Genomic DNA, 134,247 nt, shown 5'->3' on the forward strand with positions numbered 1-134,247 from the left:
CGGCCATTGGAGGGTGAACCAACGGCAAAAGGAAGACCTTTCTCTCTGTCTCTCTCTCTCACTGTCCACTCTGCCTGTCAAAAAAAAAATAAAAAAGAAACTTGTCTCCTATGCTGCTTTTTTTTTTTTTTTAAGATTTGTTTATTTGAAAGGCAGAGTTACAGAGAAAGAGGAGAGGCACAGAGAGAAAGGTCTTCCATCCACTGGTTCACTCCCCAGATGGCCACAAAGGCCAGAGCTGCACCAATCCAACGCCAGGAGCCAGGAGCTTCTTCCGGATCTCCCACACTGGTGCAGGGGCCCAAGGATTTGGGCTGTCTTCTACTGCTTTCCCAGGCCATAGCAGAGCTCCGGTGCTTCTGGTCAAAGAATGCCGCCACCCCACCATCCCGGCAGTGCGGGTCTCACAGGCCAAGCCCACACTTGAGTGCCACTAAAGTCCTCTCCACTTCCACACTCCCTGCCCTTGACCGCTGGAGGAGGAAGATGACAGCAACTGGGTCCCTTTCCCCAGCTCCAGGCCCCCCAAAAGAAGGAGCCCTTCACTCCCCCAGGCCCGAAGGCCATGGTTGAGTTTCACCATCAGTACCACCCTACTCCCCGACATATCCTCCATGAGTCTTTGGAATATAGGCAGCTCTTCATCTGGCCTCTAGGCCTACAGTAAAAAGACACACTAAGGCCTGCGCTGTGGTATAGAAATTAAGCTGCCTACCACCTGTGAGGCTTGTATCCCATCTGGGCACCAGATCTGTCCCAGCTGTTCCACTTCTTATCCAGCTCCCTGATAATGTGCCTAGGAGAGCAGCAGAAGATGGCCCAAATGCTCCCACATGGGAGACCTAGATGAAGCTCCTGGCTCCTGGATTTAGCCTGGCTCAGGTCTGGCTGTTGTGCCATGTGGGGAGTGAACCAGCAGATGGAAGATCTCTCTCTTTCTCTCTAACTCAGCCTTTCAAATAAATAAGTACATAAATCTTACAACACACTCACATGCACATCTTCATTTTTTGAATAATAATGTCTATCACTTAAATCCCTTTGGTGAGGAGCTAGAAAACCACCTGTACAAAAAGATTTAAAAAAAAAAAAGGAAAAATTATTCAGAAGCCTCTTGCTGTTTTTTTTCAAGATGTATTTATTCATTTGAAAGGCAGAGTTACAGAGAGAAGGAGAGTGAGAGCGAGAGCGAGAGCGAGAGAGCCAGAGATCTTCCATCCACTGGTTCACTCCCCAAATGGCCACAATGACTGCAGCTGAGCATATCTAAAATCAGGAGCCAGGAGCTTCTGAGTACTTGGGTCATCCTCCGATGCTTTCTCAGGCACATTAGCTGGGAGCTGGATCAGGAGTAGAGCAGACGGGACTCAAACCGGCACCTATATGGTATGCTGTAGAGGAAATACGGCCACAACCAGAGACAAACAAACAGAAGCAGACCCCTCCTCCCAACACAGACCTTGAAAAGTGGCTGCTCACAATTAACTAGTGAAGCAACTGCCCACTGTTATCTTGTCTACGGAGGGAAGGAGTCCTAAGTTCTGCTTCTGTAAACTCCAGTCATAAATCTGCCCCTGGTATCTCTTTTACAAACATAGCAGGCCCACCGACCATTGGAAGTGTGGTCCTGAGTCACGTAGGCTGCAATTTAAACCCACCAGTGCTGTAACAGCTAAGGTATGATGCTGATGAACCTATAAATATTGTAAGACACTTGGGATTTTGGCTCAGTTCTTGGGAAATGATTCCAGCTGAGCTCGCTGGTATAATAAACTACTTCAATCCTCCACTGTCTCCGGTGCCTGTTTGAACAAAGGAAGTCTTCCCACCTTGGATTTCTGTAACAAAGCCACAACGCTGGCTCCACATTCCTGCTCTTTTAACAGGGACTTTTTTTTTTTAATGATTTATTTATTTATTTGAAAGTCAGAGTTACAGAGAGAGGTAGAGACAGAGAGAGAGGACTTCCATCCGCTGGTTCACTCTCCAATTGACCACAAGGGCCGGAGCTGTGCCAATCCGAAGCCAGGAGCTTCTTCCTAATCTCCCACATGGGTGCAGGAGCCCAAGAACTTGGGCTATCTTCTACTGCTTTTCCAGGCCATAGCAGAGAGCTGGATCGGAAGTGGAGCAGCTGGGTCTCCAAACGGCGCCCATATGGAATGCCGGTGCTTCAGGCCAGGGCATTAACCCACTACACTACACCGCTGGCCCCATCACGGGGACTTTTCTTACAATTATCTTCTTAAGCCTGAGTGTCCTCATGGTCTTCACATCCTCGCTCAAGACCTCACAGCTTTCCTGATCCAGGCAGCCTAACACCAGGATTAGGCCCTTAATGAGGTATTTGTTGAGTAGACAATCAGGGTTACAAACCTGGACTTTGAAATTGACACTCTGATAAGAATGTGTCCTGCAGAAGTTAGCTCTCTCAGAGAAGCCAGACTTTGCATTGTCAACAGATTTTTCAGGCTATAATTGTCGTATTTTTAAAAAATAAATTTAATTTATCAATCTTGAATAGCAATGAAACAGAGGATGTGAACGTGGTCTAAAAGTTGAAAAGCACTAGACAAGTTTTATTGTTTTAAAATGTTCAAAGTTTGCAGTTCCTTCCTAGTTCCCTCCCCACACCCCGTTTCCTCCCACCTCTTATTGATTTTGGAGTTTGTTCTTGGAGCTGATAATCAGCAGCATACTAAAGGTAAATTACAGATAAATGTAAAACCTGTGTGAGGGCTGGCGCAGCGGCTCAATAGGCTAATCCTCTGTTTGCGGTGCCGACACATCGGGTTCTAGTCCCGGTTGGGGCACCAGATTCTGTCCCGGTTGCCCCTCTTCCAGGCCAGCTCTCTGCTGTGGCCCGGGAGTGCAGTGGAGGATGGCCCAAGTCCTTGGGTCCTGCACCAGCATGGGAGACCAGGAGAAGCACCTGGCTCCTGCCATTGGATCAGCGTGATGCGCTGGCCACAGTGCGCCGGCCGCAGCGGCCATTGGAGGGTGAACCAACGGCAAAAGGAAGACCTTTCTCTCTGTCTCTCTCTCTCTCTCTCTCTCTCTCTCTCTCTCTCTCTCACTGTCCACTCTGCCGGTATAAAAAAAAAAAAAAAAAAAAAAAAACCTGTGTGAGAGAGGAGTCGTGAAGAAATTCCAACTTGTATTTTATCTTTTGATGGCCAGAGAGAACATCCATCTGCTCGTTCGCTCCCCAAATGGCCACAGCATCCAGGACTGGCTGGGCTGAAGCCAGAAGTGAAGAACTCAAGTGAAGGTCTCAACATGAGTGGCAAGTGACCAAGTACTTGAACTATCCCCTGCTACCTTCCACAGTGGGCTTTTGCTGGAAGCTGGAATCGCAGGGACTGCAGGCACTCCAATATGGGATGTGGGTATCCTAATCAGTGGCTTCAGTGCTAGGCCAAATGCCCACCACCTTCAGTCCTTCTAAATGTATAAGTTACATCAGTAGTTGCATCAGTGTTTGTCCTAGAACCTAGTACAGGAACTTTGATTATTTGTACCTACAAATAATTATGTATAGTCAGTTAAAAATAAAGTTTAAAATCTTCAACAAGCACCTCTTTGTACTATTTCTGCAGCTTCCTGAGAGTCTATACTATTTCTAACTTAGTAGTTTTTAAAAAACAAGGAATAGGGGCCAGCGTTGTAGCACAGTGGGTTAAAGCCCTGGCCTAAAGCGCTGGCATCCCATATGGGCGCCGGTTCGAGTCCCGGCTGCTCCTCTTCCGATCCAGCTCTCTGCTATGGCCTAGGATAGTAGTAGAAGATGGCCCAAGTGCTTGGGCCCCTGCACCCACGTGGGAGATTAGGAAGAAGCTCCTGGCTCCTGGCTTCAGATTGGCACAGCTCCGGCCGTTGCGGCCAATTGGGAAGTGAACTAGCAGATGGAAGATCTCTCTCTCTCTCTGTCTCTACCTCTCTCTGTAACTGTCTTTCAAATAAATAAATCTTTAAAAAAATAAAAAATAGAAAATAAATAAATAAAAACAAGGCCGTGTTAACAACAGAAATTTAGCTCTTACAATGCTGGATGCTGAGAAGTCCCAGAGCAGGAACCAGCAGATTCAGCCTCTGGTGAGCACTGGCTCTGCCTCGGAAATGGCACCTTCTTGCTGAATCTTCACGTAGGGAAAGGGGCAGGGAAGTCTTCTGCAAGCTCACGAATCCCCTCTGTCCTCGTGACTTAACCACTCCCCCAAAGGCGTCACCTTTCAGTACTATCACACTGAGCATTGAGCTTCAACATGTAGATTTTGAGGGGTCACATAGCATTACTGTGGGTTGCTTGATGTTATTTCACTCATTACTCAGCATGACACTATGATGCAGAGGTTTGAATAGGTTCTCCCCAAAATGCGTGTGATGGAAACTTAATCCCCAATGCAATAGTGTTGGGAGGTGGATTAATGCAGTTATAAAAGGGCTTGATGGAATGAACTCATTCCTCATTTGTCCTTCTTCTTTCCACCATATTATAACATGGCAAGAAGGCCATCACCAGATAGTGACACATGAATCTTGGATTTCCCAGCCTCCAAAACTGTGAGCATGTAAATTTTTTTTTTTTTTTTTTTTTTTGGACAGGCAGAGTGGATAGTGAGAGAGACAGAGAGAAAGGTCTTCCTTTTGCCATTGGTTCACCCTCCAATGACCGCTGCGGCTGGTGCATCGTGCTGATCAGAAGCCAGGAGCCAGGTGCTTCTCCTGGTCTCCCATGCAGGTGCAGGGCCCAAGGACTTGGGCCATCCTCCACTGCCTTCCCGGGCCATAGCAGAGAGCTGGCCTGGAAGAGGGGCAACCGGGATAGAATCCGGCGCCCCGGCTGGGACTAGAACCGGGTGTGCCAGCGCCGCAAAGCGGAGGATTAGCCTGTTAAGCCACAGCGCTGGCCATAAATTTCTTTCTTAAAAAATAGTTTATTGAGGCTGGCATTATGGCATAACGGGGTGAGCTGCCACCTGCAGCTCTGGCATCCTATATGCCAGTATCCCACTTCGGAGCTGTGCTTCAAGTCTCAGCTGCTCCACTTCCGATCCAGCTCCCTGTGATGCACCTGGGAAAGCAGCAGTGCCTGGGCTCCTGCACCCTGCACTGGCACTCTGATATGGGATGCTGGTGTTAGAAGCAGCAGCTCAGTCTTCTGCGTCACAATGCTGGCCCCAGAAAATGATTTTTAAAAATAGAATTCAGATTATTTTCAGTTCTATATGAAGTTGAAGGACCCTTATGGGGGGAGGGACAAGAAACTAGGCCTGGGCAAATATCAGGGGCTTCTTAAGAGGTTAGATGTTCCTCAGAGTCCAGCAGTCAGGACGTTCTCTGGGAAGGAAAAGTCAATCCCCTTCAGAGAATCTCTAGGCACGCCCAGAGCAGAGCTGCCCCTCCCCTTCGGAGAGTCTCTAGGCGCGCACTTATGATGTCACTGCGACCGGCCAATCCTGTAACACCTCAGCACTCTCCCTCAGCATTCTCCGGTATGCTAATTGTCCCTCCGAACTAGCCAATCCCGTGCCACCTCTGCATTTTCCACCAGCACTCTCCACCAGCATTCTTCGCCAGCATTCTCCCATATGCTAATGGTCCCTCTGAACTGACCAATCCTACGCATGCGCATTAGGAATATGCTAATTCGTTGCCTATATAACCTGTGTGAAACTGCTGCTCAGGGCTCCTCACTGCCTGAGGTGGGGGCCCGTTTGTGCAAACGTTCAATAAAAACCTCGTGCTTTTTGCATCAACTCGTCTGGAGTCTGGATCTTTGGGCATCCTCCCGAGCAAGTGGGCATCTCTGCAACTGAGAGGTCCAACAAAGTGATTTCATGAATTATCAGTATCTCTTACCTGGCCATGTTGTAACTTTCTTCAATTATTACATCTTCCAAACTGGATCTCCCTGTAGATGCTGAGGTCAACATTTCATGTGGATAACACAGGCTCCGCATTGAAACTCTCTGAACAGAGACTCTGTGTCTTCTTTACTCTGTGTCTTCTTTTGAATAGCAGGGAAACACCACAGAGCAATCCATGCCTTTTAAAAAAGAATAGAAAACACTTTAAATTCATCTTGTCATGACTGGTCAGAAAATAGGCTCTCTGTTTACCTCTGACTTTGTTAGATTTCAGGTCAGTAGCATTTTCAAAGGTAAAAATAGCTGAGACTTATGTAAAGCAGAAATTGGGGTGAGCCCAAAGTGTGAGGGATCAAGACACCCTCTGTCTAATTGCTTTGACATCTCATATGTTAGCTTCTCCGTGTTCCTTGAAAAGTTGTTCTCACTTAGCTTCTCATAGAAGAGCTTCTGACGTAGCTATAATCTTATCAATGAGCACCAGAAGTGATTCTGATATAAGCATCCCTGGACTATATGCAAAACAACAAAGCATTGTGTCCTATTGATGACTCTATGAACATTGACTTTGCAAGGTGCTCTCTAAAAAGGATTCTGCTGATGAATAAGTCGGGAAAACAGTGCTTACTATATCCTTTTCTTGGAAATCACAATGATTATCATCGGCATGTGTAGAGTTTAAACAAGTGCTTCCAAAATCTGTTCAATGTTATAGTACCCAGCATTTCCCAGTCTGTGTTTTCAGACGGCACTCATTCAACTCTCTTTAGGAAATGCTGTTTTAGAATCAGGTTGGGGCCGGCGCAGCAGCTCAATAGGCTAATCCTCCACCTGAGGTGCTGGCACACCCGGTTCTAGTCCTAGTCGGGGTGCCGGATTCTGTCCCGGTTGCCCCTCTTCCAGGCCAGCTCTCTGCTGTGGCCCGGGAGTGCAGTGGAGGATGGCCCAAGTGCTTGGGCCCTGCACCCCATGGGAGACCAGAAGCACCTAGCTCCTGGCTTCAGATCAGCGTGATGCGCCGGCCGCGGTGGCCATTGGAGGGTGAACCAACGGCAAAAGGAAGACCTTTCTCTCTGTCTCTCTCTCTCACTGTCCACTCTGCCTGTCAAAAAAAAAAAAAGAATCAGGTTGGGTGAATATTGAGAGACCACTGAAATTTAACAAGTAATGGATCTTTAATATCTTTAAAGTGATATCTTTAGAGTGATTTCAGTTGAACAGCAAGAAGTCAGACTATACTAAGTTATGGAATGAACCAGAGGTGAAATGGGTACAGTGAATTTGTACAGCTATAATACTTTCAAGAAGCTTAGTTGAAAGCAAGAAAAATGCAGTGTAGTTTCAGGAAGAGAAAAGGAGCCAGAGGGGCTGGTGCTGTGGCATAGCGGGCAAAGCCGCTGCCTGCAGTTCCGGCATCCCATATGGGTGCTGGTTCAAGACCCGGCTGCTCCACTTCTGATCCAGGTCTGTTATGGCCTGGGAATGCAGTAGAAGATGGCCCAAGTCCTCGGGCCCCTGCACCTGCATGGGAGAACCTGGAAGAAGTTCCTGGCTTCAGATTGGCTCAACTCCAGCCATTGCAGCCATTTGGGGAGTGAACCAGCGGATGGAAGACCTCTGTCTCTTACCTGTCTCTCTCTCTCTTTCTCTAACTCTGCTTTTCAAATAAATAAATAAATCTTAAAAAAATGAAAAGGAGCCAGAAAGAGGGGGGCCTTGCAAATCCAATAGAAAGAAGTAACAATTATTGGGGTCAAGGGGACAAGTAAAGATGTGAAGAGAAGGAATATTAGTTTTCTTCCCTGAAAAAGAGAACAGGTAAAAATATGTCTGTAGACATTTATGTTTGGAAGTGAAGGAGTGATGCTGAAAGATGTTTTTCTGGGCAAAATAGGGGAAATATCACCTGCTAAACAGGAGGTGAAGAGAAAGGCTGCCTGCTTCACAAGGGAGATAAAGTTTATGAACAGCACTTATAGGAAATAAGAAACATTGCCAACTAAGAACTCGTGAAATGATTGTGCAGAACTCAATTCTGAGTTGAATATTGAATAGATTTTTCTCTATCCTCACTCAATCATCCAGGAAGGGAGCAGGCAGGTGTTTGGACTCATCTGGAGTCAAAGATTAATGCAGCAGGTAAAGAGAAGTGAGGGAGTTGATGGCCCTTGTAAGAGTGTTATCCAATAACATTATTGGGTTGTAAGGAAACTAGAGAAAGGGAAGAATAGGGTAAAGTTAAGGTTTTGGAGGTCTCCAGAAGATGGAAGTGCTGAATTGAAAGTATCATAGTAGTGCAGCAGGTTAAAGCCCTGGCCTGAATCACCGGCATCCCATAGGGGCACCAGTTCTAGTCCCAGATGCTCCTCTTCCGATCCAGCTCTCTGCTATGGCCTGGGATAGTGAAAGGTGGCCCAGGAACTTGGGGCCCTGCACCCACGTGGGAGACCCAGAGGAAGCTCCTGGCTCCTGGCTTCAGATTGGCGCAGCTCTGGCCGTTGCAGCCATCTAGGGAGTGAACCAGTGGATGGAAGAGTTGTCGCTCTCTGGCTCTACCTCTCTCTGTAACTCTTTCAAATAAATAAAATAAAAACCTTAAAAAAAGAAGGTATCATAGGATATGTTTATAGATATTTCTATATGGAAAATTTCAAACTTCTAGATGATGATTAGATCAATTCATGGACACGAATTGTTGGCATTAACTGGATGGGAAGATTGTCCTAGTACAGAATATTTAGAAATTTTTTTTTTTTAAGATTATTGATTTATTTGAAAGGCAAACTTACAGAGAGGAAGAGGCAGAAAGACAGAGAGAGAGAGGCCTTGCATCTGTTGGTTCACTCCCCAAATTGCCGCAATGGCCAGAGCTGAGCCAATCTGAAGCCAAGAGCCAGGAGCTTCTTCCAGGTCTCCCACATAGGTGCAGGGGCCCAGGCACTTAGGCCATCTTCTACTGCTTTCCTAGGCCATAGCAGAGAACTGGATGGGGAGTGGAGCAGCCAGGACTCTAACTGGCGCCCATATAGGATGCTGGCACTGCAGGGGGTGGCTTTACCTGATAACCCACTGTGCCAGTCCCAATATTTAGAAATTGTAAAGATGGGGTGGGCATATGGCCTAGTGGTTAAGACACCAGGTTGTTATTGTTGTTGCTGTTGTTAAGATTTAATCATTTCATTTGAAAGGCAGAGTTGGGGTGGGGTGGGGGGGTGTGCTAAGACAGAAGAAGAAATCTCCCATCTGCTGGTTTACTCCCCACTGGCCACAATGGCCACAGCTGTGCTGGTCCAAAGCCAAGAACCAGGAGTTTCCTCTGGGTCTCCCACATGGGTGCAGAGGCCTAAGCACTTGGGCCATCTTCTTCTGCTATCCCAGGCACATTAGCAGGGAGCTGGATCAGAAGTAGAGCAGATAGGACTTGAACTGGCATCTATATGGGATGCTGGCTCAGCAGGCGGAGGCTTTCCTGCTATGCCACAGTGCCAGCCCCAAGACAACAATTAAAATGCCCACATACCCTATCAAACTGCCTGGATTTGAGTCCCAGCTCCAAACCTGATTCCAGATTCCTGCTAATGTACACCCTGAGAGGCAGTGGTGTTGGGTCAAATAGTTCAGTCCCTGACACTCATATGGGCAACCTGGATTGAGTTCCTTGCCCCAGCTTTTATGGGCATTTGGGGAGTAAACCAGCAAATAGGAGTGTTTCTCTCTCTCTCTCTCTCTCTCTCTCTCTCTCTCTCTCTCTCTTTCTCTCTCCCCTTCCTGCTCTCAAATAATAATGAGAAGAAGAAATTATAATGCAAATAACAAGGTATAGGATATAGAGAAAAGCGCAATGGCTACCTTTAAATCTTGGCTCTGCCCTTGAACAATTAATGGAGTTGTATGGTTTCTTTACCCTCTCATAAAAAGCAGGAGCAAATGATAACTACCTGGTTGGAGCAATGCAAAAAAAGATGGCATAGGTAAAATATCTGGCAAAGTAGGCTCAACAGATAGCAACTATTAACACTGTTCAGCTAGGAGGGTGTTGCAGACACCTGGACTGATGGCAGAAAGAAAGAGATGAGAGAGAATACACTGCATGGCTCAGTCCTCCACATGGCTGAGCGACTGATTTCTGAGTTGCTGAAGGAGAGTATGCAGGGGCTGGTGCTGTGGTGTAGCAGGTAAAGCCACCGCCTGCAGTGCTGGCATCCCATATAGGCACCAGTTTGAATCCTGGCTGCTCCACTTCTGACTCAGCTCTTTGTATGGCCTGGGAGGGCAGCAGAAGATGGCCCAAGTCTTTGGGCCCCTGCACCTGCGTGAGTGACCCAGAAGAAGCTCCTGGCTCCTGGCTCCAGTTATTGTGGCCATTTGGGGAGCGAACCAGTGGGTGGAGCACTTGTCTCTCTCTCCGTCTGCCTGCTTCTCTGACTTTGTCTTTCAAATAAATAAATCTTTTTTTTTTTTTAAAGAGAGTATGAAAATCTGGGAGAACTTCTGTGTAAAGTCCCTGCTGGTGCTTGCTGGGAGGAGCTTTCTTACCACCATCCTCCATGTCCTCATCTGAAGTGGGGGTTGAGAATGCTGCTCCCAACCTCGATAGAATAACTGGGACCAGACTTGCCCTTGTGCTTTAAACAACTGAAAACTAGACAAAATGTAGGAAGCAGCAGTTGACATACACTGGGCACAGGTAGCTTAGAGCAGTGAGTGAAGGAAACCAAAGTGAACTCTTCAAGTTTCCTAGCTCTGCCTAAAAAGAATTTTCAGGTCAGACTGCAAGATTGGAAATATAAACAGACACAGCCACTTCCTGGATGAAGGAGACGTAAGTCAGAGTCCAGGAAGGTTGGGTACAGAGCATTTGTGGGGTGGTACCACAAAGGACAAGCTGTATGGATTTTTGGAGATCTCTAGAGAATCTCCCTTTCTCTTCTCCCTGCTTTATTTTGGTATAATGTACAAATAAAAAAAAATCCGTCTAAGATATACAATGTATTTTGATATACATAACTTTGTGAAATGATTACCATGAACAAGCTTATTAACATATCCATCACCTCACATGGTTTTCATTTCTTTGACTATGTGGTGAGAACATTTGAGATCTACTCTTTTAGCAAGTTTCCAGTACATATTACAGTGTCATTAACTGTGCACTACACTGTAGATGCCCAGAATGTATTCATCCTGCATAACTGTGACCAATATTTCTCATTTCCCCCACTCCCAGTCCCTGGCAAGCGCAATTCTGCTGGCAGGGAGTCCCCTTGATTTGAAAGCTGAGTGCTGATTTGCAGGAGGAGGTAGTGGGGAAACACCCAGGGTCAAGGGAAAAACCGCCAAAAACAAGTAGGCAGAAAAGCCCCCATGAGCCCTGATAGAACTGGAAATAGTTTGAGTTCCCACCAGCCAAAGTAGAAGGGCCTTGTAAAATAGCACATTATGTAGGATACTCTAAAGGTCACTGACTCAACCATGGGGCCAAATTAGCCATAGGGTAGAGGCTTAAAAGCAAGCCTAAGCAGCAGGCTTCCGGTGTAGGGGTTAAGATGCCACTTGGGATGCCTTCATCCCACACTGTAGTGCGTGGGTCCAAGTTGCAGCTCCAGGTCCCAATTCCAACTTCCTGATAATGCAGACCCTGGGAGGCAGCAATGATAGCTCAAGTGATTGGGTCCCTGCCACCCATGTGGGAGACTTGGATTGAGTTCCTGGCCCCCAGCTTCAATCCAGCCACTGGGGAGTGAACCTGCAGGTGGGAGCTCTGTGTGGGTGTGGGTGTGTCCATCAAATAAAATTAAATAAATAACTAATTTTAACAAGGCATGCAGGGCCAGCGCCGTGGCTTAACAGGCTAATCCTCCGCCTTGCGGCACCGGCACACCGGGTTCTAGTCCCGGTTGGGGCGCCGGATTCTGTCCCGGTTGCCCCTCTTCCAGGCCAGCTCTCTGCTATGGCCTGGGAAGGCAGTGGAGGATGGCTCAAGTGCTTGGGCCCTGCACCCACATGGGAGACCAGGAGAAGCACCTGGCTCCTGGCTTTGGATCAGTGCGATGCGCTGGCCGCAGCAGCCATTGGAGGGTGAATCAACGGCAAAAAAGGAAGACCTTTCTCTCTGTCTCTCTCTCTCTCTCTCACTATCCACTCTGCCTGTCAAAAAAAAAAAAAAAAAAAAAAAAACAAGGCATGCAAAGAAACAGGAAGAAAACCAGTCAAAGAAAACAGATCCAGGGGGTTGGTGTTGTGGCCTGACAGGTTAGGCCACCGCCAGTGATACCTATATGGGTGCCTATTTGAGTCCTGGCTGCTCCACTTCTGATCCAGCTCCCCGCTAATGTGCCTGGGAAAACACTAGAGGCTGGCCCAAGTGCTTGCAAAGTGCAAGCACCTACATGGGCGATCCAGATGGAGCTCTGGGCTCCTGGCTTTGTCCTAGCCCAGCCCTCGCTGTTGCGACTGTTTGTGGAGTGAGCCAATGGATGGAAGATCTCTCTCTCTCCCTCCCTCTCTCTCCATAACTCTGCCTTTCAAAAATAAATCTTTTTTTTTTTTTTTGACAGGCAGAGTGGATAGTGAGAGAGACAGACAGAGAGAAAGGTCTTCCTTTTTGCCGTTGGTTCACCCTCCAATGGCCGCTGCAGCCGGCGCATCTCGCTGATCCGAAGCCAGGAGCCAGGCGCTTCTCCTGGTCTCCCATGCGGGTGCAGGGCCCAAGGACTTGGGCCATCCTCCACTGCCTTCCCGGGCCATGGCAGAGAGCTGACCTGGAAGAGGGGCAACTGGGATAGAATCCAGCGCCCCAACCAGGACTAGAACCCGATGTGCCGGCGCCGCAAGGCAGAGGATTAGCCTGTTAAGCCACGGTGCCGGCCAAAAAGAAATCTTTTTTAAAAATCGAAATAAATAAAATTTTAAAACAGGTAAACTTCTAGAAATTACACAGATGATAGAACTAGGAGACAAAGATGTGAAAAAAGCTACCACACTTCATATGCTTAAGAAGGTAGAGGAAAGTATGACATGAAAAAGAGGATATTGGGAGATACATGAGACTTATCAAACTTCTTTTTTTAGAAAAATATTTATTTATTTATTTATTTGAAAGTCAGAGTTACAGAGAGGCAGAGGCAGAGAGAGAGAGAAAAAGAGGGCTTCCATCAGCTGGTTCACTCCCCAAATGGCCACAACGGCCAGAGCTGCATCAATCTGAAGCCAGGAGCCAGGAGCTTCCTCCAGGCTGCTCACATGGGTGCAGGGACCCAGGACTTGGGCCATCTTCTACTGCTTTCCCAGGCCACAGCAGAGAGCTGGATCAGAAGTGGAGCAGCTGAGACTCAAACAGGCGCCCATGTGGGATGCTGGCGCTGCAGGTGGAGGCTTTATTTTCTATACCATAGCACCAGCCCTGACTTATTAAACTTCAAGATGAAAAATATAGTATCTGAAATAAAAAATACTCTTGGTGGAAATAACAGATTAGATGACACAGAAGAACAGATTAGTGGATCTGAAGACATGGCAGTAGAAACTTTCCAAGAGAAACACACAGGATAAGGAAAAAGGACTAAAAAGCAATGAACCTGACATAATGACCTAACAAATACAAGGATATGTCCAAATGTTTATAGGAATGGATTTAAAAATAAGTTTATTGTGGTGTAAAATGTTCTGAAATCCAGGCATATATGGCCTCCAAATAGTTCATGAAACATGTGTATAGTGAAAACACTCTGCACGGATTTAAAAACAATTTTTGCATCAAAATGAACTTAACCTTTTTTCCCTCCATTTTCCTAGGAATTTTTTGAAGTGCCTCCATATATAACTAGCATTTCAGAAGGTAGAGCAATTGGGAGGTGGAAAGAAAAAATAATTGAAGAAATAATGGTCAGCATTTTCCCAAATGTGATGGAGACCACAAAGTTACTGACCTGGGATATTCAATGGACCTGAAGTAGAAGAAACAAACATTAAGAAAATTATACCAAGGCCAGCTCCACAGTTCACTAGGCTAATCCTCCACCTGCGGCACCGGTACCCTGGGTTCTAGTCCTGGTTGGGGTGCCAGATTCTGTCCCGGTTGTTCTTCTTCCAGGCCAGCTCTCTGCTGTGGCCCAGGAAGGCAGTGGAGGATGGCCCAAGTGCTTGGGCCCTGTACCCGCATGGGAGACCAGGAGGAAGCACCTGGCTCCTGGCTTCAGATCGGCGCAGTGTGCTGGCTGTAACGGCCATTTGGGGCGGGGGGGGGGGGGGGGCGTGAACCAACGGAAGGAAGACCTTTCTGTCTCTCTCTCTCACTGTCGAACTCTGCCTGTCAAAAAAAAAAAATTATACCAAAACAAATCTGAACCAAAATGCTAAAAACCAGTGACAAAGAAGAATTGTAATGTAGAGGCTGAAGAACATTCCTTCTTCAAAAATGATTTGGCTTTTGCAGCCTGATTTCTGCAAGTTTTGAAGCACACGATTTTTTAATTTTAGCAAAGATGTTTTTTTAATGCCTGACTGATTGTGGTTTTTTTCCAACAGGCCTCTCACTTCAAAAACGTATAAGGCATGTAATCTGTTTGCTTCTATTCAGTTCCATGGGCCAGTAGCCACATCTGCAGTTAGTTCCCACAGAGTCTTTAATCCTGTTTCTCTATGCTTCCTTGCCCCAAAACCTTTTTTTCTCAATTGGGTGTCAGTTTTTTGAAAGCATCCGAAATCACTGGATGAGATTCAGGTGAGATCTTCGTCTGACATGTCTTCAGAATTGGCCTGTAAGCTAAGGCTGTCTCTGGCTCTTATAGCACTGAAGCAATTGGCTTTTCCATTTATAGTTAAGATCCCAAATTTCTGGACTCCCTATTCCCTTCTGTTACTTACAAACCCATAGATTGTGCTCTAAATGCATCTCTTGCAAACCTAGCTAAAAATAGCAAGCAGCTGCCAACTCACACTGACACTCCTGTTCATTCCAACTTCCTTCCCTCTGAGTACCAGCACAGTAGGAACTGTGTCTGCCTTTTAGTAGCCAGAATAATAGTTTTTTTTTTTTAATCTGACTCAATGCATTTTTCACAAATGAAGCAGGTTGTTATAATATTGACATATTCTGAACTAGAAGAAACAAAGCGGAGGCCGGCACTGTGGCGTAGCAGGTAAAGCCGTTGTCTGCAAGCGCCAGCATCCCATATGGGTGCCAGTTCAAGTCCCAGCTGCTCCACTTCTGATCCAGCTCTCTGCTATGGCCTGGGAAAGCAGTGGAGGATGGCTTCAGATCAGCATAGCTCTGGCTCTCTCTGTCTGTAACTCTTCCTCTCAAATAAATAAATAAATAAATCTTTTTAAAAATGCAAAGTGTAAAAGTTTTAACATGATAGAAACTTATTTACAACTTAATAGTCCAGGGACATCTAGGTAAAATGTTCAAGATCTGTGAGACAGGGGCTTGCTCCACATAGCTGCTGAAGGACCCAGAATGCTGTCTTCAACACGTGGCTTCCAAGGGTGCTCTTAGCCTCATCCTGTCAGTCATCCAGAGAAGAAAACGAGCAGGAAGTTTTAATGGGTCAAGCCTGGAAGTGGTTCATATCACTCTTGTTCCCATTTGAGAGAAATATCATACAGCCACAATGAAGTGAAATGGAGACTAACTGTAAGTGACAAGAATGAATTTTTGGAGCCAGTGGTCCATCTCCATACAGATACTGATTAGTCAAAGTTCTCCAGAGAAGAAGAATCAGTCGGGTACTGAGACGGAGAGAGACAGAGACAGAGAGGGTAGCAAGAGAGATCATAAAGAACTGGCTCACATGAGTATAGGGGCTGTCTAGTATGAAATGATAGGGCAGGCCAGCAGGCTGATCTTCAAGCAAGAGTCGATGCTGCAGACTTGAGCCTGAACTCCACAGGGCAGGGTTTCTATGTCGCAATCTTGAGAACTCCTTCTTTAAGGAATCTCAGTCTTTGCTCGTGACCACAGAGCTGGATCTCATAGCACACTTGTTCTAGAAGCTTCTCAGTACAAGGTCTCCTCCCCCTGCCTCCTTTCTCCTGTGTAGTGTGCACACCCTTCCCCTGAAGAGCAGGCCTGGCCAATTACCATCACTAGGTGGCACACACATATGAACAGTAAGCTGAGTCTCAGAAAAGATAAAAGAGAGCTAGAAAAAGCAAACCCTACAACAAAGCATTTCAAGAATGAGGCAAACATATTCAAATAGCCAAAGCACTTCTTTTTTTTTTTTTTTTAAAGATTTATTTATTTATTTGAAAGGCAGTTACAGAGCAGAGGCAGAGAAAGAGAGGTCTTCCGTCCACTGGTTTGTTCCCCAAATGGCCTCAATGGCCAGAGCTGGGCCGATCCAAAGCCAGGAGCCAGGAGCTTCTTCTGGGGTTCCCACACAGGTAAAGGGGCCCAAGGGCTTGGACCATCTACTGCTTTCCCAGGCCATAGCCAAGACTTGAACCAGTGCCCGTATGGGATGCCCTACAGGCGGCAGATTTATCTGCCACGCCACAGCATCAGCCCCCCAATGCACTTCTAAATTCCTTACCACTGAGTTCCTTTAGTTTGGTGCCCTAGGACTTGTTCTTCAGGCAAAGTTGCTTGATCGTGTTAGGAAGATCTAACCCTGCACCAGGTGGCAGCAAACAGCAAGAAACCGAATAAGAGATGCTGAGAAACCACAGGATCCATGGGCCCAACTATCCGCTGCAGTGGCCTATTTCTATCTCAAATGGGCTCTCTAAATCATTGTCCATAGCCCTTACAGTTTGTGCCCAACCCAAAGTCACTTCTCCCTTTTCCCAGGCTTGCAAAGCCCCAGTTCTGCTCCAGTGTCTAACCACATTACCAGCAGCTGGGCTGGGTTCCGTAACTACCCTTGCTATGGATGGGCTTAGGAGTGAGTGTGAGACCCAGATCCAGCCAACGTGTGGTAGAAAGGCTGGAAAAAGATTTCTTAGCTCTTTTTAAAAACGGGGTGGGGGTGGCAAATAGAACACCAAAAGCCTGTATTCTTCTTGCTGCCATCCTGGGGTCAGACTTATTCTAACTGCCTGCTTTGGTTAAATTCCCACCATTTGGGAAGAAGGGACTCCAGGACCCTATGAAGCAGGAGAGATAAGCTTAGGAAACTTATCAAAAGGAAGAAGGAGTCTGGGTCAGGCAATAAGAGCAGAGATACACAAAAGTCATGTGGTCAAGTTCTCCCACAATGAGTATTTAGAAGGCTTACATGTTCACTTGTCTGATAATCCGTTTGGCATTTATTTCCACTAGTGGATTGGAACATCAGGAGTTGTGACTGTATTTTTGGTCACCCTAGTATCTCCTGGCACACAGTGGACACTGAATAAACATTTGATGAATGTCCTCTTAACTTGTCCAAAGGCTTGCTTTTCTAATCTGTGTCTGCCCCGCCACCAGAGTGATATCTCCCTCCCCATCCAACCCCCCTTCTCTCATATTTGAAAGGCAGAGACAGACAGAGAAACAGAGACAGAGAGAAGAAAGAGCGAGTGCCCATTTTCATCCACTAGTTACTTTTCTCAATATTCTCAACAGCTGGGTCTGGGCTAGGCAGAAGGCAGGAGCTGAGAATCCAACCCCGATGTCCCTCCTGAGTGGCAGGGACCCAAGTACTTGAGCCATCACTGCTGCTTCCTGGGTCATGCATGAGTGGGAGGCTGTAATCAGCAGCAGAGCTGGGACTTGAACCCAGACACTGCATTATAGGATGTGGGCATCTCAAAGGGAGCTTCACTGCACCAACATGTGCTCCAGAGAGATCTTTTTTTTTTTTTTTTTTGGACAGGCAGAGTTAGACAGTGAGAGAGAGAGGGGCAGAGAGAAAGGTCTTCCTTTTCCGTTTGTTCACCCCCCAAATGGCTGCTACAGCTGGCGCGCTGCGCCGATCCGAAGCCAGGTGCTTCCTCCTGGTCTCCCATGCGGGTACAGGGCCCAAGCACTTGGGCCATCCTCCACTGCCTTCCTGGGCCACAGCAGAGAGCTGGATTGGAAGAGGAGCAACCGGGACTAGAACCGGCGCCCATATGGGATGCCAGCACCACAGGCAGAACATTAACCAAATGAGCAACGGAACCGGCCTTGTAGTCATATGCTTTTTTTAAAAAAAATTATTTATTTATTATTTAAAATGAAGAGTTACAGAGAGGCAGAGGAAGAGAGAGAGAGAGAGAAAGTCTTCCATCCGCTGGTTCACTATCCATATGGCCGCAACAGCCAAAGCTGGGCTGATCCTAAGCTAGGAGCCAGAAGCTTCTTCCAGGTCTCCCACAAGGGTGCAGGGGCCCAAGCACTTGGGCCATCTTCCACTGCTTTCTCAGGCCATAGCAGAGAGCTGGATCCAAAGAGGAGCAGCTGAACTTGAACCGGTGTCCATATGGGATGCTGGCACTACAGGCAGCAGCTTTACCTGCTACACCACAGTGCCAGCCCCATTCATGTACTTTTTTTGATAGTAGACACAATAGTACTCCATATTATTTGATGTCTTCTGGATGTTTTAATCTTCCTTGTGCATCAATAAATTTTACTTCCCAAGATAAGTAAGGAATGGGTTTTATTGTTTATTTTTTATTGGAAGAGAAGATAAGGTTTTAAATTAAATTCTGTAGCTTAAATTATCCAAGACCACAGGGTGCAATCAAGACTTAGGGAATGAAATTGGGTCATCCATAAGGCTAGCATTTTATCAGCAAGATTTAAAGTTAAAGCTTTCAGACAAGTAAACATTAGAAAATAATCTAGCTTCAATTTGCAGTCACTATAAAATGATGATTAAAGGGAAATTGTCAATGGGTGCTTAGTGTTTATAGAAAGTATACAACTATGGACAGGTGCTGTGGTATAGCTGGTAAAGCTGCTGCCTGCAGTGCTAGCCTGCCATATGGACACTGGTTTGAGTCCCGGCTGCTCCATTTCCAATCCAGCTCTCTGCTATGGCTTGGGAAAGCAGTGGTCTCTGCTATGGCCTGGGAAAGCAGTAGAAGATGGCTCAAGTCCTTGGGCCCCTGCACCCATGTGGGAGACCCGGAAGAAGCTCCTGGCTCCTGGCTCCTGGCTTCAGATAGGCTCAGCTCCAGCTGTTGAGGCCAACTGGGGCATGCACCAGCAGATGGAAGACCTCTCTCTCTTTGCCTCTCCTTCTCTCGGCATGTAACACTGACTTTCAAATACATACATAGAAAAGAAAGTATACAACTGACTTTTTCTAAATTTTTTCCCTTTTTTAAAATTTATTTGACAGATAGAGTTAGACAGTGAGAGAAAGAGAGAGAGAGAGAGACAGAGAGAAAAGTCTTTCTTCCATTGGTTCACTCCCCAAATGGCCACTACGGCTGGAGCGCTATGCTGATCCAAAGCCAGGAGCCAGGTGCTTCTTCCTGGTCTCCCATGCGGGTGCAGGCGCCCAAGCACTTGGGCCATCCTCCACTGCCTTCCTGGGCCACAGCAGAGAGCTGGATTGGAAGAGGAGCAACCGGGACTAGAACCTGGCACCCATATGGGATGCCAGTGCCGCAGGTGGGGGATTAAGTGAGCCACAGCGCTGGCCCCTCTAAATTTTTTAAACATTGCACTGTTCAACTGCTTTTAGTAATGCCCCCTTATAATTTTCAAAGTATCTTTGTATATTATCCTCATTTTATCTGTTTTTTTGAAGATTTATTTATTTATTTATTCAAAAGGCAGAATTACAGAGAGAGAGGGAGAGAGAGAGGTCTTCCATCCGCTAGTTCACTCCCCAAATGGCCACAATGTCTGGAGCTGGGCTGATCCGAAGCCAGGAGACAGGAGCTTTTTCCCACAAGAGTGCAGAGGCCCAAGTATTTGAGCCATCTTCTGTTGCTTTCCCAGACCCATTAGCAGGGAACTGGATCAGAAGTGGAACAACTAGGACCTGAACCGGCACCCCTCTGGGCTGGCCCTGCAGGAGGTGGCTTTACCTGGAGCAGCTGGGACCTGATTTCTCTTTGCTTTTCTCTCTGTCATCATTTTGTCTTTCAAGTAAATAAATATTTTTTTTAAAAAAAAGAAATCCTTTAGTCTCTAGAATAGTTTTCTTCCCTCAAATGACTTGCTATAACCCATTAATGATTAGTAAAATCAGTGGGTTATAACCAAATATTTTGAAAGAATAAAATATCAGGCTGCATATGAGGTATTGTCTCATACTCTCTTTTTAAAAAATATTTATTTATTTGAAAGGCAGAGTTAGAGAGAGAGAAGGAGAGACAGAGAGAGAGGTTTTCCATCTGCTGGTTCACTCCCCCGAATGGCTACAATGACCAGGCTGGGCCAGGTGGAAATCGGGAGCCAGGAGCTTCTTCTGGGTCTCCCACATGGGTACAGGGGCCCAAGGACTTGGGCCATCTTTTGTTGCTGTCCCATGAACATTAGCAGAGAGCTGGATTGGAAGTGGAGCAGCAGGGACTTGAACTGGTGCCCATATGGGATGCCGGTGCTGCAGGCCGTGGCTTGAACCCACTGTGCCATAGTGCCAGCCCTCATGATCCTACTGTATATGGATTAAAGCCATAAAACATATGTCAGTCAAAAAGTTCATGGAAAATGGAATTAAAGGACACCTCTTAATTGTCTAACATCTTTTAATTCCATTTTCTATGAACATTTTTGAAGTTCTCTCATATTCCTTAACAAGGGCTGTGGGCAAAGATAATCTGAAAACGAGCAGGCTACAAAGTATTATTCTATCTTGCCTAAAAATGTAAACTTTTTTTAGCTTGGAATAATCTGTTGACAGATCAAGCAGGTTTCGGATACTTTCAACTTTCTTGATGTGACATTTGTTTAAGATCAAACTGACTGTTCAGCAAATGATTGGAATAAATTATAAACCTAAAAATAATTTTTGTATTAAAGAAAAAGCCTTTGATGATATTGAAGGCTCTTTTGAACAGCCAGATGAAACATGCACCCAAATGTAAATTTCTGGATTAAGAACTCCCTTTAGAGAGGCTGTTTGAAATGCAGCTTTCATGAACCCAGGCTATCTTCTTCCTCACCCATCTGGTGTCAGCTGAGTGATTTTTAAACTTCTTCTACCATTCAAAGTGTTGTTAATACTTAGGTGGTGACACAGGAAAAGGGAGAAGTTATTGTTTTTAAAAAGTGGAATAGAGGGACTGGCATCGTGGTGCAGCCTCTTGCGGTGCTGGTATCCCTCATCAGAGCACAGGTTCTAGTCCTGGCTGCACTACTTCCAATCCAGCTCTCTGCTAATGCACCTGGGAAGGCAGCACAAGATGATTCAAGTGCTTGAGCTCCTGCAACACATGGGGAGACCTGGATGAAGCTACTGGCTCCTGACCTCTGCAGGGTTCAGCCCTGGGCATTGCATCACTCACTTGGGAATGGAAGATTCTCTCTCTCTCTCTCTCCCGCCTCCTCCCCCCCTCAACTCTGACTTGAAAATAAATAGATGTTTAAAAAAATAAAAATTACAGAATAGAATCATGAAAAAAAGAACTGTACATACAGTATTGTAAACACATTTACTTCAACCCAAAACAAACACACCCTTGCTCACTTCTGCTGGACAGCCCACACCTTCCTTGAGTGTGAGTCTATTGAGCACAGAGTCCCATTGTCTTCTTCCTGCATAAACTAAACCCAGAATGTATCAGCTCTGATTTCCAGCTTTGGTTTAAACGGAACTAAAACACTAAACAAGGACAGGAGGGCTGAATCTTTCTACATTTTTGTCATTTTTTTTTAGTCTGTTGTATCACCAGCATGTAAGCTGACAGCAGCAATTATTTTTGGTAACTTGCTCGTTTGTTAGGTCATTCTAAGCCATTCAGCTTAGTTTTCATAGAAGTGAGTCTCTCTTTGTATTCGTATTGTATCAATTCACATGATATTTAGTTAATTTATTTAATTTTTTAAAAAAGATTTATTTATTTATTTAAAAGTCAGTTACAGGGTGGGGGTGAGGGAGGGTGGGAGAGAGAGAGGGAGAGATCTTCCATCCACTGGGTCACTGGGCCATCTTCCACTGCTTTCCCAGGTGCATTAGCAAGGAGCAGGATTGAAAATGGAACAGCTGGGGCATGTATGAACTGGCACCCATATGGAATGCTGGCACTGCAGGCCACTCTGCCAGAACGCTGGGTCCCAGTCAATTTATTTAAAATAAGAAGTTAAACACATTACACAACTCACCTGTGGCAGCGAGCATGGCAGAGAGCATTCAGCAAGATGCAGGTCAGCAGGTTCCCCCAGGAAATGAGGGACTATCTGAAGACACAGGTGACTGAACACTGAGTAAGAGAGCTGTGGCAGTTATAACCCCATTTTCCAGATGAAGCAACTGAGGCTTAGAGTTGATTTTCCATTTTTAACTATTTGAGAGGAATGGGGAAGGAGGAGGGAAGGGAGAATGAGAGATACTGTGTATTCTACCTGCTGGTTCACTACTCAAAGGCCTGCAATGGCCAGGGCTGGGCCAGGCCAAAATTCAGAGTCAGGAATTCAGACCAGGTGTCCTATAGGCGTGGTAGGAACCCAATTACTTCGGTCATCACTGCTGTCTCGTAGGGTCTGCCCTGGCAGGAGCTGGAGTTAGGAGCCGAGCTGGGTGTCCCACATCGGTGTACTCCTGCTACATATCGGTGTACAGCTGCTAGGCTAAATGCAGGAGATCAGCTGAGCATTTAAGTTGCTGGTTGAGATGCCCACATCCCACGTCAGGGTTTCTGGGTTTGCATCCCGGTTCCTGCTCCTCACTCCAGCTTCCTGCCAACGCAGACCCTTGGAGGAAGCGGTGATGACTCCAGTAGGGTTTCTTGCCTCTGTCCTCATGGGAAACCTGGGTTTATTCCTGGGTTCCCAGCTACTGGCTCCAGCCCTGGCCCAGCCCCAGCCACAGGTGTTTGAGGAGTAAGCCAGAGGATGAGAATTCTTTGCCTTGCAAATAAATTAAAAATATATTTTTTTAAAAAAGGAGAGACAAATGCCTCATATATGAAAAGTCAACCAGAAACACAGTGAGGGAAAACCTACCATGCAAAGATCAGAGAAAACTGTCCTGAGGTGATGCTGAGTTAGGAAAGTAGCAGGAGGGAACCCGGTGAATAAGAGGAAGAGTGTGCCAGGCAGAGCAAACAAAGGTTGTAAAGCCCAAGAAAATGGCTGAATCTGCACGACTAGAGCCGAGGATGCACGGGGCACCAGGTTCCAGGGGAAGGCTGGAGGACCACTGGGATGATCCTGTGGGCTGGATAGTTTAGATTCACTGAAAGCTGCTGGGAGCCACTGGACAACTTCCCCGAAAGCAGCAACACAGTTACGTTAATCAGCTTTTTCTTACTACAACTAAATGCCTGAAAGCAGCTTCTTAGGCAGGAAGAATGTTCCAGTTCACAGTTGGGGCGTTCACTATCCACAGTCAGGCAGCCCCACAAGCCCGGTGTGTAATGGAAGCAGGCAAAGGCAAAGCGTGTGCAGGCGGAGGACCACATGGTAGACCAGGAAGCAGAGATCCCGGAGAATCGGCCATGTGGTCTCTCCTTATGAAGCCATGATTTGATCAGAGGGCCCCATCCCAGCAACCTAATCCAGTTGCTTCCCAAAGGTCCCCTCAAGTCAAATGCCAGGATTGGATCAAGCCTCCACCTTAATCCAACTATTAGCTTTAATCCATTAATAGTGAGCATAAGGATTTGGGGTTTAAGCATCTGCATGAGTTTGGGGAGCCAACTCCCCTGCAATCCATAACAACAATCACATTTATATTTTCTACAGCTCACTGCCAAGGCAGGATGGAGGATGGTAGGAGTCTGCACGACTGGGAGGGTACTGCAGGGAAATTAAGGGGACAGGGATGAGGACGTGAGTGAGCTGGTGTTGGTGACATCCCCGTATGGTGTTCTCTTCCCCTTAGCCAACAAGTATGGGGAAGAATGAGGGGGCAGTGTCACTGCAGGTGGTGTTCCTGCCAGGCCCACTGTTAGCTTAGAAGCAGGTAAAATTGCTTCTGGTCATGTTCTGTACTTGTGCGTCTCCCCACACATCAAGGGCTGATGAACAGGGCTGTACTCACAAGAGCACAATGAGTGGTGAGGTGCCTATTTCTACCTAGTTTAAATATGCTTCTGTGCACGAGCCTAGAAGCCTGTTAAGACATTATAGAGGCCGGCGCTGTGGCTCAATAGGCTAATCCTCCGCCTTGCGGTGCCGGCACACCAGGTTCTAGTCCCGGTCGGGGCACTGGATTCTGTCCCGGTTGCCCCTCTTCCAGGCCAGCTCTCTGCTGTGGCCCGGGAGTGCAGTGGAGGATGGCCCAATGCTTGGGCCCTGCACCCCATGGGAGACCAGGAGAAGCACCTGGCTCCTGCCTTCGGATCAGCACGGTGCGCTGGCCGCAGCGCGCCGGCTGCGGCAGCCATTGGAGGGTGAACCAAGGGCAAAGGAAGACCTTTCTCTGTCTCTCTCTCTCACTGTCCACTCTGCCTGTCAAAAAAAAAAAAAGAAAAGAAAAAAGACATTATAGAATCAGACAGTAAAATTAAATAACAATCTCTCTCTCTCTTTCAAAAAGATTTATTTATTTATCTGAAAGGCAGAGTTACAGAGAGGCAGAGGCAAAGAGAGAGAGAGAGAGAGGTCTTCCATCTGCTGGTTCACTCCCAAATGCCACATTGGACAGAGCTGCGCCGATCCTAGGCCAGGAGCCTGGAGCTTCCTCCGGGTCTCCTACAAAGACTTGGGTCATCTTCCACTGCTTTCCCAGGCCAAAGCAGAGAGCTGAACCAAAAGTGGGGAAGCCAGGACTTGAACCGGTGCCCATGTGGGATGCCAGCACCGCAGGCAGTGGCTTTACCTGCTATGCCATAGCACCGGCCTCAAAGAACAATCTCTTAAAATAACATAAGTCATAGAGTCATAAAGCAAAATTTTAAAAATCTCTTAAAAATAACATTAAACAAATGAATGTGAATGTATACAAAATTGGCATAATCTCAGTCCATTCCAGGTAACTTGAAATCTCAGTAATTTCTCTGTGAACCCCTAGTGGGCTGTAGTTTGAACAATCTTCATGACTTTATGACTTTCCACCAAAAAAAAAAAAAAAAAGATACTTTTTTCAGTAACTGTATTAGTAATGGTTGTATTGATATTTGGAGGCTTTCGGGTGCTATGTTGGGAGATTATGCTAATAAGCAATTATGTGATATTCTAGTTATCATTATCTAATTCCTGCTGCTAAAAATTGGAATTCTTAGTATGGCTTGGTACAAGAGATGCAGACCAAATAAATTAAGAAACTATAGTCCTGATTATTAGTATAAACTCGTGATGTATTTTATTTTAATTTTTTTGTTTTTAAAGATTTATTTATTTATTGGAAAGGCAGAGACAGAGATCTCTTCCATGTGGTGGTCATGGAGCTCCATCCAGGTCTCCCACTGCGGGGCAGGGGCCCAAGCACCTGGGCCACCCTCTGCTTCTTCCATGGGTGCATATGAGCAGGGAACTGGATTGAAGTGGAGAAGCTGGGACTTGACAGTGCCCATATGGGGTGCTGGCGTCGCAGGAGGCAGCTTAACCCACTGTGCCACAATGCCAGCCTTTGAAAGAGTTACAGAGAGGGAAAGGCAGAGGCAGAGGCAGAGGCAGGGGCAGAGAGAGAGAGAGAGAGAGAGAGAGAGAGGTCTTCCATCCAATGGGTCTCTCCCCAAATGGCTGCAATGGCCGGAGTTGGGCTGATCTGAAGCCAGGAGTCAGGAGTTTCTTCCAGGTCTCCCACATGGCTGCAGAGGCCCAGGGACTTGGGCCGTCTTCCACTGCCTTCCCAGGTGAATCAGCAGGGAGCTGGATCAAAAGTAGAGCAGTGGCCGGTGCCGCGGCTCAATAGGCTAATCCTCCGCTATGCGGCGCTGGCACACCGGGTTCTAGTCCCAGTCGGGGCGCTGGATCCTGTCCCGGTTGCCCCTCTTCCAGGCCAGCTCTCTGCTGTGGCCCGGGAGTGCAGTGGAGGATGGCCCAAGTGCTTGGGTCCTGCACCCCATGGGAGACCAGAAGCACCTGGCTCCTGGCTTTGGATCAGCGCGGTGTGCCGGGCGCAGCGGCCATTGGAGGGTGAACCAATGGCAAAGGAAGACCTTTCTCTCTCTCTCTCTCACTGTCCACTCTGCCTGTCAAAAAAAAAAAAAAAAAGTAGAGCAGCCAGGACTTGCACCGGCGCCCATGTGGGATGCCAGCACTGCAGGTGGTGGCTTTATATGCTACACTACAGCACCAGCTCCTCTATTTTATCTTAATAACAACAAAAACTATGTATCTTAGGCTACAGAAAGGCCTAATGATCGAGTCTCGATGACAATCTCTAGTGCTCTGATAGCAATCTCCAAATATGATTTCCCAGCACAGAGGAACCTGACCTCTTTGGAGAAATTGTCACTTCCACATCAGACAGAGAAGTGTGTCAGATGGAATCTCTCTTTCTCTCTCAACAACTGGTAGTCAATTTATTAAAATAGTTGGTTGGCTTAGGCATCTACAACAGTGACTTCAGCCTCTACTCCTGGCTCAGTGCTGATGGAAGCGATCTAACAGCCTCAGAAGGACTGAGCAAGTCAGTGAGCCGCTTGCAGGTTCTTGCCTAGACACCCCATCTTAGAACCTTCACAAGGTGCTTTTCTTGTAGTGGTTTGCAATGTCTTGGTCGGCATCCGACCTGGTCCTTTTGTTTTCAGATTCTTTCCCTTTGCTCTTCTGATCAAGCTAGCACACGCCTCCTCTAGGACTTGCCATGGGGGCTGGTCAGGGTGATCCTAATTCTGGTTCCACTGGCCTCTTTCTGGTCTCTTTAAGAGCCACGCTGCGGTGCAGTCTCTTGACCGACTTGTTCCTCGGTGAGAGTGAACAGTGGTGAGTCGCGAGCAGGAGGGTGAACAGGCGCTCCTCCACAGCTAGGGCTAGCTACCTCAAGGAGTCTACCAGTGACAACTACGGTGATGCACATGGACTCAGGAGGCAAATTAAAACAGCATTCACTGCCATAAATGGAACAATCTGAGCATTCCCCTAAATAGCAGTTTCAATGCAGTCAAGTATACCAGTATGTTTAAACCTAGCAGTGCTAACGGCACACACACTAACTGTTCACCACATGGGAGAAATCAGTGAACAACTCATGAAGATCAGGGAATTAAGCACTTATTCTGCCTTTTTTTTTTTTTTTTTGACAGGCAGAGTGGACAGTGAGAGAAAGAGATAGAGAGAAAGGTCTTCCTTTACCATTGATTCACCCTCCAATGGCCGCTGTGGCCGGTGCGCTGTGGCCAGAGCACTGCGCTGATCCGAAGCCAGGAGCTAGGTACTTCTCCTGGTCTCCCATGTGGGTGCAGGGCCCAAGCACTTGGGCCATCTTCCACTGCACTCCTGGGCCACAGCAGAGAGCTAGCCTGGAAGAGGAACAACCAGGACAGAATCCGGTGCCCCGACCGAGACTAGAACCTTGGGTGCCGGCGCCGCAGGCGGAGGATTAGCCTGTTGAGCCGAGATGCCGGCCTTATTCTGCCTTTTCTAAAAACTTTACCACTTCCCCCAAACAGTAGATGAGGGAAGGTTTCTACAGCTATCTATAGAGGTATGCTGCCTGACAAATAAAGGGACATCAGCATTAGAATATGACCATTTTTAATGTCAACTAATGGATCAAAAGCTGCTAACATTACAAAAAGACACAACCAGCAAGCATGTAATCAGCCAAATCCAAAGGGAGGGACCCTCTCCTGGGTAAATATTGTAAGGGGCTTAAAGAGAGAGACATGGTGGAAAAAATAGGTGAGTGGACCTCACACTAGCAACATCAGTATCTCCTGGGAATTTGTTAGAGATGCAAATGCTCAGTCCACCATAGACTTAATAGAATCAGAAACTTTGGGTGGTTGTTCCCGTTTGTTTTAATAAGCCCTCCAGGGCACTTTTCTCTGAGGGGAGGAGAGAACTGCCACTTTGCTTATGGCCTTGTCTAAATACTGACAGTTTGTGGATTCAAAAGGCTTCCATAGCCTAGGCAGCTCAAGTTAAGAGCCTCAGGTGATCACTGACGTCAAACATAAGAGTATTGTTAAATTAACAACAGGAACTGTGCACTAACTTCCCATGCAGGACCTCTGTCTTCAAAGAGTTGTATTATGAGAGTTAACAGTAAAACCTGTTCTCGGGGCTGGCATTGTGATGCAGTGGGCTAAGCCACTGCCTGCAGTGCCAGCATCCCAGATAGCCACTGGTTTGTGTCCCAGCTGCCCCTCTTCCAATCCAGCTCTCTGCTATGGCCTGGGAAAACACTAAAAGATGGCCCAAGTCCTTGGAACCCTGCACCCATGTGGGAGACCCAGAATCTCCTGGCTCCTGGTTTCAGATTGGCTCAGCTCTAGCCATTGCAGCCATTTGGAGAGTGAACCAGTGGATGGAAGACCTTTCTCTCTCTCTTCTCTGTAACTCTATCTTTCAAATAAATAAATAAAATCTTAAAAAAAAAAATTGTTCTCAAAGATTTACTTCATTTTAATGTATTAAGTAGAGGATTTTTTTTTAAAAGATCTATTTATTTCTTTGAAAGGCAGAGAGAGCGAGCGAGCGGTCTTCCATCCACTGGTTCACTCCCCAAATGCCCACAAAGACCAGAGCTGGGCCCATCTGAAGCCAGGAGCCTGGAGCTTCTTCTGGGTTCCCCATGTAGGTGCAAGGTCCTAAGCACTTGGGCCATCTTCTACTGCTTTCCTAGGCCATAGGAGAGCTGGATGGGAAATGGAGCAGCTGGTACTTGAACCGGTGCCATATGGGATGCCAGTACTTTAGACTGGAGCTTTAACCTGCTGAGCTACAGCACTGACCCCAGAGGATATTCTTATGACACATAAGTTTTAGTTAAGCCTAAGAGTCCAACTCCATTGCTCTTTCTTAGGTGCTTTCTTAATTAATTATAAAACTCATTCTCAAGGACTTACTTTCTTTTAATGTATTAAGGATATTCTCATGTCCCATAAGTTTTAGTTATGTTTGAGTGCTCACAAAAAAATGCATCATTCTCAGATGCTTCTTTAAAGTTGATTGCATTTCAAAAAAATAAAAAGTGAAATTAACTTCGAGATGCAATGACTTTGAACAGCCCTTGACTGTTGAGGAACAGTATTTTTTGTGTGTGTGCAAATTGTTGAACTCTTAGAGAGTTGGTCTAAGTTTACTTACAGAGTTGGTCTTCTGTGTATAAAGTTAACTGAAAACGGATCTTAGTGGAGAATGGGACTGGAAATGGGAGAGGGAGGAGGAGGAGGGATGGGAGTGTGGATGAGAGGGTGGGTATGGTGGGAAGAATTACCGTATTCCTAAAGTTGTACTTATGAAATGCATGAAGTCTGTATTCCTCAAATAAAAGGTTTCTTGGGGTGGGGGAATAAGGCCTCCAGTGGATTCTGATGCATTACAACAGATTAGAAGAGATTTAGAATACAAATCAACCGGGGCCAGCACTGTGGCATAGTGGGTAAAGCTGCCGCCTGCAGTGCTGGCATCCCATATGGGCACCAGTTCAAGTCCCGGCTGCTTTACTTCTGATCCAGCTCTCAGCTTTGGTCTGGGAAAGCAGTAGAGGATGGCCCAAGTCCTTGCACCCAAGTGGGAGACCCAGAAGAGGCTCCAGGCTCCTGGCTTTGGATCAGTGCAGCTCTGGCCATTGCGGCCAACTGAGGACGTGAACCAGCAGATGGAAGACCTCTCTCTCTCTCTCTGCCTCCCCTTCTCTCTGTGTAACTGGCTTTCAAATGAATAAATAAATCTTTAAAAAATAAAAAGAACACAAATCAACCAATGGCAATACAGGTGCCTTATTAAGTTCATTTCTCTTTTTTTTTTTTTTAGGTTCCTGATTTTTAAAAAAGGTAAAACACTTTTTGATATCTATGGGCAACTTATGAAGAAATTAGTCAATTCCCTTAGGTATGGCAATGATATTGGGATTATACATATTTTTAAAACTCTGAAATATTTACAGATAAATCATATGATGCCTGAGATTTGCTTCAAGCTAGTGCTTTAACCCGCTGCACTACAGCGCCGGCCCCAATGTAGATATTAATAACGATTTTTTTTCCCCCAGAAGGGGCACAGTCTGTCTCTTACATAGGGCAAGTAGCCAAATGATTAGCTTTGAGAAATATCTAGAGGCCTCTCTGGACTGAAATGCCATCTCCAATGACTCAGTGATGCTCTGGATCTCCAATGTCATCATATGCCTAGTTCTGAAATTTTTCCAGAAAGAGTCACTTAAAAAAACTAACTGGGAGGCTGCAGTAGCCTTTACTAACTCCTTGAATTGAATCCTTGTGATGCGATAGCTTTATTTCTTCTGTAGTATATCTGAAATATTTATAGATAAATCATATGATGCCTGAGATTTGCTTCAAAATAATAGGGTAGAAGCAGGCATTTTTTAAAAAACAGGGTGAATAGATGTTTTGACAGATCTTCCACCCACTGGTTCACAACTCAAATGGCCACAATGGCTGGATGGAGCTGAGCTGATCTGAAGCCAGGAGCCAGGAGCTTCTTCTGGGTCTCCCATGCAGTGCAGGGGCCCAAAGACTTGGGCTGTCCTCCACTGCTTTCCCAGGCCACAGCAGAGCTGGATCGGAAGTGGAGCAGCCAGGACTCGAGCCAGTGCCCATACGGGATGCCGGTACTGCAGGTGCAGCTTTACCTGATACTCCACAGTGCTGGCCCCCTCCTCTTCTAACTTCTCCCTCTATTCACTTTTTACCAGGGAAACATGATTTGTGTATGAAAACCTGGTTCGTGAGAAATCTCATCAGAAAGCACCAGCATCAAAGCCTCAGGGTAAGGTGGCAAGAGCAGGCTATACAGTCTCACTTTACAAAGATGGCAATAGACTTTTGAGAATGGTTCTCTCTAGGCTTTATCTTAAATATTTCATTTTTGTCATTGTTATCATAAGCATCATTTTCTCCATTATCATTTTTAATTATTTTGCTTACAGTAGCCAGTAACATGGAAAAAACTGATAATGGTCATCACCACTCTTGTGTGAATCTTCATTTTTGCCCCTTTAATAATTCAATTATTTTAGATTTTGTATATCTGAAAATGTTTTTATTTTGCCCCCAATCTTATGATACAGGTGTATGTAAGATTCTAGGTTGATGTTCATTTTCTTCAATGCATTGAAGACAGGATCCCACTAGCATCTGGACTTAATGATTGCTGATGAGAAGTTTGCTGTTGGTTTAACTCACTTTGCAAATCATGTGTTTTTTCTCACTTGTACAATGCCCACATCTAAGGAGATTATTGAGAAATACTACAAAGTGACTGTGGCTTATTATTCTACACAAGACTTCAAACTCCATGGGTCATGAGGGAGAAGTGTGGCACATGCATCCCTCCTCCTCACAAGGCAGCATGGCAGGACCAGAATGCCATTGTACTAGGAGGAATTTCTGCAAGACAGCCACACAGAACTACAACCTGGCCTACCAGAGGATGTAAACGTACTCTCACAAGAATCCAACAGGCAGCTGCTGAGGACTCTCAGTTTTAAAATCCATGAGTCATTACTTTCCTTCCCACTTCTGCTTTCCAATTTCCACACTAGGACAACTCTGTAGATTTTGAGCATGAGAGGCAAGGATGGGGAAACAGCTTCTTGGCCAATGCTTACCTGTACGCTCACATTACTAAAAACATTATCTGGAAATATGCAAGCAAAACAAAACAGATCATTGTGGATGAAGTAGCTAAAATTTTGGCTTTATTGATCTCAGTGATATATTTGGCTTAAAAAAATACAACAAACAGTTCCAACTAAGTTTAGTTACACAAACTAAGTTTTTCTTCTAGATTTCTAGATGTTCACTCACAGAGAGCCAACTTCCATGTATGTGACACACATTTAGCCTTGAGAGTCAGTCCCACAGAAAATATTTATGTAAGCAAAACAGGAAAGATACGACTTGTTTTTCATTACATAAACAACACCTGAACTTAACTAATCAGTCTACTTATTGAAGACAATTTATCTGTGACCAAAAGCACTATCATATGTGTTGGTTGCCATTCTAATGATATCCAAAAAGCTGAGAAATAACTCAAAAATAGAAAGTGGCCCAAGTGCTAAGGCTGCCTATGGTTCTTGCTATAAAATAGATGCCAGTCTGCCTTGTATATTTAAAAAAAAAACAGGAATTAAAGGGCTCTGCTTTACTTCAAGAGAACTTCCCAGAAGGAGGTGGAGGGCCAAGAAATCCACCTGCCTGCTTGGTGGCAGCTCGTGAAGGGGCAAGGCCAAGAATCTTCTGGATGTTCTGTGAAGAAAACAGAGTTAAGAATTGGTTGTTAATAAGAGATATAAAGAAGTGCTTTGCATAGATCTGAGCAGACAGAACCCAAATTAAAAGCACTATTATGACCTGCACTGGTTGTTATTTTTAAGAAGGCCTATGGGGCTGGTGTTGTGCCTAGTGGGTAAAGCTGCTGCCTGCAATGCCGGCATCCCATATGGGTGCCAGTTCATATCCCAGCCACTCTGCTTCTAATCCAGCACCCCGCTAGCGGCCTGGGAAAAGCAGTGAAAGATGGTCCAAGAGTTTGAGCCCCTCCCACTCATGTGGGAGACCCAGGTGAAGCTCCTGGCTCCTGGCTTCAGCCTGGTCCAGCTCTGGCCATTGTAGCCATCTGGGAAGTGAACCAATAAATGGAAGATCACTGTCTCTCTCTCTCTCTGTCACTCTCCCAAATAAATAAATCTTAAAAACAAAAACAAAAAACAAGGTCCACAATGTGATGATGATCGTAGAATAATAACAACGTTCTTTACCTGATGGGGGCCTTAATCTGCTAATGAAGAAAGCTGACTTTTTTTTTCAAGTGGAGAATCATAAAAAGAGATAATCTTTTATTTTCATATGAAGCATACAAAATACATTCCTTAGCTATTTCTTAGAGCAGGACCTTTCTTTGAGTATGGGTCGTTTGGCTAGATTCAGTTACTGCACTGGCTACCATGTTCAGTTTCAATTTCTTTAAAGTGGTGGAAGAACTCAAGAGACTTGCAAAGCAATCTGGGTCCAGAATCCTTCTAGATTTTTAGTACACCCCCTACCTTTTTCAGTTATCTCACCCCTATATCTAATGCAGTAATACTTTTTTTTTTAAAAAGAAACTCATCTTTATTCAGTTTTTCAAAACATTTAGTTCTTACAAAAACAACTATTTTTATACTCTGATTTCATTGGGTGGCATAACACTGAATTAACTTACATAAATACAATAGCAAGTAAAACCAGCATAAACAGGTTTGGAATAAACACAATGGACTCTGGGAAAGCAGTGACTCAACAGGTGGGAGCAGACAAGCGTAGGCGCAGTAAAGAACACTCACAAGTGGAGAGCGTGGTACAGGGTTCACTCAGTGCACACTTTGGAGAAGGAAGGGAGAGGGTTTATTAAGGTGCAAAGGTTAAGTACAGGCCAGTTGTTAGAAGTTTAGACAACATTTTAGAAGAGGGAAAAATCTTAGAGATCATCTTGTGAATTGAGCTGCAATAAACATTAAGGTGCAGACAGCTTTTTTGTTTGCCAATTTAATTTCCTTTGGGTAAATTCCAAGGAGTGGGATGGCTGGGTTGTATGGTAGGGTTATGTTCAGGTTTCTGAGGAATCTCCAGACTGACTTCCATAGTGGCTTTACCAGTTTGCATTCCCACCAACAGTGGGTTAGTGCCCTGTAATTAGGTGCATATACATTGATAATCATTATGTCTTCCTGTTGAATTGATCCCTTAATCATTATATAGTGCCCCTCTTTGTATACACAGGCAATGCCACGGTTGAGAAAGAACTTTTAAGATCAATCCCATTCACAATAGCCAAAAAACAATCAAATACCTTGGAATAAACTTAACCAAGGACGTTAAAGATCTCTACGATGAGAATTACAAAACCTTAAAGAAAGAAATAGAAGAGGATACCAAAAAATGGAAAAATCTTCCATGCTCATGGATTGGAAGAATCAATATCATCAAAATGTCCATTCTCCCAAAAGCCATTTATAGATTCAATGCGATACCAATCAAAATAACAAAGACATTCTCCTCAGATCTGGAAAAAATGATGCTGAAATTCATATGGAGACACAGGAGACCTCGAATAGCTAAAGCAATCTTGTACAACAAAAACAAAGCCGGTGGCATCACAATACCAGATTTCAGGACATACTACAGGGCAGTTGTAATCAAAACAGCATGGTACTGGTACAGAAACAGATGGACAGACCAATGGAACAGAATAGAAACACCAGAAATCAATCCAAACATCTACAGCCAACTTATATTTGATCAAGGATCCAAAACCAATCCCTGGAGTAAGGACAGTCTATTCAATAAATGGTGCTGGGAAAATTGGATTTCCACGTGCAGAAGCATGAAGCAAGACCCCTACCTTTCACCTTACACAAAAATCCACTCAACATGGGTTAAAGACCTAAATATATGACCCGACACCATCAAATTATTAGAGAACACTGGAGAAACCCTGCAAGATATAGGCACAGGCAAAGACTTCTTGGAAAAGACCCCAGAAGCACAGGCAGTCAAAGCCAAAATTAACATTTGGGATTGCACCAAATTGAGAAGCTTCTGTACTGCAAAAGAAACAGGAAAATGAAGAGGCAACTGACAGAATGGGAACAAATATTTGCAAACTATGCAACAGATAAAGGGTTAATAACCAGAATCTACAAAGAAATCAAGAAACTCCACAACATCAAAACAAACAACCCACTTAAGAGATGGGCCAAGGACCTCAATAGACATTTTTCAAAAGAGGAAATCCAAATGACCAACAGACACATGAAAAAATTTTCAGGATCACTAGCAATCAGGGAAATGCAAATCAAAACCACAATGAGGTTTCACCTCACCCCAGTGAGAATGGCTCACATTCAGAAATCTGCCAACAACAGATGCTGGCGAGGATGTGGGGGAAAAGGGACACTAACCCACTGTTGGTGGGAATGCAAACTGGTAAAGCCACTATGGAAGTCAGTCTGGAGATTCCTCAGAAACCTGAATATAACCCTACCATTCAACCCAGCCATCCCACTCCTTGGAATTTACCCAAAGGAAATTAAATTGGCAAACAAAAAAGCTGTCTGCACCTTAATGTTTATTGCAGCTCAATTCACAATAGCTAAGACCTGGAATCAACCCAAATGCCCATCAACAGTAGACTAGATCAAAAAATTATGGGACATGTACTCTATAGAATACTACACAGCAGTAAAAAACAATGAAATCCGGTCATTTGCAACAAAATGGAGGAATCTGGAAAACATCATGCTGAGTGAAATAAGCCAGTCCCAGAGTGTCAAATATCATATGTTCTCCCCGATCGGTGACAACTAACCGAGCATCAAAAAGGAAACCTGGTGAAGTGAAATGGACACTATGAGAAACAGTGACTTGATCAGCCCTTGTCATCACTGTTGATGTACAATTTAATACTTTATCCCTTTTAGTATTTTTTTTTTGTTCTACTTAATACTATTGGTTGAACTCTGTAATTAACACACAATTATTCTTAGGTGTTTAAAATTTAAAAAAAAAACTTATTTATTTATTTAAAATGCAGAGCAACAGAGAGATGGAGAGCTATATATAGAGATAGCATTCATCTGTTGGTTCACTCCCTAAATGGTTCCAACAGCCAGTTCAGAACCAGGCTGAAACCAGGAGCCCAGATCTGCATCTGAGACTCCCACATGGGTGGCAGGGGCTGAAGCATTTGAACCATCATCTGGTACCTTCACAGGAAGCTGGGTCAAAAGCTGAGCAGAGGGGTTTTGAACCAGCACTCTGATATGGGATGCAGGCATTGCAGGCAGTGGCTTAACTTATTGTGCCACAAAACTGGCTCCTCCATTCATCTTATATTCGAGGAAACTAAAAGTTGAAAAGGTATGATTGATTGTCCAAAGTGATAAAGCTAAATTAAAATCAGAGGTAGAATTTAAACTCACAGGTTTGATTCTTAGACAAGTTCTCTTACATAGTACTTTCTAGGTTAAAATTCTGGTCTTCAGAACAAATTCCACCCCACGGTAGGCAGGTTTGCTCATACTGAACCATTTACTCAATAGTCACCAAGCACCTATAGGACATAAGGTACTATGAGAATATCCGTATCTAGGCTTCTCTGGAGGCAAACACTGTCTTAATACTTCATCATGAAAAATGATGACTGCTCCAAATATGAGTGTGCAGAGTTAAGATAACCCTCCATCAGAATATCAAGAAATTATTAAGAATGAAGAATACAGCTCGAAGAACTCAAAATTTAAGTTATGTTTACTAGGACTGGTGTTATGGCGTCATGGGTAAAGCTGCTGCCTGCAACACCAAAGTCCCAATGTGGAAACTGGCTCTTCTACTTCCGATCCAACTCCCTGCTAATGGCCAGGGAAAATCAGGGAAAGTTGACCAAGTGTTTGGGCCCCTGTCACCCATGTGGGAGACCTGGAAGAAGCTCCTGGCCCCTGGCTTTGGCCTGGCCTAGCCCTGGCCATTGAGGCCATCTGAGGAGTAAACCAGCAAATGGAAGATCTCTCTTTCTCTCTCTCTCTCTCTGTAACTCTTTCAAATAAATAAAATATATCTTTAAAGATTATATTTACCATAAAATATTTCTTTTTTTTTCTAAGATTTATTTATTTACTTGAGAGGTAGAGTTACAGACACAAAGAGGGAGAGACAGAGAGAAAGGTCTTCCATCCACTGGTTCATTTCCCAAATGGCCACAACGGCCAGAGCTGTCTGATCCAAAGCTGGGAGCCAGGGGCTTCTTCTGGGTCTCCTACATGAGTTCAGGGGCCCAAGCATTTGGGCCATATTCTACTGCTTTCCCAAGTCATAGCAGAGAGCTAGATCAGAAGAGGAGCAGTTGGGCTATGAATCGGCGTCCATATGGGATGCTGGCACCACAGGCAGATGCTTAGCCACAGCGCTGACCCCTAAAATATTTTACCGTACGTTTCACAATACTATATAACTCAAGCAGAAAAATCAGTCATTAGTAGATTAGGCTACTTCTTAGTAACAATAGCTCCTTCATGCCCACCTCTTAAAAACTCCATTGCAGAAAGCAGTAAGAAGACCAAACAATATGATGTCACCAGATTCTAGTTTCTTTTTTTATCAATAAGTGTTTCCTGAGAATCTACAACCTATTTAGCAGTAAGCTAAACAATACAGGAAATTACTTTAAAGATAAAATTTGAAATGAGACATTACAGAATATATGATGATAGATGCGTTTGTCCAGCTAACAAACACAGTAACACAGTGTAGACAAAACACACAAGGGATCCTTGGTCAGTTATTCTGCAGAGACAAGGGTCAATTAAATGAGTCCCTATCATTTTAGAGATTAAAAACCATCTTAAAAGTCCCTGATGATCTTCAAATTATAGGTTTACTGTGATTTAAAGAGAGTAGCTGAAAGGAAAACAAATCAATATTTTCAAGAAACAAGACACTGAATGGGCAGACTGTTGATCATTTCATGCTAACTCAAAACATACACATGACCACTGAGAGTAAGCTACTGCACTATATGGGAGCAGCTCCAATAGCAACAACAACAAAAAATGTGAAAACTGGGACACTTTAGTAGCCACAAAGTTCATGGAAATCCAGGCAACTCTCTACTCTGTTTTCCTTGTGGCTCCCTTTGGGAACACTAAATTAAATGCAGCACTGTTACAATACTTTAGTGTTTCTCCTCTAATGCAAATGTTCAGCATTGCCTGCAGGCAATCTTACCCTGTAGTGAAATTGCAAAAATCTGAGTTTCTATGGACTCACAAATAAAATGGACCATTTTCCTTTAAAAACAAAACAAAACAAAAATTTCTCCTGCTTTCCACTCAGTGAAATCTTTTCCTATAAAACACATGAAGGAACTAACCACTAGTTTGTAGATGCAAAAAATCTAGGTAAACAGACTATAGGTCACTAATCTCTCTACTGTAGTCACAACATCCTATATTTCTGCACACTTTAAAGTTTATAAATAGGGGCCAATACTGTGGTGCAGCAGGTTGGGCCACCGCCTGCAACATCACTGTCCTGGCTTGCTCCACTTTCGATCCAGTGCCCTGTTAATGTGCCCAAGAAAGCAGCAGAAGATGGCTCAAGTGCTTGGGTCCCTGCACCCACGTGGAGACTCAGATGGAGCTCCAGGCTCCTGGCTTCAGCTGGCCCAGCCCTGGATATTGAGACTATCTGGGGAGTGAACCCACAAATGGAAGATTTCTCTGTCTCTCCCTCTCTTTGTCTATAACTCTGCCTTTCAAATAAAACAAAAATTTACAAATAGTTCTAAGGACTAAGCAGCAGTTCTTAGTAATCTGTACTTTTGAACTGAGGAAGTTGAAGCAGAGAGAAATTACAAGTCATGAAGATACATCAAAGTACAGTTTTCCTTTATTAAATCACCTTCTGCAACAAATTTTTATCTTAGGAATAAAAACATCATGTAGCAGGCCCATTTAAAGAAATCACAAGTATGACGACTATATGAGCACAGCACATAGAAATACATTAGTATTTTTGTATTAAATCACTGTTAAAGTGATTTAATGCTATTTCTATATATACATGTTTTAAATATAAATGCTAAACTCTAATGTAAACTAGGAGTTAGGTGATAACTGTGGGTTAACGTCAATTGTAACAAGTCCCACTCTGGTGGGAGATACTAGGCTGTGTGTATGTAGGGACCAAAATATAAGAAATCTCTGTCTTGCTTAATTCTGCTGTGAACTTAAAACTGCTCTTTTAAAAATATCTATATAAAGTGCACACAAAAACTTTACAAACATATAGCATAATGATAGCTGCATTAATAACACCCAAATACCTTTATCATACTTTGCCTTCTTCAACTCTAAAATATTGCTAAACAGGAAATCTTAAAATAAAAATATTTTTGCGGGTGCTGTTTCAAAGTGAAGGTCATAGCATGAAGTTGAAGGAATAATAGAAGCTTTTGAATAGTCACACAGTGCTGAGCATGTTCTAACCACTTTATATGTGTGTTCTTATGCAAATCCATACACTTCAACGAAACATGCTTATCCTTGAGTGCAGACAGGGAGAAGATACCAATTGTCGGGCAGTAATTCAGTACTCGCTGAGCACCACAGCATGCAGCAAGTATTTTTAAAAAATATTTTATTTATTTATTTGACAGGTAGAGTTATAGACAGTGAGAGAGACAGACAGAGGAAAAGGTCTTCCTCCCATTGGTTCACTCCCCAAATGGCTACAACGGCTGGAGCTGCGCCATTCCAAAGCCAGGAGCCAGGTGCTTCCCTCTGGTCTCCCCCATGGGGCCATCTTCCACTGCTATCCCAGGCTATAGCAGAGAGCTGGGATGGAAGAGGAGCAACTGGGACTAGAACCGGTGCCCATATGGGATGCTGGTGCTGCAGGCAGAGGATTCCCAGTGCACCACGGCGCCGGCCCCACAGCAGCAGCAGCTGGTATTTTTGTATATATTTTCTCCTTTATATCTTTCAAGAACTTCATCCATTGAACTTGATCTGCCTACTGGGGCAGGTGGTTGGTACAGCATTTAAGGATATAGAGACACCCACATCCTTATAGGAGTTTATGGTTCAATTCCTGGTTCTGCTTCCAATTCCAGTTTCTTGCTAATATACACCCTGGGAAGGAGCAGATGATGGCTCAAATACTTGGGTCTCTGCCATACATGTTGAAGACCCAGATTGAGTTCTGGGCTCCTGTGGCTTTGGCCTGGCAAAGTCATGGCTGTGCTGGGCATTTGGTGATGGACTTATGGACCAGTGGATGAAATATCTGTCTCTGACTCTCTGCCTTTCAAATAAAACAAAAATAAATAAATAAAAACTTTAGCCTGATCTGACTGCTTTTTGAGGCTTCTCAGAAATCCTTTACCTGGAGGTCAATTTTTCACACATTCTTAATTAGCAAGATTTAGTCTAGAAACAATCATTTTGGGGGCTGGTGCTATGGCATAGCAGGTAAAGCAATTGCCTGCAGTGCCAGCATCCCATATGGGTGCAGGTTGGAGACCCGGCTGCTCCATTTCTGGTCCAACTCCCTGCTAATGTGCCTGGGAAAACAGCAGAAGATGACCCAAGTGCTTGGGCCCTTGCATCCACATGGGAGACCTGGATAACGCTTCTGACTCCTGGCTTCAGCCTGGCCTAGTCCTAGTCCAGGCCACTGTAACCATTTGGTGAGTGAACCAGCAGATGAAATATCTCTCTCCTCTTCCTCTCTCCCTCTCTCCCTCTCCCTCTTTACTTCTGTGTCTTGTTCTCTGTAGCTGACTTTCAAATAAATAAATGAATCTTTAAAAAAATCATTTTGCTAAAAGACAGGAGTTTTAATATATAATGAAGGCGCTATGGAAGAAAATACAAGTGCAAAATATGATTTGAACAAGTTTGAAGAAAATACGATCATTTGAGTTTCTGTCCAGCCCTGTGTAACAGCTAAGATTGCATGCCAGAAAGGAAAAACAAAGGAAAAATATTTTCCCGTAGTCATGTCTTGTATTGGCAGGAAACCCAGAGAAAGACCACCACAGGATTTGCGTTCTTTCCTCTTTGCAAAGGCTAAGAACCCGTGATTAAAAAAAAAGGAAGCTGTTGGTTGCTAACTGGATATTTTGGGAAGACGCAGGTCACTGGCGTTAAAAACATTCTGCTATGTTTTATTACTTACTTAGTCATTTAGCTAAAATAACTCAGCTATGGCAATCTTCAGATCACTATGTTAGTTTCTCCCGCACCTGGCAACCAGCCTTTGCTTCCAATTAATTGCAGGGTTTCATTAGTTCTCATAACATTCTCAAGGCACTTCAAATGACCCCTTTACTGAAAAGACTATTTGGGAGAATGCCATAGAGATTAAATATTTACTGACAATACAGCAGTATAACTGAAATAATACTGAGTTAGCAGTCAGAAAACTTGGGATCCATTATTGACAAATAGGGCAAAGAAATAACAGGTATTATCTTTCCATATTGCCAAATTCCAATTTCCTTATCCTTAAAAAATAGAGACTGATTAGGTCAATATTTTCAGACTTCTAAAGCAATAGCATTCTTTCTTAAAAAATAAAGTCTGGTACAAAAACACAATAGGGAAAACAAATAAAAATAAGGTTGGGGACTTAAAGTCACTTGTTGAGTACTTCTTTTTGACTTTTCCCACCAAGCACCTTCAAGAGTCTTAGTTCTAACCTTCCAGAGTATGTGTAGACCTCAACACATACTTTGTAAAATGAAAAAGTTATAAGAGGAAGATGAGTCTATCAAATCTGCACTAGAGTAATGCAAATTCCTTTGTAATGCTCAATGAATTTTTTCTATTTTAGGCTGATCAAAGGCCTCCTTGGTAATGACCTCTTCTCCGGGGTCAGGGGATCCAGTTACCATCTTTTTCTCCCTCTCCCTTCCTCATTCCTTCTTTTTTCTCCATATATCCAATGAAAATGTCTCTCTCTCTATATATATATAAACATTTATATATGTGTATGTATAATTTATATGTCTATAATATATATAATGCCTATATATAAACATATATATATATATCCCTCTTTTTAAAATATTTCATGTATTTATTTATTTGAGAGGTAGAGTTACAGACAGTAAGAGGGAGAAGAGACAGGGAGAGAGGTCTTCCACCTGCTGGTTCACTTCCAAAATGGCCACAATGGCCAGAGATGCACCGATCTGAAGCCAGGAGCTTCTTCTGGGTCTCCCACATGGCGCAGGGGTCTAAGCACTTGGGCCATCTTCTATTTCTTTCCCAGGCCACAGCATAGAGCTGGACTGGGAGAGGAGCAGCCGGGACTAGAACCAGCACCCATATGGGAGGCTGGTGCTGCAGGGGGAGGATTAACCTACTGTGCCATAGCACCAGCCCCAATCCTTAAATCTCTTGTTTAGTCCTTTCTCTGAGGATCAGAGAAGAAGAACATTCTGAATTTTAGCGTATTGCAGGAAGACAAGAAATTTGATTTTTTAAAATCTCACAATGAAAGGCAGTACCCAGTTGGTTCCATGTTGGGTGTCTAAAACTCATGATGAAATGCAATTTTACTGGATTGAAGACCCAAATGACAAGTTCTGGACAAACACAGCTGCTGAAAATTTAGGGAAAAATTCTGGAAAACAGAGCCAAACAAAAGGGGATGCCCAAATTTTGCATTGAAACCTGGCCTAAATCTCTGCTAGACTCAATTTTATTTTTTTAAGATCTATTTATTTATTTGAAAGGCAGAACTAGAGAGAGAAAGAGAGGGGGGGTAGAGAGAGAGGGAGAGAAGGAGCAGAGAATGAGATCTTCCATTTGCTGGTTTACTCCCCAAATGGCCACAATTACTGGGGCTGGGCCAGGCCAGAGCCAGGAGCCAGGAGCCAGGAGCCAGGAGCCAGGAGCCAGGAGCCAGGAGCTTCTTTCGGGTCTCCCACGTGGGTGCAGGGGTCCAAGGACTTGGGCCATCTTCTGCTGCTTTCCCAGGCACATTAGCAAGGAGCTAGATCAGAAGTGGAGCAGCCAGGATTCAAACCAGTGCCATATGGGATGTTGGCACTGCAGATGGTGGCTGTGGCTGAACCCATTACACCACAGCACCAGCCCCGCTACTGGATTCTATGCATACATGATGCAGCTTCCAAGCAGCCTAGCTGAAACAACTGACCTGAGACCCCCTGTTGTCTACCACAACAGAGACAGATTTTGTAGATTGAGTGTTGTGGTCTAAATGTTTGTGTCCTCCCAAAATCCGTATGTTGAATCCTAATATCAAAGCGGCAGTATTAGAGGGTGGGATCCTTGGGGGATGATTAGGATTCTCATTAAAGAGGCCTAGAGAGCTGCCTTGTCCCGTCCTCACTGAAGACACAGTGAGAAGCTGCTACGTGTGAACCTTGCAGAAACAGGCTCTCACCAGACACTAAATGCAATTGACTTGATCTTTAGTTTCTCAGCCTCCAGAACTCTGTTTTTAATAAATGACCCAATTTATGATATTTTCTGATGGCAGCACAAAAAGACTAAGTGTCTGCTTAAAACAAATGGACCAAAAATGAATACTTTTCCAAAAGAATACAGGATCTTAGTCTCTACCACCTATCATTTACATTGTCTAAGATACAATCCAAAGTTACTAAACATATCAAGAAGCAGAAAATCACAACCCGTACTTAGGAGGACATGCAAGAGATAGAGTCCAAATTTTAAATGCTGCAATTAGCAGGAAAGGTTTAAAAAAAACTAAATAATTATACCTGAGGACATAAATGAAAACATAAGTGAATGAACAGGAAATCTCAGCAGTGAAAAAAGATACCAAAAGAAAAAAAGTGAAGTTCTAGAATCGAAAAATATCTGAAATTTTAAAAATCAACAGAAAAAATAATCATTGGATGAGCTTAGGTTTAACTTAGAGTAGAGATGACAGAGGAGTCAGTGAACTTGAAAAAAGATCCACAGAAATTTCTATTACCTACAGAAATAGAAAGGACTGAAAAAGCAGAGCCTCAGTGTCCTGTTGGACAATACCAAAGAAAGACTAACACATAAATAATTGGAGTTCTGGAAAACGGAGAATGAGATTGAAAATATTTGAAGAAATAGTAATGGTTGAAGATTTCCCAAGTGTAGGAAAATCATAAATCATGGCAGGCTAAAAGCAAAACAAAATGAAACAAAAAACCTAGGTACATCACTTAAATTTCAGAGAATCAGGGGCTGGTATTGTGGCACAATGGGTTAAGTTGGTGTTTGCAACGCTTGTATCTCATGTTGGAGTTTGCACCCCAGCTGCTTCAGTTCCAATTCAGTTCCCTGCTAATGTGCCTAGGAAAGCAGTAGAAGATGGCCCAAGTTTTTGGGCCCCTGCAACCCATACAGGAGATCCAGATGGAGTTCCAGGCTTCTGGCTTCAGTATGGTCAAGCCCTGGCCATTGAGGCAATTTGGTAAGTGAACTAGCAAATGGAAGCTCTTCGTCTTTTTCCCTTTCTCTCTCTAACTCTGCTTTTCTTTTCTTTTTTTTTTTTTTTTAACATTTATTTAATGAACATACATTTCCAAAGTACAGCATATGGATTACAATGGCTCCCCCCGCCCATAACTTCCCTCTCACCCGCAACCCTCCCCTTTCCCGCTCCCTCTCCCCTTCCATTCACATCAAGATTCATTTTCAATTCTCTTTATATACAGAAGATCAGTTTGGTATATATTGAGTAAAGATTTCAACAGTTTGCACCCACATAGAAACACAAAGTGAACAATACTGTTTGAGTACTAGTTATAGCATTAAATCACAATGTACAGCACATTAAGGACAGAGATCCTACATGAGGAGTAAGTGCACAATGACTCCTGTTGTTGACTTAACAAATTGACACTCTTGTTTATGGCATCAGTAATCACCCTAGGCTCTTGTCATGAGATGCCAAGGCTATGGAAGCCTTTTGAGTTCACCAACTCCGATCTTATTTAGACAAGGTCATAGTCAAAGTGGAAGTTCTCTCCTCCCTTCAGAGAAAGGTACGTCCTTCTTTGATGACCCGTTCCTTCCATTGGGATCTCACACGCGGAGATCCTTCATTTAGGTCTTTTTTTTTTTTTTTTTTGGCCAGAGTGTCTTGGCTTTCCATGCCTGAAATACTCTCATGGACTTTTAAGCCGGATCTGAATGCCTTAAGGGCTGATTCTGAGGCCAGAGTGCTGTTTAGGACATCCGCCATTCTATGTCTCTAACTCTGCTTTTCAAATAAATAAAATAAATTTTTTTAAAAGAAAAAATCTGAAAGCAGCCAGAAAAAATGAAACATTACTTACAGGGATACAAAAATATGAAGGATTTATCAGAAACAATGGATAGCAGAAGGTAATGAAAAGGCATTTAAAATGCATTAAGCATTAAAACAAGCAAAACAGTCAACCCAGAATTCTCCACCCAGTGAAAATCCTTCATGAATGAGGGTAAAATAAAGATGTTTTCAGATAAATGAGGCGTAAGAGAATTCATCACCAACAGATTTGCCCTATAAGAAACACTAAAAAAAGAAATGAAACGAAACGACTTAATGCTGTAGTGTGCTGGTATAGATTAGGGTAATCCTACTTAGTGCCATGCTTTACTTCCTGTTGGGTTCCACCAACAACTCTGGACCCCACTGATGCCTATATTTACAGTACACTTTCACAATTCCATGTTTTTACTCATTCTGCTTCCTATGTCAAGAACATTGATTGATAATACTGGAAAGCTCCAACTCATCTTTTAAGACACAACTCAAATGTTCCTTTAGTATAAACTCTCAGATTTACAATTGATTCTCATGGACACTATGCATTCATAGCATGTTTTTTCCTCCTACAGCATTTGGTAGCTGCATATATACACTTAAGGGGCATCAACTGGTCTACTATTACCTTGGGTCTGTTTTCTTTTCTTTCTGGTATTTTTAAAGATTTATTTATTTTATTTGAAAGGCAGAGTTACAGAGAGAGATCTTCCATCCACTGGTTCACTCCCTAAATGGCCGCAACGGCCAGCTAGGTCAGATCGAAGCCAGGAGCCATGAGCTTTCTTAGGGTCTCCAACGTGAGTGGCAGGCATCCCAAGCACTTGCACCATCTTCTGTCACTTTCCCAGGTGCATTAGCAGGGAGCTGGATGGGAAGTGGAGCAGCCAGGAATCAAATTGGTGCCCATAAGGGATGACAGCACTGTAGGAAGTGGCTTAAACTGCTACGCCACAGTGCCAGCCACTATGGGTCTGTTTTCTCTCCTAGAATGTGAGTTCCACAGGGTAGAGATCATTGCTTTTCACCCACCCATTTTCAGCATTATAGAAGAATCCCTGGCATAGTATAAGGACAGGCATCAATCTTCAGTAATGACAGGGAATCAAACCCAGGCACTGAAGCACTTCACTAGATCAGAATAAGATTCACAAGGGTCTGGCAGCATTGTGGTATAGTAGGTAAAGCCTGCCCTGCCTGCAACACCAGCATCTTATATGGGCACTGGTTTGAGTCCCCGCTGTTCCACTTCCCACCCAGCTCCTTGCTGATGTGCCTGGGAAAGCAGTGGGAGATGGCCCAAGTACTTGGGCCCCTGTACCCACAGGAAGTTCCTGGCTCCTGGCTTTGGATTGGTCAAGCTCTGGCCATTTTGATCGTTTTGGGAGTGAACCAGCAGATGGAAGATCTCTCTCTATCTCTCCCTCTGTCTCTGAAACTCTATCTTTCAAATAAATAAATAAATCTTTTTAAAAAATAATGCATGAATATTCTTCTCAATTAGTAGTTATTCTATCATTTTCTGAACCACAGGCATTCTTTAACTGAAGTTAGGTACCATAAACACAAAGCACCATGCTTAGGGATTAGCTATGTTGCTGTTATAGTCTGACCATGTCAGATTCATGTCAGAAACTTGATCCCCAATGCAACAGTTTTGGGAGGTGGGGCTTACAGTGGTGATTATGCAGAGTGAGTGGATTCTATTATCATGGAAACAGATTCATTTTAAAGGAGGAGTTTGGCCTCCCTTGCTTCTTTCCTGGGATCTTAGCTCTTTCATCCTCTCTTGCCCTTCCACTTCCACTAAGGGAAGAACCATGACAGTCCTCACTAGATGTCAGCTTCTCAGTCTTGGATTTCCCAGCCTCCATAATTGTGTTCATAATTTCTGTTCACTAAAAATTACTAGTATATTCTTTTATAGCAGCACAAAATGGGCCAAGACAACTGGTATTAACAAATTAAGTTCTATGCCTTAAAAAACGTGACATAAATTAATGATGAGGTATAAGAGATGGCAGACATTTGGTATTTCTGTCATTTTACTGACTTCAAAATATGCTGACACTGACATAATTAGAACCAGTTCTTATGCAAATAAATGGTACATAAAAATTCTTTTTTAAGTTTTATTTTCCAGTTTTACTGAGGTACATTTGGCAAATTAAGATTTAAAGTATACAAGTTTTGATATATGTCTACATTGTGAAATAACTATGACAATCAAGGTGATTTTTTTTTAAAAGGCAGAGTTACGGCGAGAGTGAGATCTTCCATTTGTGGGCTCACTCCCCAAATGGCCACAATGGCTGAAGCTGGGTGTTTCTTCTGTGCTAAAACTGCTATGGTGCAATGCCATTACCCCACAATCAAGGTAATTAACAGTAATTAACATATCCATCACCTGGCATAGTTATATATGTGTCATCATGTTGTATGCTGAATCGCTAGAATTTATTCATTTGCATATCTGACACTTTGCATTCTTTAACCAACAGATCCTCACTTCCTTCAGCCCACTCTTTTTTTATTTATTTATTTATTTATTTATTTATTTATTTTTTATTTTTGACAGGCAGAGTGGACAGTGAGAGAGAGAGAGACAGAGAGAAAGGTCTTCCTTTGCCGTTGGTTCACCCTCCAATGGCCGCCGCGGTAGCGCGCTGCGGCCGGCGCACCGCGCTGTTCCGATGGCAGGAGCCAGGTGCTTCTCCTGGTCTCCCATGGGGTGCAGAGCCCAAACACTTGGGCCATCCTCCACTGCACTCCCTGGCCACAGCAGAGAGCTGGCCTGGAAGAGGGGCAACCGGGACAGGATCGGTGCCCCGACCGGGACTAGAACCCGGTGTGCCGGCGCCGCAAGGCGGAGGATTAGCCTGTTAAGCCACGGCGCCGGCCAGCCCACTCTTTTTTTAAAAAATTTATTTATCTGACAGATAGAGTTACAGAGAGTGAGAGAGACATAGAGAAAGGTCTGCCTTTCGTTGGTTCACCCCCCAAATGGCTGCTACAGCCAACGCTGACCTGATCTGAAGCCAGGAGCCAGGTGCTTCTTCCTGGTCTCCCATGTGGGTGCAGGGGCCAAGCACTTGGGCCATCCTTCACTGCCTTCCCGGGCCACAGCAGAGAGCTGGACTGGAAGAGGAGCAACCGGGACTAGAACCGGTGCCCATATAGGATGCTGGCACCGCAGGTGGAGGATTAACCAAGTGAGCCATGGCACCGGCCCCACAAGCCCATTCTTATCTCCTAGCAAACACCATCCTATTCACCTTCTATGAGCTTAACTTTTTTAGATTCCATAAAATTATTTGCCCTAGGAAAGCCAAAAGAGTGAAATAAGTCACTTATTTTTTATCACTATCATGAGCACATAAAACTTTCTGAAAGAGAATGACAATGCTGATAGTTTTCCAAATTATAATTATATATACATAAAATTATATATTAAGGTATAGGTGATAAAAGGAAAAGAAAAAGATAAACTTGTCAATTTTTCCTCAGGATCACTAATCCTTTCTTTGCTTTCAAAGATAATTCTGCTTATAGCTTTTACAGTCATATCAATTTACTAAGAATAGGCCAGCTTTGGAGCTGGCAATGTGGTGTAGTGGATTAAGCCACTGCATGGGATGCCTGTATCCCATATTGGAGTGCCAGTGCAAATCCCAGCTGCTCTGCTTCCAATACAGCTTCTTGCTAAAGCATCCTGGGAGGCAGTAGATGATGGCTCAAGTGCTTGGGCCACGCATATGGGAGACCTAAATAGGGTTCTGTACTCCTGTTTTCTTCCTGGCATGCAGGCATTTGGGTAGTGAGCCAGGGGATGGAAGCTCTCTTTTCTCTGACTCTCCTCCTCTGTCACTTTGCTTTCAAATAAACACACAAATAAATCTTACAAGAAAAAAAAAAAAAGACCAATTTTCTCTTAACTATTTACCAGCTAACTTTGCCTAGAGTTTTGCTGAGGTTTAGATGATTTTATTATAAACAGGCAGTCATCATATACTCAATCCACTATTTACTCATAATTATTCAACAACAACAAGAATTAAGTCCTTTAATTTTAGGAATTAAAGAAATTTTTTATTCTTTTTAAAAAGTGATTTACTTATTTGAAAGGCACAGTGTGGGGGCAAGAGAGAGAGATCTTCTATCCACTGGCAGCAATGGCCAGGGCTGAGCCAAGATGGAGCTAGGAGTCAGGAACTCCATCTGGGTCCTCCACATGGGTGGCAGGGGTCCAGGCCCTTGGGCCATCTTCTGCTGCCTTCTAGGTACATTAGCAGGAAGGTGGATGAGACTCAAACTGGCACTCCAAAATGCGGATGCTGGTGTCACAAGAGGCAGCTTAACCCACTGTGCCACAACACTGGCTCCTCTTTTTCCTCTTTAATTCAGCTTGAACTAAAATTAGCACCTCTGGCGGAAGCTGGCAAATTCACATGAAGGAAGTAGTTGTGATGTGAAGGTCATGACAGTTAGTCACTAAACACGAAGGAAGTAAACAAAAGTTAAGGAGAAGGGTAAAATGAGAAACATCACCATGTTTTATTCTGTGAAAAGAAATCTGATCCTATCTTCAGTTGGGAAGCAAATTCTATTTTTAAAAATATCCCAAATTAAGGAGAGGAAGTTCACTGATTTTTTTGTATGTGTGACTTTAAGAACAATTACTAGTATTTTTTTTTTCAAAGATTTATTTTATTTATTTGAAAGGCAGAGTGACACAGAGAAAGAGAGAGATCTTCTATCCACTGCTTCTCTACCCAAACAAATGGTCATTATGACTGGGGTTGCGCTAGGTTGAAGCTAACAGTATGGAACTCCATCTGGGTCTCCAACATGGGGTGGCAAAGGCCCAGTATCTGGGCCATCCTCTGTTGCTCTCCCAGGTACATTAGCAGGAAGCTGTATCAGAAGCGGAACAGCTGGCCGGCGCCGTGGCTTAACAGGCTAATCCTCCGCCTTGCGGCGCCAGCACACCGGGTTCTAGTCCCGGTTGGGGCGCAGGATTCTATCCCGGTTGCCCCTCTTCCAGGCCAGCTCTCTGCTATGGCCCGGGAAGGCAGTGGAGGATGGCCCAAGTGCTTGGGCCCTGCACCCGCATGGGAGACCAGGAGAAGCACCTGGCTCCTGGCTTCAGATCAGCGAGATGCGCCGGCCACAGCGGCCATTGGAGGGTGAACCAATGGCAAAAAGGAAGACCTTTCTCTCTGTCTCTCTCTCTCACTATCCACTCTGCCTGTCAAAAAAAAAAAAAAAAAAAAAAAAAAAAAAGAAGTGGAACAGCTGGGAGTTGAACAGGCACTCCGATACGGGATGCTGGCATTGCAGAAGGCAGCTTAACACTATGCCACAATGCCAGCCCCCAATTACTAGTATTTCTATATCATTGCTATCAGAATATCATAACATGATGAAATTGCATACCAAAGCCCATTTCACCTTTGTAAAGTTAGACAAAGAAACTGTCTAACTTTCCCAAGGACATTTATCTAATAAGATGCAACAAGATTCAAACCTAAGAGTTGTTGCTGCATAGACTATCTTTCCTCAACCTTACAACATATTCTTCCTCTCTCCACCATTTCAGATCTCTGAAACAGGAATGTGCACTAAAACCTGCTATATAATCAGTAGTGCATTAGTTCTGTTTTTCCTTGAAAGCTAAAAGATGAGTCATAAAATCCATAAGCTCATACAACTGGAAAAATAACAGATAAAACCCAGTCTCACAAATATTTACTTGAATTAGTAACACAATATAACATTGCTTTAGTTTAGGTTTAGAATTTTATCTTTGCTTTTATGCTGAAGGATTAGGATAATGAAATAATTTAAATGTATGTCAGTAGCTCCATATTTGATCATAATTTTCTAAAAATGGAAGCTATCAGTAGGAAGACAAGCCTTTTTATTTCAAATGACACCTAAGTTCTTTGAGGACAAGAACCATCATATATCAGTTTACGTAGTTAACAACTATATACCAAGCTCCCAGCACAGTGCTTGATACATGTATGTGCTCATTTTTTTTTCCTATTTTTTTAAAGATTTATTTATTTATCCAAAAGTTAGAGTCACAAAGAGAGAGGAGAGGCAGAGAGAGAGAGATCTTCCACCCAATGGTTCACTCTCCAATTGCCTGCAACGGCCGGAGCTGTGCCGATCCGAGGCCAGGAGCCAGGAGCTTCTTCCTGGGCTCCCATGTAGGTACAGGGGCTCAAGCACTTGGGCCATATTCTACTGCTTTCCCAGGCCATAGCAGAGAGCTGGATCAGAAGTGAACCAGCCAGGACTGGAACCGGTGCCCATATGGGATGCTGGGATGCCGGCACTTCAGGCCAGGGCGTTTACCCATTGCGCCACAGCGCCAGCCCTGTGTGCTCAATTTTGTGGAATGAATAAATAGGCAAGTCTATGAAGGAATAATTACTAATGTGATCAAATGTTCTATTCTTTAGCATGGTAAAAATATGATTGATGAATAGCCTTAACTCAGTCTTATATTATATCTCCCTCATAATAAAGGGATATTTATTATCAAAAGAGCCTATTGTTTGCTGTTTTAATTATACCATTTCTCATACTTAGTAAAGTGGATCTTGGTTAATACTAGAAAGAAATTAACTCACATATGTAAATGTCTTTCTTTCTGTTGAATTTATCAGTCTCTTATGAATAGCTCATTTCAGTGATTTTTTTTTTTCCTAAGATTTTCAGTGTCTTACAATATCTTATTTTAGAATTTGGGTAATAAAATTATCTGTCCAATAGGATTATCACTCAGGATACTGCAATAAATAGTTAGAATTCAGTTTTGAACTTGGGAAAGAACTGTACATGAAGAGAATAAATCCTTCACGGGTAAGTGTTGTGGTATAATGGGTATATACTGTTTGGGAAGCCAGCATCCCATAGTGGAGTGCCTGGGATTGAGGCCCATCTCTGCTTCCAATCCATCTTCAGGTCACTGTGACTGGGACGCAGTAGATGATGCCACAAGTACTTGGGTCCCTGCCACCCATCAGGAGATCCAGATGGAGTTCCTGGCTCCTGGCTTCAGCATGGTCCAGACCTGGCTGCTGTGTCATTTGGGGAATAAAGCAGCAGATGGCAGATCTCTCTCTCTCTCTCTGTGTCTCCTTCTCTCTCTCTCCCTATGCCTTTTAAGGATATACAACTCTTTAAAAAATGAATAAAATAATAAACCCCTCAAATACAATAGTTTTATCTTAGCTATCTAAGACTATAGTTCTTACATATTTTTTCTTATTAAGGAACTAGACAAATGGAAATAAAAATATTTCTACGTATCCTCCTTGGCTGAAAACAAGCACAAGGCATTTTTCTATTTGTTTTGTTGCCCCACTTCCCCCTGGTCTCATATTTAACATTTAATTCATTAGGCTATATCAGTCTTGGATCTGTAGATGTCCCTATTTTAACTTAATAGCATGTATCATACATTTCGGTTTTCAGGGGTTAGCAAACCATGGAAAGCTTGCTGTGTGTTTTGTAAATAAAGTTTTACTGGAACACAGTCACACTCATTCAATTACATATCATTTATGGCTGCTTTCATCCTACAATGGTGGAGTAGTGGAACTGAATATTTGAGACAGAAACTCCATGGCCCTCAATGTCCAAAACGGACCATTACAGAAAAAGTCTTCCAGTTCCACCACTCTCCATTGGGTCACCAAAACCAGAAACTCATGAGTCCTTGAAACCTGTTTCTCCTTTCTCCCTTCATTACATTAATCACTAAGTTCAGATAGTTTTGTTTTTCATGTGTTTTTCAATCTTGTCCCCTCTTGTTCATCCCTCTCATCTGCCATAATAACATAATGATTTTGTTTAAAAAGATTTAGTTTATTTATTTGAAAGGCAGAGTTACAGAGAGAGAGAGAGAGAGAGAGAGAGAGAGATCTTCCATCTGTTGGTTCACTCCCTAAATGGTCAGGGCTGGGCCAGGAGCTTCTGGGTATCCCATGTCGGTGCAGAGGTCCAAGTACTTGGGCCATCTTCCACCTCTTTCCTAGGTGTATTATCAGGGAGCTGGATGAGAAGTAGAGCAGCTGGAACTTGAACCAGTGCCCATATGGGATGCTGGCATTGCAGGTGGTGACTTAACCCTTTAGGCCACAATGGTAGTCCCAACATGATTTTTACTAGATTGCTGTAATACTCTTCTGATATACTTGTATTTAGTCATACTCCTTTTACGTCTATCCTTCACAACACAGTAGTGGCAGAAAATGATTCTATTAAGTCTTGAAACTTGATTGCATTTGATAGGAAGAGGGAGGCAGCACCACAGAGAAAGAAAAACATGAGCAAAAGGTGGATCTGGGTGAGTGTGGTATGGAAACTGTGATGCAAGCCAGAATGGTGGGAGTGCTGTATTTGCTGGAATATGATGAAACATGAATTGAGAAAAGTATTAAGCAACATGGTCACAAAGATCTTTGTGATTTATAAACTATGATTTTATTTTGTGCTGATTCTCACAAGCCAGGCTAACAAAAAAATCCATGGCCATAGACAGCATTTAGAAGAGGAAAAAAAGGCAATTCTAAAAGAATCATTCATATAACAAATACTGAATTGTGTTCATATTAAGTACATGTGTAAAACCACCTCACTGCACCACCTGCTGAATGGCCTTATGTTCAGAAACTAAATAACATCCTAAAATATAAAGATTTCTTGAGCCAGAGACTTTAATTGTTTTTCACGTTTAAAGTCCCACTCAAAAGCCATTTCAATCCCCTAATCTTTCCTGCTGAACCTTTCCCAATAACTGAATGCTATGTCTCTCTTGTGGGCCATGGTAATGCTCTCCATTTTCTTTTTCACTATGAATACCCAGTCATCCACAAGAGCTAGGGAGAGAGAGGCAGACGGTCAAGGAGAGAGTTCCCATCCTCTGGTTCACTCCTTCAATATACACGATAGTCAGAACTGAGCTGGGAGGGAGCTGGGAACTGGGAACTCAAACCAGGTCTTCCATGTGGGTAGCAGGAGCCCAATCACTTGAGCTATCATGGCTGCCTCCCAGGGATCACATAAGCAGGAAACTAGAGTCAGAAGTCAGAGCTGGATATCAAACCCAGGTATTCAGATAAAGAACTCAGACTTCCTAACTGGCAATTAACCTCTAGTCCAAGTGTCAATCCCAATGTAGGTTCCACAACTGAGAATTTATCTTTTTTTTTTTTTTTTTTTTTTTTTGGGCAGGCAGAGTGGACAGTGAGAGAGAGAGACAGAGAGAAAGGTCTTCCTTTTTGCTGTTGGTTCACCCTCCAATGGCCACTGCAGCCAGCGCACCGCGCTGATCCAATGGCAGGAGCCAGGTGCTTCTCCTGGTCTCCCATGGGGTGCAGGGCCCAAGCACTTGAGCCATCCTCCACTGCACTCCCAGGCCACAGCAGAGAGCTGGCCTGGAAGAGGGGCAACTGGGACAGAATCTGGCGCCCCAACCGGGACTAGAACCCGGTGTGCTGGCGCCACAAAGCGGAGGATTAGCCTAGTGAGCCGCGGCACCAGCCTGAGAATTTATCTTAATCCTAAAAAACATTAAAGTCACTGAATTACTAAATTTACTTGTGTTCCTGAATTACAAAGAGGTGCTGGTATACAATGAAGAAATGATACTTCTATAACTTAAGATAGTTGCAATGAAGGAACCTGACAGCTCTAAGGTGGGATGCAGAAAGCAGGATCAGTAATCCAAACCTCCACGTATTTAAAACAGCTTCAGCACCATATCCTGGAATCATAATCCACGGAAAGATTTCAGTAGCAACACAAAAAAATTTTCAGTATTATGGAGTAAAAGCTCATTCAGGGTTGAGCACAAGGAAGGGCACGCATATTAGATGGTGATGGGGTCACTCACCTGTCGAATTGACATAGTACACAGAATATAGAGGAAGATGAAGGAACAGTCCGTTGTGTCATCCCCCAGCAGGTTTCGATGAGACAGTCCTTGGATGTAGGAAAGGGGGGTAAAAGGGAGTTTTGCTACAACTCTTCCATCAAATCTAAAAAGGAAAAAAACCACAGAATTGTTATTTTTGGAGGACTGATAGGTTTCTTACTTCTAGAAAAGAATCTGGGACAGAAACAGAACTTTTAATCTCTTGATGTCTAAAAAATAAAGAAAGATTGGCATGCTAAAAAGAGACATACATGAGCCTAAAGTACAGCAATGTTAAGAAAGGGCCTAGATTATTCCCATCACTCTTTTTCTAAATTAGTGAGTCTCAATTCTTTTTGTGTAAGGATCCCTTTCCATACTGACAAATTACTGAAGGTCCAAAAAAGCTTTTGCTTGTGTAGGTTATAGCTATTAATGTTTCCGCTGTCAGAAGTTAAAACTGAGGGGGCTGGTACTGTGGTGCAATAGGTTAAGCTGCTGTCAGTGATGCTGGCATCCCATATCTGAGGGCCAGTTCAAGTCCTGGCTGCTTGACTTCTGATCCAGTTCCCTGGTAATGTGCTTGGGAAAGCAGCAGAAGATGGCCCAGGGACTTGGGCCTCTGCCATCATGTGGGAGACCTAGATGGAGTTCCAGGCTCTTGGCTTCAGCTTGGACCAGACCTGACCACTGTGGTCATTTGAGGCATGAGCCATATTTATAAATTTATTTAAAAAGCAGCAAGGAATTCATTTCATGTTAATATAAATATTTTCAGAAAAATAACCTTGAAAATTTATTCCAACAACAAAAAGTTTAGTGAGAAGAGAGGCACTATCTCATTTGTGCAATCTCTTTAATGTTTGACTTTTAAAAAGCTACCTGGATTCTCAGAGCTGCCTCAGTCTTCAGATTGTTGCTATCACATATCATGAATGTTCTGGAAAACTCCACGGTACATTCATGAGAGAAAGAAGTAGGGGAGAAAAGCAAGCAATATCTCAGAATTACTATAAAATAGTTTTGGTTTCAAGAAGTTCCTGAATGGGTTCCAGAGATGTCTAGGGATTCCCAGAGCTTGCTTGAGAACCGCTATTATAAATCCTAACACCAATAGGATTTTAATAACCTTCTTTTCCAAGACCCCCCAAACCTCACTACAAACTACATATATATATAGTAGGCAGGGCCAACTGTCAGACTTAACCACTTGACTTGCTCTAACCAGCAGAATAAGGAAACATTCGATGAAGGCCCCAGTAGAGCAGAGGTTTTTATTTATATTTATTTATTTATTTATTTTTTGACAGGCAGAGTGGATAGTGAGAGAGACAGAGGGACAGAGAGAAAGGTCTTCCTTTTGCCGTTGGTTCACCCTCCAATGGCCGTTGCAGCCGGCGCATCTCGCTGATCCGAAGCTAGGAGCCAGGTGCTTCTCCTGGTCTCCCATGCGGGTGCAGGGCCCAAGGACTTGGGCCATCCTCCACTGCCTTCCTGGGCCATAGCAGAGAGCTGGCCTGGAAGAGGGGCAACCGGGATAGAATCCGGTGCCCCAACCGGGACTAGAACCCGGTGTGCCGGTGCCGCAAGGCGGAGGATTAGCCTGTGAAGCCATGGCGCCGGCCTTTATTTATTTATTTTAAGATTTATTTTATTTATTTGAAAGGCAGAGTTAGAGTGAGAAAGAGAAAGAGAGGGAGAGAGATCGATCTTCTATCTGCTTGCTCACTCCCCAAATGGCCACAATGGCTGGGTCTGGGCCAGGCTGAAGTCAGCAGCTAAGAGCTTTATCCGGGTCTCCCATGTACTTGTGCCATCTTCCTCTGCTTTCCCAGATGCATGAGCAGGGAGCTAAATCAGAAGTGGTGCAGCCAGGTCTCCAACCTGCACCCATATAGGATGCTGGCACTGCAGACAGAGGCTTAACCTACCATGCCATAACACCGGCCCCAGGTTTTTTTCTGAAAAGTATCTGCTATTTGTCAATGAATTTTAAAAGTAAATGGGATATCCAAAATGAACAGATGACAAATTATTTTGAAGATTGAATAATTTTATTCCATATGATCAAAACATGCCTTTAAATATCAATTTTATATACCAGCATATAAAAATAGAGGCATAATCTTTAACCCTAGGTTCCGACAATCTAAGACATAATAATAATATTTTTAAAAACACATAGTGGGGCCACCATGTGGTGTAGTGGGTGAAGCTGCCACCGGCAGTGCCAGCATCCCATATGAGCACCAGTTCAAGTCCTGGTTGCTCCACTTCTGTTCCAGCTCCCTGCTAATGCACCTGGGAAGGCAGCATAGGATGGCCCAAGTGCTTGGGTCCTTGCACTCAAGTGGGAGACCTGGAGGAGGCTCCTGGCTCCTGGCTTTGGGTCAGCCCAGCTCTGTCTGTTGTGGCCATTTGGGGAATGAACCAATGGATGGAAGATCTCTCTCTCTCTCTCTAACTCTACCTTTCAAAACAATAAATAAACCTTAAAAAAAAAAAAACAAAAAACACCCAAACATATATAGGGTACAAACACCAGAACAAAAACATAAATAAAGCACTTATATGTGGTAAAATATTTACATTATATGATCCTCCACTGGTAAGAAATGCAGATAGAGCTACTGCTCTGAATAAGAAAGTTGACAGAAAGAAAATGTTCTTAAGACAGAGAGCCTTTCTTCCTGCCAACAGTAGTCTTTTATAAGACACCTGACTATAATGAAACCTTCATGTCATTTTACTACTAAAGGTAATCCTATGTGACTTCTCTGACCTGTATAGTTTAGAAAACTTATACCATTAAAAATAAAGTTATCTTATACTGATGAACTGCATAAATAACCAGGCATTTCAATATGGATCCAAGGACTAATAAATATTCGCTAAGTGTTGTTACATGATTAAGTCTATTAAGAATCCTTCTCTCTCTGTGTAACTCTGACTTTCGAATAAATAAATAAATTTTTTTTAAGTGAACCGAGATTGGAACCCAGGCTCTCTGATGTAGGATGCAGGCATTCAAGGAGCCTCTTCTTAACTGCTATACCAGACTCCCAACCCCTGAGGTTTTATTTTCTAACTGGATATCTTGCTGAACTCTAATAGGTTCTAGTAAATTTAAGTCTGATCCTCTGGATTTATCTATGTATAGGTTTTATACAATCATATGAAAAGACAAATAATTTTGTTTCATCCTTTCTCAACCTTTCCCCCTCCTTTCTTTCCTTCCCCCTTGTCCCCTCCCCTCACCGTGCCAGTTTTAACATACATTGAGTTAGACCATCCAACCAGAAGAGGGTTAAATAGTTAATGGTAAAATACTGAACACATTCCAGTATGCAGAGGTTCAGAGAATGCCTGTGTTGCTGCCATGGTATTTATGAAATCTTTAGAACTGATGCTTCTAAAACCATGTGAAGAAAATGTGGGGAATGAAATTCCTTTCTCATCAGCAGAACCCTCATATTCATATTCCACTGAATTTTTAAAAGGTTTATTTATTTATTTATTTGAACGGCAGAGTATCAGAGAGAGAGGGAGAGAGACAGATCTTCCATCCACTGGTACACTCCCCTAATGGCTACAACTGCCAACACTGGGCCAGGCTGAAGGCAGGAGCCTGCAGTTCCATCCTGGTCTCCCACATGGGTAGCAGGGGCCCAAGTAGTTGGGCCACCTCCTGCTGCCTCCCAAGTGCATTAGCAGGAAGCTGTCTTAAGTGTTAGGCTAAATGGCCTCTCTACAAACAATGTCTATGTCTATACTGTACATACACGGTGAGTGTATATAATGTATAAAAATCAAATCAGGTGCTTTGGAAATTTATATTTACTAAATAAAAGTTAAAAAACAAACAAACAAAAAACAAAAAAAACAAATGAAACCCAATAAAATCCTTGTAAAAAAATCAAATCAGGGTAATCAGCATTACCCTATCACCTCACTTACCATTTCTTTTCTTTTCTTTTTCACTTATTAAACTTTTATTTAATGAATATAAATTTCCAAAGTACAGCTTATGGGTTACAATGGCTTCCCCCCTCCCATAACTTCCCTTCCGCCCGCAACCCTCCCCTTTCCCGCTCCCTCTCCCCTTCCATTCACATCAAGATTAATTTTCAATTCTCTTTATATACAGAAGATCAGTTTAGTATATATTAGGTAACGATTTCAACAGTTTGCCCCATATAGCAACACAAAGTGAAAAAACTACCGTTGGAGTACTAGTTATAGCATTAAATAACAGTGTACAGCACATTAAAGACAGAGATCGTACATAATATATATTTTTTAAATTAATTAATTTTCTATGCCATTTCCAATTTAACACCAGGTTTTTTTTTTTCATTTCCAATTATCTTTATATACAGAAGATCAATTCAGTATATAATTAGTAAAGACCTCATCAGTTTGTACCCACACAGAAACACAAAGTATAAAAATACTGTTTCAGTACTAGTTATAGCATCACTTCACATTAGACAACACGTTAAGGACAGATCCCACATGGGGTGTAAGTACACAGTGACTCCTGTTGCTGACTTAACAATTTGACACTCCTGTTCATGGCGTCAGTAATCTCCCTAGGCTCTATTCATGAGTTGTCAGGGCTATGGAAGCCTTTTGAGTTCGCTGACTTTGATCTTATTCCGATAGGGTCATAGTCAAAGTGGAAGTTCTCTCCTCCCTTCGGAGAAAGGTACCTCCTTCTTTGATGGCCCGTTCTTTCCACTGGGATCTCACTCACAGAGATCTTTCATTTAGGTCTTTTTTTTTTTTTTCCATGGTATCTTGGCTTTCCATGCCTACAATACTCTCATGGGCTCTTCAGCCAGATCCGAATGCCTTAAGGGCTGATTCTGAGGCCAGAGTGTTGTTTAGGACATCTGCCATTCTATGAGTCTGCTGTGTATCCCGCTTCCCATGTTGGATCCTTCTTTTCTTTTTTAAAGATTTATTTATTTATTTGAAAGTCATAGTTAGAGAGAGAGAGAGACAGAGACAGAGAGAGACAGAGAGATCTGCCATCCACTGCTTCTCTCCCCAGATGGCTGCAATGGCCAGAGCTGGGCCAGGATGAAACCAGGAGCCAGGAGGTTCTTCCAGGTCTCCCATGTGGGTGTCAGGTCCCAAAAACTTGGGTCATCTTCTGTTGCTTTTCCCAGACCATTAGCAGGGAACTGGATTGGAAGTGGAGCAGCTGGGACACAAATTGGCGCCCTTGTGGGATGCTGGCATTGCATTGGGATGTGGCTATGCCACAACACCAGCCCCCATTTATCACTTCTTTGTGTGGAATACAAGATCCTGTACTATTTTGAAATATACAATAAATCATTGCTAACTATAAACACCCTACTGTGCTACAGAACATTAAAGCCTATTCCTCCTAACTCACTCTACATTTGTATCTATTACCCATCCTCTCTATTCTCTTCCCTTCTCTTTCCTTCCTGGTAGACAATATTCTATTTTATACTTCTGTGAGATTAACTTTTTTAGTATCCACACATGAGTGAGAACACGTGGTATTTATTTCTCTGTGCCTGGATTATTTGATTTAATATAAGGTCCTCCAGACTCATTCATGTTGCTGAAATATACTTGATAAATTTTTAATCAAAACTCAAAAGATGGGGCTGGTGCTGTGGCTCAGTGGGTTAAAGCAATGGCCTGTAGCACCAGCATCCCATACAAGTGCCTGTTTGAGTCCTGGCTGCCCTGATCCACTTCTGATCCAGCTCCCTGTTACTGCCTCTGGGAGAGCAGCAGAGGATGGCTCAAGTGCTTGGGTTTCTGCACCTACATAGGAACCCGGAGGAAGCTTCTGGCTGGCGGCTTCCACCTAGCTGATGCGGCCATTTGTGGATGAAAGATCTCTCCCTGTCTCTCCTTCTCTGTCTCTCTAACTCTGCCTTTCAAATAAATAAATAAATCTTAAAAAAAAAACCTCAAAGATTATTTTAAAGGAATTTGATCCTAAAATGTGAAATAAATGTTCCAGGAGCAGTAAACAGTGCAGTTGAAACAATACGGGGCCAGCACTGTGGTGTAGTTGGTAAAGCCGCTGCCTGCAGTGCTGGCATCCCACGTGGTTTGCCAGTTCAAGTCCAGGCTGCTCCACTTCCAATCCAGCTCTCTGCTATGGCCTGGGAAAGCAGCAAAAGATGGCCCAAGTGCTTGGGCCCCTGTACCCGCATGGGAGATCTATAAGAAGCTCCTGGCTCCTGGCTTCGGATCATAGCAGCTCTGGAAGTTGCAGCCATCTGGGGAGTGAACTAGTGGATGGAAGATCTATCTCTAGCCTCTGCCTCTCTCTAACTCTGCCTTTCAAATAAATAAATCAATCTTAAAAAAAAAAAAAAAAAAAAAAAAAAAAAGAGAGAGAGAAAGAGCGAGAGAGAAAGAAATAGTAGTTAGTAAGCCATGATAAGAAAAAAAGTTTGAAAAACAGGTTGAGGCCAAAGCATAGAATGCTGTGCAAATCAGAGTAAAGAATTTGACTAAAATCAAGTCAAGTTTCATTAGTGGTATGTACAGACTTTAGAGTCTGAGAAACGTGGGTTTAATACCAGTTCAACATTTACTAGTTTTGAGACCTTGGGCAAGTTAAATAATCTGGAGTCCCAAAACCTCATCTGTAAAGCAAAGGTTATAATCCTTATCTCAGAAGACTGTTAAAGAATAAAAGGGTAGCATATGTAAAGGGTTTAGTATAGTGTCCAAAACATGTTACTATTCAATCAGTAGCATATGACGTTATTAGGAAATGAGTAACAGGTTTCTGAGGATAGTTAACAATGTTGGAGAAAAGAGTTAGCTAAAGGAGAGAGGGTAGTTGGGAAGCTATTGCATTATCAGAATAAGAGGTAATAGCAGAATAAAACAAAGGCAATGAGTACTCAAACTAGGATGGAAACTGGTTCTAGAATGGATGATGAAAAGGGAGGGAAGGAAAGAGAGAATGGATGGACTACTGGACAGACCCAGAGAGGTAAACAGGAACTGTTTAGGGGAAGAGATGGTTGAAAGCATTAGAGAGAACTCAGTATCTAACAGTAAATTTGGACAGGGTGGATATGGAATAATGTCTGCTGAAAGGAAAGGGCAGGGAGGGAAATAATAAAGGTCATAATCCCCAGCGAGTTGAGTCCCAGAAAAAAGATACATAAATATCAGGGGTGAGTGCGGCTCTGGCAGGGCACACGACTGGCTCTGGCGAGTCTCCTGAATGATATAAAGACACAGAAGCTTCTCCAGGCCCAGAAACAGGCTGCTTTGCAGCTCGGGAAGGTAAAATTCAGCTGGTGTAGGTGTTACTGTTACAGAAGTGTTCCTTTCTTTAGGGATCCCTGTATCGGTCACCTACAAACTGCACTGACCTCTTCAGAGAAAAGAACAGCACATTGCTAACTGTAAGTCACCCCACACAGCTGTCCGTTCTATTCTTTTCTTTCTTTTTGTCCACTCTAAAGAGGCAAACACCTTAAGAACCCAGACTGGGCAATTTTATTTTACTTCTCACATAGGGTTAGGCCCAAAGAAAATGGCACACAACTGTCTGAACTGAATGAACATAAATGAAATTTCATATAAATATTCATGCACGATGATCACTGTAAGAAACGCAAATGAGAGTGATTATTGAAAAAAGGCCACACAAATTATTATATTTCTGGTTGTGTGGTTACATGATTTTAATCAAATATATTAGCTTCATTAGTGTCTAAACCAACTATGGATTCAGATCAAAGCTATATGTCAAATTTAATTTTAACCACAGACAATATCAAAAGATTGGTAAAATATTCTAAAAAGGCAACCTACCATGACCTCCTACCTGTAAATAATGAACAAAAACCAAGATTATTAACTCCCATATTTCACAACTAAGGTTACAAATCAAGACTTCCCCTTTCTCTAATTTAATGTCGATATCCCTTCCCATCATTAAAGAGATCCTACCTTGGAAAATTAAATTTGCATTACTGACCTGTCAACAGATGCATAATTTTGTATTATTTGTTCCCAATACTGCTAATGGGTTAATACTGAAACATCCAAACTCAGTATGTGTATTTACTGCTGGGACTAGTCTGTTGTACTATGAGACTCTCTGAGCTATCACGGGCTAAAATAAACTATGACCTAAGAGAGAGTAGAAGACATTTTCTTTAACTAGTTTGAAAATTTAGTTCCATTGCAACTGGCCTGTTAGTATCTCGTTAAAAAAATAATTGAAACTAGTTATTTTTAAAATTTTGATTCATGTTTCAAAGGGGATCAAATGCTTCAGAATATACAGAAGCCAGAACAGTGTACATATTTGCAAACAATTTTATTTCTACAATCGGTATCTCTAGAAGCCCTGAAGCCAAAGAATAGGAAGTCTATTGCATATCAACACTAAAAGGAACTTAGAGTCTATTAGAGGGAAAGGCAGACAGAAGTCTTGTAAGAATCAAGTAAGTTTCATAAAAGAAGCAACACTCAATGTGAGTTTTGAACAATAAAACAACATGCACCAGGTGGGAGGAGAAAGAAGGAAAGAGAAGTGTGAAGTATGCTGGGCTTGGAGTGAAAAAGACTCCTCAGCAACAGATGATCACAAAGTACAGATAAGGCAAAACCTTTGAGAGCTGCGGTTTACTCTTATTGATCAGTGGTTTTCAAACAGGTTGAAAATCACAACCAACTGTGAGGCTTTTATTAAAAAAACAGAAATCTAGACCACAACCTAGTCTTACTGAGTTGGAATTACTAAGAATGCACCTGATGCCTGATTTTTTTTTTTAAGTTCAATAATGGTTTAAAAAAAGAAAAGGGAAAAGGAAAACAATGTACACACTGATCAACAGAGATTAATACAGTAAGCAAATCATGACAGGACATAACATACCTTAGTTTAAAAATAGAACAGAATAGATCAGGAAGTACTGATGTTAAAGATCTCTAAAAGATGAAGTTAAGTGAAAAGTGAAATGTAGAAACAAGACAGTGTGGCACCACTTAAGTAAAAAAGAAAAAATTATGAAAAGGATAGACAGAACACCTGTTATTCTTTTGTTTTATAAAGACATTATTAAAGGTTGGAGAAGGACAAAAGGTCAGTTATGCCTTTTTTAAAATTTTTTCAAGCATCTTAAATTGTTTATTAAAAACTTGACCTGGTACTAATTTCTAATTTTACAAGTGAGAAATTAGATCTTATATAACTTGTACAAGGTTACACATTTAGTATACAAGGAGGAAACCTATATTTTACCCTTATTATATTACTTTAAGGTTCATTCATTTTTTTACTTGACTTTTTAAAGAGCCATTTTCACAGCAATATTGAACAGAAAATACAGAGTTCTCACATAACCTTTGCCTTCCTGAACACCACACCCCTACTATCAACATCCTGCATGAGTGTGGTAAGTTGGTTACCATCAATCAAGTCTATAGTTTACATCAGGTTCATGCTTGGTGTTGCACTTTTTTATTTTTTAGAGACTTATTTATTTATTTTGAAAATAAGAGTCAGAGAGAGAAAGAGAGAGAGAGAGAGATCTTCCATCTCCTGGTTCATTTCCCAGATGGCTACAACAAATAGCAGTGGGCCAGGCTGATGCCAGACACCAGGAACTTCATCAGGGCCTCCCCCATGGATGGCAGGGGCCCAAACACTTGGGCCATCTTCTGCTGCTTTTCCCAGGGCATTAGAAGGCAGCTGGATTGGAAGGGGAACAACCAGGATGCAAACCAGCATCCACGTGGGATGCTGGCATTGCAGAAGGCAGCTTTACCTGCTATGTCACAATGCTGGCCCCAGTGCTGTACATTCTAAAGCTTTGGATCAACGTATAGTGTGTATCCACCACTACAGTGTCATACAATAGTTCTACTGCCCTAAAAATCCTCTGTGTTTTGCCTATTCTTCACTCCCTTCCCCTAAATCTGTAGGCAACTGCTTATCTTTTTACTGTCTTTATGGTTTTGCCTTTTCTAGAATGTCATATAGTGGGAATCATATAGTTTGTGGATTTTTCAGGTTGGCTTTGCTTACTTAGTAACATTCATTTAAGTTTTCTGGTATGGGCACTATGGCACAGTGGATTAAGCCATTACTTAGGACACCCACATCTCATATTGGAGTGTCAGTTAAGTCCTGTTACTTGGCTTCTGATCCAGCTTTCTGCAAATGCCATCTTGGGAGGCAGCTCAAGTACTGGAGACCCAGCCACCCATTTGGGAGACCTGGATGGAGTTCCAGGTTCCTGGCTTTGGTCTGGCCCAGCCAAGGCCACTGTGAGCATCTGGGGAGTGAACCAGCAGATGGATAATCTCTCTCACTCTTGCTCACTCTGTCACTTTGCCTTTCAAGCAGATAAAAATAAGTAAATATTTTTTCTTTTAAAAAAGTGTCTTTTCATGGAATGATAACTAATTCACTTCTTTTCAGTGCTAAAAAATATTCTTTTGTATCACAATTTGTTTATCCTCTCACCTACTGAAGGATATCTTGGTTTACTCCAAGTTGGCAATTCTGAATAGTTTCTATGGACATCTCTGTACAGCTTTGTCTGTGAACATTATTGTGTTTTGAAATAATTTAAGTTCATTCTCACTTTTTATTCTATGTAATTCTACACTGATTAAAGGTTTTAGAGGTAAACCTTCATGTATTAAGCCAAGAAAACTATTTTTAAAGCTTTCTACATTATCTTGAGACACATTCCTACTTAAGATTCACTTTTAAAGATCCACTGTATAAGGTTTGGTAAGCTACTTATATGTGAGAAGTCATTTCAAATCACTGAGGAAAGATGATTTATCAACTAACTGATGTTAGTTAACAATGGCTAAGGACTTAGTAAAGTTGGAATCTGAATACCAAAATAATTTTTAGAGGAAGCAAATATTTTAAGGTAAGAAAGATTTAAAAATTCTGTAACCTGGTATGAGGAAGGCATTGCTTGAATAATGGAAAAGAATAGCTTTAACAATAATAAAATAACATTTTCCATATATCCCCCCAAAAAAGAACTTAATAGCCTTGATATATAAAAACTCTTGTAAATAATACAAAGCAAGCACCAAAAAGGGGGTATGGGAAACACACAGGAGATAAACTAGAAATTTAGATGGGGAGAAATGTAATCAGTATATGAAAAGAAGCTAAATCTCACAAGTAATCAAAGAAATGAAAATTTTAAAAAGAAACATTTTTCAATTATCAGACCAGTAATATAATATATAATTCCAAGTGGAAAAAGATCCACTCACAAGTATTGATGGCCATGTAATCTAAAAATATAAATTACAGGAACAGGCATCTTGTCTAAGCATTAAGATTCCCACACCCCATATGGGAGTTTCAAGACCTAGCTCTGCTCCTGATTCCAGCTTCTTGCTAATACACACCCTGGGAAGCAGCAGCTGATGGTTCAAGTACTTGGTCCTTGTTATTCATGTAGGAGACCAGGATCGAGTTCCTGGCTCCCAGCTTTGGTCTGGCCTAGCCATAGCCACTGTGGGCATTTGATGAGTGAACCAGAGGATAAGAGAGACATAAGAGCTCTCTGTCTGTCTGTTGAATTCTGTCCCTCAAAAAACAAAAACAAAAACCACAAATAAATTTCTAAAGAACAGTTAATACCAAAATTTTACCCCAACAATCCTGCTAGGATTTACCCAAAGGAAATGATAAGTATATACTTTAGTACATATTCCCTGAAAATATTCAATATGAAGAATAACAGGAAACTAGCTAAATAAGTTAAATTAGGGTATAGCCATTTAATACTATTCAGTTATTTAATACTATACAGTTATTTAATACTATTCAGTTATAGCTAGAGCTATATGTTTTGCATTTTTAAAATTGTCATAGATGGGGCCAGTGTTGTGGCACAGCGGATTAAAGCTCCTCTTCTGATCTAGCTCTTTGCTATGGCCTGGGAAAGCAGTAGAGGATGGCCCAAGTGCTTGGGCCCCAGTGCCCACATGGGAGACCCAGAGGAAGCTCCTGGCTCCTGGCTTTGGATCGGCACAGCTCTGACCGTTGCGGCTATCTGGGAGTGAACCAGCAGATGGAAGACCTCTCTCTCTCTCTCTACCTCTCTCTGTAACTCTTTCAAATAAATATAAATCTTTAAAAAAATAAAATTGTCATAGATAAAGTACAGCAGGTTCAAAACAACCAGCAATTTCTATATACAAATATATATGTTTACATACATAAAGAAAAAGTTCAAATCTTTAACTTGAGGAAGCAGTGATTTTTACTTTATATTTTATACATTTATATATTATTGGAATTTTCCTAATGAGAATGTATACCTTTAATAATCAGGAAAAGAAGTAATAAAACTTGGGAAAATAAACGGCATTGGCAGAAAAATCACATTTTAAAGCAGAGGACCAGGGCTGGCGTTGTGGCATAGCAGGTAAAGCTGCTGCCTGCAGTGCTGGCATCCCATATGGGCGCCGGTTTGAGTCCTGGCTGCTCCACTTCCAATCAAGCTCTCTGCTGTGGCCTGGGAAAGCAGTAGAAGATGGCCCAAGTCCTTGGGTCCCTGCACCCACGTAGGAGACCCGGAGGAAACTCCTGGCTCCTGGCTTTGGATCAGCACAATTCCAGCCATTGCGGCCAATTGGGGAGTGAACCAACGGAAGAAAGACCTTTCTCTCTCTCTGCCTCTCTTCTCTCTGTGTAACTCTAACTTTCAAGTAAAAAATAAATCTTTAAAAAATAAAGAATAAGTAAAATAAATAAAGCAGAGGACATTCCCAGAGAGCAGTCTTTCAGACTTACTTAGTATCTGTGTAGATGTGTAAAAGTATACATCAGGAAAGATGTTTATCACAACATGTTCACAAATGACACTATGATAGGAATCACATGAACGTAAAGCAGCATTACTACTGATAGGAGCTGCCAAGTTATTTCTTATCCAGGCTATTTCAGAATTCATCTGTACATAAGACTAAGGAATAACATCTAATGTTGAATTTCAAGCCAAGCAGGACTCAAATCTGTTGCTGTAAACATACAATAGAGCCAAGACTAATAAGAATAGTTACACCCAGAAAAAAAACTGTTAACCTGAATAGCATTATTAAGAGGGCAGGAACTTGGCACAGCAGTCAGGATACCGCTTAGGATGCCCACATTCCAAATCAGAGTGCACTTGATTGAGCTGCACTCACTTATGTGAGTCCTGGTTCCATTTCTCTTTTTCTTTCTTTAAACACTGTAACATCTTTTTTAAAAAAAGATTTTTATTTACTTATTTGAGAAGTAGAGCTACAGACAGAGGGGGAGACACACAGAGAAAGGTCTTCCATCTGGTGGTTCATTCCCCAAATAGCTGCAACAGCTGGAGTTGGGCCAATCCGAAGCCAGGAGCTTCTTCCAGGTCTCCCATATAGGTGCAGGGGCCCAAACACTTGGGCCATTTTCCACTGCTTTCCTAGGCCATAGGAAGAGAGCTGGAATGGAAGAGGAGCAGCTGGGACACGAACCTGTGCTCATATAGGATGCCAGCACTGCAAGTGGAGACTTAGCATACTACATCACAGCGCCAGCCCTCTGGTTCCACTTCTAATTCCAGCTTCCAGCTAATGCACACCTTGGAGAGTACCCTGTGATGGTTCAAGTACTTGGGTCTCTGCCATCTACACTGGAAACCTACAGTGAGTTCCTGCTCCTTGCTTCAGTCTGTCCCAGCTCTAGCTATTGTGAGCACTTGGGGAGTGAGCCAGCAGATGGGAGATCGATCCCTCTCACTGGCTCTCTCTCCCTGCTATTCAAATAAAATGAAAATAAATAATTCAAAATACATATTAAGAAAATCAGAAGTATGAGAAAAATAAGAAGTTAAGCTTCAAAGAGAAAAAGTACAGATGAGTATCTGAGTCAGTTCTCTACTGCCTAGAATATAATGAATTTAAGAAAAGTATTTCAGTAGTACCAATTAAGTTTATTCATTAACTCTAAAACATTTCAGTGTTTGGTTGGCTTAGTCATTCAAAGAGATATGTACCCAAGAAAAGAGAGAAGGCATGAAGAAGTGAAAGACTACAGGGTTTAGAATTGTTCAGAAATTTCTATAATACAGAAATCATGGGATTTCCAAATACCTTGGGCAATTTAAACTTCCATGTCTAAAAGGGTCTGTGATTCTAATAACAATTAGTTAAGTGAAAAGTTTGTATTAAAACCATTTTGGACACCCTCTCTAAATCCCTTACCAAGAAAAAAATAACAACTGCCTTCTTTATCCCCTACTATACCTCACACATATTTCTACTATAACATTATCAAAAAGCACTTGTTTTTTTCTTTTATTTTTTTAAAGATTTATCTATTTACTTGAGAGGCAGAGTTACAGAGAGAAAGAGAGACAGAAAGAGAGGTCCTCCATCCGTTGGTTCACTACCCAAATGACAGCAATGGCCAGAGCTGGGCCAATCCAAAGCCAGGAGCTTCCTCTGGGTCTCCTATAAGGGTGCTTGGGCCATCTTCCTCTGCTTTCCCAGGCCATCAGCAGGGAGCTGGATTGGAAATGGAGCAGCTGGGACTCGAACCAGCGCCCATATGGAATGCAAGCACCACAGGTGGATGCTCAACCCACTACACCACAGTGTCGGCCCCTATTTTTGCTTTTCTTCGTACAAAATTTTGATACTACTGAAGGCAGGGGTCACGTCTTATTTTTTAAATTCTGATACCTAGTGGAGTGCCTTGTACCAGGTAAACAGTTAAAAGGTAGAAAGGATAGGATAGACTTGGGGAGGAAGTAACAGGGAGACAGACAGAAAGCAAGTAGGTATTGTGGTGCAGCAAGTTAGGCCACTGCTTGGGATGCCCACATCCCACACTACAGTTCTGGTTTGAGTCCCCTTCCAAGCCAGCTCTTGGCTAGTGCATCTGGGAAGCATCAGATGATGGCTCAAGCATTTGAGTCCCTGCTACCCACATGGGAGACTCAGATGGCGTTCCGGGCTTGGGCTTTGTCCTGGCCCAGTCCCAGATGCTGTGGCCATTTGGGGAGTGAATCAGCAAATGGAAAATCTCTTTCTCTCTCTCTCTCACCCTCTTTCCCTCCCACTCTCTCTGTCACTCTGCCTTTCAAATAAATAAATAATCTTTTTTAAATAAAAGAAGGAAGAAAGGAGTGAAGGAAATTCTTACACATATGATATAGTTCATGTGACCTTCGAAAAGTAACAAATGACTGTCATCTTTGGATGTTTTCCTAACTTCTGTCAAAAGCAGTGCCATAATTACTTAGGTCTGCTATGTGCTAGTTTAGACAACAGTACCTGACTTCATTATGAAGCAAGATTATAGTTGTTAAGACTCTATTTTAAGAGTCAAAACATCTTTACAAGACTACCTTTTTTTTTTTTTTTTTTTGACAGGCAGAGTGGACAGTGAGAGAGAGAGACAGAGAGAAAGGTCTTCCTTTTTGCCATTGGTTCACCCTCCAATGGCCACTGCGGCCGGCGCACCGCACTGATCTGAAGGCAGGAGCCAGGTGCTTCTCCTGGTCTCCCAGGGGGTGCAGGGCCCAAGCACTTGGGCCATCCTCCACTGCACTCCCTGGCCACAGCAGAGAGCTGGCCTGGAAGAGGGGCAACCGGGACAGAATCCAGTGCCCCGACCAGGACTAGACCCTGGTGTGCTGGCGCCGCAAGGCAGAGGATTAGCCTATTGAGCCGTGGTGCCGGCCAAGACTACTTTTCTTTGGAAGCAGAATACTATTAAGAAACTTAAAAACAGAGGAAATATATATCAAAAGTAAATTCCCTTGATTTTGGTAACAGTCTTGAAGCATATAAGAAAATGTCCTTGTTCTCAGGAAATACACATAAAGTAGTATGACTAAAAAGGCATGAAGCTTATTACATAGTCTCAAGTGATTTAGAAAAATATATAAATAATGTTAAGAATGAGTACACTGACTGGCCGGCGCCGTGGCTCAACGGGCTAATCCTCCGCCTTGTGGCACCGGCACACCAGGTTCTAGTCCCGGTCGGGGTGCCAGATTCTGTCCTGGTTGCCCCTCTTCTAGGCCAGCTCTCTGCTATGGCCCGGGAAGGCAGTGGAGGATGGCCCAAGTCCTTGGGCCCTGCACCCGCATGGGAGACCAGGAGAAGCACCTGGCTCCTGGCTTCGGATCAGCGCGGTGCGCCAGCCGTGGCGGCCATTGGAGGGTGAACCAACGGCAAAGGAAGACCTTTCTCTCTGTCTCTCTCTCTCACTGTCCACTCTGCTTGTCAAAAAAAAAAAGAATGAGTACACTGACATATGAGGGCACTTCAAAAAGTTCATGGAAAATAGAATCAAAAGATGCTTATTTTTGTGCAAAAATTTTACATCCATGCATAGTTTTATCATAATATGCATTTTCTATGAAGTTTTTGAAGAGCCTTTATGCATGGATATTTTTCTTCTTAAACATTTATTTATTTATTTGAAAGTACGAGTTAGACAGAAGAAGAGACAGGGAGAGATTTTTCATCTGCTGGTTTATTCTTCAAATGGCTGCAATAGCCAAGGCTCAGCCAGGCTGAAGCCAAGAGCTTCATTGTGGTCTCCCACATGGTGGCAGGGGTCCAAGTACTTAGACCCTCTTCTGCTTCTTTCCCAGGAGCATTAGCACGGAGCTGGATTGGAAGTGGAGCAGCTGGGACACAAACCAGTGCTCATATTGGATGCTGGCATCACATGTGGCAGCTTTACATGGCACGCCACGATGCCGGCCCAGCAATATGCATGGATTTTTTAAAAAAAAATTTCTACACCAAAATAAACTTACATTTTAATTCTATTTTCCACAAACATTTTAAAGTAGTTTTAAATACAATACAGAGAGAGAGGGAAAAAAGGCAAAATGTTAACAAATGTAGGGTATGAATACCAGGTATAGCATTCTTTTTTTTTTTTTTTTTTTTGACAGGCAGAGTTAGACAGTGAGAGAGAGAGACAGAGAGAAAAGTCTTCCTTCTGTTGGTTCACTCCCCAAATGGCCGCTACGGCCGGCATGCTGTGCCAATCCGAAGCCAGAAGCCAGGTGCTTCCTCCTGGTCTCCCAGGCGGGTACAGGGCCTAAGCACTTGGGCTATCCCCCACTGCCTTCCTGGACCACAGCAAGGAGCTGGACTGGAAGAGGAGCAATTGGGACAGAGTCCGGCGCCCTGACCAGGACTAGAACCCGGGGTGCCAGCGCCACAGGCGGGGGATTAGCCTGGTGAGCCATGGCACTGGCCACCAGGTATAGTATTCTTGCAACTTTTCTATAAGCTTGAAATTATATCAAAATAAAATATTACCAAGAAGTTTATGTTAACCTACCTACAATCATAAAGTAAGTTATTAAGCAAAAGCATATAGAAGGGTACTTACATGGAATTGAACATTCCCATTAGGGCAGTAAAACAAAAGCCAATTGCAAACATGGATTTCATTCGAACCTGAAAGGAGACCACAAATTGTCATTTCACACTAAAGAAAACTACCACTAAAGCATATCCCAGAGACAGGTGTTTGGCCTTGTGGTTAAGATGCAGGTTGTAACACCCTTGTGCTACCTCAGAATGCCTGTGTTTGATTCCTAGCTCCACTCCAGATTGCAACTTCTTGCTAATACAAATCCCTGGGAGGCCGTGGTAACTGCTCAAGTAGTTAGGTCTCTACAACTCAACAGGATAACCTGGATTGAGATCCAAGCTCTTAGCTTTAGTCCAACTGGGTACCATTGTGGATATCTGAGGAATGAACTAGTGGGTGAGAACTTTGTTTATTTCCCTCTGTCTCTATCTCTGCCTCGAAAATAAATAAATGGAAAAATTTTTCCAAAAGTCTTGGTTTTACATCATTTTTTAAAAAGTACTCCTCACAGGAGCTGGTGTTGTGGTACAGCTAGTTAAGTTGCTACCTGCAACACTGGCAGCCCACATGGGTACCAGTTCAAATCCTTGCTGTTCTACTTTCATTCCAGGATGCTGCTAATGTGCCTGAAAAAGCAGTGGAAGATGGCCCAAGTACTTGGGCTCTTCCCACCCATGTGGGAGACCCGGATGGATTTTGGGGCTCCTGGGTTTGGCCTGGCCCAGGATTAGCTGTTTTGGCCATTTGGGGAGTGAACTAGTGGTTAGAAGATCTCTCTCTCTCTCTCTTGGGCCAGCGCCGTGGCTCAACAGGCTAATCCTCCGCCTAGCGGCGCCGGCACACCGGGTTCTAGTCCCGGTTGCCCCTCTTCCAGGCCAGCTCTCTGCTGTGGCCCGGGAGTGCAGTGGAGGATGGCCCAACTGCTTGGGTCCTGCACCCCATGGGAGACCAGGATAAGCATCTGTCTCCTGCCTTCAGATCAGCGCGGTGCACCGGCCATGGCAGCCATTGGAGGGTGAACCAATGGCAAAAGAATACCTTTCTCTCTCTCACTGTCCACTCTGCCTGTCAAAAAAAAAAAAAAAAAAAAAAAAAATCTCTCCTCCTCTCTGTAACTCTGACTTTCAAATACATAAATAAGATCTTAAAAAAAAAAAAAAGTATTCCTTATAAAAAGCTGTTTGCTGGCTAACCCATCCTCAATCTCTAACTCCTCTTTTGTTACTTTGTGAAGAATAATATTGGGGTGATCACATGACCCAACTCTGACCAGTGAATTATAAATAAAAGTACTGGATGAAACTTTATTATTTACTTATTTATTTAAGATTTATTTGTTTGTTTGAAAGGCAGAGTTACAGAGAGAGAAGAGACAGAGAAATCTTCTATCCACTGGTTTATTCCCCAAATGGCTGAAATGGTCCAGGCTAGGTCAGGCTGAAGCCTTAGGTCAGGAGCGTCTTCTGGGTCTCCCATGTGGGTGAAGGGGCCCAAGGACTTGGGCTGTCTTCCATTGTTTCCCCAGGAACATTAGCAGGGAGCTAAATTGGAAGTGGAGCAGCCGAGACACTAACCAGTACCCATATGGGATACTGGCACTGCAGACAGTGGCTTAACCTGCTGCACCTTGTGGATGGAACTTTAAAAAAAATTTGGTCCAGGTATCCCACAAAGGAGGCAAGAATCCAGTTACCTGGACCATCATTCTGCTTCCCAGGGTCTGCATTAACAGGAAGCTGGAGTCAGATCAGGAGCTGGAGACAGGATCAAATGCATGTACTGCGATGTGGAGCACAGCTGTCTTAATTGCTAGTCTAAACACCCACCCTGAATGGGATTTTTACAAAGAAAACTTGGCTAGCATATTCTTCAGCTTTTCGCCTATTCTTCTTGCTTAGAATGAAGAACAAAATGCCTGAAGACAAAGCATCTATCAAACAACCCAGCAATCTTAAGCTAAAGACCTAAGTCTTGAAGGGCATGACTGAGCTGCTAGCTTGAGACTACCACCTATCGGTTTCTTGAGCAAGAAAATGAGCCTTTATTTGTTTTAAAACACTGTTGGTTAGGTATTCTGTTATTTCTAACTAAAGTCTTTCTTAATTACATATGCTGTAAGTGTATGAATAAATGAAAATTAATAAAGAGGTAAGATTAACATATATTATCTCTGGATCACTGATACTTAGGTAATTTTAACTTCTTTTTTCAGTTTCCAAATTTGCTATGGTAAACATGTAATATGTGTCAACAGAGAAGAAAAGCTATTTTGTAAAATATGCACTTTTAAATTACAATCTCTCTTGGGGTAGGCATTTGGCATAATAGTTAACAGTGTCATTTGGCATACCTACAATCCCACATCAGAGTGCCTGGGTTCAAATTCTAGTTCTGTTTCTAAAGATTTATTTATTTATTTGAAAGTCAGAGTTACAGAGGCAGGGAGTTCTATCAACTGCTTCACTTCCCAAATGACCCAACCTCAAGAAGTTGGGTTCCTGACACCCAGGTAGCAGATCTAGATTGAGTTCTGGGCTCCTGGCTTCTACCTTGCCCAGCCCTGGCTGTTGTGGGCATTTGGGGAGTGACCCAGAGGATGAAATATCTCTCCTATTGTATTTCATATAAGCTTAAAATTTTTAAAATTATAGTCTTTCTTAAAAATAATTTCAAGAAGATAAAGAAGCCTCTCAGTAAGTCAGAGAAAACTTATGCACAGTTCAGATGTCTTGTGTAAAATAAATAGAAGCAGAAAAACTAGCCAAGCTATATAACTAGGCTATCTATGTCTTAGGAAGACATGCTTGAACAAAGTGTACTCTTGACAAATGACGAGTAAATGAGTAATGAAATCACTTTCCCTTATACTTTATGGAACATGTGACAATCAGAACAAAAGGTCTCTTAAAGAACAAGAGGCAATAATGAATGTCATCTATAAAGTTCCAATTTCTATACAGGGATAATATTAGTCACCATAAAACCAAAGATGCAGCATTAACACACAGAAGAAAAAGAAAACAACCTACTTCATTTGAAACCAAGCAAGAACTGTGTGAAGTGGACAAATTATAACCTCTCAGATAGCCTTAAAAAGGTACTGACATTATTAAAATGAAGTTTAAGAGCAGTGGCATATATTTTCACTTCCGTTTGGTACAGGAACATCTATAATATTATTTATAGCCTTCTTAGGTGACACATTTCTGAAAAGGCTAAGTGCAATGCACCTGATGCAAATCAGTTTTTCGCTGAAAACCTTATGTGGTTTACCATCAAGTTATATTTAGGACTATTACCATTGATAGATCTCTGTTGTTATTCTTCAGTTTCTCTTCTTGCCTCTCTGAAAAGAATTAATGAAATGGTTAAAACACACAGTGCTAAGCACAAAGCAGTTGTTTATTTGCCGCTGGAGATTACAAAAGAACTCTATCTCAACATCGGTTAAGATAAAGTGAATACCTAGAAAAGTGTATACTTTGTACTAACAGAAAATCCAAATATAGCAAAGCACCAAAACATTTCATTTTAAAGGCATAAAAAAAAAATCCCTAAAGTTTTAAAAAAAATTACCTCTGACATTATATGTCTTAACTCTGTTTATTAAGATACACACTTACATTACACCAACAGGAACTACCAGTCAATTAACCCTTAAGTGTACCATATGATTGCACATAGATGCCTCATATATTAATTACTTATCTCTGAACAGAATTCCGTCCAGATTTCCCAGGTGGGCGGCAAGGACACAAGTACTCAAGCCACCATCTGCTGTATCCCACAGGTGTGAATTAGCAGGAAGTTGGATAGGAAGCAGAGCAGCCAGGACCTGAGCCAGGCACTCCCTGTGCCAAATGCTCATTCCCATTTATCTTTTTATGAAAAAGCTCAAGTGGAAAATCTGAACAAAGGAAAGGGAAGACTGAGTAACAACTAAACCATAGATAGTATCAATACATGGAAATATAATTCATTCTAAAAAGTTGCTGGAGATGAATAGCAAATCTGTAGGTTGATCGGCAGCAAATTCAAAGGAAAAATAAATTGATTCAAGCAGTGTCCATAAAAAAAATTTCTAACAGTCACTGCTTTTACTGACATTGAAAACTCAAAGAAATAGCTTCCACTATTTTTTTTAAAAAAAGATTTGTTTATTTGAGAGGTAGAGTTACAGACAGAGAGAGGGAGAAACAGAGAGAAAGGTTTTCCATCTGCTGTTTCACTCCCCAAATGTCTGCAATGGCCGTAGCTGGGCTGATCCGAAGCCAGGAGCCAGGAGCTTCTTCTGGGTCTCCCATGCAGGTGCAAGGGCCCAAGGACTTGGGCCATCTTCTGATGCTTTCCCAGGCCATAAGCAGTGAGCTGGATCAGAAGAGGAGCAGCCAAGACACAAACCAGCACCCAAATGGGATGCCGGCACCAGAGGCAGATGCTTAACCTGCTTAAGCCAGCTCCCGCTTTTTGTTTTTAATCAAAACACCTAATATTCCATAGTAGTACTACAATAAATTGTACCTGGCTGGGTTTTTCACAGTGTGTCTGATGGTGGAAATGCCACGGTGAAACAGACTAGAAGCAATTTTATCAAGTCCAAAACAAAGCAGTTTAGGTTTAGAGATATCTGATAGTCCAGCTTTTAAGCAACTACTTATAAATATTATGTCTTGTAACTTCTGATTATAAGATTTTGATGAGCAACTCCTCATAAATATTTTTACTTGAAATTTCTGATAAGATATTTTTGGTGAGAAAAACAATTCAAGGCTGCATTCCATGTTAAGATAATTTGAGTTCACATACTTTATGTTGTCAATTTAAGAGTACAGAGTAATTTGCCTCCCACTTTTATACCTTTCCGATCCTTTTTCACAAACAGTTGTCCATGCTCAGTGGCTTCACTTCCTATGCGTTATCTCCTTAATCTATACAATCTGCTCTGTCCCCCCACCTTACCACTGAAACTGTTCTGGCTAAAAATCATGAATAAACCCCTATATCTTAGACATTTACCAGCAACCCTAGACCCTTCCTGCCTCCTAAAAAATCTTCACTCAATTTCTGTGACATAGCTCCTTTCCCTTTTCTGGCAATACTTTTCCAGAGCTCCACTTCTGCTACTCCCTTACATTTCTATGTTTCCTTAAGACTCTTCTCATTGGGCCGGTGCTGTGGTGTAGCAGGTATAAGCTGCCACCTGCAACACTGGCATCTCATGTGGGTGCTGGTTTGAGTTCCGGCTGCTCCACTTCCGATCCACCTCTCTGCTATGGCCTGAGATACAGGGGAAGATGGCCCAAGTGCTTGGGCCCCTGCATCTGCATGGGAGACCCAGAGGAGGCTCCTGACTTCAGATGGGTCCAGCTCTGGCCATGGCAGCCATTTGGGGGGTGAACCAGCAGATGGAAGACCTCTCTCTCTCTCTCTCTCTCTCTCTCTCTCTCTCTCTGCCTCTCTGTAACTCTGCCTTTCAAATACATCTTTTCAAAAAGGGGGGTAGGGGGGAGGGAGAGAGACTCTCCTTATCCTCAGCCCTGTGTGGTAACTCCTGTGATCTTGTTTACCTTATGGATTCAATTACTACACATAAGCACAGGATTCTAAACTCTATTTGCAGCCTTTATCTCTGCCAGCACCCAAAGTGTAACATCCCATGCTGTATCAAACGATGCCACAACAGTGTCACAGACACTTCAAATTCAACAGATTCAGACCTGAAATCATCACCTCTTTCCTTCCTCATCCCAATCTCCATTTCTTCCTCCAATATTTCTTACCCAAATCAGAAATCTGGGCATTTTCCTAAACTCATGCCTCTCCAGACCCCACCTGCAATAATCATCAAGTCTTATTACTTCTGCTTCCTCTATATCTGTTAAATTTGTATCATCTACTGCCTTCCCAAAGCTATTGCCAAAGTTTAGCTTTTTATCATTTTTGTGACCGGGTCACTTCAAAAGCCTCGTCACTTCCCTACCTCCAAAATGGTCCCTTCTCCAATTTTTCCTCCATACTATTATCAGTTGTCTTCCTTAACACAATCTCATGTCAAGCTTCTGTTTAAATCCTTTAAAGGTTGTCTAAAGCCTTCTTGATAGAAGTTAGATTTCTCACTAGTTCCTCTGACATTGAGAACTCTGCGAAATAGCTTCCACTTTAAAAAAAAAAAAAAGATTTATTTATTTATTTCAGAGGTAAAATTATAGACAGAAAGAGGGAGAGACAGAGAGAAAGATCTTCCATTTGCTGGTTCACTTCCCAAATGGTTGCAATGGCTGGAGCTAGGCTCATCTGAAGCCAGGAGCCAGGAGCTTTTTCCAGGTCTCCCACGCAGGTGCAGGGGCCCAAGGACTTGGGTCATCTTCCACTGCTTTCCTAGGCCATAGCAGAGAGCTGGATTGGCCTGTACTTTACACATATTTTTCACTTCTTACACTAACTAATTTGTAAGTTCTGGAATGTACCCTGTTATTATATCCCTATCCTATCACACACAGTCGCTACAAGAACTTTAAAATGCACAGTATAGTGTATTACAGATGTAAGTTGTAATAAATACTTAATAGCATTTTACTTATATTTATTTAGCTGACCAACACTAACATTTCCAGATTCAGCTGAAGGATTACGTCTTCAAGATAACCTGATCCCATAAGTAGACTGGGATATCCTCTTTCTTGAATTTTATAATACTCAAAATAAATCTTCTTAGAAGTTACTTATTGTACTGCAAAGTTATGATTTATTTTTTGGTCTTTTCTCCTTCCCTGGAGAGAGTTGGTAAAAACAGAATTTTTTTCTATTTTGTTTCTCTAGTGCCTAATAGAGTCACTTACACACACAGAGTAGATGTACAACAGCATCCTGACACAGGATTAAATGAATAGGCCAATTAAAAAACATTTGCTACCTCTACACTAAATTGCAAAGCTTTAGTTAGAACAGAACAGAGACGTCGTTCAGCCTAGTAGAATTCTTCTATGCTATTACAGTTGTGATACAGGTTTTACATTGTTTTATATTGTTTCTGAACCAAATACATAATGTTACAACCATTTTTCCCTGATTTTAGAATCAGGAAGCACCATAAAATATAAACCATATATAATCACTTAAGAATTGTCTTCTGGGAACCTTTTGGGAGCAGAATTACTTAAATTCTAAATTACACTGAAAAACCAAAAACATATGGTTATTTTCTCAGGGAAGACAAAAATCACTTAGCAGAAAATCTCCTACTCTTTGGAAGATTTCCATCATTAGTCAATTTTCAGTGGGGAACTCATGGCAATATATTTAAGAATGGCGGCCGGCGCCATGGCTTAACAGGCTAATCATCTGCCTGCGGCGCCGGCACACCGGGTTCTAGTCCCGGTCGGGGCGCCGGATTCTGTCCCGGTTGTCCCTCTTCCAGGCCAGCTCTCTGCTGTGGCCTGGGAAGGCAGTGGAGGATGGCCCAAGTCCTTGGGCCCTGCACCCCATGGGAGACCAGGAGAAACACCTGGCTCCTGGCTTTGGATCAGCAAGATGCGCCGGCTGCAGCGGCCATTGGAGGGTGAACCAACGGCAAAGGAAGACCTCTCTCTCTGTCTGTCTCTCTCTCACTATTCACTCTATCTAAATAAATAAATAATTAAATAATTAATTAATTAAGAATGGCAATAATAAACATAAGTACCCTAAGTTTAATTGGAAATAATCATCTTGAATATAAAAATAATGTACTTTCGGGGCCGGCACTGTGATGTAGCTGGTAAAGCTGCCACCTGCAGTGCTGACATCCCATATGGGCACCAGTTCAGGTCTTGGCTGCTCCACTTCCAATCCAGCTCTCTGCTGTGGCCTGGGAGAGCAGTGGAAGATGGCCCAAGTCCTTGGGCTCCTGCACCTATGTGGGAAGACCCAGAGGAAGCTCCTGGCTCCTGGCTTCACATCGGCGCAGCTCAACTCCAGCTGTTGCAGCCAACTGGGGAGTGAACCAGCAGATGGAAGACCTCTCTCTCTCTCTGTCTCTTCTTCTCTCTCTGTGTAACTCTTTCAAATAAATAAATACATATTTAAAAAATAATAATATACTTTCACAAAATATGCTAAGAATTGTCAGCTGGGCTGACACTGTGGTGTAGAGGGTAAAGTTGTCATCTGCAGTGCCAGCATCCTATATGGGCACCAGTTTGAGTCCCAGCTGCTCCACTTCTGATTCAGCTTCCTGTTAATGGCCTGAGAAAAGCAGCAGAGGATGGCCCAAGCATTTGGACCCCTGCATCCATGTGGGAGACCCAGAAGAAGCTCCAGGCTCTTGGCCCAGCCCTGACTGTTGAAGCCATTTGGGGAGTGGACCAGTGGATGGAAGACCTCTCTCTGTCTCTCCCTCTCCTGCTCTGTTACTCCGAATTTCAAATAAATATAATAAATCTTAACAACAACAAAGAATTGTCAGCCAAGTTCAAAAGCCACAGCTATCACTTTACTAAAACACAAATTTTAAAGCAGAGAACCAAAAAGGAATAACTGCTTAACCTTGCCCTATCTACTTCACAAAATGGTTAAGAATCAAGTGAGAAAAGGTATATAATATATACCATAAAATTATATAAACATGAGCTACTGCCATTAACAACTTCATATTTTCATCATCTAAAAATTTATGTTTTTTCCAAGACAACCTAAATTTCATCTAGACTGATATCTCATCTTACCTATTTTCTTCTTTTGTTGCCGGCCAGCTGACTCTGTTATCGTTTCCTTCTTCTTTTCCACTGTAAACAAGATAGTTAACAGTGAAAATTAATTATGCAATATGCTTAAGAAACAAAGGATACTTTATCACAGCTGATGTGATGAAAGATTCTTATGATAAAGTCACACTGACTTTCTGATGCTATGGTGGGGTGAGGGTTGTCTGCCAAGGGTTCATGTGTTGGAGGATGGTACTTTCTGGGGTAGAATTTTTCAGAAGTGGGGCCAAATGGGAGGGGGTTAGGTCACTGGGGGTACTGCCCTCAGAGGTGATTCTCCTGGGACCCCAGTTAGAATGAACTATTCCAAGAGTGCACCTTACCTCTGAATCACTCTGAGGTTTTCAGTCTAACCATGGGATCTCCCTCTCTCGCACATTCCCAACTTGATACCATCTGACATGATGGGACACAACCAAGGTGGCCCTCAGAACAGGCTGAAAATTGGGCCTGTCCAATCTTAGACTTTCAGACACCAAAACCCTGAGATAAATCATTCACTTCTTTGTAAGTTACCCAGTTTTGGAGTTTTTTGTTATAACAATGGAAAACATACTAATACAACTGGCCTATTCCCACAATTACTGACAATTAAAAGTAGAGACAACACTCTAAACAGAAAACAATAATTGTAAGCATTGTTAATCAAATATTTATAAAGGACTGTATTAAGACACAGTCACGGGGCTGGTGCTATGGTGTAGTAGGTTAAGCCCCCGCCTGTGGTGCCAGCATCCCAATATGGGTGCAGTTCTAGTTCTGGCTGTTCCTCTTCCTATCCACCTCTCTGCTTATGGCCTAGGAAAGCAGTGGAAGATGGTCCAAGTGCTTGGGCCCCTGCACCCATGTGAGAGGCCTGGAAGAAGCTTCTGGCTTCCAGCTTTGGAGTGGCCCAGCTCTGGCCATTGCGGCCATTTTGGGAATGAACCAGAGGATGGAAGACCTTTCTGTTTGAGTCTCCCTCTGTCTGTAACTCTACATCTCAAATAAATAAAATCTTAAAAAAAGAGAGACAGACAGACAGACAAGAAGGAAAGAAGGAAGAAGGGAAGAAGGAAAGAAGGAAAGAAGGAAGGAAGGAAGGAAGGAAGGAGAGAGAAAATCAGGAGAAAGAGCCAAACAAGTTAAGATTGAGCCAGATGTTTGACTCAGCAGTTAAGTCACGGGTTGGGACATCTGCAGCTCATATTAGAGTGCCTGGGTTCACATAACAGCTCCACTCCCGATTCTAGCTTCCTGGTAATGTGCATGCTGGGAGGTAGCAGGTGATGGTTCAAGTTGTGAGGTCCCTGTAATCCACGTGAAAGATCTGGATTAGGATCCCAGCCATTGCTGGCATTAGGGGAGTGAACTAGCAGATGGCAGTGTTCTCTCTCAAACAGAAATAAAACGAAATAAAACAGTTTAATAAGTTGTAATCTATTTTTTATGTATTTCAATGAACGATAAAGTTAACAGTAGCTTTTGAAAAGGAATAATATAAGGGCCGGTGCTGTGGTGTAGCAGGCAAAGTGGCTGCCTGCATGGCCAGCATCCCAAATGGGCGCCGGTTCAAGTCCCGGCTGCTCCACTTCCAATACAGCACCCTGTTATGGCCTTGGAAAGCAGTGGAAGATGGTTCGAGTCCTTGGACTCCTGCACTCACATGGGAAGACCCAGAGGAAGCTCCTGGCTCCTGGCTTTGGATCAACACAGCTCCAGCTGTGGTGGCCAACTGTGGAATAAGTCAGTGGATAGAAGACCTCCCTCTCTCTCTCTGCCTCTCCTTCTCTCTCTGTGTAACTCCAACTTTGAAATAAATAAATAAATCATAAACAAAGGAATTGTATATTTTATATATTTTAATCACCTGTGAATGATCTAAAACTAGAGTCAAAATTTACCTTCACTTTGTTTATATTATCTGTTCTCATGTTAGCAAACTACATGAATTATTTCTAAAAGCAACATTATAGAAAATAAAGCAAGAGGCCTTTCCCTTAGTACATCAAATTTGTTGCCTGAATACTAGAAACAAAGTTGGTATTACTGCTTTATCAGAGAGGCATAAAATTCAATCTGACTCCAATACAGCTAACGAAATTTAAAGTACTAAACAAGATAAAATGTGTGTGTGTTGTCACAGATATTGATCTAGATAAGAAAACACCAGACATAGCTACACAGAGATTTCAAATCAACATAGTAGTATGAGATCACATAAGGAAATTAAGTCAAACTCCACATTACAGAAATAACATCTTAAAATATAAAATGAATACAAAACATTAAATGTTTTTATCATTACGATTGGCCAGAGAAACAAAAATATTTCTTCCTCACCCCATAAGGACTATACAACACAACTATTTAACACTGAACCATGACTGCAAAAACAAAGCAAAAACAAGGGCAAGAAAAAGAAGGCTAAATAATAGAAACATACGATGATACTGTAAACACTAACCTGGTCTTCTAGTGGACTGAACTGAGACTAGAGAAATGTTTTTCAAACTTCATGAAGTTCATGACCTGCTAATGCTGTGTTCTGAATTCCAGATTTCTGCCAAGTTTATAAACTATTCTAAAACTTTTATCCTGTTTCACTGTAAACAGCAATACAGTACCTTATGCTTCATACTAATTTATACTTATAAATGCTCTCAATTTTTGTTACAAGGATGTTACATGTGCTTTAGTCCTCCTTATTAAGTCTATAAGCTAACATTAGTCTATTTTACAACAGCAACACAATGAAAGGAGACCCACTAATATTTAAAGCACAGCAAAAGCTTAGCGACCACCAGAATCAACCAACTTGCTACCTGTAAGAAAGCATGTCTTTTGTCAAAGGCCCAACCTCAGTAGCACTGATTTTTGGATAGCAGTAGTCTCCAAATAATGCCCAAAATAAGATCACCCCAAGAAAAGAACATCTAATTCTATTTTTTGTATTCTTCAAAATCTACAAACTTCTCTTGCCTGGTTCATATCAAACTATGAATCCAAGCTATGAATAGAAGGGATTATACGTGCTTTTGCAAGTAAGACATTTGTTCAAAGAGGGAATTTACCTTATACTCTTTCTTTTAAATATCCCTCATACTAAATATAATAGTTGTACTCAATTAATGCATTCATTTCACATTGCCCTTATGACAAACTCAACATTTAGCAAGCAATCAAGGATGTCAACTGGTCATAACTGTGGCATAGGTTAAGCCTCCACCTGCAGTGCTGGCTTCTCATGTGGGTGCTGGTTCCAGTCTTGGCTGCTCCACTTCCAATCCAGCTCCCTGCTAATGCACCTGGGAAAAGCAGCAGAAGGTGGTCCAAGTGCTTGGGCCCTTGCACCAACGTGGGAGACCCAGAAGCTCCTAGCTCCTGGCTTCAGCCTGCCCCAGCTCCAGCCACTGCAGCCATTTGGGGAGTGAACCAGAGGATGAAGACTTCTCTCTCTGTCTTACCCTCTCTCTCTCTCTCTCTGTTAACTCTTTCAAATAAATAAAAATAAGTAAATAAGTAATATGTAATAACATAATAAATAAGTAAACCTTATCATATGTTAGAAAGTGGTGGCCGGCGCCGCGGCTCACTAGGCTAATCCTCCGCCTTGCGGCGCTGGCACACCGGGTTCTAGTCCCGGTCGGGGCACCGATCCTGTCCTGGTTGCCCCTCTTCCAGGCCAGCTCTCTGCTGTGGCCAGGGAGTGCAGTGGAGGATGGCCCAAGTGCTTGGGCCCTGCACCCCATGGGAGACCAGGAGAAGCACCTGGCTCCTGCCATCGGATCAGCACGGTGCGCCGGCCGCAGCGCGCCTACCGCGGCGGCCATTGGAGGGTGAACCAACGGCAAAAGGAAGACCTTTCTCTCTGTCTCTCTCTCACTGTCCACTCTGCCTGTCAAAAAAAAAAGAAAGTGGTAAGAGCCACAGGGGTAGAGGTGGGAATGGAATTACAGCAGGGTAAGCAATTAGGAGCAGTAGTGGTAGGGAAGGTGAGAAGACTGTAGTTCTAAACAGAGTAGCCAAGTTAAGACTCTGAGGTGAGCTTTGAACAAAGATTCGAATTAGGTAAGAGGGTTGGCCAAGCAGGTATTACAGAGAAGAACATTTCCAAGCATAGAGAACAACTAACAGAGAGGTCCCAGCACTGGAGTGTGTTTAGCATGAGTGAAAAACAGGAAGCAAGACACTGTGGTGAAGAGAGAAGGAAAGAATACAAGAGGAAACAGGAGAGGCTCTGTAGGCCACTTGTAAGAACTCTGGCACATTTTCTCTGAGTGAAAAGGCGATACCATCACAGGATTATGAGCAAAGAGGAACACGATCTGATAGGCTTTTAGAGAGACTATTTACCTGTTATTTTGACAACAGACTACAGGGAAACAGGATCACCTGATGGAGGCTATTGCAATAATCCATACAAAAGATCTTGGTGCTTAAACCATTGTGGCTAACAGTGGAGGTACTAAAAAGTGGTCAGATTTGGGGTATATTTGAAGGTAGTCCAATATACTTGCTGACAAGTTGTATGTGGGTTATGAGAGAAGAGTCAAAGATTTTTTGACACAGGCTATAAATAAAGCAGGCTTGGAAGGGAGGAATATGTGTTGAATTCTGGATATGTTGGGTGTGAGATGCCTATAAGTCAAGTGAAGATGACAGATTGATAGGTGAACATGTAATTCTTGTATTAAGAGAGAGCTAAAGAAATGAATTTAGAAGTGGTCGGCAAATTGAACATAAAAATCAAGAAAGCAGTGAATACAGAGAAAAAAACTATATCTTATGTTATTCCCAACAATTAAAAGGTCCAGAAAAAGAACAAGGAAACTGCTCAAGAATGACTAACTGGATAAGTGAGCAAAACCAGTGTGATGTTCTTGAAAGCAGATAAATAGTATGCTGGGACCAGTGTTGTGGCACACCAGGTTAAACTGCCACTTGTGATGCTGGCATCCCATATCAGAGTGCTGGTTGAGACCCAGTTACTCCACTGCAGATCCAACTTCCTGCTAACACATGTGGGAAGGCAAGGCAAGACAAGCCTATAACTTGGGTCCCAGCCACCAATATAAGAGACTTGGGTGGAGTTCTCGGCTCCTACCTTCACTCTGGGGAGTGAAGGAGTGGATGAAAGATCTCTCTCTGCCTTTCATATAAATCTTTAAAATAAATAAATAAAGTGTACCAAGGCTTCTGGTTTGCACTACTCAAAGTAGAGAGCTACCAGTCACCAAAAGTAGGGAAATGCTAAAAAAAAGATCATGTTTATGAAGGAACAGAAAATGAATTTGGTTGTAAATATGCTGAAGTGCATTATCAAACACTGAATAAGGGAAAGAATGGCAAACTGTAATTTAAAAAGTTTGAGTTTCTCTCTTAATTCTTTGTTTGCTCTATGACAAAAATATATCATTTACTTTCTGAGTCTCAATTTTCTTTCCTCTAATATAGAGGTAACATTTATACAACTGACCACAATGGGTTATTATGTGTACCAGCTGAGATAATTTAAGGAAAAAAATTTGAGAGGCCAGCATTGTAACACAGCAGGTTAAGCCATGGCTCACCAATATCCCATACTGGACTGCCAGTTCAAATCCTAGCTACTGTGCTTCTGATTTAGATTCCTGCTAATGCACCTGGGAAGGCAGCAGAAGATGGCTCAAGTACTTGGGCTCCTGTCACCACGTGGAAAACCTGGATGGAGTTCCTGGCTCTTGGCTTTGGCTTCATCTAGACAAGGCTGTTGCAGCAATTTTGGGACTGAAGCAGCGGCTCAAAGAGTGCTATCTCCCCTTCTCTGTCTCTCCCTGTCACTATGCCTTTCAAATAAATAAATGTCAAAAAAATACAAACCTTCAAACTCTTATGAAGATATCAGGGAAAAGTCGTAGAATACAGTATTCTAAGAAGTTCTAAGAAGAAGTTGTATTTAATCCTTATAAGAAAGAAAAAGAACATTGAAAGCCAAACCAGACCTATAAGGAACCAATCAAACTGTACCTCAGCTATGTCCTGTGGAGTTCCCAATTTTCTTTTTTTGTTTGTTTGTTTTTTGAAGACTACCATGTATTTGAAAGTCAGAGTTCCAGAGACAGAGCTATAAAGAGATCTTCTACCTTCTCCAGATGGCCACAAGGGCAAGGGCTGGGCCAGAATGAAGCCAAGAGCCAGGAGCTTCATCCAGGTCTCCCATGTGGGTGGTAGGGACCCAAGCACTTAGGGATATTTTCCGCTGCTTTAGCAGAAGAGCTGGATTGGAAATTTAGCAGAAGAACTGGATTGGAAATGCAGCACCCAGGACTTGAACTGGTACCCATACGAGACACAAGCATTACAGATGGCTTTACCCACTACCCCACAACACTAGCCCCCTATTTCATTTGAAAGACAACAAACTACTTGTTTTTATTCTTTTCCTCAAACAGTTCTTCAAACTCCTCACTCAAACAAAACTCAGCTTATTTCTGAAGAGTTATGATTTTTCTTTTAAAGATTTATTTATTTATTTGAAATGCAGAGTTAAACAGAGGGAAAGAGAGAGAGATCTTCCATCTGCTAGTTTACTCCCCCAGACGACTACATTGGTCACACATGGGCCAGTCCAAACCCAAGAGCTTCCTCTCAGTCTCCCACACTAGTGTAGAGCCCCAAGGACTTAGGCCATCCTCTGCTGCTTTCCCAGGTACATTAGCAGGGAGCTTGATTGGAAGTGGAGCAGCCGGGACTCCAAACAGCACCCATATGGGATGCCGGAGCTGCAGGTAGCATCTTTACTTACTATGCCACAGTCCCAGCCCCAATTCTACTTACCTTGACACCACTTATAATGTCACTCTCCAAGCACACCTTACACATTAAAATTTCCATATTTCTGCTCATATGTTATTTTCTTTATTTGGAATTTCCTTCTCCTATCTCATTCTCTATCAAAACTAACCATCCAGCAGGGTTTGCAAGCTTATTAGCATCACGAAGGTTTCCCATGGTTCCTCACAACTAAATGGAAATTCTTCTTTAGAACTACTACCAAGGGCAGGCATTTAGCCTAGCAATTAAGACACCTGTCTCTTATTCTGAATGCACCTGGGTTTGATACTTCGCTCTGATTCTAACTCCAGCTTCCTGGAATACAAATGCTAGAAAGTAGCAGTGATGGATCAACTAACTGGGTTTCTGCCACCAACAAATGGGAACTTCAATTGAGTTCCCAGCTCCCTATTAGGGGTCCCCACTTCCCTCCTACCCCCATTTTGAGAGTGAACCAACAGATGAGCGAGCAGTCTCTCTCCCTCTGAAATTAAAATGTAATAAAAGAACTACCACAGTAAATGTCCCTCACTTCCCTTCAGTTTCATTTTGCATAACTGTCTTTTATTTACAAATAGCCTTCAAGTTGTACTCATCTTTGTGTTCCTATCAAGTTTTAGTATCAGCGGGAGCTTCTCAAATATATACTGTGAACATGCACTCAATGAGCTTGACATGTTGAAACTGTTCCTAACATGTTGTCATACTCACATTTTTTACTCTGCTTTTCCACTTCTGCCTTCAGTCTCTTGTACTTGTCTGTCCTATAAACCAGGACCCAGGTTATGCCTAAAACATTAAGAGCAACATGCTAGTAAGAAGTCTGAACAGTCACAACAAACTATTTGTGGTTCCTGTTCAAGAAGGGATTTTTAACTTTTTGGCTCATATTGAGCCCTAGTTAACTTTTTTCAATCGCTAATACAACAGACTTTTTCACCAAACCAACTGTAAGAGGATGTGAAAGTGTCTCCACAAATACCCAAGTGAAAGCTACCTCACACCAAGGAAAATCGGCATTCGATTGCTACCATCCCTCCCTCTCCTGTTCACGAGTTCCCAGTGATTTCCTGGAGGAGGGCGGACAAGCCCCCCAAAGAGATTAAGGCTCGCGATCTTTCCCCCCCGGTGGCGCAGGGGACCCCGGGTCCGAAACAGCCGCTCTCACCCTCGGCGAGAAGAGCCGTGCACACGGAGATAAACACGATGAGTAGCGTATCCGCGAACATGGTGCTCATCTCGCAGCTCCGTCCTGCACTCCCACCCACCAGAGGGGAAGCGCTCTCGAGCCAGAAAAGGAAAAACGACTTCCCGACACTCCACGACCACCCAGCCAGACGCGGACTCTGACAGCCTGGTGAGCACACTTCCGCTTCCGGGGCATAGCACCGGAAGGGCTCTGGCGTGGGAGCCGTGTGGCCGTGCGAATCTAAAGGAAACCAACCCGTAAATCAATGGGACTGAAGGGCTGGCGCTCAGGCCGAATCTCGCGAGACTTGAGAGTTGGAGCGCTTGAGGGAGAATGACGGCGGCGGCAGCGGCGTCGCTTAGTGGTATTTACTTGGCGGGGGTGCTCGCACCTGCTTTCTTCTCGGGCAGCCGCCAATTATTTGGACTTGTACCTCAGCCCCACCTCTCTGGCCGTAATGCTAGTTTAGCCTTGGTTTGCCATAAACTGTAAACTCAGCACGCACTGGCTTTCTGTGCCAGGCGCCCGACGCGGAGCTGGGACGCGAGAATGACGACTCACGGGCCGCTGGCTTCGGGGGGAAACTTGCCGATGCCACCTGACTAGCTGTGCCCCAGCTGCTGTGGTGGCAGGTTAAGAGGGTGGTCCTAAGGAGCTGGTGACTTGGAGGAGAAGAAATGAAGCAAAAAGACTTCCACGGCGGAGGGGAGAGCAGAGATACTGCTGCTTAAAAGTACGGGGTGGAGCGCGCTGGCGAAGGGGCCATAAACCCAATGCCTACAGTGGTGACAGAATAAATTACCTCAGGCAAGCTGCGCCTGCGAAAATGGCGGGGGGCTCTGACGGGTGAGGGAGCACTACTTTCCTCGGAAAGGGGGAGTTGGATGCCGTGATCCGGCCAATTTCTCTGGGAGAAGCTGCCCCCTGTTTCTAGGCTCCTTCTGTTTTTCTGGAAAGTCCAGGAACACTGATTTTTTATTTTTTATTTTTATTTTATTTTTGCTGTGAAAGTTCAATTTATAAATGCTGGCAACTCATTCACAGCCAAACACTCAGTACAGATCCGGGAGAGTGTCTCAGAAGCTTGATTTCAGGCTACTGTAGAGGTGTGCAGCATTTTCAGACTGAGAGAGAGAGAGTGTGTGTGTGTCTGTGTGTATGAGTGTATGAACATCTGAAAGCCAGCTGAACCATCTCCCCTTGACTTGCACTATCAATGGTTCTTTTCTCTCTGCCTCTTTTAAAGATTTTATGTATTTGAGAGGCAGAGAGAGAGGTCTTCCATACACTGGTTCACTCCTCAGATGGCTGCAACGGCCAGAGCTGGGCCAATCTGAAGCCAGAAGCCAGGAACTTCTTCCCGGTCTCCCACGTGGGTGCAGGGGCCCAAGTGCTTGGGCCATCTTCTGCTTTCCCAGGGCATTTGCACAAAGCTGAATCAGAAATGGAGTAGCTGGGATTCGAACCGGCACCATATGGGATGCTGGTGCTGCAGGCAGAGGGTTAGCCTACTATGCCACAGCATCAGCCCATTCTTTCCTCTTAAACTTCGTTGCCCTTGTTATAGCTCTCCTGTGACACCCCTTTTGACTTTTTTTCTCTAGTTATATTTGCATTTCTTGTCTCCTACACTATGGAGTCAGAACACCTGCCTTCAAGTTGGATTCCTCAGTCAACTCCAAGTACCATTCCAGGCAAACTGATTCACCACATTGTGCTTTGGTTTCTTGAATGTAAAAAATGGCATAATGGTAATACTAGCAGTCGGAAGTCCAAAGAGTGTCAGTTTGCTGTTTTTGCTTTTTTAAGAATAAGTAAGTTAAGTGTTTAGAATCTTATCTGGTCTATAGTGAAGTTGCAATTAATTTTTACTGTTGTTGTTAGCTCTGTTGAACCATTGCACTCATAATCCTTGAACTAATTTTCTTCTCATTCTGTTCATTTTCCCTGTGATCTTGTTCCCTTCAATAATTTCATTTACTCTCTATCCATTGATACTAATAATCCATAAAATAATATCTGTAGCCCAAGCTTGCCTGAATTTCAGGCCTAGTATCTAACTGCTTTCTCACTGAACATTTCCATTTGGGAATCCCAAACTGGACTCATCATATTCCTTTTCCCAAACTCCAGTCTTCTACCCTTATTCTGTTAGTGAATAATAGCACCATGTCTACCTGTCCTCAGAGCCTGTTTTCTTTATCTCACATGTCTATTCACCAAGTTTGACAAATTTTTCCTCCTTCATAAGCTTTTTTCAATGTATTTTAATTCTCTCTACTATACCTCTTAAAAATATAGAATAACAAGAAATAATAAAACAAAAGGTATATGGAAGTTTCCAGACAAGCCATATAAAATGCTTACAAGCTTTTTTTTTTTTTTTTAAATGGTGAAGCTACATTTGACATTGAAGTCACAGTGTTATTAAGTGACCAGGGCTGTGATTATGTTTGATGTTCCCGTTTTGGTTCAACCAGTCAGCCTTGTGTATCTGCAGCATCCGTATAAAGTTAAACGTGACTAGAGAGCTGTTCTTATAGTAGTTCTAAAGAACTACTTAACTGCTTTTAACCAATGAAGTAGATCACCATAAAAAGGATCCTTATGAAATTAAAATAATACTACCTACCCCCTCAAAAAACCAGAACATACATCTGCAGCTAACTCTGACTGCTACTTTTATACATATTACTTCATACTTAAACTGTGATGGGTGAAATGAATAAAAACAGTGAAGGGTCATTGCCTTTAAAAAATTTTTATTTTGTTTATTTGAATGGCAGAGTTAGAGATATGCTGCTGGCAAAGCTTCTGTTTCTCCCACGTAGGTGCAGGGGCCCAAGCACTTAGGCCATCCTGTGCTTACTTTCTCACACACATTAGCAGGAATGCTGGATTGAAAGCAGAGCAGCCAAAACTTGAACCATTGTCCAGGTGGGATGCTGGCATTGCAGGTGGTGGCTTAACCTACTACACCACACTGCCTCCCGCACCCCTGGAGGTCATTGCTTTTAAGTTTCACAGCAATTTAGGTGGTTCTTCTAGCCTCTGTTCATGCTGTACCAACCTTATTTTGGACAGAACGAACATTTCCTAGTGTGTATTTAATCACCAAAGGACTGAAGATGTCATAGCTTCTATTTGTAGTGTTTCTAAGACTGTCTCCATTTAGTGCAAACAAAAAAGGAAGAAATCTTGGGAGAACAGAAGTAATGCACATTTAATGATCAGATTTAAGTGTTCATGGCAAATAGCCTTGTCTATGCTCTAGCTGTTTCTATGGCTTGGGCTTCCGTGGTCTCCCCCCTGCTCAGCTATATCATTTGCTAGCAAATCGTCAGGATTAGAAGCACTCAGCAAAGCCTAGATCGACAGCAGAGCTATGTGGATCTCCAGTGCTGGAGACTACTTTAAAATATCTAAACATATTTTTCCTGACTTGTCTACATCAGGATGATAAATTTTGGTCATGAAACATACTTTAGGGGCTGCCATTGGATATTCTTTTGGAAGAGATAATTCAAGTTTAAAATACACTCCCTAGAAGGAGGACTCCTGGGGGCTAGCATTGTCCACCTGAAAATAATGGGGGCGTTGTTCCACTTCAGTGCTAGGAACTGGTTCTGCTAGCGTATGTTGGGGGGTTTCCTTTAAATATAATATATATACACACACACATATATGTATGTATTTGAAAGGCAGAGTTACATACACACACACAGATTGAGATCTTCCATATGCTGTTTCATTCCCCAAATGGCTGCAGTAACAGACTGGGCGAGGCATGGAACTCCATCCTAGTCTCCCTCATGGGTGGGTGGTAGGGGCCCAAGTACTTGGGCTATATTCTTCTGCTTTTCCAGTGCATTATCAGGGAGTTGGATCTGAAGTAGAATGGCTGAGACTCGAATGTGGATCCCAGTGTTGCAGGCGGCAACTTAACCTGCTATGCCACAACGCCACCTAAGGGAGGTTTCCTTGATGACTCGGCAAATCCCAAATTTACCCTCTGGACTGGTCTCTGGCTTTGCTTGCCTCACACATGAGTCTACTACATTTTAGTTCAGGTCACCATCGTTTCCATTTGTATTACAGCCTTCTAACTGGTCTCCAGTTTTGTTCTGTCCCTCCAGGCCAGTCTTCTCATTGGACAATTTAGTAATCTTTCTCTAAAAAAGAAGATGCTATGGGCCGGCGCCGTGGCTCAACAGGCTAATCCTCCCCCTTGCGGCACCGGCACACCGGGTTCTAGTCCCGGTCGGGGCGCCGGATTCTGTCCTGGTTGCCCCTCTTCCAGGCCAGCTTTCTGCTATGACCAGGGAGTGCAGTGGAGGATGGCCCAAGTGCTTGGGCCCTGCACCCGCATGGGAGACCAGAAGAAGCACCTGGCTCCTGCCATCGGATCAGCGCAGTGCGCTGGCCGTAGTGCGCCGGCTGCGGCGGCCATTGGAGGATGAACCAACAGCAAAGGAAGACCTTCCTCTCTCTCTCTCTCTCTCACTGTCCACTCTGCCTGTCAAAAAAAAAGAAGATGCTGAGTGGATGTGGAGAATTGGGAAGAGGAAGGAGTTGGGGACAGCTCCTGATTTTTTTTTTCTTGGACATCTGAACAGATCTACATCAGAAAACGCAGAAGAGGGGGCCAGTGTGGCAGAGCAGGTACAGCTACCACCTGTGATGCTGGTATTCCATATGGGTGCCAGTTCGAATCCCAGCTGCTCCACTTCTAATCTAGCTCCCTGCTAATGGCCTGGGAAAGGCAACAGAAGATGGCCCAAGTGCTTGAGCTCCTGCTACCCACAAGGGACCTTGGAAGAAGCTCCTGGCCTTGGTCTGGCCCAGCCCTGGCCATAGCCATCTGGGGAGTGAACTAGCAGATGGAAGATCTGTCTCTCCCTCTGACTCTGTAACTCTTTCAAATAAATAAATATATCTTAAAAAGAAGCTTTTTTAAGAGAAGATGATTTTTTTTTCTGCCACCAGGAACGCCACATGAAGAACTTCAGGAACCCTGAGCACTGAAAGTATTATGAAGTCTCTTCTCAAATATAATTAAAAATGAAATACTAGAAGCAGGTATTGTGGAGCAACAGTTGGAACACTGTATTCCATATTGGACTGCATAGGTTAGAGTCCTGTCTCCACTTCCTATTCAGCTTCCTGCTGATGTGTACCCTGGGAGGCAACAAGTACTTGACTCAAGTTCTTGGGGTTCCTAACACCCACATAGGAGACTTGGATTGAGTACTTGGCTCCGGGACTCAGCCTATCCCAGCTGTGGCTGTTCAGGATATTTGGGGAATGAACCAGCAGACAAAGATACCTTCCCCTCCCCCACTCTGCATTTCAAATGGATAAATAAACCTTAAAAAATGAAATAAGACAAAATGAGAATTTTTTTCCCCAGACAACTTTCCCTCTGAGTCTGTGGTGCATGCCTCTAGTGCGTGTTTCATCTGCTTTTTGGGAAGTCCTGCAGTTTTTGAGGACAGGGACTATCTTGTCCATTGATGTATCCCCTGATTTTGGAACATGGCCTGGTACAGAAAAGCTTTCCATATGTATTTGTTGAGTGAATGACTGATACTTTTGGAAGAGAGGATAATGAGTTGGTGAAATACCTTGGCAGAGTTAGAAATTTTAGGTGGACCTGGAAGAAAAGGTAAAATTTACTTAGGACATAGGAGAGCAGAAAAAGTGATCAAAAACAGGAAGAAAAAGTGGTAGGACATGACAGTTGGTGTGGTAGAAACAACCAAATGACTGAAGAGAAGAGGATTCAGTAGAAAGATTGACTTAGGGTAAGGTGAATAAAATCTTAGTCTGTGAGAGGCCCATGTTGAACTTCAGGAGATCCATACATTTCCTGATATTGCATGCAAAATTCAAAGTTTTCATCAGATTCTCAAAGGAGTTTATACACCAGTAAGGTGAAAAGTAATTCATGTGTGCATTTGAGAAACTTAAGGCTTAAGCTTAATGTTGTAGTCGTTTAGTCCTCAAAAGTTTCCTGCTTCAACATTCATTAGGAACAGAAGAGAGAATGAGAGTCCAAGATCTGGAGATAGAGCTTCAGGCTTAGTACATTATCCTGATATGATAGGTGAATTTCACTGTATGGGAATGGTATGAATGCTTCCATATAAAAGGCATTAAACCTCATTAGTGATGAACAAAGTGCTGAGGTGTAGCGAGTAAAGCCACTGCCTGCAGTATTGGCATCCCATATGGGTGCCATTTCAAATCCTGGCTGCTCCATTTCCAATCCAGCTCTCTGCTATGGCCTGGGAAAGCAATAGAAGATGGCCTGAGTTCTTGGGCCCCTGCACCTGAATGGAGACCTGGAAGAAGCTCCTGGCTTCGGATCTGCCCAGGTCTGGCCATTGTGGCCATTTGGGAAGTAAACCAGTGGTTGGAAGACTTTCTCTTTCTCTCTGCCTCTGTAATTCTGCCTTCTGAATGAATGAATAAATAAATAAATCTTTTTTTTTAATAAATTGTATTCAGGACCAATCTATTCAGGTGGCAAACATTTAGAAATTGGGAGTGGACATTTTACATAGTAGTTAAGTTGCTACTTGGAACACCTGCATGTCATCAGGTCATCATGCCTGGATTCAAGTCCAGGCACTGATCCCAACTGTAGCTTTCTGCTAACACACACCCTGGGAAGCTGCATGTGTTGCTTTGAGTAGTAAAATCCAAGACACCCATGTGAGAGACCTACATTGAATGCTATACTTGTGGCTGTTGTGGATATTTGGGGAATGAATCAGAAGGTGGGAGATCTATCTGTTTCTCTGCCTTTCAAATAAAATAAATAACTTTAAACAAAATTTTTTTTTATTTTAAGCAGAGTTACAGAGAGAGGTAGAGACAAAGAGAGAGGTCTTCTATCCACTGGTTCACTCCCCAGATGGCTGCAATGGCTGGAGCTGCACCAATCCAAAGCCAGAAGCCAGGAGCCTCCTCTGCATCTCCCACGTGAGTGCAGGGGCCCAAGGATGTGGGCCATCTTCTACTGCTTTCCCAGGCCATAGCAGGAAGCTGGATCAGAAGAGAAGCAGCCGGGACTAGAACCAGTGCCTATATGGGATGCCAGCACTTTAGGCCAGGGCTTTAACCCGCTGTGCCAGAGCGTCGGCCCCTTAAACAAAAATTTAGATGTGAGACTATCAATCAGAAAGGAAAAATAAAATTATCTGTTTGCAGAAATATGGTCTTACCTGTGGAAAACCCAAAGATCCATTAAAAAAAATGTTAGAACAAAAAAAATTCAGCATTCAGCAAACTTGCAGCATATAAAATCATATATATTTATATGTATACTCTGCAAATACACAGAATATTTTTAGTATTCCTACAATTCAACAACAAAAATGCAATCCAAAATGGGCACGCAGGGGCCAGTGTTGTGGTACAGTGGGTTAAACACTGCCAGTTCAAGTCCCAGCTGCTCTGCTTCTGATACAGCTCCCTGCCAATGCACCTGGGAGACAGTGGATGATGGTCCAGGTACTTGGACCCCTGCCACCCAGATGGGAGACCTGGATGAAGTTCCTGGCTTCTGGCTTCTCCTGGCTGTTGCAGCCATTTGGAGAGTGAACCAGTGGATGAAAGGTCTGTGTGTGTCCCTCTCTGTCTCACTATCTTTCAGATACACCTTTTTAAAAAATGAGCAGATGCAGATATTTAGCAGTTAAGATGCCCTTGTCTCACATTAAAGTACTGGGTTCCAGTACCAGCTCTGGTTTCTGACTGTAGCTTCCTATCATGCTGACTGGGAAGCAGCAGGAATGGCCCAGGTAGTGGGGTTCCTGCCACCCTTGTAGAAGATCTGGATTGCATTTGTCAACTCCCAGCTTTGGCCCTAGCTCAACCCCAGTCATTGCAGACATTTGGGGAATTAAATCAGTTAATAGGAGTGTTCTCTCTCTTCTCCCTTTCCCTCTCAAATAAGTAAATAAATAAAATAATTTTAATGGGCAAAAGAACTTGAATATACATTTCTCCAAAGATTTATAAATGGCCAATAAGCACATGAAATAACGCTCAATATCACTAACCAACAGAGAAAAGCAAATAAATCTCCGAAAGATACAACTTCACACTCATTACAATGGCAATTATTAAAAACAGAAATCAGAAAATAAATGTTAGTAAGGATGTCAAGAAATTGGAAGTCTTGTGCATTGCTAGGGAGAGTGTGAAATAGTGCGAGCCACCGCGGAGAACAGTATGGTATTTCCTCTAGGAATTAAACCTAGGGGCAGGCATTGTGGCATTGTGGCATAGCAGGTTAAGCTGTTGAGTAGGACACCCACATCTCATTTGAATCCCTGTCATCCGGGAGCCAGTTTGTCCCTGAGGGCCAACAACCTGTGACCCTGCTGGGGGTGTTTGGGAGGGAGGATTGTAGTCTACTCTGTGTGTGAACTCAAGCCCCCCACTAGTGGCTTGAGTGCAGATGTGAGATACCCACGGTCCCCAGTCTCCTATCCTATGTCCCTTAGCTTAACTCACTAAATTAAGGAGAAGTACAGCTGGTTCTACAAGATTCTTTCCATTTTTTTTTTTTTTTGACAGGCAGAGTGGACAGTGAGAGAGAGAGAGAGAGAGAGAGAGAGAGAGAAAGAGGACTTGGGCCATCCTCCACTGCACTCCCAGGCCACAGCAGAGAGCTGGCTTGGAAGAGGGGCAACCAGGACAGAATCCGGCGCCCCGACTGGGACTAGAACCCGGTGTGCCGGCGCCACAAGGCGGAGGATTAGCCTATTGAGCCACAGCGCCGGCCCATAAAATCTTTAAAAAATTAAACACAGAATTACCATATAATCCAACAATTCTATTTCCACATATATAGTCAAAAAAATATAAAACAGGGGTTTCAACAGGTCTTTGTATATCTTGTTCATAGCAGCATTAGTCACAATAGCCAAAAGGTAGAAGTGATCCAAGTGTTCACTGACAGATGAATAGGTAAACTAAACATGAAATAAACATACAACAGAATATTATTCAGCCTTTAAAGGAAAGGAAATTCTGACATTCTGATGATCCTTGATGATATTATGCCAAGTCAAAAGCTAGTCACAAAAAGACAAATGCTGTATGTTTTCACTTACATCAGGTATCTAGAGTAGTCATATCCATAGAGACAAAAAGTAGAATACTAGTTGCTAGGAGCCAGGGGGAGAGGACAACAGAGTTATGTTTGTTAAATTGGTACAAAATTTCAGTTTAGGGAGAAAAAAAGTTTTGGCAACAGATAGTGATGACACAGTGATAGTTGATGACACAGATAGTTGACACAGTGAATGTACCTAATGCCACTGAACTATACACTTAAAAATAGTTAAAATAGGGGTCAGAATTGTGACATAGTAGACTAAGCCATCACCTGCAATGCCAGCATCCCATATGGGCACCTATTTATGTCCTGACTGCTCTGTTTCTGATCAGACTCCCTGCTAATGCACCTTAGAAAGCAGTGGAAGATGGACCAAGTACTTGAGCCCTTGCACCCATGTGGGAGACCCAGAAGAATTCCCTGGCTCCTGGCTTCACTCTTGCCCAGCCCTGGCCATTTGGGGAGTGAACCAGTGAATGGAAGATCTCTTGCTTTCGCTTTATCTCTCTCTCTCTCTCTCTCTCTCTCTCTCTCTCCCACTCTCTGTAACTCTGCTTTTCAAATAAATAAATATTTAAAAAATAGTTCAAAAAAAGGTAAACAGTGTTATGTATAGGCTACCACAATTTAAAAATTTTGAGAATGACCCTATCCATAGGATGCGCAGGTCAGCAGAATCTCTTAATTATTCCTGTTGGGACTATAAATTGGTACTGCCCCTTTGGAACAGGTCAGCGTTATCCTGTAAAGGTAAACACTTGCATGCCCTTTGACCTGCTAGTCACTCCCAAGTGTATATCTAAAAGTAAATTTTGAACAGGTTCTAGAGAATGCATACAAACGCATTCATGTGATCACTCTTGTTAATACCAAAACCTGAAAACAGCCCCAAAACCCATTAGCAGGTAAGAGAGTAGGTAAATTTCCTAATTTGTATTTATGTAGCACTCCCAAGGGATGTACTACAATTACATGCCACAGTGTGGATTGAACCTAGCGAAGTAATACTGAGTGAAAAGTGCTTAAGGATTATGTGTAGCATATGGTATGTGTTTTATAAAATTAACTAATATGACATGACCCCCCCTCCAATAAACATTGTTCTGCAATATATTTAAAGTAATATCATAAAAAGAAGCAAAAGAATGATGAATTTTGGTAGTGTTGCAATGAATGGGAAGAGGTTGGGTGATGCAATGGAGGATCCAAAACAGTGTATTATAAGGGAAATTCATGCCCTAGTTTTCATGTTAGTCATGACTTTGTGGCTATTTATTATTTATTTACTTGAGAGGCAGAAAGGGAGAGACATCCTCCGCTGGTTCACTCCCCAAATACCCACAATAACCTGGCTTGAACCTGGAAGCCAAGAACTCAATCCAGGTTTCCCCATAGATGGCAGGAGCTGAATTATTTGAACCATCACCTGCTGTTTCTCAGGGTCTGCATTAACAGGAGGCTGAAGTCAGGAGCCAGAGCTGTGAATTGAACCCAGATACTTTAATATGGTGGGTAGCCATCTTAACTGCCAGGCTGAACACCCACTCTTTGTTTTATTCATTCTTTATGTGAAAGGCAGCTAGTGAGATAGACCTCCCATCTGCTGCTTCATTCCCCAAATGCCTGCAATGGCAGGACATTGGGTCTGGCCTGTGAGTGGCAGGGACCTGAACTACCACTTGCTGCCTTCCAGGGTGTGCCCAAGTAGGAAGCTGGAATTGTAAGTGGAGCCAGGACTTGAACCCACTCACTCCAGTATGAGATGCAGGCATTCCAGATGGGGTCTTAACCACTAAACCAAACATTGCCCCATTGTTTTATTTATTTATTTTTTTTGGATGAATGAATACTTGAGAGCTTTGGATGCAGTGATGATAGTATGTTATGAATCAAGAATTCTATGCATCTGAACTTAAAGTTTTTTTCTTTTTACATTTAATCCTATATGTGTTTGATATAAGAGAAATGGGAGGAAGGAAGTCATGTTTTAATTATTCAACATCAGCCGAGGCCGTGGCTTAACAGGCTAATCCTCTGCCTTGAGGCGCCGGCACACCGGGTTCTAGTCCCGGTCGGGGCGCTGGATTCTGTCCCAGTTGCCCCTCTTCCAGGCCAGCTCTCTGCTATGGCCCGGGAAGGCAGTGGAGGATGGCCCAAGTGCTTGGGCCCTGCACCCGCATGGGAGACCAGGAGAAGCACCTGGCTCCTGGCTTCGGATCAGCGAGATGCGCCGGCCACAGCGGCCATTGGAGGGTGAACCAATGGCAAAAAGGAAGTCCTTTCTCTCTGTCTCTCTGTCTCTCTGTCTCTCTCTCTCTCTCTTTCTCACTATCCACTCTCCCTATCAAAAAAAAAAAAAATAGTCAACATCAAGTATAATTGCTACTCTGGAAAAATATGTCACATTTGTCCTTGTTGCTTTGAGCACCCTCTGACAGGTTGCACTTTTGCCTTGGCATTTAAGCATCCCAATTTAAGAACTTATCCGGGATAGTGGAAAGTCACTGAATTACCGTGAGCTTGGTTGGGAATTTTGCAAAATAAGCAATGTTCCTTTAAAAAAAATAACTAGTCTGAGAGCCTTACACAGGATAGATTCATTTGGGAGAGAGAATGCAGTCAGAAAAAACAACTTTCCAGCTGTCACCATGATACAGTTTTTAGTGCAGAAGCCTTGAACCAAGTAAGTGGTATTAGCAAAATTGAGAAGAAATAGCAGATCCAAGAGCACTTAAAATCTTTAAGTTTATTATGTTTTTTCATTTATTTGAGTTTATTTCATTTATTTTATTTTTCATTTATTTCATTTATTATGCGAGCAAGCAAGCAAGCTCCCATCTGCGAGTTCACCTCCAAATGCCTGCATAGCTGGGGTTGGCCCAGGTAAGAGCTGAGAACCAGGAGCCAGTAACTTAATCCAGGTGTCCCAGGTGGGTGGATGGCAAGGATGTGCATTGGCAGGAAGCTGGACTAGGGAGTGGAGCCAGGGGTTGAAGTCAGGCACTCTGAAATGGGATATGGGCATCCCAAGCAATGACTTAATCACCAGGCTAGTGCCTACCCTGAAGCACATTTGAAGATGAAATAGTAGTTTGTAGGGTTAAGTTAGAGGAAGTAAATAAGAGTGCATTGATAATCCAAAGTTTCAACCAAAGGGCATTTCCAAGTCTTATATGACCTGAAACTTACATAATTCTCTGTAAGAAAAAGTGAATATTTATTGAGAAGGGGCCAATACAAGGAAGAAGTCCAGAAACTTAAGTTTCATTAAGTTTTTGGTAAATTTGCTTCTGGATTTTAACCCAATATGGTGAAAAACCTGCCATAGGATGGCTGGGAAGGCTCCTTTTAAATCAAGATAGGAAAATACAAAAGTATTCACTTTGACAGTGAACTTCTCCAATGTTAGAGTTAGAAAGAACCTCAGAAAACACCTAGACACCTAAAACAACACACATTGCTTTTTTTCATGTGTGAGTGTGGACAGTCTTAACAGAAGCCTAAAATCTGACTTTGCCTGGTACAAATACACGCTGTCATGCTTACTCAGTATTCCCAGGATGCATTATTGGCCAATACTCTTCTTTTACTCACTTTTTAGACTCTTACCCTTCACCTTCAAGGTTCACTGTGCTGCCAAAAAGACATTGATTTTATTCCCAGAGAGATATAAATATCATAAGCAATAATGTTGAATGTCCATGGCTTTTGAGGCCCTGGCTCCAGGCATTGTTGGGAGGAGCTCGGTCTCATATTGACTTGTACATCTAGCACTGTCTTATAGTGGCCACTCAGAAATGCTTGTGACAGGAATGAGTTGTATGTTCTGCACATGAAAGCACTCCACCAGAGCATGAGGAGTTTTTAATTTTCCCTAATTGTGATGATGCAGATCACTTGCTCTTTCCCAGGTAGGACTAGCCAGACTGCTTTCATTTACTTTACTACAAATTCTCTCACTTTTTTCTAGTCTGTTCTCAGCATTCTCTTTTTTTAAATTAGTTTATTAATGTGAAAGAGTTACAGGGAGATGGGGCAGGACAGGAGGAGGTCTTCCATCTGCTGGTTTACTCCCCAGATGGCTGCAACCAGGAGCCTGGAACTCCATCCAGGTCTCCCACATGGGTGTCAGAGGCCCAAACACTCCAGCCGTCATCTGCTGCTTTCCAAGGTATGTTAGCAGGGAGCTGGATCAGAAGTGGTGCAACTCCTTACTCCTCATGTAGGATCTCTGTCCTTAATGTGTTGTTCAATGTGAATTAATGCTATAACTAGTACTCGAACAGTATTTTACACTTTATGTTCTGTGTGGGTGCAAACTGATGAAATCTTTACTTAATATATACTAAATTGATCTTCTGTGTATAAAGATAATTGAAAATGAATCTTGATGTGAATGGAATGGGAGAGGGAGCCAGAGATGGGAGGGTTGCGGTGGGAGGAAAATTATGGGGGGGGGGGGGAAGCCATTGTAATCCATAAACTGTACTTTGGAAATTTATATTTACTAAATAAAAGTTTTAAAAAAAATAAGAAGTGGTGCAACTCAGCTCATACGGGATGCTGGCTTTGCAGGCAGTGGCTTAACCCACTGGCACAGCGCCAGCCCCCCATGTTCTCTCTTGAAGCTCATGTAGATAATTCATTCCATGTGCTCTGAACACAGACACCATTAGCTGTTGGAGGCAAAATCTCCCGAAGTGATTATACTGTGGTAATTTTACCTCTAACGCCAGGGCTGCAACTTTGAAAGTTCAGAATATTGGGGCTGGCACTGTGGTACCCCTTGTGGTGCCAGCAACCCATATGGGTACCAGTTTGAATCCTGGATGCAACACTTCTGATCCAGCTCCCTGCTAATACACCTGGGGAAGCAACAAAAGATGGCCCAAGTACTTGGGGCCATGTACACGTGTGAGAGACCTAGAAAAAGCTCCTGGCTCATGGCTTTGGATTCACCCAGGTCTGGCTGTTGTGGCCATTTGGAGAGTGAACCAGCGGATGGAAGATCTCTCTGCACCCCCCCCCCCCAACTTTCTCTGTAATTCTGCCTTTTGAATAAATACATAAATCTTTAAAAAAAGTTCAGGGGCTGGCACTGTGACGTAGTGGGTAAAAGCCACTGCCCGTGGTGCCAGCATTCCATATGGGCGCCAGTTCAAGTCCTGGTTGCTCTTCTTCTGATCCAGCTCTCTGCTATGGCCTGGGAAAGTAGAAGATGGCCCAAGGAGGCTCTTGGCTCCTTCAGATTGGCACAGCCCTGGCCATTGTGGCCATCTGGGGAGTAAGCTAGTAAGCTAGGAAGACCTCTCTTTTCTGCCTCTGCCTCTCTGTGACTCTTTCAAATAAATAAATAAATTTTAATAAATAAAAGTTCAGAAAATTGATCGTATGGGTTTATATGATGGTGAGCAGTCTCTGTGAGAATTGATTTAAAAAAAAAAAAGAATGAAGCCAGCGCCGTGGCTCAGTAGGCACACCGGGTTCTAGTCCCAGTCGGGGCACCGATCCTGTCCCGGTGCCCCTCTTCCAGGCCAGCTCTCTGCTATGGCCCGGGAGTGCAGTGGAGGATGGCCCAAGTGCTTGGGCCCTGCACCCCATGGGAGACCAGGATAAGCACCTGGCTCCTGCCATCGGAACAGCGCGGTGCGCTGGCCGCAGTGCGCCTACCGCGGCGGCCATTAGAGGGTGAACCAATGGCAAAAGGAAGACCTTTCTCTCTGTCTCCCTCTACTGTCCACTCTGCCTGTCAAAAAAAAAAAAAAAGAATGATGGCCGGCGCTGCAGCTCAATAGGCTAATCCTCTGCCTGCGGTACCGGCACCCTGGGTTCTGGTCCCGGTTGGGGTGCTGGATTCTTCCCGGTCGCTCCTCTTCCTGTCCAGCTCTTTGCTGTGGCCCAGGAGTGCAGTGGAGGATGGCCCAAGTTTTTGGGCCCTGCACCTGCTTGGGAGACCAGGAGAAGCACTTGGCTGCTAGCTTCGGATCAGTGCGGTGCGCCGGCCACGGCGGCCATTGGGGGGTGAACCAATGGAAAAGGAAGACCTTTCTCTCTGTCTCTCTCTCTCACTGTCCACTCTGCCTGCCCAAAAAAAAAAAAAAAAAATGACTTCAAGATCTAGTACTTAAAAAAAAAAAAAAAGATCTGGCATTTAGACTGATGCTTGCCACATAGTAGGTATTAAGTAAGCCCCCGAGAAGTTAATGACTAAATTAAGAGGCAATAAAATGAAAGTTTGTTGAAGGTAACAGGTAATTTAGTGTAGATAAAAGCCTTTTCAAAAGCTGGAAAAATAGGTAGGTGTTTAGATTGCAAGTAAACACAAGTCCAAACTTTATTCAGAATACAGTGAAAGTTGTTTGTGCCTTTGAAGATTTTAGAGCCAAAAAAAAAAAAAAAAGGAGAAGAAGAAGAAATGACACGATCAAAGTGCTGCCTTGGGGAAGTTAATTTGGCAGTACAATTCAGGATGGATGTCAGGTTAGCAGGCTATTATTGAAGTGCAGTCATCCAGAATTAACAGCTAGAATTGTGATGTTATCATCAAATAGAAAGATGAATATGAGAAACCAGGAAATAATTAACAGGACTAATTTAACATAGTTTAGAGAATGGAGAAAGAAGAAAATTGGTGAAAGTTATTCTGGTATTTCTAGTGTGACTGATGAGAAAATGAATCCATAACAGAAACCATATTATCCAAACTCAACGTGGTCCTATATGGGCACTGAGAATCTTTATCCTTTTATTAAACCCCTATCTCATTTCCTTTTTGGAATCTTTCCCATGTCTCTCATGTCTTTTAATACAATGGAGCCCATCTCTTTTTTAAAAACATATTTATTATTTGAAAGGTAACGTGACAGAGAGAGAGAGAGAGAGAAAGAGAGAGAAGAGATCTTCTATCTGCTTGTTCACTCCCCAAATGGCCCCAATGGTCAGAGCTGGGCCAGGCCAAAGTCGGAGCCTGGAACTCCATCCAGGTATCCCATGTGAGTGGCAGGGTCCCAAGTACTTGGGCCATCCTTTGCTGTTTTCCTGACCATGTTAGCAAAGAGCTGGAAAGGAAGCAGAGGCTGGGTCTTAAACCTGTGGCTTAATCCACTGTGCCACAATGCTTGGCTCCCCATCTCATTTTTATCCAACAATCTCAGCTCTTTAAACCCAGGAATTTAATCTAATCTGTGGTGAATTTTCTCTCTTCCCTCTGTGTTTCATATTGGATGGTGTCTAGTGCTGTATTCAAATTCAACAATATGCTATTAATTCTATCCAGTGTATTCATCTAAGACATTATAGTTCCGTTTCTAGTAGGTCAATTTGAGACTTGTTTATATCGTCCATGTCTTCCATCCATTGGTTCACTTCCCAGATGGCTCCAACAGCAGGAGCTGTGGTAATCTGAAGCCAGGAGCCAGGAGCCAGGAGCCAGGAGCCAGGAGCTTCTTCCAGGTCTCAAACGTGGGTGCAGGGGCCCAGGGCCTTGGGCCATCTTCTACTGCTTTCCCAGGCCACAGCAGAGACCGGGATCAGAAATGGAGCAGCCAGGAGTCAAACCGGCAACCATATGGGATGTCGACAGTAAAGTCAGTGGCCTTACCCACTAAGCTACAGTGCCGGCCCCTATCTTTTGGTTTTTTTAAATTTTAGTTAAGGTATACAAATTTTATATATTTCATATATACAGATTTAGGAACATGGTGATACTTCCTACCCTACCTCCTGCCCATGCTCCCACCCTTCTTCCTCCTTGCTTTCTCTTCCCTCTCTTAATTTTTACAATGATCTTAAAAATAAAATAAAAAGAACATGGGGTCGCCATTGTGGCATAGCAGGTAATAGCTGCCTGTAATGTTGGCTTCCCATATAAGCATCAGTTTAAGTCTCAGCTATTCTAGCCGATCCAGCTCCCTGCTAATGCACCTGGGAAAGCAGTGGAAGAAGGCTCAAGTGCTCGGGCCCCTGAAGGCATGTGGGAGACCCAGAAGAAGCTCCTGGCTCCTAGCTTCAGTCTGGCCCAACCCTGGCTCTTGCGGCCATTTGGGGAGTAACCCAGCGGATGTAAAATATCTCTCTCTGTGTTCCTCCCTCTCTTTCTGAGTCTTTCAAATAAATTTAAAAAAAAAAAAAAAAGAATCCAGAGGAAATAGTTGGAGCCAGCTAACCTACCTGCACCTGTTATGAACTGCTGCAAGTTCTAACAGTGCCCCAGTACTGCCCTGGCAGTAGACTGACGCTGATGTTGCTGATGTTTTCCTACCCCCCAATGGAAAAGGAGCTAGCAATCATGTACACCGAGGTCAATGTGAGAAAGAAAGAAGACTCAACTAAATTCTCAAAGAGGATATCTTTTCATGGAATCGGCTGCCTGGCTCCAACTGCCATTTCCTCTCATTCAGGAACTGATACACTGTTTTTACCCTATGGGTTCCTTACAGTAATTATGTTAAATTTAGGTATTTACCAACATCTTTCTTTTTCCTCTTGTATGTTCACAGATGGGTTGAAGGAGGAATATATATTAGTTTGCCATTTTGTCCCCAAAGTGTCATTTTTGTGAAAGATCTTTTACTTTTGAAACCTTGTCCTTTCAAATTATTTTCTTGTGAAGTGTCAGTTTATGTTGTTAGCTTTGCTGATTTTCTCTTTTTCAATTATTAACTAGTCTACTTCTACATCATCCTTGTTTCCATTAGTGGTTTTGCTTATGATCTGAGTAGTTCTCCATCATAATTTTCTATAACTTTATGAAAGTTCAACATATTTTACAAGACATTTGCAATTTCACTTTGCCAACACTTTGGAACAAACTTGAAAATAAACTAATAGGGGCCGGTGCTGCGTCTCACTTGGCTAATCCTCTGCCTGCGGCGCCGGCACCCTGAGTTCTAGTCCCGGTCGGGGCGCCAGATTCTGTCCCAGTTGCTCCTCTTCCAGTCCAGCTCTCTGCTGTGGTCTGGGAAGGCAGTTGAGAATGGCCCAAGTGCTTGGGCCCTGCACCTGCATGGGAGACCAGGAGGAAGCACCTGGCTCCTGGCTTCAGATTGGCGCTGCGCGCCGGCTGTAGCAGACATTTGGGGAGTGAATCAACGGAAGGAAGTCCTTTCTCTCTGTCTCTCTCTCTCACTGTCTAACTCTGCCTGCCAAAAAAAGAAAGAAAGGAAGGAAGGAAGGAAGGAAGGAAGGAAGGAAGGAAAGAAGGAAGGAAGGAAGAGAGAAAGAAAAAGTAAATAAATGGGGACAGAAAGATATGTTGAATGAGTAAGAATGTTTGAAAACTAATGTTTTAAAAAAACTTGAGGCGCCGGCACACCAGGTTCTAGTCCCGGCCGGGGCGCCGGATTCTATCCCGGTTGCCCCTCTTCCAGGCCAGCTCTCTGCTATGGCCCGGGAAGGCAGTGGAGGATGGCCCAAGTGCTTGGGCCCTGCACCCGCATGGGAGACCAGGAGAAGCACCTGGCTCCTGGCTTCGGATCAGTGAGATGAGCCGGCCGCAGCGGCCATTGGAGGGTGAACCAACGGCAAAAAGGAAGACCTTTCTCTCTGTCTCTCTCTCACACTATCCACTCTGCCTGTAAAAAAACAAAAACAAAAACAAACAAACAAAAAAAAACAAAAAAAACAACTTGAGGTGGGAGAGAGACGTCATAAATAAGAGTGCCAATTTTTAAATCAACAACGGGAGTCACTGGGTACATGCTCCCCACATAGGATCTCTGTCCTTAATGTGTTTTGCTATGAAACTTAGAAGCACTACTAGTCGAACAATACCCTATACCTTGTGCGGTTGTGTGAATACAGCCTGTTGAAATCCTTGCTTAGTATATACTAAGTTGATCTTCAGTATATGAAGGTAATTGAAAATGAAACTCGATGAAGGGCGGGATGAGAGAGGGAGTGGGAGAGTGGAGGGCCACGGGAGGAAAAAAAACAAAATCTTATTGGTCCTTGTCAATGTAATACAATTGTTATGGAATACAATGTGAAGGTTGACTGTCTCCTGTGGCTAGGGGTAAAATTTGTATCTGTTTTCACTTAAAAAAAAAAAAAAACAAAAAAAAAACCTTGAGGTGGGGCGGGGAGAGAGAGAGAGAGAGGGAGATAGTCCAAATACTCACATCTGTTGGTTCACTCCCCAAATGCCCACAATAGCTGGGTCTGGTCTGGGTCTGCAGCTGGGAGCTGGAAACTCATTCCAGGTCTCCCACATGGGTGACAGAAACTCAATTACTTGAGCCATCACTTCTGCCTTCCGGGGTCTGATTAGCAGGAAGCTGGAGTCAGGAGCCAGAGCCTAGAATCAAACTTGGGTATTCTGATTTGGGATATGGGCAACTTAACTGCCTGGGTAAATGTCTGCTCTTTGAAAACTAGTTTTACAAATGATTGTTCATGTAGTAAACATATAAATATACTTGAATTTTTTCATGGAAAAAATATTTAAAGATAAGTTCAATATAAAAAAATTTGGAAATCCATGCAAAGTTTTTTTCATAATGCACATTTTTCATAACTTTTTGAAGACCCCTCCTACAGTAGGGCAACTTTTGCTTCTTAGTGCACTCTTTTAACTGTGTGGACTAGACTTTTAATAGGGCTGTGGAGTATTATATGACCCAGTGACCATGAATTGCTTAGTATTCATTCCTGGAACAAGTCGAGCTGGTTACTTAATCCTTTGTCTACCATAACACCCTATCACACAGTATTACAATTGCCTAATTGTTTATGAGTACATTTCCTAAGAGTTGGTGACTCTTAGAAATAGAAATGGTTTCTGATTGATCTTTGTACTCCCAATAACCAACACAGTGCCTCCGATGAGGTGACCATTGAAAACATGTTCAGTGGGTAAGGGAAGGAAGGAGGGAAGGAGTTCGTGTTTCATTTTCATCTTGTTGCAATAGCATATCTCAGAATAACTACTTAGTCTTCACTAAAAGTAATGTGTTCTAGGCTTTTAAACATTTTGTTTTGTGCTTTTGATTGAAACAAAAAAAAAAGATTTTTAATGAGGTAAATACCTCTATACTGAGAAGGAATACTCTTCAAGATATAGTGATCTTTTTAAAAATTACAGCATAGTCTGTAACATATGCCCTATGTTTGTGCTATAGGCATAGAGTATCTTAAGGATACATGAGAAACAACTAGTAACCACTATTCTATATACTCCCGTATATGAATAATCAATACTGTATATGTGTATATACATAGATATGTGTGTGAGCATATTTTAATTTCACTTTACCCATTTTTTTAACCATTTCTAAAGCCTCTAATAACTGGTAAACAGGGAGACTGGGATAATGGTGGAAGATTAGACATTGAGGCAACAGAAGTACTTAAATATGGATTTGTTACATGCATATATAGAAGCAAGTAACAGTTTAAAAATATTTGGCAGGAGGCAGGGGGCAGGCATTTGGTGTAGAGGTTAAGCTGACACTTGGAATGCCTGCATCCCGTATTCAGTGCCTGGATCTGCTTCTGAATTCAGCTTCCTGCATCGGTGCATCCTGGGAGGCAGCAAGTAATTACTTAAATGGTTGGGTTCCTGCCATCCTTATGAGATCTAGATTGAGTTTCTGACTTTCGCTTTGGCCTGGCCCAACCTTAGCTGTTATGGACTTTTGGTGAGTGAACCAGCAGACAGAAAATTCCCCTTTCTCTTTCTCTTTCTCCCTTTCAAATAAGTGAAATAAATAAAATATATTTTAAAGATGTATTTTTATTTCTTTGAAAGACAGAGTTATAGAGGAGACACAGAGAGATATTCCATTGCTGGTTCACTCCCTAAATGGCTGCATTGATTGGGGCTTGGCCAGGCTGAAGCTAAGAACCAAGAGTCTCTTCCAGGTCTCCCATATGTGTGCAAGGACCCAAGCACTTGGACTATCCTCCTCTGCTTTCTCAGGCACATTAATGAACTATAGAAATGATCCCTGAAAGTATAGTCTTTCTCTCAGGCACATTAGCAGGGAGCTAGATCAACAGCGGAGCAACCAGGACACAAACCAGCACCAGTATGGGATACTGGCATCATACCCACTATGCCACAATACTGGCCCCCAAAAACATTTTTTTCTAGTCTTCATCTACCCAAAGGCCTACTTATTACACATTTCAAATTGGCTATGATTGGGGCCAGTGCTGTGGTATAGAAGGTTAACCCTCTGTGGCACTGGCATCCCATATGGGCACTGGTTCAAGTTCTGGCTGTTCCACTCTTTAAAAAAAAAAAAAAAAAAAAATATATATATATATATATATATATATATATATATTTGAAAGGTAGAGTTACAGAGAGACAGAGGCAGAGAGAGAAGTCTTCCATCCACCAAATCACTCCCTAAATGGCCATAATGGCTAGAGCCAGGCCAATCTAAGCCAGAAGCTTCTTCCAGGTCTCCTACTTGCGTGCAGGGGCCCAAGGACTTGGGGCATCTTCTCCTGCTTTCCCAGGCCATAGAAGAGAGCTGGATTGGAAATGGAGCAGCCCAGATTCAAACCAGCGCCCACATAGGATGCCAGCACTGCAGGTGGCGGCTTTACCCACTATGCCACAGCACTGGCTGCAGCTGTTCCACTTCTGATCCAACTCTCTGCTAAAATGCCTGGGAAAGCAGCTGAAGATGGCCCAAGTACCTGGGCCCTTGCACCCATGTGGGAGACCTAGATGGAGCCCCTGGTTCCTGGCTTCAGCCCTGTCCAGGTCCAATCCTTGTAGCCATTTAGGGAGTGAGCCAGCAGATGGAAGATTCTCTCTCTCTCTCTCTCTCTCTCTCTCTCTCTGTATTGCCCTTTATAGCTTTGTCTTTCAAAAAAGATTCAACAATTACACATTCATTTTTCTAAATGATTTCCATGCTCTTCATCATATAATTTGATTTTTCTGCATGAACTTTGTACCTCTGGTCACACCAAGTTATGTTTCTGTGACTTTCCATTCCAGCATAGGTTTTGCTATTACTCTTGTATGCATAACCTGAAAATATACTGAAGTTTTCCAAATCTTTAAAGCCAAAAATAACTTAAGATTTCTTCTTCATGCATACTAGAGCCTTTGTGCACCCTGCCTACCCCCTGGTCTGACTATTGCACTTCTGCTACCAACTTCTAGCCACCTGTGGTATTTTGAGAATGGCAACCTCTGCCCCTCTAGTGAGGCCATCGAGAAATACAGAACAAAAGCCTCTTGACAGCAGCTCTGAAGTCATGACAGGCAGAGTTAATAACTACCCCAGCTCCCTTTGAAGGTGGGGTGACTCAGAGGTACACATCTTCACTGACTCCTAGAGTTCCATTTATCATTGTAACTTGGGGATCTTCACTTCCCCATGTAAGTTTCCCACTGGAATCACCTCCCACAGAAACTGTTTGCACTCTAATCCTTGTGCGAAGTCTTTGAGGGGAATCTGAACTAACATAAAAGGTCTTCACTCATGTGGGATATTTCAGAATCCCACATTCTCTGTTTAGAGCTACGAAACTTCAGGAGAGGAGGCCTTAAATATTGCTTATTCTAATCAAACCATGGTATTCAAAAAATACTGTTTGCAACTGAATTTTTTCTTTACTATGTACTTGAAAGAGACAGAGACAGAGTGAAAGAGATCTTCCATTCACTGGTTCACTCCCCAAAAGCCTACAATGGCTGGAGCTGAGCCAGGCTGAAGCCAGGAACTCAATCTAGTCCCCCAGATGAGTAGCAAGGACCTAAGAACTTGAACCATTACCTGCTGGATCCTGAGATGCACACTAGCAGGAAGATGTAATTAGAAGCAGAGCTGGTTGGCCGGCGCCGTGCCTTAACAGGCTAATCCTCCGCCTTGCGGCGCCAGCACACCGGGTTCTAGTCCCGGTTGGGGCGCCAGATTCTGTCCCGGTTGCCCCTCTTCCAGGCCAGCTCTCTGCTATGGCCCGGGAAGGCAGTGGAGGATGGCCCAAGTCCTTGGGCCCTGCACCTGCATGGGAGACCAGGAGAAGCACCTGGCTCCTGGCTTCAGATTAGTGTGATGCACCGGCTGCAACGGCCATTGGAGGGTGAACCAACGGCAAAAAGGAAGACCTTTCTCTCTGTCTCTCTCTCTCACTATCCACTCTACCTGTCAAAAAAAAAAAAAAAAAAAAAAAGCAGAGCTGGGACTTGAACCCAGGCACTAGGGTATGGGATGCCAGCACTGCAAGTGATATCTTAACTACTGAATATTTATACTTATTTCTAATGAACTTGCATTATAATACAAGGATTAATAAGCTTATCTATTTTCCAGAAGAGACTCACCATTAGTGTTGGAGAAAACATGCTACAAGACAGAATACTATACTCAGAGGTGCAAATAAAATGTAGGTATTCCAAGGAGGAAAAAAGGCTATGCAGTTAATGAGAATCAGGAAGGAGGTGGCTCTAAATTTCATTTCACTAGGTTATAATGAGAAGAAGGCCTTTTTGATGAGGGGTGCAGCCCGAAAGCACCAGATATGTTTAGGAAATGGTAACACTAGCCTCCCTGACTAGAGTGTTGGTATGTATAAAGAAGAAGTAGAAGATAAAACTAGAAAAGCTTGAATACCAGGCCAAGGAGTTTGATCTTAATTTGTTAGGGTTTTTGTTGTTGTTGTTGTTGTTAAAAATTTATGTACTTATTTATTTGAAAGGCAAAGTGACATAGAGGGAAACAGAGAGAGAGAGACAGAGAGACAAAGAGACAGAGAGAGACAGAGAGAGAGAGAGAGATCGAGAGATCTTCTATCTGCTGGTTCTCTCCTTGAATGCTGGCAACAGCTAAGTCTGGGCCACATTGAAGCCAGGATCCCAGAACTCTATCTGGGTCTCTCACATGGGTGGCAGGGATCCAAGTAATAGGGTCACCTTCTGCTGTCTTCCAAGGAGCATTAACTGCAACTTGAACTGGTGCCCACATGGGATGCCAGCACTGCAGACAGTGGCTTAATCCACTGTGACACAGCACTAGCCCCTGAATAGCTATCTTCTAATATTCTCCTGTGTAAATATGAACTTGGTGATTTGAGATGAAGTTTGCTTAAAGTCAAGAACTGAAAAATAACCAAGGTGAATATTTCAAAAATAATAGTTACTTATTGTAGGTAAGGTAAAGGACCATGTACACTTTCACACATTGCAGATAGGGGCTTACATTGATTTTAACTTGTGATAGCAATTTGACAGGATGTATCAGAGGCCTTAAAACAGGCACACTCTTTGATCTAACAAAAGGAAACCATCAGACTGATGGGTCAAGGAGCATATTTAAGGATACTGTCACATTGGTAACCTTTGTTTAAAAAAATATTTATTTTATTTAATTGAAAAGCAGAGTTAACAGAGAGAGAGAGGTTGAGAAACAAAGAGAGAGGTTTTCCATCTGCTGCTTCACTCCCCAAATGGCTGCAATGGCCAGAACTGAGCCAATCTGAAGCTAGGTGCCAGGAGCTTCTTCTGAGTCTCCCACATGAGATCAGGGGCACAGGTACATGGGCCATCCTCCACTGTTTTCCCAGGCACATTAGCAGGGAGCTGGATCAGAAATGGAGCAGTCAGCACTCCCACTGGTGCCCATATGGGATGCTGATGATGCAGGCAGTGGCTTTTACCTGCCACACCATAATGCCAGCCCTTTGGTAACTAATTTAAAAGGCAAAGCATCTAAATGTTTGGGAAAAAAAAGGACTTTTAAATAAATCATATTTATATAATAGGATGCTGGTCAGTATTAGGAATGACATAAAATTAAAACTTTTAAGTATCAAATTCCTAGGGGAAAACTCCACATTTTCTTTGGCAGTTATTCCTTGGATATGACCCCAAAATCATAGGCAACAAAAGTAAAATATACAAATGAGTGTGTATCAAACTTGAAAACATTTGTGCTTTAAAAGACACAATTACCACAATGAAAAAGCAACAAGGAGAATGGGAGAAAATATTTGCAAATCATTTATCTGATAAGGAGTTAATATCTAAAATATTTAAAGAATATATAAAGGGGCGAGTGTTGTGGCATAGTAGGTTAAGCAGCTGCTTGGGATGCCCATGTCCCATATCAGAGCCCTGATTGATGTCCTGGCTCCTCCCGTTCCTGTCCAGCTTCCTGCTAATGCATCCTGGGAGGCAGTAGATGATGACCCAATGTTTGAACCCCTGTCACTCACATGGGAGATTCAGATGAAGTTCTGGGCTCCTGGCTTTGGCCTGGCCAGGCCCTGGCTATTAGAGACATTTGTGGAGTCAACCAGTGAATGGAAGGTCTCTGTCTCTCTCTCTCTCTCTCTCTCTCTCTCTCTCTCTCTCTGTTGCTCTGCCTTTCAAGTAGATGAAAGTAATTAAATAAACAGTAAATTAAAAGAAGTCCTCAAATAACTCCATTAAAAACTGGCAAAAGACTTGAATGGACATTTCTCCAAAGACGGTATACAAATGGTCAATAATTGTGTGAAAAGATGTTCAACATCACTTATCAACAGAGAAGTGTAAATCAAAAATCACAATGAGCTATCACCTCACACCCATTAGTATGGTTACTATAAGAGAGAAAACAGAAAATAACAGGTGTTGGTGAGGATGTGAAGAAATTGGAACCCTCATGCGCTGTTGGTAGGATTGTAAAATGGTGTAACTCCTGTGGTAAACAGTATGAGGGTTTCTCAAAAAAATTAAAGATGGAACTACCACATTCCAGCAATCCAACATCTGTGTATTTGAGCATACTTCAAAATATTCATGGAAACATAGAATTAAAAAGTTGTTTTGGTGCCAAAAAAATCTGTGCATAATTTTTTTCATTATATTCATGTTTCATTAATGTACCCTTGAATATTCAAAAGCATCGAAACAAGGGTCTCAAAGAGACCACGTTGAAAACAGCTATTCACAATTGTGAAGAGGTGGAAGGGAGGCAAATGTCCATCTAAGATGAATGGACAAACGATGTAATGAAACATGACTCAGATGTAAAAAGGAAGAACATTCTTTTCTTGAATGGATTTACTTAATTTATTTAAAGGCAAATAGAGAGAGAGAGACAGAGCTTTCATAAGCTGGTTTACTCCCCAATACCTGCAATAGCCAGTACTCAGCCAGGCTGAAGCTAAGAACCAGGAATTCAACCTGGGTCTCCTACATGGCTGGTAAGGGCCTAAGTATTTGAGCCATTACCTGCTGGCTTTAGATGTTTTAGCAGGTAGCTGGCTCAGAATTGGAGCCACAGTTATAACCCAGGCACTTTGATATGGAATGCAAGTATCACAAGTGTCCTCTTAACCGTTGTGTTGAACATCCACTCCTAAAAAAGAAGGAAGTTCTGTCATATGCCACAACATAGATGAACCTTGAGGACATTATGTTAAGTGAAATAAGCCAGTCACAAAAAGACGAATACTATATGATTCCCTTTGTATGAGATATTTAAAGTAGTCAAAAATTTATAGAAATAGAAAGTAGAGGCCGGCGCCGCAGCTCACTAGGCTAATCCTCTGCCTTGCAGCGCTGGCACACTGGGTTCTAGTCCCGGTCGGGGCACCGATCCTGTCCCGGTTGCCCCTCTTCCAGGCCAGCTCTCTGCTGTGGCCAGGGAGTGCAGTGGAGGATGGCCCAAGTGCTTGGGCCCTGCACCCCATGGGAGACCAGGAGAAGCACCTGGCTCCTGCCATCGGATCAGTGTGGTGCGCCGGCCGCAGCATGCTACCGCAGCGGCAGCCATTGGAGGGTGAACCAATGGCAAAAGGAAGACCTTTCTCTCTCTCTCTCTCTCTCTCTCACTGTCCACTCTGCCTGTCAAAAAAAAAAAAAAAGAAAGAAAGAAAGAAATAGAAAGTAGAATTGTGGTTTCCAGGGACTGGAAGAAGGGAAGAAGGGAGAGTTGTTGTCTAATGGGCATAAAGATTTAGATATGCAAGATGTAAAAGTTCTGTTTCACAACAATATGAAAATAATTAACAGGACTCATAAGTACACTTAAAATTGGTTAAGTTAGTAAGTTTTTTTTTTAAAGATTTATTTATTATTTGAAAGGCAGAGTTACAGAGAGGCAGAGGCAGAGAGAGATCTTCCCTCCACTGGTTCACTCCCTAAATGGCCACAATGGCTGGAGCTGGGCTGATCTAAAGCCAGAAGCCAGGAGCTTCTTCCAGATCTCCCAAGTGAGTACAGGGGCCCAAGGACTTGGGCCATCTTCCACTGCTTTCCCAGGCCATAGCAGAGAGCTGGATTGGAAGTAGAGCAGCTGGGACTCGAATTGACACCCATATGGGATGCCAGCACTGCAGGCAGCGGCTTTACCCACTATATCATGGTGCTGGCCCTAAGTTACTAAGTTTTATGTTATGTGCTTTTTATCATGACAAAAAAGAAAAAAAATTGATTTCACTTATGTGAGGTTTTATTTTGTGGTTCTTAAAAAAAGACTTCTTTAAAAATTATATATTGTATATATATATATATATCATTCTTTGAAAAACATCTACAATGTTGACAATAATCTACAATTTAAGTCAATATTCTAGATCTGACATAGGGTGACATGTTTATTAGTCTAGTAAATAAGTAATAAGGGTAAATGATAAGTATGATTTTAAATAAGGCTTGTGATTAGTTCCAATCTGTGAGACTGAAGTTCATGAAACAATTGAAAGACAAGGGGAGACAGTGTTTAGACCAGCGGTTAGAATGTGCATGTCCCACATCCAGTGTCTGAATTCAATTCCTGGCTCTGGCTCCGGACTACAACTTCTGACCAAGGCAAACCTTGGGAGACAGCAGTGATGGCTGAAGTAATTGGATTCCTGCCACTCATGTAAGAGACTTTCATGGTGTTCCCATCTGTCAGTTTCAGCCCTGGCCCAGCCGCAGCCATTGCTAACACTTGGGAAGAAAACCAGCAGATGGGAGCTCTCTCTGTCTTGTCTGTCTCTCTCTATATCTCCGCCTTTCAAATTAATAATGGTGATTATACAATAATAAGAAAGAAAGAAAAGGGGAAAACCACCCAGGTGGTTATACTGAAGTGTTAACATAGTTATCTCTGACTGGGGCTTTGGGGTGATTGTATCTCTGTTAATCTTTTTTCTTACACAAAGTTTCTAGCTTGTCTACAATTCTGCATTACATATATACTGGGGAAGCAATAAAAGGCAAAATCATAAAACTTAGGATAAAAGAAAGTAACACAACAGTGGAGACTTAGTCTTTTAAATTCAAAAGACTATTGTATACACTGGCCAATTATACTTCTTTGTGGAGCCGGTCCACTGACTTATTGAGCATTCCAAGTAGAATACATACCAAACACTTCTATGAACAGTGGATAAATTACATTGTGTTTGGCTCCTTTCACCTATGCCAGGCCACTGTTGCATAATACCCGGAGAAACTGCTAAGTTGTTTACCAACTGTTGTGCAAAAGGAAGGAGGCAGTTCCCCCCAACTGCTAGGAAATACTAAGGCATTTGGCAAATATTCTTCTTGGTTGTAAGGCGTTATTTATACAGAGTTATCTGAATGTACCTTTTTTTTGGGGGGGGGGAGGCAGAATTTCTGTTATTAATTTTAAATAAAGGAGCATTGTAGAGTAACATCTAAAATTTCCCTGTTTCAAATAACCAACCAAAAACTCATTTTAAAAAATCGAGGAACAGGTGGGTGTTTGGCACAGTGGTCAAGCTGCTGCCTGAGATGCCCACATTCCATATCAGAGGGCCAGTTCGAGTCCTGGCTTTGATTCCAGTCCCAGCTTCCTGTTTATATGCACCCTGAGAGGCAGCAGGTGATGGCTCAAATCCCAGCCCAGACGGGACCAGAATAGAGCTCTGAGTTCCTGGCCTCAGCTGGGGCCAGCCCCACCTATTGTGGACATTTGGAAAGTGAACCAGCAGATAACAGATTTCCATCTCTTGACCTTTCAAATAAAATAGGGGAAAAATTTTAATTGAGGGGAAGGTATTTAGCAGAATGGTTAGAATTCTGTTAGGGACATGTGTATCCCATATGAAAGTGCCTGGGTTTAGGTTCCAGCTCTACTCCCAATTCCAGCTTCCTGCTAATGTACACCCTGGGAGGTGGTAGGTGATGGCTCAAGTGGTTGGGTCCCTGCCACCAAGGTGGGACACTTGGATTGAGTTCTAGGCTTCAGGCTTCAGCCTGGCCCAGCCCCAGCTACTGAGGGCATTTGAGGAATGAACCAGCAGGTGAGAAATATATCTGTCTTCCTTTCAAACAAAATAAATAATAAATATTTTCTTTTAAATGTGAAATTGCTCTACTACTTGTTAAATGTCTCTTCGATATATTCCTTAGTTCTTTTCCTAGTATTACATTTAGTTATCATTGCTTGTATGGGTGCCTGTCTTTCTTTCTAGGTTGTGAGCTCAGTAAGAGTGGGAATGATATTTGTCCTTGTGACAAATAATAGTAACTTTTTTTTAGCTTTTATTTAATAAATATAAATTTCCAAAGTACAGCTTTTGGGTGACAGTGGCTTTCCCCCCCATAACCTCCCTCCCACCCACAACCATCCCATCTCCTGCTCCCTCTCCCATCCCATTCACATCAAGATTCATTTTTAATTATCTTTATATACAGAAGAAGATCCATTTAGTATATACTAAGTAAAGATTTCAACAGTTTGCACCCACACAGAAACACAAAGTATAAAGTACTGTCAGAGTACTGGTTATACCATTAATTCACATAGTACAACACATTAAGGACAGAGATCCTACATGGGGAGTAAGTAAGTGCACAATGACCCCTGTTGTTGATTTAACAATTGACACTCTTGTTTATGGCATCAGTAATCACCCGAGGCTCTTGTCATGAGTTGCCAAGGCTATGGAAGCCTTTTGAGTTTGCCAACTCCGATCTTATTTAGACAAGGCCATAGTCAAAGTGGAAGTTCTCTCCTCCCTTCAGAGAAAGGTATCTCCTTCCTTGATGGCCCATTCTTTCCACTGGGATCTCACTCACAGAGATCTTTCATTTAGGTCATTTTTTTTTTTGCCAGTTTGATTTAACAATTGACACTCTTGTTTATGGCATCAGTAATCACCCGAGGCTCTTGTCATGAGTTCCTAAGGCTGTGGAAGTCTTTTGAATTCGCCAACTCCGATCTTATTTAGACAAGGCCATAGTCAAAGTGGAAGTTCTTTCCTCCCTTCAGAGAAAGAAAGGTATCTCCTTCCTTGATGGCCCATTCTTTCTGCTGGGATCTCACTCACAGAGATCTTTCATTTAGGTCATTTTTTTTTTTTTTGCCAGAGTGTCTTGGCTTTCCATGCCTGAAATACTCTCATGGGCTTTTTAGCCAGATCGGAATGCCTTAAGGGCTGATTCTGAGGCCAGAGTGCTGTTTAGGACATCTGCCATTCTAGGAGTCTGCTGTGTATCCCGCTTCCCATGTTGGATCGTTCTCTCCTTTTTAATTCTCAGTTAGTATTAGCAGACACTCAAGTAATAGGAACTTAATATTTAATGTAAGAATGTAAAAATGGGAGCTGGCTTTATGGCATAGCAGGCAAAGCCTGCAGTGCTTCCCATATGGGCACCAGTTCGAGTCCTGGCTGCTCCACTTCTGATCCCACTCTCTGCTATGTAGCCTGGGAAAGCAGTAGAAGATGGCCTAAATCTTTGGGACCCTGTACCCACGGGGGAGACCCAGAGGAACGAGAAAATAAGAGGCACAACTGGAGTACTGTCTAAATTTCTGTGTCAAACCAGAGGAAAGATATGCTGAAGCCAGAAAAGGGCCAGAGGAGGAAATGAAACTGATCTGAGAGCTGGAAGGATTGAGAACAGAAAGAGGGAACCCTTTGTTGTTTCACCAGATGTTAAAAGAAAATGCATTTGTTGAGATTGCACCTGAGCCTTTTGAAGTTGTCACCCACGGGACAGTCAGACCTTTCCGTAAAAGAGCCTGCACCATTGTCAGGTGTTTTCTTGGGAGTTAAATACCCCTAAGACTGACCCAGTGTCATAGCGCAGGTGGCATTCTCTCCATATTTCTTCATGCTATAATTTCAAGCTCTTCTTTTTCCCCAGAAACATCACTAAAGGAGAAGGGAAACTGAGCACTGAGGTGTTTTCTCTGATGACCAATAGTGGTCAGCATGACAGGCATCTGGAGTCCCTCTCTGCTGGTGATTTCATTCCCGATTCCAGACTGGGGCAGATGGGATATATCGTCTCAATCATCACTACCAGCTGATGATGGATTTTACTCCTTTTCTGTGTCCTAAATGATAGTTTTGTGCCTGTGAATATTTTCCTTTGTAATTAGATTCTGATTTACAGTAGCCATCCAGGAAACTCTTGTTTACGATTCTACCAGAGCATTCAAAGGATAAGCATTTTATCCCTTTGTTTCACATCTTTGGTGGGCTCTATTTCCCATTTGAAGTTATCAGATTTCAGTCTTTAGCTTTCTGTGCTGAAGTTTGTTTCTTTTAAAATCATTTATGTTTCACTTTAAAGAAGATTTTTTGATTTATTTGGATGGTAGTGTGACAGAGAGGGAGAGAGGGAGACAGAGGGGGAGAGAAATCTTCCATCTATTTCCAAAATGGCCATCAACAGTCGAGGTTGGGTCAGGCCAAAGCCAGGAATTTCATCCAGGTCTCTCACAGGTGGCAGGGATCCACCATCTGCTGCCTTCTCAGGTTCATTAGCAGGAAGCTGGGTTGCAAGTGGAGTAGCTGGGATTCAAACTGGCACTCTGATGTGATATGCAGGGATCACAAGTGGCAGCTTGACCTGCTGTGCCACAATACCTGCCACATATTTTTAACTTCTGATGTTATCTTCCCCCATATTTTTTACATGTTCATATTTTCACATTTGCAAGCTTAAATGTTTTCATATTATTAATGTGTGCATGTTTTATTAGATAGTAAAACTGACCCAATTCTTTAAAAAAAAAAAGATTTTTTTATTCATTTGAAAGGCAGAGTTACAATAAAAGGAGGAGAGGCCGGCACTGTGGCTCACTTGGTTAATCCTCTACCTGCGGCACCGGGTTCTAGTCCCGGTTGCTCCTCTTCTAGTCCAGCTCTCTGCTGTGGCCTGCCGTTGGTTCACCCTCCAATGGCTGCTGCGGCCGGCGCATCTCGCTGATCTGAAGCCAGGAGCCAGGTGCTTCTTCCTGGTGTCCCATGCGGGTGCAGGGCCCAAGCACTTGGGCCATCCTCCACTGCCTTCCCGGGCCATAGCAGAGAGCTGGACTGGAAGAGGGGCAACCGGGATAGAATCCGGCGCCCCAACCGGGACTAGAACCTGGTGTGCCGATGCCGCAAGGCGCAGGATTAGCCTGTGAAGCCACGACGCTGGCCTCTGTTTTTTTTTTTTTTTTTTTTTAAGATTTATTTTATTTATTTGAAAGAGTCACAGAGAGTGGTAGAGACAGAGAGAGAGGTCTTCCCTCTGCTGGTTCACTCCCCATTTGGCTGCAATGGCCAGAGCTGCGCCAATCCGAAGCCAGGAGCCAGGAGCTTCTTCCGGGTCTCCCACGTGGGTGTAGGGGCCCAAGCACCTGGGCCATCTTCCACTGCTTTCCCAGGTCATAGCAGAGAGCTGGACTGGAAGAGGAGCAGTTGGGATTAGAACCGGTATCCATATGGGATGCCGGCGCTTTAGGCCAGAGTGTTAACCCATTGCGCCACAGCACCGGCCCACCCTTCCTTCCCTCCCTCCCTCCTTCCTTTTCTTTCTTTCCTTCCTTCTTTCCTTCCTTCCTTCCTTCCTTCCTTCCTTCCTTCCTTCCTTCATTCATTCTTTCAAGATTTTATTTATTTATTTGAGAGGTAGAGCTGCAGACACAGTGACAGACAGACAGACAGAAAGGCTTCCCATATGCTGGTTCACTCTAAACAGCTGCAAGGGCCAGAGCTGTGCCAATCAGAAGCCAGGAGTCAGGAGCCTCTTCTGGGTCTCCCACGTGGGTGCAGGGGCCCAAGGACTTGGGCCATCTTCCGTGCTTTTCCAGGCCACACACAGAAAGCTGGATCGGAAGAGACAGCCACTAACTGGTGCCCATATGGGATGCCGGTGCTGCAAGCAGAAGCTTAGCCTACTATGCCACAGCACTGACCCAGAGCAGTTACTCTTAAAATTAAAAAAAAAAAAAAAACCACAAACCTTTACAACTATGAAATACTAAAAACTGAATAATGGGGTGGGCATTTGGAGCACTGGTTACACCAGCTAAGGTGCTGCTTGGGACTCTGTATGGCATATTAAATTGCCTGGGTTCCTGAGTCCTACCCTCCACTTCTGATCCAGCTTCCTGCTAATGCACACCTTGAAAGGCAGCAGGTGGTGTCTCAGGTACTTGGGTCTCTGCTACCCACATAGAAGATCTGTACTGAATTCTTGGTTCCTGGCTTTTGGTCATTTGGGGAGTGAGCAACAGGATGGAAGATCTTTGTCTCTTTGCCTTTCAAATAAAATGAAAATAAATAAAAAGTTAAAAGTGAATAATAACACTACGCTGCATATCTGTAAGAGAAGATTCAATTATATGGGACTTTGGTATTTTACATAAAATTTTTCTGTATTTTTTTTACACCAAACACCTATAACTTTTAAAGCCAGGAAGCAATTATAATAAATATGGGATTTCTAACTGAAGTCAATAAATAGCCAATGTAGGGAGCGGCAAGATGGCGGAATAGGAAGGGAGCACATTGATAGTTCAGCAAGACACACAGGTTAATAAAAGTGGAGATACTGCAGGGTCAAGGAAGAGTAGGGGAAGAAACAGCAGAGGAAACTCTTCCGGAACTAGTGATTCACAGTGGACCTGCGTGGAGAGCGTGGGAGCCCAAGTTCGGGACACCAGCAGCGGACTCAACGCACCAGCGCTGGAACGTGAGGTGAGCCGAACCTTAATAGCCAGAGACACCAGCAGGCAAGCGGAAAGAGGAGACTAGAGGGAACGAGGCTTGAAACTCCGTGGGGAAAAGTTCACCAGGCTAACTAGAAGAGAGAGAGGAAAAAAAAAAAAAGTGACCGATACGGACACGAGTTTCTCTCTCTCCGCTCACCCCTCAAAGGCGAGCAAGACAAAGAGCAGGCGCCATTTTGGACATACGTCATAAGCAGGGCGACCTCAGGTCTGCACTGGCCCTGAGCCTAGCAGAAACACCTGACTCTGGGGGGAGGGGTGAAATAACAGGAGATTAGGATCTAACTTGGCAACCCAATGGGAGACTGCAGGAGAATTGGAGCCCACATTGAGGGCAGCAGAGATTCCCTGTGTGGTCCTTGGGAAAGAGCTTCTGATCTCTGGCTCCTGTGGGTATATCATTTGCCTGCTAACTACCTCCAATTACGTTCAGCTGTGCGGAATTACTTCCCTTTTGAATCAAAAAAAAAAAAAGAAAGAGAGATTTACCACGCCTAACCTGGGAGTGTCATCTTTGACACACCCTCAACCCTGAGGAACCAAAAACAGCTCTCAGTCCACACTCATCTCAAGCCTCTAAGGCTCCACTGAAAGCAGACAGTCCACTTAATATAGAGCCATAGTGTAACAAGAAGAAACACCACAGTGAAGAAACCAAATATCTCCAACATGCCAAACAACAAACGCAAAAACCGAGGTAACAAGAACAAGGAAGACACTATGACGCCCCCAAATGAAAAAGACACCCCAATTCAAGATTATGAAGATGATGAGATAGAAGAAATGCAAGAAGCGGATCTCAAAAAATTGATAAGAACATGAAGAAGTTCTCAAAAACAAATTCTTGAACTACAGAAATCCCTAATGGACAAGATAGAAAATATCTCTCATGAAAATGAAATATTAAGGAGGAATCAAAATGAAATGAAACAACTAGTAGAACATGAAACTGTGATAGTGACAAAAAACCACGATGAAATGAAGAACTCAATAGATCAAATGACAAACACATTAGAGAGCCTTAAAAACAGAATGGGCAAAGCAGAAGAGAGAATATCAGACTTAGAAGACAGAGAACAGGAAAGGAAACAGGCAAACCAAAGAAAAGAAGAAGAAATTAGAAATCTAAAAAATATTGTCGGGAATCTACAGGATACTATTAAAAAACCTAATATTCGGGTTCTAGGAGTTCCTGAAGGCATGGAGAGGAAGAAAGGATTAGAAGGCATTTTCAGTGAGATACTAGCAGAAAATTTCCCAGGTTTGGAGAAGGACAGAGGCATCTTAGTACAGGAAGCTTATAGAACCCCTAATAAACATGACCAAAAGAGATCCTCATCACGACACATTGTAATCAAACTCACCACAGTGAAACATAAAGAAAAGATTCTAAAAGGTGCAAGAGAGAAACGTCAGATTACTCTCAGAGGATCTCCAATTAGACTCACAGCAGACTTCTCATCAGAAACCCTACAAGCTAGAAGGGAATGGCGAGATATAGCCCAGGTACTAAGAGAGAAAAACTGCCAGCCCAGAATATTATATCCTGCAAAGCTCTCATTTGTGAATGAAGGTGAAATTAAGACTTTTCATAGCAAACAGAAACTGAAAGAATTTGTTGCCACTCATCCTGCCCTGCAAAAGATGCTTAAAGATGTGTTACACACAGAAACACAGAAACATGGTCACCAATATGAAAGAAGGTAAAGGAAGGAAACCTCACAGCAAAAGATCACAGGAAGCTCAATTTCTCTTTGACATAGAATTAAACTCTGATGCTCTGTTAAAGCAATGTGTTAAAGTAATCTAAAAACAAAAAACAATTCAAATCAATTGGCAATCTACAAAAAGAGTTAAAGATTTTAAAAGCTATTATTAAAATTGCTAAATTGGTCTATTATGCTATGTTATATGTGTGTACATATTGTATGTCCACATAGGAAATTTTATTAAGAGTTTTATTTTAAATGGCTTATAGATAAGATTGTCCATAAATTTAAGCTGCTAAAATCAATCAAAGATACATTTTAATTCGTGGGACCTGAATCTGTGTATCATATGTTTTAAACTTGTTGGTAGAAAGAAACTAAAAACATTTTATATGGTTGTGCTTAAGTTTACTGGTTAAACAAACTACACCATGTTAGATATTTAAGAGGTGTTTTCAAATACATGATTCTTAAAATTTATAGAAGGCATTGGACCTTCTGGTAAATGTTTTCTTAAGTTGTTATCTAATGGTTGAAACGGTTTGCTAAGTATTCATGTAATATTGCTATTGTCAGCAAGCGATCTAGGACTTGCTCCCTCATTTCTCTATTTTAAGCCCAACTTGTTCTTTCATTTCTCTATTCTCTTCAAGGTAGGAAACTAATTCTATTATGAAGGAATCTGTAGGACGCACAATTTAATCTTTAGACCTTATAAAAGAGATGGCTAACATTTTTCTGTAATAGCATAGCCAAAATAAGAACTTAAATAATAATCTCATAGCTAGATTCACTTCGCCATCAGCGAAGTACACAGTAAGTAGAAAAAACCTCCCTTTCAGACCAAAGGGAAAGAAAGTTTTAAAGTGAGAATATAATTTTCCTCATGGGCATTGTCTACCTTAGAAAAACTACTACAGAACATGCCTGTGACTATAGACTTGTAGTTCAGGCCACCGAAGATTAGAGATGGGACGTGGGCACTCCCTTGACTTGCATCCTCTGGTCTGCTTTAACACAAACCAGGAGGAAAAGAAAGCTAGGCATCAGAAGCAATGGATGGCAGGCCTATTACTGGCTGATCTGTACAGTGATCTGCCCTCAAGGAGACCCAACAGGCCAGTCCACTGCAGTGCTTTCAATGTGGTAAGCCTGGGCTTCAGCAGAAGTCAGCTTGTGAAGAGCCCTGGCAGCTCTGCCAAGAGTTGGATCACTGGAAATGGACCTGCCCTGGAGTCGAAGGATGCCCAGGTCAGATCCACAGATCTTATTGGCTCTAAGCTGAAAAGCCCTTCACTCAGCCCAACTTCCAAAGTGACCACTGCAGCTGAGGGTATGGTCAAGTAGGGTCAGCAACATTGCAGGCAGAACTGTAAATTTCTTGTTAGAGATGCCACCTGCCTTTACCTGGCCAGCTCTACTCCCAGGCCAGCCAAGTAATGAAAGTCAACAGAGTGCCTTCCCCTAGGAGGTTCACACCTCCCTTAGGATATACCCCATGTGAAGAGATAGATAGGTCTGGGCCTCTTAACTTACAAGGCCTAAAGCCCAACAGATTATTATCAAGCCCCTTCTATCAGGTTCTATTTGCCTCTCAATCAGAAAACTTAATTGTAGCTTAGACAGCACCTTTCTTAGCACATCTAATAATGACTCTGTCCTTTGTTCTAGACCCTGTCTAGCACACTTGGGCCTCATTCCTTTGTAATCATAACCTCTACTCTACCACCAATGGCTCTACTCCCAACCTGTGTGTACTGATGGTCCTCTTCCCCACTTAATGCTGTATAATTGTTCAAACCTGGTAAATGCCACTCTTAGGATCATTGGTTACTATCCTCACTCTGTCTTTTATGACCTTGTCTAAATACGATCAGAGTCAGCAAACTTGGAAGGCTTCCATAGCCTTGGCAACTCATGACGACAGCCTAGGGTGGTTACTGGCGCCATAAACTAGAGTGTCAATTTGTTGGGTCAACAACAAGAGCCACAGTGCACTTGCTCCTCATGTGGGATCTCTGTCCTTAATGTGATGTACATTTTGATTTAATGCTATAACTAGTTCTCAAACAGTATGTTTCACTTTGTGTTTCTATGTGGGTGCAAACTGTTGAAATCTTTATACTAAATTGATCTTCTGTATGTAAAGAGAATTGAAAATGAAAAACAAAACAAAAATAAATAAATAAATAGCCAATGTTAATAGATCTCCTAGGACCTCTCCCAAGATAGCAGAATACTATATCATTATATGAGATAGAGATAATTTGCTGTGTGGACTGGTGGTTACTCTAGAGAAACATTTCTTAGTGAGAGTACCTTGCAACACTAGCTCTGTTTGGTAACAGGCACACCAACACAAGATCTGTGGCTTGTTAACTCTGGGAAAACACTGGTTTAAACAGATACATTAGTGTCTTTGCTGCAGTGTATTCCAGGATACTTATTACACTAATACACAATGCTGTCAATGTGGGAATGAGGAGTGCTACGCAGCTTTTCCCAAATTTATTTGTTCCCAGTGTATTTTTTTCTGCCTAGGATCATTGTTCCAAAGAACGTATTTTGGGAAACACTGCTTTAAGGAGTTCAAGAAAGAGTTTGTTTCGTAGTGAGGAGTGCAAAAGGGTTTTACCCCTCCTTGCATCAGGATTAAAAACATAGCTACAGGTACACTGCTCACTGCAAATAATTTTAGAGCCAGATCAAAATATTTAAAGTGTGGATTTTTCAAAAATGAAAGCAAACTTACATTTTCTGAATAATCAAAACTTGATTGTGATGTATTATCCTATGTATGTATTGCCAGATTTGATTTGTTACAATTGGGTTCAGGGCCGGCGCCGTGGCTTAACCGGCTAATCCTCCGCCTTGCGGCTCCGGCACACCGGGTTCTAGTCCCGGTCATGGCGCCAGATTCTATCCCGGTTGCCCCTCTTCCAGGCCAGCTCTCTGCTATGGCCCGGGAAGGCAGTGGAGGATGGCCCAAGTGCTTGGGCCCTGCACCTGCATGGGAGATCAGGAGAAGCACCTGGCTCCTGGCTTCAGATCAGCAAGATGCGCCAGCTGCAGCGGCCATTGGAGGGTGAACCAACGGCAAAAAGGAAGACCTTTCTCTCTGTCTCTCTCACTATCCACTCTGCCTGTCAAAAAAAAAAAAAAAAATTGGGTTCAGGATTTTTGCACTTTATTTTCATAAGAGAGATTGATCTTTAATTTGCCACTCTTACAATATGTTGTAATGTTTTGATACTAAAGTTAAGATGACCTCTTAAAGTGAATTGTGGGATGTTCCACCTTTTTTTCTCCCCCTCTGATAGAGTTTGTGTAATCTTGGCATTAAGTCTAATCTCAATTTTTGGTAGAGTTCACTTGTGAAAATAGGGTCTGAAATTTTATTTTGTTGGGAAGTTTTCAATTTTGGATTTCAATTCTGCAAAACGTGTTGGACTCTATTCATTGTGTGGAAAAATCCGCACAGACTTTCCCGCACTTAGCAGAGCACTGAGCTGAGGACAAATAGGGAAATACAGGGTTCTGCCGGCGTGGCATTGAGCTTCTGGTTCAGAGCAAGTTGTGGAGCAGCCAGAAATGTGTTGCTTCATTTTGTTGTTGCTTTTTAGCAGCAAGACATGTAACAGTGAGATCCTAGAGTGGACCAGCTGAATAAGCTCCTCATACATCCTTGACTGACAGGAGGAGACCCTGGAAATCTAAGAAAGCCCAGCAAAAACAATGAGATGAAGGAGACTTGAGAACTGGCTGAAACTTGGAATTCATTCCCCGATCCATACAATTATCCATCAACAGAAGATGGAAGCCCAGTTATCTGAAACTGAGCCCAGCCTCTACCCAAATCATTGACCACTAAGCTCTGCAGTCACAGAGGCAGTACACAGGGAGCCAGGGGAAACAAACACGACAAACCAACATAAAAGGAGAATACAGGCAAGCCGCCGATACTGTATTTTAAATCTGGACATGTTACTAGAAAGCAAAACAAAACCAATAACCATAAAAAATATAAGTTCAAAATTAACATTATCTTTTTAAAAAGATTTATTTATTTATTTGAAAGTCAGAGTTACACAGAGAGAGGAGAGGCAGAGAGAGAGAGAGAGAGAGAGAGTCTTCCATCTGATGGTTCACTCCCCAGATGGCCGCAACGGCCGGAGCTGCGCCATTCCAAAGCCAAGAGCCAGGAGCTTCTTCCAGGTCTTACACACGGGTGCAGGGGCCCAAGGACTTGGGCCTTCTTTTACTGCTTTCCCAGGCCATAGCAGAGAGCTGGATCAGAAGTGGAGCAGCTGTATCTCGAACCAGCACCCATATGGGATGCTGTGCTTCAGGCCAGGGCATTAACCCGCTGTGCCATTATCTTTTTTAAAGATTTATTTATTTATTTGAAAGGCAGTGTTACAGAGAGAGAGAGAGAGAGAGAGAGAGGTCTTCAATCTGTTGGTTTACTCCCCAGATGGCTGCAACAGCCAGAGCTGTGCCAATCCAGAGCCAGGAGCTTCTTCCAGTCTCCCACATGGATGCAGGGGCCCAAGCATTTGGGCCATTTTCCACTGCTTTTCCAGGCACGTTAGCAGGGAGCTGGTTCAGAAGTAGAGCAGCTGATGGGGCCAGAGCTCCACTTCTGATCCAGCTCTTTGCTATAGCCTGGGAAAGCAGTAGTAGAAGATGGCCCAAGTGCTTGGGATGCTACACCCATGTGGGAGACCCAGAAGAAGCTCCTGGCTCCTGGCTTAGGATCGGTGCAGCTCTGGCTATTGCGGCCATCTGGGGAGTGAACCAGTGCTGGAAGACCTCTCTCTCTGCCTCTGCCTCCCTGTAACTCTGTCTTTCAAATAAATAAATAAATCTTAAAAAAAAAAAAAAAAAGTAGTGCAGCTCAGACTCAAACCAGTGCCCATATAGAATATTGGCACTACAGGTGGTGGCTTTTACCTGCTATATAACACCACTGGGCCCTGCCATTATCTTAAATGTCCACTTAAAAAAAAACAAACTGGAGATTACTAGATTTGCAAAAAGAAATGAACGTGTGACACATATATGTGTAATAAAGCAGTTACTAGAAACTGACTTTGGGTAGGCTCAGATTTTAGATAAACACTTCAAAGCAGTGATTATAAATACGTTCAAATAAATCGCTAAAGATCTTGTTATATATTGCCAGACAGGAAGAGAGAGAGAGAGAGAGTGCGCTCTTATATATTGGTTCACTGCCCAAAAGCCCACATTGGCCAGAGCAGGGCTAGGCCAAAGCTAGGAGTCAGGAACTCAATCCAGGCCTCTCACACAGATGGCAGGGACTCAACTACTTGAGCCATCACTTACTGCTCCCAGGGTGTATGTTAACAGGAAGCTGGAGTGGAGAGTGAAGCTAGGAGTTTAACCCAGGCACTCCAACATGGATGTGGGCATCCCAACCAAGTATCTTAACCACTGGGCGAAACACCTAGCCCTCAAATAATTTTTAAATGCCAACAAAGAATCAACAAAAAGGGAATACAAATGGAAAAACAGCATGAAGGGGAACCAAATAGAAATTTGATCATTGAAAAGTACAATAATTCAAATGAAAAATTCATTGGATGGGCTCAATGGCAAACTTGAGTAACTGAAGAAATAATCACTGAATTTGAAGATACACTGATAGGAATTATCCAATGCAAATAACAGACTAAAAAACAGATTAAGGGGGCCAGTGCTGTTTTCCCAGGCTTGTTAATGTCCCAGCCTGCAGCGCTGGTATCCCATATGAGCGCTGGTTCAAGTCCTGTCTGCCCCACCTCTGATCCAGCTCCCTGCTAATGCGCCTGGGAAAGCATGGAGAATGGCCCAAGTCCTTGGGCCCCTGATCCCATGTGAGAGACTCTAAAGAAGCTTCTGGCTTCAGGTCTGCTCAGTTCTGGCCATTGCAGCCATTTGGAGAGTGAACCAGCAGATGGAAGATCTCTCTCTCTCCCTGTCTCTACTCTCTGTAACTGTCTTTCAATTAAAAAAAAAAAAGTGTGAAAAAAACAGATTAAGGAAAAATAGAGGTTTCAAGACCTTGGAGTCAAACATTCCAGTATATGTTTAATGAGAATTCTAGAAATATAAAAATATAAAAGAGAGGAAAGGATAGAAAAAACATTTGAGAAAATAGTAACTGAAAGTGTTTCAAATTCAGGGAAAAACTTTAACTCCACAAAGCTCACTGAAACTTGATTTGTAGAAACAAAAAGAGAACCACACCTAGACATATCATAGTTGGATTTCTGAAGGCCAGAGACCAAAAAAAAAAAAAAAAAAAAAAAAAGGTCTTGAAAGCAGCAAGAGAAAAATGACTCATCATAGGTAGGGCAACAGCACAATTATTAGCTAAATTAGAACAATGGAGTCCTAAAGGACAGTGGAATGACAAATCTAAAGTGCTGAAAGCAAAACAAAGCAAAACAACCTCTCAACCAAGAATTCCATATCAACAGAACTGTTTTTTAAAAAGAAAATTGAAATAAAGACATTAGTAGATATGCAAACATAAGAGAACATTTTCCAAGCAGACCTGTGGCCCGTGTGCTGCGGCCGGCGCACCGCGCTGATCCAAAGCCAGGAACCAAGTGCTTCTCCTGGTCTCCATGCGGGTGCAGGGCCCAAGCACTTGGGCCATCCTCCACTGCCTTCCCGGGCCATAGCAGAGAGCTGGCCTGGAAGAGGGGCAACCGGGATAGAATCCGGCGCCCCGACTGGGACTAGAGCCTGGTGTGCTGGCGCCGCTAGGCGGAAGATTAGCCTATTGAGCCACGGCGCCGGCCCAGCAAATAGTAATCTTAAGAGAGCTGGAGAGGCTGTACTAGTATCAGACAAAATAGGTTCTAGGACATAGAGTATTACCAGAGACAAACAGGGACTTTGTAAAAGGTTTATTTATTTAGTTGAAAGGCAGAGTTACAGAGAGAGAGAGAGAGAGAGAAAATGAGAGAGAGAAATAGATTTTCATCCACTGATTCACTCTACAAATGGCCTGGCTGGGCCAGGTGGAAGCCAGATGCTTCATCTGAGTCTTCCACATGGGTGCAGGGGCCCACGTATTTAGGCCATCTACCACCGCTTACCAAGGTGCATTAGCAGGGAGCTGAATTAGAATTGGAGCCACTGAAACTCAAACTAGTGCTTATGTGGGATGCTGGAGTCGCAGGTGGTGGCTCAACCTGCAATGCCACAATGCCAACCCTGGATATTTCATAATGAAATAAATATATAATTATTATATATATATATATACCACATTGAAGGGCCTTTAAATACATAAAGTAAAAAAAAAAATACTGACATAACTGGAAAGAATAGAATACTGGTTTGATTGGAGATTTCAGTACTTCACTCTCAATATGTGCTGGCCATGAAAAATGCCTCAGAGACTTCCATCTAAAGGAATACAACTAACCAGAAACCCCAGCTAATGTGTTCTGAGGTAACTGTTGTATTTACTCCAAGCCAAGGACTGTAGGTAGCTGGTATAGTAAGGCAGGCTCATTCTTGGAAGATATGGGGCTTTTCTGATTGTCAAGAACTTTGACTTGAGGACTTCCAACAACTTTGCTCTTTCTTAGACTGCACATCTGTCTAGTATACTTCTCTCCAACCTGTATGCCTTGTGTGATGGCTTTCCCAACCTTTCCCATCTCTCTCCCCAGTTCTTCTCACAGTCATTTCCCTCCAATAAAATATTTGGATGTATCATTCCATGTTGGCATCTATTTCTTGGGACCCTGAACGACACAAATGGTCCCAGGAGTGATCCAACAAAACAGGTGGTAAGGAGTGAGCATTCTAAAAGAATTATTAATTTATTTGAAAGGCAGATTAAGGAAAGAGAAGAAGAAGAAGAGGAGAGAGGGAGAGAGAGAGAAAGAAAGGTCTACCATTTGCTAGTTCATTCCCCAAATGGCCTCAATGGCCAGGACTGGGCCAGGGTGAAGCCAGGAGCCAGGAAATCCAGGTAGATGGGTAGATGTCAGGGCCTAAGCCCTTAGAGCATCTTCTGATGTTTTCCCAGGCGCATTAGCAGGGAAATAGATCTGGAGTGGAGCAGCCAGGACTTGAGGTGGCACTCATATGAGATGCCAGCATTGTGATGCAGTGGCTTAAACCACTGCACCACAACACCGGCCTGGGGTGGACATTTTAAAAAATATAGTTATTTATTTGAAAGGAGAGCATGCATTAAAAGACAGAGGGAGATACAACAGAGAAAGAGAGATTTTCCATCTGTTGGTTCACTCCCCTCAATGGCTATAATGGCCAAGTCTAGGCCAGAGCCATCTGGGTCTCATGTGGGTGGCAGAAGCCCAGGTACTTGAACTATAATCTGCTGTTTTCCCAGGCACATTGGCAAGGAGCTGAATTGGAAGCAGAGCAGCCAGGACTAGAACTGGCACTGTGATATGGGATGCTACTGTGCTAGAACTCTGGCCCAATAGGTCAGCATTTCACTTAGCAGTTGAGACAGTGGTTAAGATGCTCGTGTGCCACATTGGAATTATTGGAGTACCTGGCTTCGATACCCAGCTGCAGCTCCTGACTCTAGCTTCTCTGGGAGGCAGCAGGTGATGGCTCAAGTAGTTGGGTTTCCACATAGTAGACCTGGATTGAGTTCCTGATTTCTAGCTTTAGCCCTGGCACAGTCCCAGTCATGTGGGCATTTGAGGAGTCTACCTCTCAAAGAAATACATTTTAAAATATGCAGTAAGATGGGGACCTAGGAACAGCTTACCTACTGTCCAGCATATAAAGAGTATAAGGTAGGGTCGGCACTGTGGTGTAGTGGGTAAAACCACCACCTGTAGTGCCAGCAGTCTTGGCTGCTCCACTTCTGAACCAGCTCTCTATTATGACCTGGGAAAGCAGTGGAAGATAGCCCAAGTCCTTGGGCCCCTGTGCCTGTTTGGGTGACCCGGAAGAAGCTCCTAACTACTGGCTTCAGATCAGTGCAGCTCCAGCCATTGTGGCCATCTGTGGAGTGAACCAGCAGTTGGAAGACCTTTCTCTTTCTCTCCTCTCTCTCTCTCTCTCCCTCTCTCTCTCTCTCTCTCTCTCTCTCACTGCCTCTGCCTCTGCCTCTCTGTGGCTCTGCCTTTTAAATAAATAAATCTTTAAAAGAGTATGTTGTCCTGGTTTGGAAGAGAGTCATGGCACAAAGTGGGAGCTCAGTTGCTGAAGATTTCACGAGTGAGGGGAATGCTGATGGAAGGAACTGCTGTGGCAGATGTAGTGTTTTGGGCCTTCCAGAATATGGGGGAATGATGCCCACAAAGACAACGGAGTTGGCCGGTTGCTGCTAAGTTGTGATGATGCTCTACAGAAGGGCAATGAGGAACAGAGCACTGTTAACAAGCAGTTAAATGGTTAAGTGTGTGATTCGGAGAAATTGCCTGGTGGCTTGCAAAGAGGCCCTGGTCTTTTCCAGCAAAAGGGCAGGCACATGTGAGCAACAAGCCGAAGACCTGAGCATCAGAGTCTTAGGGCTCCAGAGTTGTTTGTGTTGCTCAGCCCAAACAAGGGCGTCAGGTGAAGATCAGGGGCTTGATGTTGAAAAGCAAGCATCCAGAAACATGGATGGAACTGCTGGGTGGATGCCTT

The 134,247-nt window shown here is 43.0% G+C and overlaps 1 protein-coding gene across 2 annotated transcripts; it reads right to left on the bottom strand.

The window, feature by feature from the left end:
• Window positions 1-31,653: 31,653 nt before the first annotated feature.
• On the bottom strand, window positions 31,654-89,084 carry TMCO1 (transmembrane and coiled-coil domains 1). Of its 2 annotated transcripts, none has more exons than XM_062192667.1 (7): window positions 88,917-89,084; window positions 88,378-88,436; window positions 80,833-80,892; window positions 75,430-75,476; window positions 72,146-72,213; window positions 54,715-54,859; window positions 31,654-32,228 (listed from the first exon to the last, which is right to left on the bottom strand). In XM_062192667.1, exons 1-7 carry the CDS (start codon window positions 89,048-89,050, stop codon window positions 32,130-32,132), a joined length of 612 nt encoding a protein of 203 aa, XP_062048651.1. In that variant the 5' UTR covers window positions 89,051-89,084; the 3' UTR covers window positions 31,654-32,129. The 2 variants fall into 2 exon arrangements, with proteins under 2 accessions (XP_062048651.1, XP_062048650.1); XM_062192666.1 differs by having other exon boundaries at window positions 88,378-88,455; window positions 88,835-89,050.
• Window positions 89,085-134,247: the final 45,163 nt, after the last annotated feature.

The sequence above is a fragment of the Lepus europaeus genome, chromosome 5 (assembly GCF_033115175.1).
Source record: "Lepus europaeus isolate LE1 chromosome 5, mLepTim1.pri, whole genome shotgun sequence".
In the NCBI taxonomy this organism is placed as follows: domain Eukaryota; kingdom Metazoa; phylum Chordata; class Mammalia; order Lagomorpha; family Leporidae; genus Lepus; species Lepus europaeus.

Coding starts and splice junctions, on each gene's coding strand:
- TMCO1 (XM_062192667.1), bottom strand. CDS start 89,050: ATGCCCCGGAAGCGGAAGTGTGCTCACCAGGCTGTCAGAGTCCGCGTC. Junction 80,893..88,377: donor GGAAAAGCAGAGTAAAAAAT/GTGAGTATGACA, acceptor TCTTGTTTACAG/TGGAAAAGAAGAAGGAAACG. Junction 32,229..54,714: donor GTACTATGTCAATTCGACAG/GTGAGTGACCCC, acceptor TTTTCTTCACAG/AACATCCAGAAGATTCTTGG.